General features: G+C 24.7%; 2 protein-coding genes across 8 annotated transcripts; one reads left to right on the top strand and one right to left on the bottom strand.

The window, feature by feature from the left end:
• Nucleotides 1-26543: 26543 nt before the first annotated feature.
• Nucleotides 26544-43264, bottom strand: LOC145839052 (platelet-activating factor acetylhydrolase IB subunit beta-like). The gene is made up of 12 exons (XM_082946663.1): nucleotides 43208-43264; nucleotides 42753-42828; nucleotides 41419-41493; nucleotides 40382-40585; nucleotides 33875-33971; nucleotides 33414-33485; nucleotides 31886-31988; nucleotides 30189-30288; nucleotides 29291-29419; nucleotides 28730-28861; nucleotides 27747-27885; nucleotides 26544-27354 (listed from the first exon to the last, which is right to left on the bottom strand). Exons 1-12 carry the CDS (start codon nucleotides 43237-43239, stop codon nucleotides 27281-27283), a joined length of 1233 nt encoding a protein of 410 aa, XP_082802789.1. The 5' UTR covers nucleotides 43240-43264; the 3' UTR covers nucleotides 26544-27280.
• A 41206-nt stretch (nucleotides 43265-84470) lies between these two features.
• Nucleotides 84471-134391, top strand: LOC145838681 (tight junction protein ZO-3-like). 7 transcript variants are annotated; one of them, XM_082946303.1, is made up of 37 exons: nucleotides 84471-84537; nucleotides 86898-87066; nucleotides 87361-87463; nucleotides 87750-87910; nucleotides 88512-88715; nucleotides 89212-89289; nucleotides 91987-92025; nucleotides 92605-92665; nucleotides 96631-96751; nucleotides 97192-97298; nucleotides 98706-98919; nucleotides 99273-99318; nucleotides 99925-100062; nucleotides 101673-101823; nucleotides 103614-103722; nucleotides 110565-110701; nucleotides 111282-111364; nucleotides 113601-113770; nucleotides 114038-114133; nucleotides 114908-114990; nucleotides 116171-116272; nucleotides 116338-116455; nucleotides 117882-117982; nucleotides 119634-119801; nucleotides 120100-120316; nucleotides 121051-121112; nucleotides 121373-121554; nucleotides 121921-122082; nucleotides 123753-123839; nucleotides 124433-124483; nucleotides 124858-124968; nucleotides 125443-125553; nucleotides 125941-126033; nucleotides 126426-126566; nucleotides 130272-130510; nucleotides 132695-132790; nucleotides 133833-134391. In XM_082946303.1, the coding sequence occupies exons 2-37, from the start codon at nucleotides 86912-86914 to the stop codon at nucleotides 133886-133888; spliced, it is 4353 nt and encodes a 1450-aa protein (XP_082802429.1). In that variant the 5' UTR covers nucleotides 84471-84537; nucleotides 86898-86911; the 3' UTR covers nucleotides 133889-134391. The 7 variants fall into 7 exon arrangements, with proteins under 7 accessions (XP_082802429.1, XP_082802431.1, XP_082802432.1 ...); XM_082946305.1 differs by having other exon boundaries at nucleotides 132695-132778; nucleotides 133833-134390; XM_082946304.1 differs by having other exon boundaries at nucleotides 84472-84537; nucleotides 86895-87066.
• The last annotated feature ends 9788 nt before the right edge of the window (nucleotides 134392-144179 follow it).

Raw genomic sequence — 144179 nt, 5'->3', positions numbered from 1 at the left:
AAGGTTTTTTCTGCTTACAGTAACAAACATTTATATTTTTTATTAAAGTTGTTCGTCTCTTACAATTCAAGATGTTAATTAAATAATTTGTTTTGCTTCACAAAAAGCCAAAATATTTTATATATTTTAAAACTTAAATAAACAATATATTGTAGTTTCAATGTTATCTAATTTTCTTACTGCTTATATTAACAAAAATCTTTTTTTTAAGTCCAAGTTATCCGCCTTTTATTGTATAAGATGTAAATTTTGTTTGTTCTTTCGTTTACTAATTAAAGTGATTTTTTTTTTGTTTTACAGCAAAACAAAGTATTTAATACTTTTGGATAAATAAATAAACATTATATTATTTATTTATTATTATTATTATTATTAAGTTTATTGTCCAACAAAGGACCTAGGCATTAAAACCTAAGCCACTTAAACTGAAAGACACTAACATAAAAAGAAAAAACAAATTACAGTGATTAAATAAACATAAACATAAAACTTATACAAAGTACAAACTGAATAAATTAAAACTTTCACAATTCAACGATTCCAAAGTCACCAATCTCCAATTATACGTTCCAAAGCAACAAATACCTGTAACAAGCATTTCTGTCAAATCTTCAGAACCTGTCTTCATCTCGCAGAACATTTATCTGAGCTACTATTTGCCACTCGTTATGACGGCAAATTCAGTCAAAAATCACTTCAAAAATGTGGCAGCAACAGTTCACAAATCTAGCTTAGGAATCAACTGAGTATCCAATAATTTCAAAATCTAAAGCCCAAAGCACATTAACAACAGCCCTTCCAAAAAATCAAAGTTGAAAAGTACCTAAAATCTATAAGGGGAAGGTGTAGCTTACAGATTAAACTACATACCACACACCAAATCAATGGCTAAAGAGATGAACAAAACTAATCACTTATAAATTTTACTGGTAAATATTTTATTTAAATCAAATCTTTTTAAGTTTAATCGAAAATGTTTAAGATTTTTGCACGATACTAGTTCATTTGGAAGTTTGTTCCACATTTTTACCGAACGATAGAAAAAAGATTCGTGCCAACCAACATAGTTGAAATGATATTTGCATGTATATTTTCTATTATTACCTCTAAGTGAGTAATTATTTTCATAAGGTTTAAAGAAAGTTTGAGAATCAATAGTAGTTTCATTGTTAATCAGTTTAAAAAAAGTAATTAGATCAAATTCAAGTCTTCTGTATTCTAAAGTTTTTATATTAAGCTTTGTTAGTCTGTCTATGTAAGACGTATATGAAATGTTGCACCGATTAAAGATTAATCTCGTAAATTTTCTTTGAATAGATTCTAGTTGGTTGATGTCTTTTATAGAATATGGAGACCATAAAGGTGTGTTGTATTCCATCTTAGGACGGATGTAAACTAGGTACAGTTTTTTAAGAATTACCAAATCTGTAGATATAAAGCTTTTAAAAACTTGAAAAGATAAAATTGATGCAGTACGGTAAATATAGTTAATATGATGGTTCCATTTTAAATTATCTGAAATAAAAACTCCAAGGTCTTTGAATACCTCAGTTTTAGGTAAGATTGCATTGTTTATTTTAAAATCAAACGTTGGAATAGGTGTACTTTTGTGAATATTCAAAACGTGACATTTGCTGGGATTTAGGTTTAATCTCCTTTCTTTTAATCAGTGGTAGATTTTATCTAAAGATTTTTGTAAAACTAAGTTAGATTGGCTAAATATTTTAGTGTCGTCTGCAAAAAGCTTAATGTTGCTATTAGAATCAACCTCTAAGGCTATATCATTTATATAGATTATAAATAACAGTGGACCTATAACCCCTCCTTGCGGAACTCCACTAAAAATTGGTAAGGATTCTGAGAACGTGTTACCGATAACTACTCTTTGTGTTCTTTTCTGAAGAAATTCTTTGAACCATTCAACTAGACTTCTATTAATTTTGTATTGAGATAAAGTTTTAATTAACTTAAAATGAGAGACAGAGTCAAACGCTTTCTGAATGTCTGTATAAATTACATTGATAGATTTATTGGTAAAAAAAGATACTAACCATGAATGAAGGCAATCCAATAATTGAATACATGAAGTTCGTTTAGGAAGAAAACCAAATTGTTTCGGAGAAATAAGATTATTTAAGAAAAGATGATTAAGTATTTTTAATGAAATTATATGTTCAAAAGATCTGCATAAGCTACTAGTTAGTGAAATTGGTCTACAGTTTAATGGATTATTTTTGTTTCCTTTTTTGAATATTGGTATAATATAAGATATTTTCCATTGCCTTTGTATGAAAGATGTAGCTAAAGAGCAATTAAAAATTAACGAGATTGGAAAAATGAGAGAGCTAATAGTTCGTTTTAAAAAATACGAAGGTATATTTTCTGCTGTTCTGAGTATTTTATCTTTTAAATGATTTACAGATTCAATTATTTCATTATTACTAATAAAAAAGTCCTGCATTTCAGGACAACTCTTATCAATAAGTATAAAATGTTCATCTTCATAATCTTTACTAAATACTTTTTGGAATTATTTGTTAAAATAAGAGGCTTTATCAAAGTCAGAAATTAATGGTAAGTTATTTTCATCAAGTAAAAGAGGAAAAGAAGGTGATAGATTTAGCTTTGATTTTACAAAAGAATAAAATTTTTTTGAAATAGTATTTTGACAGAAGCTTTTTTCATGTTGTATGTCGAATTTTTTTACAGCTTTTTCGTATGCTTTTGAAACTAGCTTGTATTTTTCAGTAATCTGCTGATCTAACTTGCATTTTTTGTATAGTTTTTGCTTTTCTTTTAGTAGCTTTTTTAAATTAGAAGGATATATCTTACGTTTTCTATTTTTCTTCTTCAAGGGTACAAATTTTTTGATTGTAAGATTAATAATGTTAACAAAATTATCATAAAACTCCTGTAAATTCTCTGATTTATTATAAATAAATTTCCAATCTATACTTGACAAATATTCGTTGATACACTTAAAATCCGCTCTGGAAAAATCTTGGTAAAGTGTCACAGTAGCTGATTTCATGCTCTTTTTAACACTAATGCCAAAAGATATAAGGGCATGGTCATTAGTATTAGTTAAAGGTGAATCTACTGAATGAAATTTGATTCTATCCAACCCCATGCAATTACAAAGCACTAAATCAAGAATACCACCGTCTTTATGTGTAGGTGAATCAATAATTTGAGTTAAATAGTCTCTGAACAAAACTTAATAAAAATTTATTACATTCATTGAAAGTTGAGCTCGGAATACTCCAATCAATATTAGGAAAATAAAAGTCACCAATAATATAAAAAGAAAAATTTTTTGGTGTGAAATGTTAAATAAGGTCAATCATGTTTGATACAATTTTTATAGATTTAGAAAGATTTGGAGGAATATAAATACATCGAATTCTTAACTTTAATCCGTTGAGAATTAAGTCAAAGCATATAAATTCAAAACCGTCAAAAGCAATAATTTCACTTTTAACTTCAATAATTTTTAAATAATTTTTAACAAAGACAGCAACGCCTCCCCCCTGCTCAATCTATCATTGCGAATAACGTTATAACCAGATGGACAAAAAATAGAATTGATAATGTTTGGATTTAACCAAGTTTCAGTAATGAAAAATAAGTCTATGTTGTTTGTGCACATATGAAACTCAACAAAACTTATTTTGTTTAAGATAGATCTAATATTTGTATAGGAAATTTTTATTATAAAATTTTTACTAGACTTTGACCTATTGAGAAAATTTGTGTTTAAGGCTTCAGTACACTTATTTTTTAAAGAACTAACAGTACTATTATTAAGAAAAAAGTCACTACAATTACCATCAAAATTAACAGATCGACTAAATATATTAAAGTTTTTAACAAAGTTGTTACAACTAACACTAACCCCAGAGTTCCAGGGTGGTGTAACGAAAGGGCTGCTGTATTTTCTCAACTATTTTGTTGTTTCTTATTACATATTGTACTCTCAGATTTTTATCATCAGCCAGTTTTTGTTTTATTTTTAACTTTTCTCGCAATTTTTTAAAAGCCAATAGCTCTGAAACCGTTCTATCAGGATTAATATATATTGCGTTTTCTTTTCCTTTCCTAATAACTTTTAAATTTCTTAACTTTAAAAGTCTCTGCTTAGCTTCCAAATTGTTGAGCTTAATTATAATTGGTCTGCATCTATTCTTGATAATTTTTCCAATTCTGTACAATGAGTTGAATTCAGATTTAATAATTTTATGTACTCCCAAAATTTCTTGAATAGTATTTAAATCTTTTTTTGAATTTTCAAGTGAGCTACTAGGATTTTCTGATTCTGGAATATTGAATACAATTACATTGAGTGCCTTTTTTTCTTTTAATTTTTCATCACTTTGAGCTTCTATTTTTTTGGTAACCAAGCTCAATTTTGTACTTATATCTGTGAAAAACTCAGCTGGTTTGTTCAATCGAACTGTATCAGCGTAGGTCAGAAACTTTGTTTGGAACTTATCAAATTTTGTAGAAAATTCTTGTTTAAACTGTAGGAATGATGTCTGCAAGTCACTAATTTTTTGTTCGATTACAGTATATTTTTTGTCAAGGCTAAGACTTTTTTCACATGTGCAATCATCATTTTTAAACTCAACCAATCTTTGTTCTAGACTCAAGCTTTTCACAGTGTATTCATTTTCTAATTTGCTAATATCATTTTGGAGTGAACTAAATACCATATCCTTTTGAGCTCCAAATGCTATAAGTCTCTCTTTCAATTGCTTTGTAATCTTGGAATTTTCAATCAGCATTTTAATTCCATTTTCATTTGACATTTTAAGTTTTTTACTTTTTGAAAAACTTTAAACATAAACAGCAGTTCCAAAGTTCAAAAGATCACAAAAAAAAGGTATTTAGTAAAGCGATCTTATTCAAATAGAAAATTGGATATTATCTAATAAAAAATCTAACGAAAAACTTTAACAAAATAATGAATTTATTAATAACCAATTACTTTCTCATTACCTAATCTTATTATATATATTTGTGTGCTTCATTTTACTTCTTTGTCAATTTAAATCTGAAGAACCTTAAATAGGTTAAACGGCGTTAGCTTGAATTGACAATTGTTTAATAAATTATACTTAATAACAAAATAATCCATATTTTTATAAGACACCATGGTATATTCGTAACATAAAAGTTATAATTAAAGTGATAAAAAGCAAATAAAAAAAGCTGATCACAGAGAGTATTTAAATACTATCAACGAAAGTAAATAAATTTATGTTAATTTGTTTTAGATTTGGAATGCAATATTATTTGTTTTTCGTGTATCACAGATTAGTATAACTTTAAAAAGAGTCAGATTTTCTTATTTTAAGCAGAAAAAACTCAAAAAAAATCAGTACATTGAAAAAAAAAATTGAAAAAACAAAAATTGACATAATTGAAACGAAATAACGAAACAAAACTAAAAAAAAATCAGCATAATGTTTTCGACAGATTCTAAACTAAAATCTATTGGCTATAAAATTTCAATTTTCTATATATGAAATTAACTTGTTTTTAGTACCGAACTTTGTTAATACTTCATTAAATAAAAAAGCAGCTGTGCTGTAAAATTGAACAAAGTTTGAATCTAGTTAAAAAATATTATTTGTTTCTCAACATAAAATTTGTTTGTGAAGTGAAATAGAAAACCTTGCAATTACAAACAAAAAACACTTTTTCATGATGTCTTAACGAAATTATTACGTCATAATTGCGTCATCAGTGAGCTCAGATGTCCAAGTTTTCCTATAAATTAATATTCTTGTTAAAACAAAAAATAATTATAAAAAATTAACTATTTGATTGTAACTTAAAAACTTTATTAAATTTTAGTTATTAGTTTTTTGTGATCTGTTTTGTAGATGTTATATTTTAATAACTTATGAAGAAGAACTTTTTATTGGCACTATTTACATAGTTGGTTATGTGACTTCTTATAATTTAATTATTTAAGTTTTATGTTAAAAACATCAAAAGTTATAACTTGATTTTACTTAATTTACTTAAGTTTTAATTTTGTAGTCAAATAATAAGTAACTTGTGTTTAAGTCTAAATTAAATGTTTAGATTATAAAAGTTATGAAAACGTGACAACTTTAAATAATCTAGTTATTAGAAAGAAAATGGGTCTGTACATCAAGCTAAATAAGAATGTGGATATTTTGACAGCTATCAAAAAGAAATACAAGAAAGTTTTTTTTTTATATTTGCTTTAAGTTTCATATAAATAATTTAGATAGGTAGTGGAACTTTTTCAACACTTTTTTTGTAAAACAAAGTAAAATGTTTTACCACCTTTTACTGTGAGCAACACCGAACTTTATCGAGACAGGTCAGTTTTTATATAAGACACTTTTGGACGAGGGGTCACTTTTAATAGTGTTAATTATAATTACCAACCAATGGTAAGGATTACAAGCAACAGTAATAGTTAAAATAAGTTTAATCCCGTGCTAAGTTTTTACTAAACGGTAATTTTGCCTTGCAAAAGTTTTCCTTTGTGCATTTCTCACACCTGTACAAACTTTTAGACACCAAGAAAAATGACCATTCTTTTGAAATCACATAGTTTGCAATGAGGCCATGGGGGTGATTCACTTTTTATACACCTTGGTCTTACCTGTAAAGTTGTAAATTTAATCGAGCCAAAAGTTTGCTTTTACACAATCAATATTCAATAAAGTTTAATAATTTATTATAATTTAAATATAATTTGAAAGGAGGCAATTGCCATTCAGGAACATCATTTACAGAGCCACAGTTAACTCTTGCGTAGAGACTAGGTTCTATGTCGGCTTGTGCTCGACTCAGTTCAGATTCAGGTATGCTAATCATAAAAAATCTTTTAAATGCGACATATATGAAAATTACACTGAGCTTTTAAAGTATTTTTGTGGCTTAAAGCGTAGCGGCATTGACTTTGAAATATCCTGAGAAGTTATAAAAAGAGCACAGCCTATAGCTGACGGCTATAGTCCGATATGTATTCTGTGTCTTAAAGAAGAATGAAGAAAGAAAGAAGCAACAGAAGTATGCACTGAAAGGTTTAACATGCCTAAACAAAAGAAGCGAGTTTTTATCGTCTTGTAGACGCTTTTGAATCGCTTTTGAAGGTTAATAAATTTTAGTTTACCTTATATTAATTTAAATTTTTATTTTATTTTTCATTTAATTTTTTATCTTGTTTAATTTTCTGTTCAAATTTATAGTCACTCACTGAAGTTTTATCAATTTTTACCAGTTTATTGTCGATTTGGAAGTTAATTTTAGCACAAGCCGTTTTGCATAATTTTTAACAGTTTTAAAATTACTTTACAATGTTTTTATGATTAAATTTTAAACTTTTATATGAATTTTTTGTACTTTATTTTGAACTTGTTTTGTAGTTGAGGAATGCGTAGGCACGAAACTTAAGTTCTGCAAATTTTTACATCTTGTAATAAACTTTTTTTATTGAAAAGCCCTTAAGGTAGGCTCTTTGTTGAAAATTTAGTTTAAGAAGTTAATTAACTTATTTCTATATATAAATATATATGATTGCTATTAATAATAATAATCATATATATTTAATAATAATAATATGATTAAGATGATTATTTAAACTTAATCACTTCATACAAAGTCCACTTGAAGGACTTTTAGATAATTTATTAGGAAAAAACAATTTTAAAAATTCCAGAACATTTGTTTCATAAAGACAAAAAAGATCTTCATCTGGTTCAATTTAGAATGAGTAGCACTTTGGTAAAAAGAGATGCAAAAGTTATACAAAAAAAAAAATAAAAAATATGACGTTAGAATTAAGTACATTACAAATGTTCGGTGCAAAAATTAATCTTCAGTCTAAACAAACTATGATTCTTATTATTACTAAATAGAGTCTAATTGTAGTCAAATAAAACAGTGCTTATTCACTACCCGGAGTTTATTATCCGGACGCCCACTTATCCGGACAGTTTAAGTCAGGAAGAAAAATCAAAAAAAAATCTATTTAAAAAACAAACATACTTGTGTAAAACAAATATGTAAGCTCTCATGCTGTAAAAGAGTTTAAGTGATTTTATAAATTCTCTAAACTAGTTCATTAATATGACGTAAAAATACTAACAAAGCTTACATTTAAACTGTGTTCAAAACTAGTTTAGTAATCAAAAACTTTTGTATGTAAAGTAAGTCAATTTTATAAATCTGTTTTAACAATGTTTTTTGAAATATGACATAAAGTTTTTTATTCAAATTTTTAAGTTTTTGTGGTAATTGATTAAACTCAAAGTTTTTTTTTAAGTAAATATATGTTTTTTTTTATGTTTGTTTCTTAATCCAAAACATATTATAATTTTTTTTTAGTTCAAATACTTTTTGTTTAAGATAAGGTGCATGAAAATTTTTATTTTTTTTTCCAGAAGTTATATAATTTCGACGCACTCAACATACCGCGTTTTAAAAATGAATAAGACATCAAAAAAACAAAAACGAATTGCACTAACCATTTAAAATAAACTACAAGTTTGTAAAATGGTAAAAAACAATGTGCCAAAGTCTTTTTTGATTGTGCAGTTTAGCATAGGCAGGTCAACTTTGTTCGACATTTTTAAAGTGAAGAAAATTCTAAATAGTTTAAAGCAAAAAAAGAGAAGCTAAGCTTTTATTATGCACTGCATAATATTATTTTATGAAAAAAGTAATCTGTTTATATTTATCCGGAAAAATGCTTAAACGGACATGTTTACAGAAATATATTGCCCAACATGTCCGGATAAGTGAATAAGCTTTGTATTAGACTTTAACTAGTATATATTAATGTTAGTATAAATAAATTTGTCCATCTTGCATAATAGAGTTTGTTAAATGTAATAGTAACCTTGTACGTGAAACACAGAGTAAATTAATAAACACAAAGTTTATAGCCGTCTCATTATTATTTAAACATAGTTTACAAATTTGATTTAGATAAAAATTTTAAAAATTCATATTCATAAACACCATCTTGGCAGATACTAAAAAAAATAATTGACCTCATTTTATTATATATCGCCCATATACTTGTTAATACCCATTTACTTTTCTTCGCATTTTTTAAAACTTATTCGCTATAAACACGTTTTTGTAAATAATTAATGGAGCTTACAACTCTAATTCAATTTAAACAAAAAATATCTTAACCGAATCGTCTTACTTTGTAGATATCACATTTTTAGTTTAGATTAAATAAAAGCATCAAAAATTACTTTTTTTCTGACTTAAATATAGAACTAATTTTTTCTTGTTTATTATTATATAAAACAACCAAGTTATTAATACTTTTTGAATACAGTTGAAGTGTGTTGATTCGTTGACACACAGAAACATATGTTGGTAGAATAAAGGAAGATTACTGTATAATTTCTTTTTATTTACTTTTAAATACATAAAGTTTATTTTTAAACTTTCAGGGCGGTTATTTAAAAATTAAGAACAATCTAAGCTATATTCAGTTAATAGTTCTTTTTTAGGAGTTGATGGTTTATAAAATTAATTAACAGAGAAAATTGGTTAGGATATCAGTTATTTTCTATACTTAAATCAATACTTAAATGATGTTATAGTCTTGTTATTAGTTTATTGAAGTTTATAAGCGTTAATTTTTTCAAACAGTTAATAAAAGAGATGGAGAAAGGTATTTTAGAAAAGGTTTGTAGATTTGCATAAAAAACTAATTTGGTTGAGGATCTTAAAACATTAAGTTTTTATTCAAACAGGTAGGTTTTTTATTTGTTAAAATGTTTTCAAACAAATGCTTATTGACAAAATGTATGTACATTATTGCCAACACTTTCATTCACTTAATAAAAGAAAAATGAAAAAAATGTTGGATAATATTGAAAAGATTATACTCAAAAATATACTTTTAGATCTTACTTGTGATAAAAATCAACCTAAATTTATAACTGCTATAAGAAACTATTCAAAAGTAAAATAAAAAGTGTAAACCTTAAATTGAAAACATCCACTATATAAAAGAAAAAAATCTACATGCACAAAGCAATATTGTCATTTTTTCAACTTAATGACAACCACTGGAGACTGTTTGTAAGTAAAAATAGTTTTATACAAATTTTAACAAACAGTTTCTTATGTAAAGAACGTATTATTTTCATTATTTAAACACTAAAAAAATCTAAGTTTTGGATCTTAATAACAAGAGAGTCTGATCAACTTAAAAATACAAAAAAAGTCTTCGTGAAACTGAAGTAAAGCTTTTTGTATCTTAAGTATTTTAATCTTAAAGTTTAATTTTTTAACAGTTATATATTTTTAGCGCTATTTAAAAAAAAGCTTATGGAAGCATTGAGTGATTAAGTAAAGATTTACGTTATGACCTTTCAATTGTGTTAAAAATCAATGAAGAGTTTTACGGAAACAAGTCAGTATTTTATAGTATAAGCTATATTGTTATATAGCAAGTGTAATATATTTTTATGTGGTGGATATGATACAACAAAATATAAACCGAATCTAAATTTATACCAGCTTAGAGCAGACAGTCTTAATCAGTTTAGAAGAGTTAAAACTAAATTCATACTTATAAGAAAAACTGACGATCGATTATATTGCTGTTAGTATTATACATCAGCTTTACTTTATTTTTTATGATGTTGACAAATAAGTACGTTTAATTCTAAAATATAAACCTCTTACAAAAACTTTGGAAGACTTACGTTTTTATTATGATAAAGATGTGACAAGTTTACTGTATGTTCCCCTTTATAAATTTTATATTTATCATGGGAAGATATAAAAATGAGATTGTTGATAATGAAATCCAAAAATGTTACATTTTAAATGATACAATTCTGAGAAATTAATGGAAGCTGCTAAATTGAATGACTGTGGAAGTAGTGCGGCGTGTTTAGTTTATAAGAAAAAAGTTGTAATTTTCCGTGGGTATAATGACAATGAAAATTTAAGCTCTGTTGATGATCATGTAGCTGATGAATTGTCAAACATGCCTAGTATGATTGTAGAAAGAAGGACACACAACTTGGTAGCTATCAGTTAGAAGTTGTTTGCGATTAGAGTATAGGAAATTAAAGTCATGTGTGAAGTTTAGGATCCTATTCCAAAAAAAAATTGCTGGGAAAGTTGAACTTAAACTTGGTGAATATCAGACTATTTCAATGGAAACTATCATCATTGAATATAGTTCAGCAAGAGCAGTTTTATTGGATGTAGAAATTTGGCCTTAAGAATGGTATATGGAGTATCTAGTTGTCTGAAACTTCTTAGCTTAAACTGTAGAACTTAAATAACATATACAATTATTTTAGTTTCGACTTGTAACAATAATTAAGTTTTTAGGGATGTTAACTATGAAGTAATTTAAATATGTAGAATTACTAAATGTTCTTTTACAGTTTTAATTGATAATTTTAACCGTATTTTTTAATATCTTTTTCTTTATTTACATGCATAAACTGTGGTTTACTACTTTGCGTTTTGTAAAAACTTTTAGTAAGTATTTTTTCACTTAAGTATACAAATTTTGATGGTAATTTTAACCCTGCTGCCCGAACGTTACCCACAATAAGCCTTGGGTTCTTTAATTTAATGAGCTGATACCGGGTTTTCATGCTTTGTTGTATAAGCGGATTCTATTTTTGATAAAATCTTTAGAGCAACAACATTGTAATTTTTGTTTTTTATCTGAAATTAAGGGCATAGTCTGGGTCTATTTTGAATTTAACAAATTAATCTTTTCCTGTAACTTTTAGTATCTTTAACACGTCGTATCTTTTCAGCGTATTACATTCTACTTTCTTTAAAGAAGTTGGAACTTAAAATTCAAGTATTCACACGTTTGTTATTAGTGTTGTTTATCTACTTTCAAAAATAAATTTAAAGCTGATATATGTTACTATACAAGATTTATAGTGCATTATTAAACACAAAATTCAGTTAATTTTCGTTTAGTCTTATTTTCATTTATTTGATTGTTCATTACTAAAGATTTAAATGTTAAAAAAAAATATGTGTAATAGCTCGTAAGAAACTTTATAAGCAAGTGGATACAATTAAACTAGCTCAAAGCGTTTAATTTTCTCTTTTTTTAGTCAATGGTGTTATTGCGTTCCTTTAAATAAGCAGTGTATGAATACTCAAGTTTTTAAGTGTACATTAATTAACAAATTAATTATAGTAATCATGATATCCCGTAAAGTTACTTAAATATTTTATTATAGTTACTATATCAATTCAAGGAAAACCTACGCACCAACTGAATTTTTGTTGTCTTTTACAAATAATTATGTTAAAACAAAAAAGGTTTGTTAAACTGATGACTTGATATGCTTGTTCTATACTACCGAAAAAAACTGGTCAAATAAACTTTGGAATGTTATCAGAAGTTAAAGCTTTAGGGAGCAAATGAAATAAATTAAATTTTGCTTAGAGATCTTATCGAAATATTCTTAGATTAGAACAGTTATTGTAATTTTTTCTTTAAAAACTTTATAATGCAAACTAAGTTTTGGTCGAAGACCTTGTTAGTGCTTACATTTTGTCTGGAAAAATAAGCAGTAATAATTTAAGTAAAAATTTTAACAATTTACTCAAGAGTTTTTTAGATCTTGTATCACACTGACGAGGCCTTTAACAGCTTTAATATGTACAAGTATTTTATACGTACACGATGAAAGTGCGTACCTCAAAGAAGGAACAAACTTTAAACGCGAAGAATAATTATTTTCTAATCAATTTTTCTTATATTAACGCATTTTTCTAAACTCTTGGTACCATTTAAAATGAAAGGATCCATTCACAAACAATGAAAAGATTAAACTGATGAATACTAGTGATATATACTTTGTATTCAAGGTTGCATAAGGTTTTTGGGATCCCAATTTACGTGTATTAAAGTACAATTTATCTTTAGTATTGAAACTGTCTTAGCTTGTATAACAACTCTCAAAACTGTAAATGATTTTTTTTAGTTATAGTACATTAAATTTAAGTACTCTTGTGTCAAATTTAAATCTCATTTAATAAAAATATTCTTTTTTACAAATTTTTTGAACAAAACTCTAGCTTGTTTTTCAAAAGTTTAAGGAATTCTAGCCTAATTTGTCAAATTACGGGTTTGTAGATTTCACATCAAGGGTTGCCACTCTTTTGAGTCAAAAACCCTGAGTAACGTTTAACTTCCTTAAGTATTTTTCAGAATTTACTATATATTGAAAAATTACAATGAAAATTCTAAGAATATTAAAGATCTAGTAGCAAGGCTAAAAAATTTCTAAATAAACACAAAATTAACTTTTTTAAACATAATATTGAAACTCGATTAACTAAATCTCATTCTCGATCTAGAAAAAAAAAATTTCCTTGATATTGTTTTGAAAATTTCCTGAAATTAAAACTGCCCTGAGTTAAAAAAAAGAACCAAAATTCCTAAAGTGTCTCTGAGATTTTCTAGAACTTGAAAATTCCTTGCGCATAGATCTACAGTAACCTTTTTACAAAAAATTACTTAAAACGTGTGGCCTTTGTATAATATTTTTGGAATTGCTGTAAACTACAATCGTACACCCCTTTAAATTCCTATAATCGTCATTCAGTTTATTGATATTCAACTGTTCGCTGAAGAAATTTTTTCAATTTGGGTTAATACATTAAAACCACATTTAATTTTTGTTTTTCATTTTTAATGTACAATTTTGGTTTATTTTTGTCTTTTTGTTGTATGTCTTTCTGTATAAGTGGCCTAGGTTTTGACGCCTGGGTCCATCGCATGACAATAAACTTACAATAATAATAAAGCAGATTATTTTCAACTATTACACAAATTACTTTACATACAATATTATAATAACTCAAGGGTATTTTCATTGTGTTACAAAAAATAAATGTTTCCAGGTTTTTTGCCAACCCTGATTTTATTTTATTTATTTTCCAACTTACTACCACGTTAAATGTCATACAACTGTGTATACCATGGGGACATTTCTTAAATTTGTGAGGAACTTTATATACCCGAAATGCTTATTTTGAAGGGATATATTTTCATAGTAATTGTGACCAGCTAGTACGTTTAGTTTCTTTCTTATTTACATAAATTTATAATATATAAATATATATAACTTAAATAAATAAAAAAACACTCACGCCAAATACAAACGACAAAAAAATACGAGATATAAAACGAAGCAATTAAAAGTTACTTACAGCAAGAAGCGATAATTACTCATATTTCCTTTTATTTATATTTCTTTTAAATTAACTACTTTATAGATCACATTACTTTTAAAAACGCTTTATAAACTTGTAACACAAAATTTACTTAATTACTAAATAAGCTTTGTGATTGCTAATAACGAGATTGCATATTACTTTAAAAGCTGTGAAAATTACCATTTTATGAACAACAAAAAATTTATAACATTTAGCCGAATTCAAAATTAAATGTATGTGGAAAATAAAAACTTTCAAGTTTTAAAATAATGAATAGAAAATTGACCAAACTTGTCGTCGAATTGTTTTAGTTGACCACCTTAAATCTAGGTTATTATTATTTTTGTAAACCTTAAGTTATTGTTTAACACGATTCAGTTTTTTACAACCAATTTGAAGGAAAATATTTCGTGTATTACACAGTAATGTAGTTCAGTATCAATTTAATTTAAATTTTACTTTGCAATTACCACTACCTAAGTCATAATTTTTAAATTTTTATTTGACTTTTAGTTGGGTATTTATTATTGGTTTATAAAGACTATTACAACATTTTTCTAGTTTAAAACAATTAGCTCACACCATATATTTGTAGATAAAACGAAAAAACATTGTAATAGTTTTTAAAAACAATATATAAATGTACTAATGCTAAATATATAAATAAAAAAATTTTATGCTAAAGTGTAATACCAATTTTGAAATTATTATCTACTTGAATCATTAATACCAGAACATTTAGATATGATTTACTAAACTATTACAAATTTTCTTTTTAAGTTGAACTCAGCACATTTTTTATGTAAAATATAAAAACTTTTAATAGTTCGGTAAATCTTATCAAAAATATGCATGTAATAACTGATTTATAAGTTGTTTGTATAAAATAGAAAATACCAAGGAATTTAAAAAAATTTATATACTAGTCTGTGAAAATGTAGAAATTAATGTATTATAAGTTACAACTGCTTAAAAGGAATAATATATAATAGGAGGTATTCGTAAGTTGCAGTAAAAAATAATAATTAATAATAAAACTAAAATTAAGTTAGTAGTCAAAAATACATTGCTCAAACAAAAATGACTTTTAGTATACTTTAGTAAAAAAATTAGTTATCTTAAAAATAGATAAGAATTTCAAACAAGAAACATATCAAAATCACAAATATTTTTTTTTACTCAAGTATATTAAATGCCGTTTTTCTTCAAGCAAACTAAATTATTTTTTATTTATCGAAGTATTTTAAGCCTGATGATTGTTAATTATTTTCTTAACTGAGTTTCACAAATAGTAAAAACAACTAAATATAAATTTATTACTGAAAGATAGTTATATGTCAAAAAATATTAAAACGCTACTAATGAAAAATGCTCTTATTAAATCATTAAATAATATAATTAACAAAATACTTAAATTACTGTAAAATAATAAGAAAGTCAGTAATTTATAGCAACTAGTTACAATAAATTATTCGTAATACTCTATATACTTTTTTGTTTAAAACATTATAATATTTAACATTTATTATATATTCGCTACATAGTTATGGTAACTGCAAAGTTAAAATGTAACTAATAAAATATTACAGTACTGCATTATGTACATAATTAATAGGTTAAAAAGTAAAATATGTATATTAACCGTATAAAAAGATTTTTTCAATATTTAAATTAGCATAAGATTTACAGCAGAAGATTCAACCTAGATTGAGATGATCAAATTTTTTATAAAATATCAAACAAGCTTGAGTTTTCCTGACTAGTAATTGAGTAACAACCTTATTATTAATATTTAAACTGGGTAATTAAAAAACTCTATAAAAATATTTGGAGCCTAAAAAACTAGTTGGAAACAAATACCAACGTAAATATTTTTTAAATAAAACTATAATAACTATATTATTTGACAAAATAAAAATCAACAGAGCTAAATTACTGTTTGACTCGAATTTTAAAGTTAACACCTTAATTATTAGTTCAAATAAAGCTTCTTGCTGTAAAAATAAAATAAAAAAGAAAATATTATGTTATTATCTACTTTACTGTCTCCTCTTCTCTACACTCAATTGTTCCTCATTTGTATTTAAAAACAACGGCCACTCTGTCAGACATCTAGGCACAGCTACTCTCTTCTCCGTGGAAGTTCTTCTCTGGTATAAGTGGAACGCTGATGAAATTGTCGATTGTGTTGTCTGGACGAGGGGCCACCATCTGATTGAGCATTCTAAAGCTGCATCTGTAGTAAGCATTCATCATTTATTTGGTCTGAGATGTAAACAAAAACACTAAGATATTATAAAGCTTTAATTTCATAAATTATTATTACAATATACTGATAAAAACTTATAGGGAAAATCAGAAACATTTAAGAACAAATAAAATATATTGAAAGTTTAAATAAAAGTTAAATAGTTTCACCTAATTTGCTTCTTATCAGATTAAGGAGTCATTTAAAACCACTAATCAACTTCTATGGTAATTTTATTTTAATTAACTCAGCATCGTAAATTACTCAATACAAATAGAATGTGACTTAATACTCATAACCGTTTTCATATAAAACCAAAAAAAAAGATGACTTTTTATAGAAATGAGGAAAAAATACATTATTATTTTTACACTTCTATTACTTATTTCTTTAATTATTAGATATGTATAAACTAAGAATTTAAGAGTCTCAACTCATTTAAAAGTTCAAGGACCTTTTATCTTTTATGACATCATAACTAGGTTAAGGGCATAGGGGGGGGTAAACACCCTTTTTTGGTTTTTGATCTTATTTTATATAGTTTTTACTAAGCTACAAAATGCTTTTTACAGATTTAAAAAATTCAAAATAATTTTTGAGATATAGCTGGTCAAAGTCGGAGCCAACAATAGGTTCCTTATGGGAGGCGCAAACTAAAACGACAAAATTAGACTATTTTACTAAAAGTCACTTCCTTTTCTTGACATAAGTGTTAAGCTGGAAGAGAACAAATTTACTACCTCAATTTACAAGAAACCATCAAACACAGATGTACTATTAAATTTTCACTCTTGTACCCCGAAGTCATGGAAGAAAAATTTGGTTAGACAGTTGTTCATCAGAAACAAAAGATTAGTGTCAGAAGAACTACAGAACATAGAAACAAACAGAATAAAGAATCTTCTTTTGAGAAACGGCTATCCGATTAACTTCATAAACAATGAAATAGAAAAACTTCAAAAATTAGAAGATAAGCAACAAATTCCTAAACAACAGTATCTAACAGTTCCTTATATAAAAAAGGTTTCAGAAAAATTCAGCAAAAATATAACAAAAAATTTGGAAACAATTGGAATCAACATCAAAGTAACTTTCAGAACATCTAAAGTTGGAAACTATTTTTCACTGAAAGAAAAGATCAACAAACTCTACAGAAGTTGCATCGTTTATAAGTTTCAATGTCCAGGTGACCTGGATACCCAATATATTGGAGAAACGGAGCGACAACTGTTCGTCAGAATTAAAGAACATACAAAACCTACAAATAGCGCAGTTTTTTCACATATAGAACAATGTAGAATCTGTCAGAATCATAATGATATTTTTAATTGTTTTGAGGTAATTAAATTTTGTAAAAATAGAAATATTTTACTTGCAGTAGAGGCTATTATGATTAAAAAACTTAAACCTAAACTTAATCAACATCTAGGTCCTGATAAAGGATCTAGAATTACAATTAACATTTTTAAATAGTCCATTTTTGTTCTAATTATCTATTTTAGTTTTTATGATTAATTTGATTAGTTTTATATTGATTGCTTCTTTAGTTTACTCGTATTGCGTTTGATTAATTAGTTTTTTGTGAGTATTTATTTTGTTTTGACAAGGAAATTAGTTAAATTTTGAAAGCATTGCTCAATAAACCGTTTAAATGAAAAAAGTTTTGTTATTAGCAATTAATTGGTACATAAAGTCATGTAAACACCTTTCGCTATACTCTGTCAATATACTTTTGTTAAGTAGGTTTTTAAGCTTTAAAAACTATAAAAAAAGAACCACAATATTTAAAAAAAACTTGAGTTGGCCAAGGTTTTCAAACAAACTGAAAAAAATTAAACAAGCCTTAAGTTTTTTAAAACCTTAAAACTATCCTGTGTGTTGTGGCAACCCTGTGTCATGCCTAAACCACAGATTAATAAGTCATTCTAATATGGAGTCAAATATGCACATAGACACTTTTGCACAAGAACAAAATAGATAAAAATCATTAACCAAGGGTAAGAGTTAGGGGGAACAATATGGTAAAAAAACAAACAAAATAATAAGAAAAATAAAAAGAAAAAAGATGTTGACAAAGGGTAAGGGTAAACAGTGTTAGTAAAAATAAATATAAAAATATAAAAATATAAAATTGATAAAATATAAATTATTTAAAAAAAATAAAAAAATATCAAAAAATTTAAGCTATGCAAAAGTGACTCTTCATGAATTTTTGACACCTACCCTTCTAATATACAGGTATTTTATCAAAATTTTCAAATCATACTCTATGTTTTTATAATTAATAGTAAGAATCTTTGACTTACTTCCTTAAAAATAATTGCCAAACATTGGCTGAGCATAAATTATATTATTGATAAAATTAAAAATTAAATCTTAAGTCAAAACAATATCAAATTATTCTTTGATAACAAAGATATTTGAATATTTAATGACTTAAATAATGAAGTTAATGAAAAAAGTTTTTTTAATCAACAACACAACACAAGTATTTTGTATAAATTGACAATGGATTACAACTTGTTTACTTTGGATTATGATATCAAGTATTTTCCACTAGCTTAGTGGTCTCAATACTGTAGAACATTGTAAAGTTGTAAGATCAAAACTACTTGAAAACATACACCAGGGTTGCCAATGGTTGAATCAAAAAAGCTAGTCTAGGCGGCTAAAAACTAGCCATTTTACATTATATTGGCTAAAGTCAGCTTAAGTTTGGAAAATTTATATATTTTTATCAAAAGGATTCAAAAACTGATTAAACCGCCTGTAAAATAACTGAAAACAGTTAAAAAATCATTTAGAACCAAAATGATATATGAGCAAGAGAAAAAATAATAAATTCAATAGAAAAAAAAAATTAGTCATTAATACTAGCTGAAATTTTTCATAAACTACAATATATCAAAAGTTTTTTTTTAGTTTTTTGAAAACTGCAAACAAACTTAAGTCAGCGTGAATGCGTAGCTGATTACCTTAATATATAAAAATACAAAACTGCATTTTATGATAGGACCAGATTTAGTTTATATTTAAATTTTGACAGAAAATTCTTTTGCATGTAGGACATGTTTATTAATTTTTTAGGGCCCATAAGTTTGAAAAACTAAACTATTAAAACTATTAAAAGCAAAGTTTAAATGAAATAACTATTTAAGAAGTATTACTGAGTACTCAAATCAACTAAAAGCACATTTTTTACGACAGGTATTTCTTTTTCTGATCATAAATTTTAAGTTTTACATTTTAAATGCTTTATTAAAATTTTTCAAATTTTTCAGATAAGGTGTGTTCAATTTACTGATAAATTGGTCTATAACTTTAAAATAGATTTTAATAGTGTTATTATTACATTGAATTTTGAGAAAACTATCAAAAAATCTTATCCTTTACATGTTTGAACTGGAAAGCTTAAACTAAATTTACTACGCTACAAAAATTAATTAAAAACTCAAAATTCTTCAAAAAATTATAAAAAGTATAGACTTTAAGTAAAGGCAAATTTGAAATTTTTGAAAAAATTTAGGAGCCCTCTTTACGGCCTTAAGTTATGAAACGCTGTTAAGTTGTTGCTCTGTTTTAAGGTTTTCAGGGTAATAAAAAGTACAGCTTCATAAAATTAAAATATCAGTATGTTATGATAAACATTTTTATGGTAAAGAAAAATCATTCTCATTGAAAATAGTGATAACAAAAGATTATTTATATAAAACAAATATATTTGGTACTGTTCTTACAGCTATCAAACACTTGAACAACTTAAGTAAATAAAATTCTTCAACGTTTATTTAATTATAAAACAAAATAAATGAAGTACAAACTTTAGTCATAACAAACTTCTTATTTTACTGCTTTCCAAAGAAGTGAAAATAATATTATTTCCAATATTGTTCATTTATATGTATAACTTATTGTTGCCATCTATATATGGTACAACAAAAGAAAAACCAATTCTAAATTTATGCCAGTTTAGAGCAGACAATCATAATCAGTTTAGAAGAGGTAAAGTTTTAAAAATTACTCAAGGTAAAAAATTGAGGATTGATAATGATCTCATTATAAAGAAACATCTTCACTTTTTTTATTATAAAGAAATAGGTTCACTCTAAAATATTCACCTCTTACAAAAACTTTGGAAGACTTAAATTTTTATTATGATAAAGATGTGACAGGTAACTGTATGTGCTCCAATATAGATCTTATATTTTTTATAAGAGGATATATTAATTAGATTGTTGATGGTAGTTATGATAATGACATCAAAAAATATTTTTTACCACATACCAAAGTTTCTGTGCACAGGTGCTTAATAGGAGAGGATAAAGAAAAATCTAAATGGAGTTTTAATAAACTAAAATAATATTAATGTGTTTGGTGTTTGATTTTAGCAACTAAACTCAGTTATAATAAAATCTATAACTTATTAACTAAATTTATTGATTTGGTATAAATATGTAACTAAATTATATTAGTGCCACATTTAATTAGTACTTATAAACACAATTTTACTTATCAAAGTGATATACTAATTAGAGAAACAAAGCCAACTCACCATAGGCCAATTCATGTTGATCCAAGTCTCTGATATCACCAAATAGACAACAATCAGCTCTGTTTACTATGAAGTTTAATTCTGGAATGATCCTTGTTGCTAGGAAAATTCAAAAGCAGAAAAACAATTAGTATTTTGTTACCCTTTAATTTTTTTAAACACAGAGTTAAAGTTAAGGTACCAGGTCTGCAAAAACAGTATTAAGAAGAAATATTTTTACAATTTGATCTTTAGTTATACTAACTTTTGTGTTTTTTTAGATATTTAAATTACTTAAATTTTTATTCAACTAATATATGAAATAAACCAAGTACAAACTTTTGTCAAGAGAATTTTTCGTATAGTTTTTTATAAGTTATAGTTAAAAACAAACAATATTTATATCTAACGTTAAATTAAAGCTATTTATCAACTTTTCATGTGTTATTGTTAAATAAGCAATAGTTATGTTAATTAGAGATTAATTAAACTAAATCAACACTGCTGTAAGTTCGTTTATTATAACAAACAAAATTCTAATACATACTTTATTTATATTGTTGTAAGTTTATTATAAAGAAACAAAAAGATGCTTAAAAACGATTTAGTTCAAAGACCTCGGAGCACAAAAAGATCTCTCAGTCATCGAGCATACACACACTTAAATCTAATAGTTATTGTACTAAGTATTTAAGTTTGTAAATTTTAAACTTCTCACTTAACATATTCATTTTTAAATTTTTTTCTTTATAATAAGTTATTATGTTTTGAAATATAACTTTTGGATCAAAAATTATAACTAATAATTAGCATTAGTAGCATAAAACTATAATTTATAGTTTTGTACATAACATAGTATAGTAAATACAATAAGTACTTTGTTTAGCTAAAATATATTATATTAACTTTACATACTTAAACAGTTTTATTTCTTTTTTTTTTTGAACAAAGAATTAAAAAGTTTAGTCTAAGGATTTGTATTAAGGACTGTATGGAAAAACTTTTCGGTTATCGATTGGTAATCCACTGATACAGTTTAATGTCCTGTCTATGACAAAAACTCTTTAAAAATGTACATTAGTATTGATCAAAGTTTTAGCAACTACTAATTTATATAATTATGTTTTAATGTAGATTAGAACAATTTCGAACTATTGTTATTAACAAACGATGACAATACAAAACAATGCGTCTAATCTTGTTAATAAAAAAAGTAGTATATTATATTTGTTGACTAAAAAATATATAATTTCAAATTTAACATACTTAAAGCTTAGCTATTTTCTTAAGTTAACTTTAATATTAACAAAACTTATATTATTAATTTCATTTTAAACAACGTAAGTTTTTCTTTTAAAATCCTTAAACACTTTAATAATCTATTTAAAATTTTCTTGGTTGCATCTTTTGGAAACAAACAAATTACAATCAGTTACATAAAACCAGTCAGGTTTTTTAAACGATAATAAAATGTAAAAAACCAAGTTTGAAAAACTTTACCATTCAAACAAAATGATTTACAAATTAATAGAAGTATTTTTGTTTTATTAATTTTTTTTTTAGTTTAAATGTTTCTTTGCAAATTTCAATATAGTGATAAATTTTTATAATCAAATGTCAAAGCAAAGACCTAAATTATAAAGAATTGACATGTTAGTAAAACACTGTATTAATTCCACAGTATTTGTACCGTAAAACCTTTATACTAAATAAAATTACTTATCGCATTGTCAACTTACTGAATTTAAGAAACTTTCAAATCTAAGTACGTAAGCTTTTGCATACACTCCAAGATATTGTTGTTTGAAAGGAAAAGCAAAATCTAAACTTTAAAGAAAAACTACTAAAACTACTATCTGTCTTTTTTCCACATATTTAATCTTAAGCAGTGAAGATGATAAACGCTTTTTAAATGATATCCAGGAACTTAAAAACAAAACTAATAAAAACACTGTTTTTATTTCAAAAAAGTCAATTTAAAACATAGTTTTGTTTAAGGGGCCACATTTATACACACGCGGGCCGCATTCCATTTAAATAAAAAACATGTTTTCTGGCCGCAGATTTACACTTGAAAGGCCGCAGATAGCCCGCGGGGCGCAGTTTGCCGACCATTTGTATTGAACCATTAGTCAAGTTTCATTTGCATTGAATTAAACTTGACTAATGAACTTAAATCAGTAAAGAAGCAACAATTTTTTTACAACTAAAACAAAACTTGATTTTTTTTTCAATCACTTTTCTAGATCTCTAATAATTAAATTGATATTTCTAATCAAATTTTTTGTTTAAAAACCAAAAAAATAGTTTATAAATTGAGTTTGAAATTAAACTTCAATTTTCAATAAAACAAAAATATCAATCTATAATTAAAAGTTTTAACTAGTACTTAGTTGACTAGTTAAATACATTTGTTTACATGCTTTATTTCCATACCTTAAAGTCAAACTTATTGTTATTTAAAATTTAAACGTTGTAGCACACATAAATAATAATGCGCTTTATAAACAAATATACTTTTATTGTTAGGATTATTGAAAAAATGATTAAAGATATATGGATGGTTAACAATAAGATAAAAATGGAAGACTTACAGAAGACTTTCAGAATGAGCTTTACAAGAAACATTTTAGATTTTAACTGACCTAAAAGAATTATATATATTAAAACGTCTTGGTTAGAGTTTGACAAGTTTTAAAGTATTTTAAAAAATTAAATGTTGATAAAAATGTTTTAAAAAACGCAAGTTTGTTAAAAAATTAAAGCTTTTGTTAACTTTCTTTAAGTTTAATAAAATAAATTCTAGTCTTTTAATTTTTTTGCTATACTTTATTGTAAGTATTTTTCAAAAAGAGCTTAACAAGCTGCAAGTTCGTATAAATTTTATGTTTTTTAATTGACCTAGAATAAAAAGTATTCTATTATTTCATGAACAAAAAAACGTACTATTCTGTTATATAGTTGTTAGAACAGTTTGTATGGTTAATATTTTGTAAAAAAGAGACTTTTAAAGTTATACAATAGCTATTAAGGTTTATCTATCACTGATAGATTTTAAAGAGTTATTAACTTTGCATACTAAAAACTTTAAGCTTTTTTAATTAAATCAGTGTTGTTAAACTATTAATATTAAGTACTTAAAATTTTTCAATAAAAGTACTCAAGAAATATTTATCAGAATACTAAAGATTTTTTAAAAAAGAAGTTTTAAAAGAGTAACATGTTTAAATAAAGAATGTTTAACATTTGAGCAGTTAAAAATAAACTATAACAAAACAAAAGTATGTAGTTCAAAACTTGAAAAAAATTAAAAACTACATGTCACGATTCTAAGTAAAATTAAACAAGTACATTTTGCGGAGAATCCCAAAGATTGCAAGACCTTCAAAAGGCTACACTCGGCAGCAAGCATGCGGGATGCCAACTTTGTAAAACTGCTTCACTGCGGCGTATAAAACGATCACAAGGTTGACAAGTCGGTGCTTGGATTACACTCAGGGTGAATGCAAATCAGTGTTTGTGAGAGGAAATTGATCGTGTGTGTTACAAGTGGAAAAGTGAGGCACAATGTTTTATGAATATACGTTTTTTCAGGCATTTTTGTGTGTAATAAATCACTTTGTAAAGTTTAGTTCATTAAGTTTTACTACCGTGGTTGTAGATGTTGGTTATTCTATTATTTAATTTTTGTTAGCGTTAATTTATTATTTTACACGTGATAGCTTTGTGTAGTGCTATTGTGAATAGCAAAAATATAATACTCTCATCCAAGCTTAAACTAGCTTGATTTTAATAGTTATGATTTAAAACATTTGTTAGTTTTCAGTAACTCTGTTAAAAGCTCATATAACTTTTTTTATTTTTTAAAACTAATTCTCATTAATTTTGGTTTTTGTTTTTCAAAAACATAGTTATTTTCAGCTAAACATGTTTGAATGAAGACGGAACACAAACCACTAATAATAAATTATTTCTTGAAAGATAATTTGTAAACACATTGTAAAAAGATACATTGATTAAGAGACATTCACTTATAGCAGCAGTCTAATTAAGTGCCATACATTCAAGTTGTGAAATTAAAGTGTAGTTTACTGTATAGATATGGTTGTAGAAACCTCCTTTTGTAAAACTCAAGCTGAATTTTTTCTTTTATATATCAAATAAAACTTAAATAAAAATCTTGTTTGTCAAATTTTAAACTGTTAAATATAACAAAAATGTTTTTACTGCATGCATGTTTATCAAGAACGTTGGTAAAAACAGATGCAAAAATATTTGATACTAATGTTAAATATTAATTAGGTTACTATTACTCAAAGCTATAGAGGTGTCAATTTATATTTTTCAGCTGTTATTTTTAAATTTTAAAAAGGTCTTACATGTGGTAATTTACTTTATGGTTACTAAAATATCAATCTGCTATAAATAGTTTTAGCAGTAACTTTTGTGTCAATCAGTGATTTTTTATTTAAAAATTTAAGTATGTAGAAGCTTATCTAGTTTTCGCTAGACTTCGAAATAAAGACAAAAACTTTTATAAATATGTTTGTTTTTTTACGTCCTATAATTTGATTGGCTTATAGATTTTTAAAAATAAGAAAAGTGTATTTTTAATCCAACTAGATTTTGCTCTGATTTTTATTTACTAAATAGCTTATGGATGTTAAATGTGGCTTCTAAGTTAATTTAAAGGTTTTTCGTTGTATTCGTAATTCTAAAAAAAACTTCATCTAAATATTTATCAAGACTAAGCATATGAAATGAGGCCGAAAATTTACTTAAAAAAAATGTTCTTATGTTTATACAGACATTAATGTTATTTTAATAATAAAAGATGAACATTTATTAATTATATACAAAATAAAGTTTCAGTTTAACTGATAGATTTTAGTCACCAAAATTTGTCTACAATCATCACTCTTATTAAAATTTTATGGTGGGATTATTATCTATTTGTATATAGTATTCTTTAAATAGAAATAAACTCTATCTGCAATTAGTTGTGAATCAAGTATTCAGATATTAGAAATAGACTAGCTAATTTTGAAACTGTTGATTAAAAAATATATACAAACTTGAGTGTATATTTAATACACAAACTGTAAAACTTTAAAGTAAACTCTTATAAATGAAAATAAAAACAAAACTTGCATTGTAAGTAGAAGGAATATTACGATAAATTAAAAAAAAAATCTATTTTTGAGCAAAATGGTCATATTCTAAAGTTATCTTACAATTTCAAAACAAAATACTACAAAATACCAAAGTAATTGATAATTCTTCCAAGAACCTATAATAATTTAATTTATTGAAACTGTTTATTACTTAACCAGTAAGTTAATTATATTAATTTTTTAATAATTTATTTACACCGAAAAGCACAAATATTCGTGCACAAAAATAAGCACCCAAAATTTTCTTGTTAAAAAAATTCTTTATCAAAATTGGTTTTATTTGTCATTTAAAAAATATTTTAAGTAATCATTTCAGAAATTTCAAACTTTCAAAAGTTTTTATTACATGTTAACATTTATGTTCAAATTTAAGTTTTTTTTTCAGAAACTTAAATTGTTATACAAAAGATAGAGTTTAATTTAAAAAAATTTAAGAAATATTTAAAAACAAAATAGAAAATTTGAGATTCTCAAGATTCACAATTTTTTTCAGTTAGTGTTTTATAGGAGCACAAAATGACATGAAATTTACTAAAACAAAAATAAATATATTTTAAACATTTAAGCATTCCGACTTACAAACAAAAACATCCTCAGTAAAAACTTATTTAAACTTCGGAAAATATCATGAAATAAATTTGTTTTTAAGGAAAATAGAGATAGAAGAAATTTAATGCTTTAAACAAGATATATATATATATAGTTCCTAATTAAATGCAAGGTAAAATAAGTAAAACTAGTTTAAAGAAGAAATAGAGATTTTTATAAACAGGCAAAAAAAAAAGTCAAGCTCATAAAGTTCCACATGCTTTAAGTTGTGCAGAAAATAAAAAGTTTTCAAAAAATTTATACTTTAAAGAAAATTAAAACTTATAATATTTTTATTACAAAAGTTTATAAATTTATGTGAAAGTCATTTAATTTATTCGAATACTTGAAAAGAAAAGTAAAATAATTTTAAGAAAGATTTTAAAACTACGTCTCATTTTAACTGTTTTAAAAAGAAGAAAACTAATTTTGTAAAATGTAAATTATCCCAATAAAGTTTTAAAATCAACGAAGCCAACAAATTTGACACAATGATAAATTTTTTATTTATCTGCACTCCCAAACTTTCAGCAATTTGTCAACTGATCCGGTTGCTACGAACGGCTGCGTTCTGTGGACGTCTGTGAAAAATATTAAGTAAAATTAATTTAAAAAATTGCAAATATAAAAATCAACAACATGAATACAGCAACTAGTAGTTAAGTTGAAAGTCAAAGTTATGTAGGTCGAATTAGTGCTGTAATTACAAAATAAAAATTAAAATAAAACAAATAAAAACGGCTGTACTTTGTAAACACGTGCAGAAAAAACAATTTAAATCAAATTTTCACAGATAATATTTTTCTAAATATTTAGTAATTTACAGGGTTTCCAAACTATTTTATTTTTGAAAAAAAATTTCCAGGTTTTCAAAAGTGAACCTTTTTATGTCTATTTTAATTGAAAATTAGTTTAAATTCCAGGTTCTTTGGAAACCCTTAATTTAGTATCAATATATAATTAAATTTCTTACCGAGGCAAGAAACGAAATGCTCGTGGGCGTCTAATGTTTTCTGACATCTTTTGTTCCTGATATCCCAAACTCTCAGAGTTTTGTCGTCTGATGTTGATAAAATAAATTTACCTTTCGGACTGAATTGCACGAAGCGAACCTGTTGTGTTTAATTGCTTGTTTTATTATAGTTTAGTTATTTAAAACTTCAAAGTGATGCCATGACCATGAAAGAAGAAAATACAGGTTAACGTAAATGAGAAGATGAAAAATTTTCAAAATTTACTTTAAACTCACATTTATAACGTTTTAGTTATGAAAAACACTAGACTAGGGTTTCCCAAACTTTTTTTCGTAACGCCACCTTTAAAGGAATTAAAAAAGCTATGATACCCCTCTAATAATCCTCAAAAATATACTGTGTGCAAGACAATATCTAGTATAAGTTTCTTAATACATCTAAAACCTTTTAATATTGTGAACTCCAGAATACATGTTATAAGCTTTAAAATATGGTCTAAGGGCCCCGTTTATTACTCACAGCCCCTCTTTGGCCCTCTAAAATTTTTAAACGATCCCTAAAGAGGCCAAGTGACCTACTTTGGAAAGCCCCGCACTAACTTTAGAATATCTAATTGATAATTCCAAGCAAGGGGTTTCACAAACGTATTTTCGGCCCCTATAGAACAAATCTAGATATAGCCCTTTTATTAAACTTTGCTCTTTTACTAGCTAATTAGCCCCATTTACTTTTCCGTTACTTTAAGATATCGCACGCTTTGAGAAACTATAGTCTACAATGTTTATCTTTAATATATTACCAAATAAAAAACTTTAATGATACGAACTTAGTTTTTAACTCTCAACAACTTTTATATTATTTGAGCAGGACCTTGAAACTAATACGGCAGTTGTTAAACTTTTTTTAAACATTTCTCTCAATCATAAGCCAACTTAACGGGTTTAACTCACAATTAAAGTTACCAGAATTAAATTATACAAACCCAATTGTCGTGACCAGTCAATTTAAACAAGCACTGTCCAGTTGAAACGTCCCAAACCCTCAAAGTTTTGTCGCGTGATCCGGAAACTAAAAATTTACCATCTTTCTCTTCATCCTCCTTCTTTACCTTGTACTGTTTTAATTTATATATAAACATATATAATAAATATGTTGTTCTGTATGTATATATATATATATATATATATATATATATATATATATGTAATATTACTTTGAGTAATTATGATACGCCATGTAATTATGTTTACAATAAAGTTAACCTGCATGAGAATAAAACATATATGATGTTATATAATATTCTAAGAATTATGATGTAGTATGAACTAAAATTGCAGTAAACTTGTATGATAATAAAACGTTTGTAAAGAATTAAGTAGTTTAATTGGTTAATACAACAAATAAATTCAATTTGTATTTGTGAAAGTTTTATGTAAACTTTAAATTAAATTATTTTACAATTGATAGTAAAATAGAAGTAAACAAAGCTCTTCATCAAGAAGTATGACGTGACAACAATAAAAAGCATTATGACGTGACAAACCTCGATACCGGCAGCAGCGCATATGTTTTCGTAAGCAGTTTTAGGAGCCCAAGCGACACACTCAATCACGTGATCATGGTCTCTTAACTCCATGTCGCATTGATTTGTCTGCACGTTCCAAACTCGTACCTGTTGAAATGACATTAGTGATATATGTAGTGTTAGAAATTTGTCAATAATAAATTATGTGTATTATTATAGTTGTTATTATGAACTATATAATGTCGCACTGATTCGTCTGTACGTTCCAAACTCGTATCTGTTGAAATGACATTAGTGATATATGTAGTGTTGTAAATTTGTCAATAATAAATTATGTGTATTATTATAGTTGTTATTATGAACTATATAATGTCGCACTGATTCGTCTGTACGTTCCAAACTCGTACCTGTTGAAATGACATTAGTGATATATGTAGTGTTAGAAATTTGTCAATAATAAATTATGTGTATTATTATAGTTGTTATTATGAACTATATAATGTCGCACTGATTCGTCTGTACGTTCCAAACTCGTATCTGTTGAAATGACATTAGTGATATATGTAGTGTTGTAAATTTGTCAATAATAAATTATGTGTATTATTATAGTTGTTATTATGAACTATATAATGTCGCACTGATTCGTTTGTACGTTCCAAACTCTGATCTGTTGAAATGACATTAGTAACATATGTAGTGATTTAAATTTGTCATTAGTGAACAATGTGTTAATTAAAATGTTTGCCTGTACATTCCGTATACGGAATTGTCAATAATTGTCTCAAGCATAACAAATGATAAATTATACGGATTTCAAGTGAATTTTATATTTGGTAGATATTGATAACAAAATTTCCAGCTAATAATTTTTTTTTGTATAGTATTATACTAAATTTATTTAAATATAATTACTAACCGTTTGATCGTTAGAGCACGAAGCTAAATGGTTTCCATCATTAGTTGGTCGAACCATCCTGACCCACTCACTATGACCTTCGAATGTCTTGATGCAGTATCTAAAAAGAATACATATTGAAAATATATTATAAACTTAAATATAATCTATTAGTGAACAAAATATGGGGCATGGGCAGCAAAGGGAAGCCTATTTTATATAATTATTGTGGTTATAATTTTAAACTTGATATTGTGGAGTTAATGATTAAAATCAAAAAAAAAGTCTCAGGCATTTTTAATGGTAGTTTTTGAGAAATCTTGTTGGAAGGGGCCATAGTTTTTTTATTTCTTTAAAGAGGGCATTTTGAAAAAAAAGTTCAGGAAACCTGGTCTAAAGTATTTAACTGAGATATGTAAGTAAAGTACAGTAAGCTCTCACATCTTTACGCACTCGTGACGTTACGTACTGTCGTTTAGTTACGTATTTTAAAACTCTAAAAAATTTAAAAAATAAAAATCTTAATTTTTTTTAATATTGCACAAATTAGGTTTATTGTAAATTTTTTATTTAAAGTATGTTTTTAAATGCTAATTCACCTCTCTATATATTTAGACTTTGTAAACTTATGTTCCTTGACTAATTGATAAACATTTAGTTATACCTCAGTATATCAGAAATTTTGCTAACAATAAGAGATAAACTAAAATTCTGAAATGTTTTTGTAAAAGGCTATAAAAACAAATTTTAATGTAGACACCACACCATTTTTCTATTGTAATGATTAATTATAAATTGAATTTGCTAAGTAGAATAGAATATAAATGTTAAATTTCAAGTAAGTCATATATGAATAAAGATAAAGATAAAATCTACTTATTATTAAAATTAGTAAAAACTTTTTACAAGTATTATTATTCTATATAAATTCAAATACTTTTTTTTTTAAATATGTATAATGTTATCTTTTGTTTTCATATTTATAAATAAAGTAAACAAATTGTTAAAAGTGGGAAAGACCCAAGTATGCTTTTAACTGAAAGCAATATCAAAAAACAGCGATTATAGTAAGTATATTTAGTACCTCTCGTATCTTTACGATCTCTTGTATCTTTACGCACTTTTTCTGTGGACACAATGTGCGTAAATAAGCGAGAGGTTACTGTATTGCTAATATGTTAAGTTAGTCTGCATAATAATGTTATGTAGCATACTTGTGATATTTACTATGCACTTCAAACGCCTTAACAGAGTACTTGAAATAGCATGTAAAATTTTTACTGTTAAAAATTTGTACCATTTGATTATGCGCCTTGCGATTTAAAGCTTATCACTAAAGTTAAATATTTTGTACAAAATGACTTTTATATTTTTAAGAAGCAAAATATTAGAATTTAGCAATCATCAAATAATCTTTATCATTGAATAAAATACGAAGCAATCTCTTTTTTAAACTAAATTTACTTATTCTAATTTTTTTCCTATAACAGCATTCTTGAATTAATATACAAGCTTAAATATGTTAACTAACAAATAAATATATATTCATTTATTTGAAAACGTTCATTAACAATGCAATTAGTATTTTTTGCTTTAGTTTTAAAAGTATGTATACTACTATTTATTAATTGTAGTAAATCAATTTTAATGAAATGTTTTTGTAAGTAGGCAAAAAAAAATATTTTATAGAATATCAAAAATGTTTATAATCAACTAACCCAGTAGTGAGTTCCCACAATCTGATAGTTTTATCTCTAGAAGCACTAACTACGTGATCTCCATCTGACATAAAAGCTACCGAAGATACATTGTGGTCATGGCCTGAATAAAATAAATAAATAATAAATTAATAAATCAGACATAAAAGCTATCGAAGATACATTGTGGTCATGGCCTAGATAAAATAAATTTAGTTAAACACAAATAAGTTAAAAATCATATATTAAGACCTGAATTATATTGTGAAAATAATATGATTTATTTTTAATAATATGAAAAATTCTGATGTTTCTCTAACCAGATACTAAAATTAAAGTTTTGTTAGGGGGGTACACCTTGATTTTTGCAAATTGATCTTATTTTGTAGAGTTTAATCTGAGCTAACAGACATTTTATACGCTAAAAAAAATCAAAGTAATTTTTGAGATATAAGCAATCAAAGTCGATGACCTCAACTTGTAAAAATATGGAAAGCGCAAACCAAAAACGTGAAAAAAGACTATTTCACTAAAAAATTATCTCCTCTTTTATTTTTCACAGTAAGTCGATTTCTATTTTAAATTATTTAATGGAGGATTTTCTTTTATTAAAAAAAAAAATCATCTATTTTCCTTGTTTTTTTATTTAAAATTTTTATTTTTCAATATAAAAAAAAACTATCATTAAAAGTCTTTTGAATTATAAAATGAATGCTTCCAGAAAATTTGAGGTTTTTAGCTCAAATAATGAGAAGGAGATAGATTTTTAGTGAATTTTTAAACTTCCAAGAAAATTGACCCTGAAAAATTCATGGTCCATACGTTTGTATTAAAAACCTTTTACAAAAACGTCTAAATCTAAAAAACTAATGAAAATTTTTATATTTTATAAAAACTGACTTGTAGTTTATACTTTGAGCTTTCATATAAGAGCCAATGTTTGTTTTTATATTAAAAAAAAAAAGTCGGACCCTCCCCTATGCCCTTAACTTTTAATGTTTATCTGTTAGAAATTAACAAGACAGTTTTTGTTAACTTTTAGTGTTTTTTCAAACAGAAACTTTCAAACAGTAAAATGTTGCGGATTTGCTAAAATTTATTTAAGAAATATTATGAGTTAATGAAATTATTATAAGTTACTGAGGATTGAAAATATTTTCATTTTTCTGTTTTACCTAATCATGGCTTTGAGGTTTTTTAAAAATAAAAAAGATAAATTATAAATATAAATAAAACGCTACTACAATTTTGTCAAGGATGTAATTTACTATAAAATTTGCAAAATTAACATTTTGAATTTGCTGAATGACTTATTAACTTTATAGTTCTAAAATCAGTAATACAATAAACTTAGTTAATAACATTTTGTAAATAAATATTTAAAGTTCAAGCTAATTGTTTGTTATTAAAGATCCTAGCAAAACAATTTAGCTGGAAAAAAAATCATAGTTCTTTTTCTATTTCAATTTAACTGACATGTGTCACTACAAAAAAAAAACATGTTTGTGAAAACATGTCTTTATTACTTTTTAAAAATAATAAAAACTACCTTTCAACGTCTTGATGCATTCGTAGTCGACGAAATCCCAAATTTTTATCGTCAGATCGGCTGAGCAAGATGCTGTAATTTATTTGTTTGTTATTATTAATTTATTTAATTAAAACATTAATTCTTTACTAAAAAACTAATTAAACTAATAATGAAAACTTAAAAAAAAATTATTCTATAAAAATTTAACAAACAAGCCAAGCAAGATTTTTTTAACTTTTGTATTTCAAATTAAAATAATTTCATTGGTTGTCACTAATTTAAATAAAAGTCTAAAAAGTTTTAAACACGCTTATATTTAATAAATAAATAGTTAATAGAATTATTAAAACTAATTATTTGAAATATCGTTAAGAAAGTATATTTAGAAATATCAAGATTTATTTGTTTTAAAAATGAACTAAATCAAGCTACTTAAAATGTACAAATAGATTTGGTTGAATAGATTTGGTTGAACAAACCTAATAATTTTCCTTTGGTGTCAAAAGACAAATCTTGCACAATTTGAGTGTGGCCCTTGAAAGTTCGTTCAAATTCACCGGTTTCAAAATCCCATATCTGTAAAACAAATATTAAAAATAAGATTATTTTGTTTATAACTATATAAATCAGATAATATAATTTACACTAACTATTTTGTTATCATTAGTTTAAAACAGTCTTTCAAATTAACCAGTTTCAAAATCCCATATCTAAATAAATTATAAAAATAATCTATAATACAGATATTATCATTTAATTTAAAACAATATAAATCAGAAAATATAATTTAGATTAACTACTTTATAACATTAGTTTAAACCAGTCTTTCATTTCACCAGTTTCAAAATCCCAAATCTAAATAAATTATGACAACTAGATATATTTTAAAAATTTATTAGACTAATATTTATAACTAAATAACCCTTGAATATTCTTATCGTCTCAAATCCCATATCTATAAAACTATATAACACAAAATTTCAACTACGGTAAAATAAATAATCTTATTTGAAATTATATAAATTAGTTAATCTAATTTAAATAAACTATTTTGTTATCATAAGTATAAACCAGTGGTTCTCAAGATGGAAATCCAATTTATTATATTAGATATATAAAATTCATAACAATAAATTTACAACTACACTATTTTATTGAAATGTACGCAGTATAAACTAATTAGTAATGAAATTACTCTCATAAAAGTATAATAAATATTCCAATGATAAATTCTGTAATATTTTGTAAGTTACACACAAACTGTTAAAGTTTTAAATATTTATTGAAAACAAACTTGCAACTTAAATTAAATTTAGTACATTTCACAAATATACATTCTCTTTTCAGTATTTTTTCGATTTTATCTATAAAACACTGAAAATTTTTTTTTATTGGTTAAACATTTTAATTTTTATAGGTTTTAACATCAGAATTATACCATGTCAGTTATATTAAATATTTCAATACTTTATGCTCAACAAAAATTAATTTATTTTCTTAATTAAGTATGACAAAGGTTTCAATTTTTTTTGAATATACATAAAAGTTTAAAATCTCATAAGTCTAGCGATAAGTAACTTATTTAAATAATTTTGAGAAAATTGAACTTCCTTGACTTCTAGTAAGAAAGTTGTAATATTTTGTATAATCAATAATTAAATTTAAAATGACCGACATAAATCATGCTTGATTGAAGTCTAAATCAATATAAAATTTAGCACATGTAATTCATATTTACTGTAACAATGTTTTATTTAGAAAAAGTTTTTTTAAATTAAATAAAAATAAATTTTAAATGTTTTATAATACCTGAATATCAAGAGATATGTGTTTTTGTTTTACCACTTAAATTTTTTTTAACTCTTAAAACATTGAACTTTAAAACAAAATTAACTCACGTAAAAAAATGACTGTTAGATTATTTAATTTGCTAATTCAACAAAAAATTGTTTTAAATAATAATTTTAAAAAGATAATTAGGTTTAAATCATATTGAAACATTATTACTTAAATATACTATCAAGTTACATTTCTGTTGTATTTTTAAACTTATAATTTATTTATAATGTCTATCAGCAAGTTTTTTAATTAGTTTTTCAAATTCAAACATTAGCTGACTATTTCATAATTATATTATTGATTAATAACAATAATCGATTCAAAATATAAAATTTGTTTGTGATCACTTTTAATTTACTTATATTATACCAATAGTTTTTAAGAACTTGTAATACTTTTGAAGACTACCTAGACTTTTTTTCTAAAATAAGCAATTTTAACTTTTGTGTAAATGTACACAACAGTAGAAAACTAACTTGAATTTGAAAACCTTCATGAAACTTACTTTAAATATAAATTCTGAGAATTCAATTTAACACATAATTAATATGATAGTAAAAATAAAATACAGAATATTCTACTTTGTAACATTAGCTTTTTTTACTTACTTTTTAAAACATGTTTAAGTTATTTAATCAAAAATTCTTAGAAATAAGCACCATTTTAAAAGATACACTTTAATATTTTGTAAAATATACATTTTATGTACTTCAACATTTTTTAAATAACTTATATTAATTTCTACAATGGTTGCATGAAAATTTTAAACAATATTTTACAAACAAAAATATAATTACAACATCAAACTGAAGAGTTTTTAGTGATTTTGAAGAAAGCCTACTTGATGTATAAAGGAGAAAATAAAACTCAATTATTCATGAATGTCTGCGAAAACTCAGTTGAAATTATCAATGTTTTCCGTCTTGAATCTTTGTAATTTGCTTGATTTTTATAATTTTACATTAAATTTGTACTTGACTAATTTTTGAGTACAAAAGTTATAAAATCAATTATATTAAAATTATAAATTTTTAAATACTCTACGTTATTTTTCGAAGTTTAAGTTAATTTATTATGACGTAATTTTAAGCATTTCTTTCACTTTTGTTTAAATTATTATTAAAATTGCCTCATTTTATAAAGTAAAATAAACTTATTATTTATATGGAAATGATGAATCAAAGATTCAAAAACTTGGTAAAATTAAATGAAACAATTATATTAAATCTCATTATGCTTGTTCTTAAATAAAATTTAAAAAGAAAAACATTTTATTAACATTTAACTATTTATATACATAAATATATAAATCAAGTTAAAAGGAGAAACGTAATATAAACATGTATTAAATTTTGTTTATCTGATTTAAAAATAATCTAAAGTTGTAAAACAAGTGTAAATATAAAAATTATCTCAACAATTATAACATATTGCTGGCACGTTTAAATAAATTTATTTTAAACGTCATGCAATTAAGCACATGTCTGCTATCTATATTTCAAACTTTTACAAGTGTTAATAGTATTATATATTTGTATACAAGTTGTAAATTTGTTTTAAAATTAAAATTTAACATTTTTTTGTTTTACTCAAAAAAAAAATATTATTAGTAATTTTAAAAATAAAAACATTGATTTACAGAAATAATACCAATAAAGTATAAAAAACATAAAAAAAATATTTAAGCTTAAATAACTTAGTTCTTGACAGAAACTTGAGTTCATATAATAAAAATACTTAAGTACTTTGTAGTATTTAATAAAAAAAAACTATTTCAATTAGATAAATACAATTACCACTGTAGATTTTTTTTGAACAAATAGCTTACATTTATTTGTGCACAGCAAATAACAAACTTAAAATTTCAAACTAAACCACGTGTAGAAAAATAGAAAAGTATTCAAACGTTTCCAATAAAATACCTCAAATACTTAAATGATTTTATTAAAATTATTCCTTTAGAATATTTCTGTTTAATTAATAGCTCAAGTTATCTATTTTAAAGTAAGATTGGAAATAAATAACTAAATGTGTAATTTTTTTAAACAAAGATAGAATAAAAAAACAAATTAAACAGGCTACTAACTTTTTAAATAACACTGAGATAAAACGAATTAAATAAAATATTTTAGGATGTACAATCTTTTTCTATTTATTTAATCATATTTCACTAAATTAGAATAAATAAAACTACTTAAAAATCGTAAAGATTAAAGTTATTTTTATTACACAGGGAAAATATGGCTAGTGAAAGTATTGTGGTTTTTTAATGTAAATTTTTGCGGTCAATTTTCTTCAAACTTAAAATAGTAGCTAAATTGTGTTTGCATTGGTATTCCAAAAACTTTATTTAGAAACTTAAATCTTGCAAGTATTATGAATTCTTATCAGAAATTTACCTTATGATTTTTCACAAACTATACTTATATTTAAAAAATTTGGAATATTTCACCTTTTTTGCCAGCTTTAAATTATAAAAATTATTCTAATAACTTTTTTGGTTTACAATCATTAATATTTTTTAAACCATAAAACTAAGTTTAACAATTAACTTATTTAATTTCAAAAGTAAAAAAAGTTTGGAAATGATGAATCAAAGATTCAAAAACTTGGTAAAATTAAATGAAACAATTATATTAAATCTCATTATGCTTGTTCTTAAATAAAATTTAAAAAGAAAAACATTTTATTAACATTTAACTATTTATATACATAAATATATAAATCAAGTTAAAAGGAGAAACGTAATATAAACATGTATTAAATTTTGTTTATCTGATTTAAAAATAATCTAAAGTTGTAAAACAAGTGTAAATATAAAAATTATCTCAACAATTATAACATATTGCTGGCACGTTTAAATAAATTTATTTTAAACGTCATGCAATTAAGCACATGTCTGCTATCTATATTTCAAACTTTTACAAGTGTTAATAGTATTATATATTTGTATACAAGTTGTAAATTTGTTTTAAAATTAAAATTTAACATTTTTTTGTTTTACTCAAAAAAAAATATTATTAGTAATTTTAAAAATAAAAACATTGATTTACAGAAATAATACCAATAAAGTATAAAAAACATAAAAAAAATATTTAAGCTTAAATAACTTAGTTCTTGACAGAAACTTGAGTTCATATAATAAAAATACTTAAGTACTTTGTAGTATTTAATAAAAAAAAACTATTTCAATTAGATAAATACAATTACCACTGTAGATTTTTTTTGAACAAATAGCTTACATTTATTTGTGCACAGCAAATAACAAACTTAAAATTTCAAACTAAACCACGTGTAGAAAAATAGAAAAGTATTCAAACGTTTCCAATAAAATACCTCAAATACTTAAATGATTTTATTAAAATTATTCCTTTAGAATATTTCTGTTTAATTAATAGCTCAAGTTATCTATTTTAAAGTAAGATTGGAAATAAATAACTAAATGTGTAATTTTTTTAAACAAAGATAGAATAAAAAAACAAATTAAACAGGCTACTAACTTTTTAAATAACACTGAGATAAAACGAATTAAATAAAATATTTTAGGATGTACAATCTTTTTCTATTTATTTAATCATATTTCACTAAATTAGAATAAATAAAACTACTTAAAAATCGTAAAGATTAAAGTTATTTTTATTACACAGGGAAAATATGGCTAGTGAAAGTATTGTGGTTTTTTAATGTAAATTTTTGCGGTCAATTTTCTTCAAACTTAAAATAGTAGCTAAATTGTGTTTGCATTGGTATTCCAAAAACTTTATTTAGAAACTTAAATCTTGCAAGTATTATGAATTCTTATCAGAAATTTACCTTATGATTTTTCACAAACTATACTTATATTTAAAAAATTTGGAATATTTCACCTTTTTTGCCAGCTTTAAATTATAAAAATTATTCTAATAACTTTTTTGGTTTACAATCATTAATATTTTTTAAACCATAAAACTAAGTTTAACAATTAACTTATTTAATTTCAAAAGTAAAAAAAGTTTGAATATCTCCAATGAACCCATTCAGAATCTTAAGACCACAGGTGGGGTAATTCCATTTTTGCTACAACTTGATCTTTTTTGTTTTAATTCTGCTACTAGTTGCTTTTTACAAAGTTTAAAAGTTCTTAATAGGTTTGAAGATATAGCCGGTTAAAGTACAATAGGTTTCTTATGGGAGCTGCAAAGTAAAAAGAGGCTGAGTTCAAGCTATACAAAACAAAATCATGTTGTGAAAAAGTGACTTACCCTCCTATGCCCTTGTATATACCTATAAGCTAATTATGGAGAAATTTAGAACATAACAACATTTAAATTTATTGAAAGCTGTACTAAAAGTATCATAAGTGAAACTAGTTCTGATAAAACTAAAAACTTTGAAACATTAAATAAAATATGACAAAATACTTTTTATTAATACCCTATGACACTCTTATTAAAAAAAACTTAAAACTTTGTTCTCATAAGACACACTGCAGGTTTTTGAATGTAAAATTTACAATTTCCATTAGAAATTAAAACATTGAACTATATAAGGTTTATAAAAATCTTGGAGTTAAAAGTTTTGCGAAAATCACAGCTAAAGCCCTTATTAATTTTTTTTTATTTAAGCAAATAACCAACCATGGGAAAACAAAAACTAAACATTTTATGATTTCCTAAATGAGTAGCTTTCATAGCCCAGGTAGCTTTAAAAATGTCAGTAAACTGTTAATAACAGCTCTTTAAACCAAAAATACAAACCTTACAAAATAAATTGAAAAAATTAAACTATATAGATATAATTACAAACACATTGACACCTTAAGTAGCTAATTAAAAAATAAACAACCATTGGCATCTTAAATTTACACAAATAAAGAAAAAAAATTTGATAATACACCATTTTTCCTATATTTAAACTGTTTTTTCCTTTTTTATGTTTATTTTACACCAAATATCTCTTTTATATCTTTTTTAATACTATGACATTTTACTTTAGGTTCAAAGAGCTTGTTTCAGTAACTTTTACCAATTCCTTATAAAAGGCTGCTGACCCTAGCTTTAGCAGCATAAAACAAATCTTGAAAGCAGTACCTTAATAATAATATGTCCGTTTTACTTAAAGCTCAAAGCCATATGCTTCAAAAAATCAAATATCTTCTCAAAGCATACCTTGATAGTAGCATCTTCAGAAGCAGACACGATTATGTTGAATGTTGGGTGAAACAGGACCCTGGTTATTGGCAACCTGTGTCCTGACATCTCGGTCCTGGGCGGTAACCTCGGTATCCACTCGGATGGATCCTTCTTCCTACTGCTGAACGTGTCTTTGGATTCGCGCTGAAGTTCCTTGTTCTTCACTTCTAATTCCTGGATCTGTAATGATTTTATCTTAATTACTGCATTGCAATCAACATTATATTTATTTTTCATAACTACTTGTATTGATATTATTTGAAGATATTAACTTATAACTACTAGTAAAGACGTTTGCTTCTAATTCCTGAACCTGTTAAGGTGTTATGAGGTTAGAATTACCACATACAGGGTTGCCACTGGTTTTTGGCAAATTTTTTCCAGATTTTTGAAAGTACACCCTTTTGGGTCTATTTTTAGTTTTTAATCAAGTTTAAGATAAAAAATGTGTTAAAAGGTATAACAATATTAAAAAGATACTGTAAACCAACTTTGACTGTGTTTTTTTTTTCGATGGTGAGAAAATTTTTTTATTTATAGATTTTTCGTTTCAAATCGCAACTTTACTACTTAACATGTAAAAATTATTTAAAACTTTAGGTTTTATAGTGATTTTTTTTAATTCAAAGTTTTTTCTGTTTTTTGTGTTAACATCTCAAATTCTAGGTTTTTTTAGAAAAAATGTAAAATTTAAGGTTCTTCCAGGTTTTGTGGCAATCCTAAATGACCCAGTCTAATACAAAATAAAAGCTGTAAAACAATAGGAGTGTATCATATTCAGTGACAAATATGGTTTAGAAAATATTCAACTGATAAAGTTTTGAGTTGGTTTAATATAAAAAGCTGCAGCTACTTTTTGTTAGCTTTTAGTTGATCCATACTATAGTATTTTTGTTCAAACTATATCTTATACTAAAAAAACTTATTTACTAATCATAAATCTTATTAATTTTAATGTAAATTAACTTAAGAAGTTTTAAACATACAATATAAAATAGTTATAAAAAGCAAACTTTTCTGGAAAGTCTCATGACAGTTGTCCATTTTCTTTCTAATAATCCATTGAACTTCTTGTCATTCTCGTCAGGCTGTAAATGTTATTAAATTATTTCATTCAATAAATAAATTTATGAAAAAAAACTGCAAATTTATTTTGAATTGTCATACTTCAAACTTAAGAGCTCCTGTAAATTAAAAAATGAAAACATCACTAAATAACTAATTCATAATACATTTTACTTTTCTCAAAAACACAAAACAGATAAGACTTTGTACTTTTTTACGTTTGTATAAAAAAATAGTCAATGACATAAAAAAATGTAACAAATCAGTATTTTTTTTTAATACTAATGTATTAAAATAATGTTACTATAGGAACTGTAATAAACTCATTTAATAATATTTTTAAAACTTTTAACACTTACATCAAGTTAAAAAAAACTACTAAACTGTTTAGGGAAAAACTACAATTCATAAACATTTAATGTTTAGAATTTAATGTTAACAATATTTTTTAGCATATAGTAGTCAAAGTAAAACCAAGCTACACAATAAATTGCTATAAAATGATAAAACTTCTTATAATAAAGGTTAAAGTTTTTACATTATTATTTGATAAGCAAAGATTCTTTGTTTTGTTTTTTTTTTGAACTAAAAAAAATATGTCAATAGTATCTTGAAAAAAATATTTAAAATACTTACTTGTACTAGAATTTATGAAATAAATGATTTTAAAATAAATAAAACAACCTAAATCTAAAACTATATGCTTAATTCATTACCTATCTACACTTATACTATTTTCATCTTGATTGAATAAACTCATCAATGTAAAACAAAACCACTTACCATTTATATGTCATTACATTTATATGTCACATTAAAAAAATAAAATTTATTATTAGTAAATAAATTATATATAATGATCAGGGTGGCTACTGGTTTTTGAGAAACTTCTTCCAGGACTTTAAAAGTACACGTTTTTGGGTCTACTTTAAGTTTAAAGTTAAAAACTCTGCTAAGTAGTATAACAACATTGAAAGATAAGTAAAGCTACTTTAAATGTATTTTTTAATAAAAAAAAACTTTGATGATGATATAAAATTTTTATCCATATGATAGATTTTTTTGTGTTAAATCAAAAGTTTACTACTTAACATGTAAAAATTGTTTAAAATTTTAGGTTTTTTTAGTGATTTTTGTTAAAGATTCCTGGTTTTTTTTTTCAATATTTCTCAAATCAAGGTTTTTTCATCTTTTTTGGCCTGAATTATCAAGTTTTTCCAGGTTTTGTAGCCACAATGATTAACCAAATTACTTAAATTAAAAATCAAAACAAATTACTAACAAGTGTAGCTTCTTCTTTGAACATTTCATGGGTATTTGGGTAGGCATTTTTCAAATATTCACTAATAGCCATGTTACTGTAGAAATTATTTAATATATGAGTTTGTGACTTGTACATTTTTTGATCACATTAATTTATCTAAATTCATTTTTAACAATAACAAAAATGACTTAAAACATGTTAAGTTTTACAGAACATTGCTGTTTAATACAAATGATTTATTGAATTCAACTAGGTGCAAAAGTATATACTCGATTTAAAACTTTTTTTGTCTTCATTATTGTTACTTTTATTAGTTTTAATCAATTTACAAGCTAAAAATTTATGTGGTAATTTTTTTTTTAACTCAGAAGTCAAAGCAATGAAACTCATGTGATTTGTTCTCAAAACAATTTCTAATAGAAAATAAATACTCTTTGTTAAAAAATCAAACTAAATCAACAAATAAAACTTACAGTTCATTTTTCTGCATAGCAGTGAGAACCATTTTGAACTTTTTAAATTATTACCCTGCAAAATATAAGTTTACACTTTTAAACAATTTATTTAGGTATTTTTACAAGTTTTAGTAAACTTAAAGTGATAAGCTGATAAGCAAATGAAAAAAAGATATCAAAATCTGTAAATTTTAAAGGTCATTTTTGTTTAAATTTTGAAGCTAACTTATGAAACTACATAATAACAAATTTTAGTTACTTGACTCAATATAAATACATAACTCAAATTAGTTTAAAATAACCAGTATTAGTTTATAATCTATCAACATTATGCAGCATATAAATTTTTTTAAATAAAAAAGTCTTTTATCTACTATTTTTAAGCTATATGATCTTATTTGAAAATTAAAACTCATGTGTATTATATAACAATCAAAATTGAATTTGGCAGGTACCATAAAAATTTAAAATATTTATTTGTTAATAACTAACTTAGTGAGCATAAGAATAAACTAATTACATGTACTTAATATATAACTATATAGATTTTATTTAGTTAAATTTCTTGGAGTAATTAAATAAGAAATAAATTTGGTGAACAACAATAAATAATACATCAAACTTAGATATTAACAGCTTAAAACCATTAATGTAATTAAGTCATTTAAGTACTGAAAGTTTTAAAATACTAGAAGAAAATTACTACTCTTCATTTAATTAAATATTAAACAATAAAACAATTAGTTTTTATATACAAAATTATTTTTAAGCAAATTAAGTTGTAATTTTTTTGCGCCTTCTACAAGCTTTGATTTTTTACTATAGAAATCAAGGCCATAGACAGGGTTGCCACTGGTTTTTGAGAAATTTTCTCAAGGTTTTCAAAATTTCTTCCAGGTTTTTAAAATTACACGTTTTTGGGTCTATTAGTTATTATTGGTTTATAATTAAGTTTAAAGTAAAAAATGTTTAAAATAGTATAACAACATTGAAATGATACTGTAAACTATTTTGAATGTGTTTTTTAATAATAAAAAAATTGATGATGACAAAATATTTTCTGGTACAAACTACTTATATAAAAAAGTTGAAGAGTATAAATACAAGCTATATTTACAAGACATAATGTTTTAAATTAATTTATAAAACTTTTATATGGTGGCTTTACAATTTTTATTAAATTCATTCAAGAGTCATTTAACAGGGTTGCCAAGGCTTTTTTGAAAATATTTTCTAGGTTTTTAAAATTTTGTTCAGGTTTTTTAAAGAACAAGTCTTTTAGTCCAATTTTTATATTAATTTAAATTTATGGTAAAAAATTATTTTAACTAATATAACAACATTGAAAAGATACTGTAAAGCTACTTTAAATATGTTTTTGAACAAAAAAAATGTTTGAATAATAGTTCTTTTTTGTATATGATTGATTACTTATATCTTTTTTAACTTAATTACTTTAGTTGTAAAAAGTCTTTAAAATTCCAGGTATTTTTGTTCAAAATTTTTCAAATTCCAGGTTTTTTAACCAAAATAGTCAAACTCAATGATTTGATAGAATTCCATATTTTTTGGCAATCATGTTTTAATCTATTCAAAAAATGTTTGCTAAAATTTTATGGTATGCCATAGGAAGGCAAATTTTTTTTTTTTACTTTTTCTTATTTTTTCATAACAAACTAAGCTACCAGTTTTTTTTCATCAACTTTTGAATTTCAAAATATATTTTGTGAGATATAAGATATCAAAGTAAGAAAATTCATTAGGTTTCTAATGACAAATACAAACTAAAAAAGTAAAATTTTTGTATTTTATCAAAAATCTATCTCCTCTTACAATTCTAAGCAATCTTTTTTTTAATTTCTTTTAATTTTTAGTCTATTATAAATTATGAATAACATGGAACAGGTTTTTTATTTTCTCACTAAAATTGATTCTATCAATAATAAATCTTGTAATAAAAATAAGTTATTTAAACTTTGATTTTTTGTAATCCGCTTTCTACAAGTTGTACATAATTTTGAAATGAATATTTGCAGAAGTTTGATGTAAATTTATTTTTAAATAAAAGAAGATATATATTTGATTAAAACTTGGAAGGGAATTGGACTAGAAAAATAAGTTTGTATTGGAAACCTTTTATAATACTCATTATAACTAAAAAATTTATTAAAATTTCTAAACATTATAAAAAGCTTCTAATGTATAGGGGTGCTTATTTAAATAATAAATATAACTATTAGGGTGCTTCCTTTAAGTATTCAGCTGAAATTTTGTTACCAAAAATACGTTTTTCAGCTGGAAGCTTTGCAAATACCACAAAAACACCATGTTAAAAATGATAGATGTTTTGAAAAAACTTTAACTTTAGCAGAATTTGTTTTTCTGAAAACCACCCAAATGTCCTAATAAATATTAATTTCAGATTAAAAACTAAAACTATATGTAATTTCTAAAAATAGTGAAGAACTAGCCGCAAGACTTAAGTATTTTAAATAAGCATTTCAGAATCATAAAAACCATGTTCTTGAATATTTTTTTATGAATAACAAATATTGAAAGTGGATTATTGTATTGTAGATCTAGAAAAAAATCTGTCCTGAGATATAGCTGGTTTAAGGGCATAAGGGGGGTCCACCTTGATTTTTACAAGTTGGTCTTATTTTGTAGAGTTTTATCTGAGCTATCAGACATTTTTAACCGTTTGAAAAAATTCGAAAAAAATTTTGAGATATGAGCGATCAAAGTTGGTGACCTCAATAGGTTCCTTATGGAAGGCGCAAACTAAAAACGCAAAAAAAAGACCATTTCACTAAAAATGTATCTCCTCCTTCATTTTTCAACCAATCTTCTTCAAATTTGATTAAAGAAAGAAAGTGTATTATTAAATTTAAAAAAGATTGAATGCAGGGATTTTTTTAATTTTGAAAAATAAAATTTTGTTTTTTTGTTTTTTTTTATTTAAAATTTTTATTTTTCAATATTTTTAAAACTCTAACATTCAAAGTCTTTTAAACTATAAAAGAAACGTTTCCTGAAAATTTGAAGTCTCTAGCTCAAAAAACGAAGGAAAAGATAGATTTTTAGTGATTTTTTAAATTTCTGAGAAAATTGACCTTAAAAAATTTGCGTCCATACGTTTGTATCAGAAAATTTATATAAAAATTACAATATTTCAAAAGTTATATAAGATTTTTTAATTCTATAAAAACAGGCTTGTAGATTGTACTTCAAGCTTTCATATAAGATCATACATTATTTTTAGTGAAAAATAAATGTTCCCATGCCATTAAGTTAAAAGAGTACAATTGGTTCCTAATGAGAATAGAAGATTAAAATGGAAAATAAACAAAAATAACCTATAGTCTATCTACGCCTACGCTTGTTGAGATAAACACCTTAAATTTCAGGAAACTTTCCTTGCAATTTATAGACAAATTTTTTTTTGGTAAATAAATTTTTGATTACAAACTTTATACCTTAGAAAAGGTTAGTTACTCATATGTAATTTTAATCTCAAAACATTTAAAGAAAGAAAACTGTGAACAGGTGTTATTTTTTCAAAAGTCAAAATAGTTTTAAACCTTAGCGATTGTTGATGAAGCATGAATTTAAAAAAAATTATAATAACAAGAAAGTGGTTAAATATATAGAATAAAAATCTTGCCTGATGTATTAAATAAGTGTCAGCCATGGGTTATTAACTTGCAACATTTAACTCAGAGAATTTTCAAAACCATCATTAGAACCTTTCACCATCAGGCCACACTATCTAATTTATAAAAATCCATAAGTTTTTGGTGAAAACTTCAACATTCCTGAGTATTAAAATAACCTAAAAATATCAAACTAATAAGAGAGAAAAAGTTTGTGAATGCATTTAACAAAGTACAATAAACTGGTGTGGGAAAAGATCTTTTATTCTTTTATCTACAGATTTTTTTGATGTAAATGCTGTTTTAGACTATTACAACTTTTTAGTTATTAAAGTTAAAACTAAAAGGTCTAGGATTTAAGATTAACAACTGATAGGGTAGGACTCCAATTGATGAATTTATAAAGTCTTGTTGATTGTAGCAAAATTCAAATTCAGTGGTTGATACATATACAAATTAAGAATTTTATTTCTTCTTATATATATAATTAAGCAATAAAATTAATCAAGGAAAAATTAACCACTTATTTTAAACCTTTTACTACCAATATCAACCATTAAAAGTATAACACATCATGGCATTGCACTCATATTAGGTCTCTATTTTTACAACCATTAACACAGCTCTTTCAACCACAGAAAATGCAACAAACAACTTAGCAATAACTAAGAAGAGAGAATTGGTAATGTAACTGTAGGTAGTTTTAAGTGACTCTAACAAAAATCTTTGTTAGCACAATATCCTTTTAAATAATGTAGATAAATTGTATAAAAGAATTGTACATAAAGAAATACTTTTTTGTGTTCATTTAAGGATGATAATTTAGTTACTTAATTAGCATCTAGGAAAAAAACACAGAATTTAAAAATCCATAAAACATGTTTTTTCACTTTGGTATAAGTGAAATATTGATTTATTTCTTTTAATATATTTAATATTTGAGGTGTGTTTTTTGAAACTTTTGACAATAACAAGAGCTTTATTGTGTTGGTATTTCATTTAAACGTTTTGCCTAAAAATTATTTATACCAGGGCCAAATATTTTCGAAATATTGTAACAAAGTTATCTAAAACTGTATAAAATGTTGGTCCCTTGCAACTCGTTAGTTTGTTTACTTTTTTACTTGTAATCATTGCACTATTGTGAAACAATTTTTAAGTAATAAACTTTTTAACAATTTAACTTTTGTCATAATTGTATAAAGGCTCCTTAATTGTGAAGCTCTTTAAAAATTTATTGTTAAAACTCCAATATATAGTTTAATTATATACTATTTTCATTTAATTTAACCAGATTATAAAACACTAATCATGATTCCAACAAAGCAAGAACAGACAAAACAAAAAAAACTTGTTGATATTTTGTACGATTGCTGTTTGCTTCTTGTTTGTATAAGTAAATATTGATTCAAGCAACATTATATTTTAACAGGATAACTGTAGTTTTGAGAAATTTTATATAAACTACGATTTTAAAAACACATGTTTATTTAAAATAACTTGTTATAAGTTGTTCAAATTATAACAAAGTTTGATTTAAATGACCGACTAAAGCTAAAACTATACTATTCAATGTTGCATAAAGTAAGAGTTTATTATAAAAAACAGTCAAAAACGTTATAATATATGTAACATTAACATACGAACAACTATAAATACTTTAACTAAAACTCAATATGAAAATTAAGATTATACTATTTACGTTATGCATATTTTTTTTTCCTTCAAAATCAAAAGGTTTATCTTTTTGTAGTATAAGCTTAGGAAAAAACATCAACTTTTACCAGAAATAAATCAATGCAATCTTAAAATTTTATGCTAGCAAGTAAAACAATATTTTTGTTTCACTCTTATAACTTAAATTAAAGTAAGAGTTTTTTTTAACAAAGGATAATTTCTTATAATTTAAAATAAGAGCGAAACATTGTATTGTTTGTAACAATCTGGGAGAATAAAGTTTTATTTATCTCTTTTAAGGTACTTTAATTGAAAACTTTCCAGTTTTCACTATTTAACTAAAAGTAAATTACAGTGCAACATTTTTGTACTTAATTTAAATGTTAATTATACCTTGTAGCTATTAAATTAGTTCCTCTCTTTAGAATCTAATCAACTTTATGGCTTTTTTGCTTTTTGGTAGAGGATGTTTTTTTTTTTTAACCTCTCTCGAATTATGACATAGTAAAAATGTTTTAGCCAATTACATTATTTTATAATGCATAGAAACAAAAGTAAAAACGTTAATAACACATCCTTCTATTCGAACAGAATGAAGCCGAACCAATTTTAAAAGGTCAGCACAGACCTAATATCATTACACTATTGAATAATATCAGTGAAAGAACTTGTTTATTTAAAAAAAATTAGATCACAAATGTACATTACAAGTTTGTAAATCTAAAGTGGTAGTATAAATTTGCAGTCAAGTTTTGTAAAAACAAAATATTTTTAAGATATTCATTAGTTCTATACTATTACATCAACAGTTCGTATGTTAAATAAATATTTGAGTATATTTAATTTAAAAATGTCCAATAAACTTTGTTTTATTATTGTGCTGACATTTATAAAAAAAAAAACATGCTTATTAAAATAAATAACAAAGACTATATAAAGAATATTGAAAAGTATTTATAGTTTTGCTAAAGACAAATTTTAAAAAATTAGAAAATTAAGAACAACTAAAATTTTAAAAAATAAAGTTGAATTTTTTTAAATAAAATTTTCAAAACTTGTATTGTTAGCATTCAAAAAAAAATGTTCCCTTATTATAATACAAAACTAACAACTTAAGTTACCGTCTTAATTTTATTGTGATAACTTTAACATTTATTTGCCAAAATATTTTTGTTATTTACGGTGGTTTTTTTTTAATCCCTCCACTTCAGAACTTTGTGAAAAAGCGAAATAAATTGCACGATTTTTTTTCTTGACATGTATCTTTCACAGATCTTCAGCCATTATTGTTTATTTTTTGCTTTGAACTTTAAGCATTTTTAAAAAATTTATCTACCTGATAAAAGGTGCCAAGCTAAGAAACAAATATCTATTTACTATTACATGTTGATGCCATGTGCATTGGAAGTTTAAAAAAGTGTTATACATTATATCAAATAGTATGTGTTTATTAAAAAGTTGCATATAACGAATCAATAGACACTGAAACTAATAATCAAGTTGGTAAAGCTTTAGATGCATTTGCTTGGCAGTCTTCTAGAGTTTTGGATTAATCTCATTCTAAATACTCGCATAAAGTCGGCCGTCTGTCAAACACTTTGCTACTTGTTTCTTTGTTGTTGGACAAAAGAAAAAATCATAATGGCCTTCATAGCACTCTCAAAACTAAAAGGCTACATAAGTGTTAACACCATACACCAGGCTTCGTAAAAAGCACTGTGTTTAATGTTAATAAGACCCTCAGGGGTAAGATATAAATTACTTAAAATAATAATTAAGATTCTACTACCGAGCGTATTTTGTTAATAAAGAGTGTTTTTGACAAAATATTCCTGATATAGTTATACGTTGATGATAGGCTCGAATCATAAGACATTTTTAACATAACCACAGCTTTGCTTGATTTGAGCTGATAAATTAATAATTATACTTTTTTTAAAATTATATATAAATTATGTATCAGCCATAAACTTTGTATGATTTTCGTCTGTCTAAATTAAATTTTTGTGACTTTTTTATGGTTGAATGGCAGATACAAATTCTTATCAGTAGATTTACAAATACTTATAACTTTTTTGGGGTTATTTTAAAGATAACTAACTTTTTTTTCTTTAGCTTTAGCTGTTAAGTTAAAAATATTTATCATACTTAAACAGTTTTTCTTTAAACACTAAATGATGAAACTTGCTCGAGTAAGTCGATGCAATAAATATACTATTTAAATAAAAACAACTATAATCAACTGTGTGGACATACTTTACCGATATTAATTTTGTCAGGACAATATACAGTTTATTACGATAATTTTAATTTAATTTGCCATAAATTGAAGTCTAAAGTGAAATCTAACAATTAAAAGTTTTTCTGATATAAGACTATACATAAATTTAAAAAATCTTGTTAGTTTTTTTGGTGATTTTTAAAATTTAGACCGTTTTTTTACTACTATTTTTTTAGCTTAACTATATTTAAACATTTTTTAAATCATTGTAACTATTCTTTACCGTTTTAGTAAAGCGTTTTAATTTTCTTTTAAATTTATTATAATAGCATAATTTACGAAAATAGTTAATACAGGAATAAATTAAACACTAAAACAAGACATTTTTTTTTTATTTTCAATGGACTTTTATGCATGTTAAGCAATTAACAATGCAGTGGAAAACAAAAACAAACTTTCCTTTAATGTTGAAAATAAATAACATTTCAAAAACTATTTAAACTTTAATACAGCTTAAAAATACATCGTATTTATATAAATAACAGCTTTACTTTCTACAGCGAAATTTACCGCTTTTTAATAGCCTCTTCTTCAAAAACAAAACCTAATAATATTTATTTTTAGAATATATTTTAAAATAAAAAAGATTTATGCAGTATTGTTAATAGATTTATCCAATTTTAGAAATTTAGACAATTTTTTCTGCAATAAAATGTACTAATTAACGCAAAAGCTGTAGCTTTTTTCTATGATAGTACTTAGTTTTAGATTTAATTAGACAAACTCTTTAATTGTTTATGAACTTTTATATAATCAAAACATATTACATAACTGCAACTAAATGTTTTTGGTTATCACAGTGTTTAGAAATTTAAAAAGACCAACAATAGTTTAAACAAAAAAAAATATATAAGGAGCTTATTGTAGAAGTTGTAAAAAATAATTACAAACAAATTGATGTTATTAAAAATTAATAAAGAAAAACAAATCAGCTTCATTAAATATGATTACCAGAACAAAAAAGTTTTTTTTTTCAGTTTTAAGTTGTTCAGATAAGTTTTGCAGATATTCAAAATCATTCGTGTTTACGTAAAAAATTTGCAATTCTTATTCAGTTTAGACGAAAAACATCTTAAACAATTCGTTTTGCTTTGAAGATATGACATTTTTTATTTAGATTAAATAAAAACAAATACTGTAAGTACAAAACATTTAAAGATTATATATAAGTTTTAAAACAACAAATAGACAAAATTTACTTTTAAAATAATATTTCTATTCGCAAATTTAAGCGCCATTGATTTCTTAAAGACTATAATAGAAAAATAATAATCTCTTTAAAATGTTTATAGTAACTTTATGCGGTTTGAACTTTTTGGCAACATATAATTTTTTTTTTAATTGCTCTCTCAAGTTATTACGTAATAAAGATATTACAGCATTTTTATTCAATTTGTAATTTATAAATACAAATGCGAATATGCAAAAGATTAAGACATATTGTATCCAGCAAATACAAATTCTTTAAAATTTTAAAAGGTCAGAACAGGCCTATATAATTGATTAATTTCTATTAAATGCAGCAGTAAAACAACTTGCTTGTTTAACATATCCAAGTTATATTGTTAGCTGGTACTTAATTTTTTAGAGAAGTAAAGAAAAAAAGGAGATTTTTTAATTACAAAAGTTTTAAGAGCGAGTATTACGAGGGTGAGTTTTACTAGCTTGAAGAAGCTTTACTTTTTAGATCTAGACTTTACGAAAAACCTGAACTGAATATGTTTTGCACGCTCTAGAAGTTTCCTTTACTAAAGTCGCTTACTTAAATTCAAGAACTTCCTAGGCTGAAGAATACGATTGAATTCGGAAGCATTCACTTTCCGTCTGCTCAATATATCTAACAACTTAGTCTCGATTGTTAAACAATTTTGTTGACAATCTTATATTTCTATTCGTGGTTCTTTGCTTGAATCTGAACAAGCTATTGAGAAACGAAACTAATCAAATACATATAAGTCCTTTTAAGCAACCTATAAGCATTAGTTTGCATGTTAGTGAATGTTCTTTTCTTAAAGTCTTTTTGTTTACTTTGTAAATAAGCTTCCTTAGTTGTTAATTGTTTACTAAATAAAGGTGATAGAAAAAGACATATAATAGCTAAGCGATAAAAAGCTATATTCTTTTAACTTATTTAGTAGGTAGAACTTTGTATGGTCAAATAATATCAAGTTTATTTTTACTGATACTCAGTAATACTAATCCCTGATACCAACTAAGGGTACTAGTAGCAAGAAACTAAAGCCATTTAGAGCGATAGATTCAACTTTTTCTAAAAAAGCTACCAGTCAACGCGTGCACAATCAGCTAAAGATGCTAGTACATAGTAGAGCAAGTAAATCCGATCTAACTGTATCGTCTGACTAACACAATGGCTTATGTTATCAAAGACGAGTTTAATAGTAGAAGAATGTAAGATGATTACAGCAATACATTAAAAGTTTAAAAATCTCAAATAAGTTTTGTAAAACAGGAACTTTTTTAGATAGCTCTATCGTCTAGCTTAAATTGCCAAAAATAAGCAAATATGTAGGTTGTAAAGAAGTATTTATACATTGCAATCAATTTGAAAATATCCAACAAACTTGATCTATAACCATAAAGTAGTTGAGAAAGACTTCTATACTTAAATAAAAACGAAAAAATAATATAACTAACATTAGTAAACTAGTAAATGTGCAAATTATGATTCTTTAAAATTTAATTCATTTCAAAAACTTGTTTGACAGCATTGAAAAAAAGCTTTATTTTCGTACAAAAAAATTACTTCTTTAATTGTATTTTATTATTTTAATAACTTAATCAAAGTAAACTTTTTTCATCAACGATGGGTTTTAAGCTGTTGTACAAAAATTGACAGTAATAAGCTCCACACTGTACATTTGAAAACAAAGTTATTAATAAGTTCAATTCATGAATTTACTTTTTGTTGACTATACTGCTTTTATATTTCTCTCTATAATTTATTTTTAAACAGTACTGTCTCAACTAAATTTTAACTCTAAAACTTTTGTCTCACTTTCTTCCTAAAGTGTTGTCATATGCCAAGACGCGTATTTTTTACCAGTTGTTTCAAAAATGAAGAAAGTTGTTTTAAAGATAAAAAAATATTGTTAATAGAATACCATAACTCTAAATTTTCGTTTGAAGCATCGATAGACGCTAAGATTAATTGCTCAATTTGTAAAACTTCAGGCACAATCGCTTGAATGTCTACAATAGTTTAATGGATGATAATCGTAAAATATCTATCTGTAGTTCTTCGCTTTGCGGTGACAGGACGAGATTTATTTTGTAAAAGAAGGATTAAACACCAACAACTCTAAACTGTTCTCTAAACTAAATGACTACCTTAACGTTAAAGTTGGAAATTTACTCAGATGTACTGTAAAAGTCTCTCCTATGTAGACTACCCTTAGAAAATTTAGAATGGTTAGTTAATGCTTTTTAATTGAATGACGCAGTTAGAAGTAATTGCATGTACACATAACATTCGTCACCAAAAACTACGCTGAAAAAAAAGTTTACAAGCGCGACCTAAATAGATTAAATAAAATGCACAGCATAAGTTTCAGTTTGGAAAACAAAACTAATTTCTTTTCAAAGTTTTATTTAATGTATTTTCATCCTTCTGTCAGCAAAGAATTGGTTGTTAAATAAAGTAATTAAAAAAAATTTTTGGTAAAAATACAAGCGTACCAAATAAAGTTTAATAAAAAGCGTATGTAAGTCAATACTCTATGAACAAGAAAACATGTAGCCATAAAAGAGAGCAAATAACACCAGCTCTATTTTTAATCCTTTTAATCCGCAGGGGTGGTGCAGAATTATGTGAACTAGTAAAAATATTATACTATTATGTAATTGGCTTAAGTTATATGCCAGACTTAGTAAAAAGCATTGTGTTCAGTATTAAAAGGTTCAAAGTAATAGAATATTCAATATTATTAAATTTCTACTACTCGGGGTCTTTTAATACTAAACACAGTATTTTTATCAATTTTCCCAGATATCTTAAACCAGTTTCCTGCTATGGTTATGTTTTGATAATGAAACATAAGGTCTTTTTTAACGACATGTTTGCTTAGCTTCGGCTGGTAGATTAATAAATATAATTAAATTGTATTTGAATTTTATGTAAACCGTTAATATAATTTGGTTTTTAACTTGTTTAAATTAATTTAAGTGACTAGTATATTATATTAAGCCTGATAAATATTCTTATAATTAGCTTTGATAAATGTAATAGGTTCTATAGGGGTTATTTTAAAGCTAAGTAATTTTTGTTTTTTAGTTTTAGCTGTTAAATTTAAAGATGTATCATACTCATATTTTTTTTTAAATTGCTGAATGTAGAAATTAGTTCAATTAGTTCGATGTAATATGTATATAATACACAATGGGTCCAAATCGCGTTTGACTGGGAATAGAGGGAGTGAATTTTCTTTGAAAATTAAAATTTGTAAATGTTTAGAAATATTTTATTCTAATTTAATTAAAAATTAAATCTCTTAATATTTTAAACTAAACTGAATAAGTTCTAACAGAATAAAAGTTAACGGATTTTAAGTAAGAGCTTTTATAAATTTATTTTGCTATTTGCAATTTTTAGTTATAAATATCTTTTTGTTAAACGTAAAACATAAGGCAAATTAAACTTAGATCATAATAAGTTTTGCTTTTTAACAGCTTCAGAGTCTAGCTGAAATCGCCAAAAAAAAAGGAAAATATTAAGCTTGTAAAGAAGTATTTAAACGATGAATTAATTTAAAAATGATGTCCAGAAAAGTTGATATCTATACAAGATTGAGTTGATAGATATAAAAGACTTATATATAAAGTTTTTGGTTTATATAAAGTTCTTTATTGATTTCATTGTTTATATATTTCTTTATAACCTAAACATTTGCTTTTTTTTGGCGATTTCAGTTAGACTCTGAGACTAACTTAACAAAGTTTTTGTGTTTACAAAGTTTATTTGTAGGTTTAAATGTACTGTTTGAGTTTTTAAATTTGTGATGTATTGGTGTAATTCTCTTATATTCATTATTAAGTTTGTCTATGTCAACATGTTGTACTTAGTTAGAAATTAATTTCTTGATTCCTTAAAAAAATTGAAAAACCAAATGAAATATTAAAATAAACATCTCAAAAATTTATTTTGTAAGCATTAAAAAAAAAACTATCTCACATTAAAAAAAAAAACTGCTTTAACTGTGTTTTAAATAACAGCTAATTAAACAATTAATAAAAGTAAACTTCTGTATATAATTCATGGGGTTTAAGCTGTTATACAATATTTGACAGAAATCAACTATGAACATTTGAAAACAAGGTAATAAATAAGTTGACTTCATTAAATTTACCGTTTGCATTTATATTTCTATCTAACATTTGATTTTAAAAATTACTGCCTCAACTTTCTTTCGTATTCTTAAACTTTGGTGGCAATATCTTCAAAAAATATGATCCAATGCCAAGACACATATTTTCTACCAACAATCAAGAATGAAAAAAGTTGTTTTCAAAATAAGAAAGTATCATAAATAGAACACCTTCACACAAAATTTCGTTAGTACAATAAATTTCGTTAGCGTCTATCGTTTCATCGATAAGATTTACTGCCGATTGGTAAAGATTTAGGCACATTAATCGAATGTTTACAAGATAACACAAAACTTCTTTCTACATCTGCAGTACAAAAGCAGGACAAGATTTTGTTTTTTAACAGAAGAATTCAACATCAAAAAATCTTTTTATTGTTCTCTAAATTAAATGGATATCCTAATGTTAGAAATGAAAAATTACTAAGACGTTCTGTAAAAGTCTCTCCAATGTAGACTACCCTTAAAAAGTATAGGCTGGTTTAATGTTCTTTAATTGAGTGAATCATTCATAAGTCTATGTATTACTCATAAGTATTTTTTACTAATTTTATAAATAAATTCTATAGGGTGTTTTTGAATAAAAAGTTGGTTATATCTTTTTATAATGTTCTATAATATAATCAATAATATCTATCTATTTGTTATATCTAGAATATTAGAAAAATCGGGTAGATAGATGATGTTTTGCTACTGCTTATCAATCTACGAAATCTGTGTATACAACTCAATAACCGAAAGGTTCCTTTGTACACCAGGTCCTTAGACCAAAATTTTTGAGCGCTTTTTTTATCGTTCAATAAACAATAAATACTAAGTCTGAGAAAATTTTCTAATAAAATAACTTTGATACAATGTCAATAATAAATAGAATTTTTTTTTCTTAAAAAAGAAGTTTTATATATTAATATTTTTCATTTACCAATTCATTAAAGTATCTTTTATAAAGTCTAAAAAAATTAATAGAATTCTTTTATGTTAAAGTAGTATTTTTACTTTTTTATTTAAGCGTTGATTTTCTATTTTTAAACATATTAGAATTTGAACTAATAAACTCGCCTCGGGCCAAGTGATATAAATTTATTTATAAATAAAAATTTTTTGTTTAGTATGAAGCACTTAATGCGCTAGAAACTTAGCTTTCTACTTACATTTGTCAAAGAGTTTTTTTTGTTATTTTCAGTTGTTGGTCACTATTTAATTATTTGATAAAATAACTATATCAACAGTATAGACATATTTTTTCGATATTAATCTTTTTAAAGCAATTCACAGTTTATTACAATCAAAGTAATAAGATAGATTTGCCATAAATTAAAGTACAAATTTAACAAGTACAAAATTTTTTGATTAAAATAAGTTAAAAAATGATAAACAGTTTGTTTTAGTAGGTTACAACTTAAAAATTATGAACTTTAAACTTGTTTTTTTGCTTGACTATGTTTAAACTATGTAAAATTCGCTGAAATTATTCTTTTATTTATTATTTGTTTTTAAATTTGTTTTTTTTTCATAGTTTTTATAGTAGCACAAATTACGAAAATAGATAATGCAGAGATGTACAAAATACCAATAAAAGAAACTTTTTTTTAGTGGATCGATCCTTTGTCTATGTTGAGCAATTTACAATGTAGTACAAAATCGTTATATAAAAAAACATTTAAAAAAATATTTAAAATTTTATAAATTTTAAAAAAATATATAGTAATATTGAAATAGATTAAAGCCTTTTATTCCTACAGTGAAAATTTACCGCCTTTTTAATGAAAATTTATCTGCCTTTTTGAAAACAAAACATAAAATATGTTAATTTTATTTATAGAATATGCTTTGAAACTAAAAAAGACTTTTACAGTAATTTCTAATGAATTTTTATCCAATTTTAGAAATATAAAACAAATTATCTGCAGTGATATGATTATTTTGATCGTAACAAACTGTATATTACTTTGAAGAGATTAATATCGATAAAATATTTCTATATTGTTGATACAGTTATTTTTAATCAAGTTGTCACAAGTTTTTGAGTTATCACTTAATTAAACAGTGGGCCCACAACTGGAAAAAGCAAAAAAAAAATCTTTTTGACATTTTGTCAGTAGACGCAAAATTGTAGCTTTCTTCTATAATAATACTTAATTTTAGCTGTAATTCGACAAACTCTTTAGTAGATTGTGATTTTTTATATATTAAAAACTTGTAATATAACTGCCACTAAATGTTTAGGGTGTAATGACAGTGCAAAATTCCTTGCATTGTCATTGTGTTAGAGAGTCAGATACGCTTCAATGCACGAGCCAATGAGAGTCATCTGATGTAATGTTGAAACTAAATACTGATGCAACGGGGCGTCAAGACGTGACAGACAGTTTATGTGTAAGCAGTCAGTGAGTTTTGGTGTGCAGCTGAAACTACCTTGTTTTGATTTGTGATTGTGTATTGTAAGTATTGTTTTGTGTTAGAAGTGAATATTTTAACTGGTATTTAATTGTATTAATATTTAAGCCAGGTTTATAGTTAATAGTTTATTCTTTTACAGTTTCTTCTTTACTAAAAGTTTTATTTAACTTTTAGTTTATTGTTTAAAGTCTTTTAAAGAGATTTAAATAGATTGTAGTTTTTAAAAAGTTTGTCATAGTAATTTATAGTTTTGTATATGCTATTATTTCTTGTTGTGCTTTATATAAAAGATTCATCACTCAAAACTGTCTGTCTGATTTATATAAAGTAGCCTAGAGTAGCTTTAAGTGTTTTATATATATTGTCCACTGATAATTACAAATTAGCACTTATAAATTAGTTATAGTACTATGTCCAACTTACAGAATATTAATGATAAGTTGCCTGTAGCGGGTCCTGAAAATAAGCCTGTTAGAAGGTCACCCCGCTTGCAGGAAAAGTATGAACAGAAAGGTCAGGTTGACTATCTGCCCACAGTAAGTCACCCTGACCCAACTGAGGCTTTAGATGTTGGGCCACCAACATCGGTAGCCCACAAGGGTTATCTTGTTTTACAAAATAAAAATAAAAACAGTAATGGTCTAAATATAGAAATTAAAAGATTTTTTTCAAGGTGTATGAAAACTCCTTCACTCGAATAATTATAAACAAAATGATATTATTAAAGACTAATAAAGAAAATTAAAACAGTTTCTTCAATAAAATTTCAAAAACCAAAAAATGTTTTTTTTGTTCGTAAACTGAAATTTTGCAGGTATTCAAAATCAGAAATTAGTGTTTTCGTAAAAATTTAACGAAGCTTGCAATTTTTATTCAGTTAAAACAAAAAAAATCTTAAACGATTCGTCTTGTTTTGTAGATGTGACATTTATTGTTTAGATTAGAAAAAACAAATAATTAAAGTACAAAAGACTTAGAAATTATGTATCGGTTTTAAAACAGCAAATAAATAAACAAATATTGCTTTTAAAACAATATTTTTGTTTGCAAGTTTAAGCGCCACTGACTTATTGGCGAATATGAAAAAATAGTATCTCTTAAATTTTATAAAAGTTTTATGGCTTACTCAATTTTTGGCAGCTTGTTCTTTTTCTTTTAATTGTTCTCTCAAATGATGACGTAATAAAAATATCACAGCAAATTTATTTATTTTGTAATTTATAAAATAAAAAGCTAAACAACCTACAAATTAACAGAATCTTTACAATTAGTAAAGGCAAATTTGCAAACTTTAAAGGGTCAACACAGGCCTATGTAACCAATCGTTACTTTGGATTTCAGCTGCAGAATAACTTGCTTGTTTAACACATCCAAATTATATTGTAAGCTTCTGCTTGATTTTTCAGAGAAGTAAAAAAAAAGAGGATTTTTTTACAAAAGTTTGTAGAGTTACGAGGACATTGAAATACTTTAACGTATTTTGAGTTTTACTTTGTAAACAAAACTTCACTTTTTAGATCTAGACTTTGCGAAAAATCTAAACTGAAAGTGTTTTAAAAGCACGTGATAGTAATTTTTTTGTAATTCCCACCGTATGTCTGAAGAATATTAATTAGGAAACATTTGTTTTATAAATGATATAACTCAATATATCTAACAACCTAGCTTCTATTTTTGAAAAATTTCTGTTAAACAACCAAGGAAGTTTTAAGTCGTTGTTAACGTTTTGTGGATGCTTTTCCTGATTTCGAACACATATTTCAAAACAAGCTGTCGATAAACTTAAGTAGCTCAAATACACCCGTCCGTTTAAACTGAAATCTATTAGCTGTGTTTAGTGTTTTTTTCTTATAAATATTTTGTTTACGTTGTAAAATAAGCATGTTGTTAATTGTTTAGTAATTACAGGCTAGCTTACCAAAAAAACGTTCTTAATACTTAGACTATAGTGATATCTTTATTAAATAAGTATAAGTGACTTTACCTAGTTTTATTGGTAGTACTAATCACTGATAACGATTGTGAGTACTAGTAGCAGGAAACTCAGCTTTTTGTCTTAATTACCAAACATGCAACGCGGGTGCTCGTAACATAATCAAGAAAGTAATTCTAGCTAAGTATGACATGTTTTCATAAACAAACTTAATAACAAATACACAAGAGAAGTATAACATAACATCACAAGTTTAAAAAATTCTAAGAGTACTTTAAAACCTGCTAATAAGTTTTGTAAACACAAGAATTTTGTAAAGATAGTCTCAAGGTCTAGCTGAAATCGCCAAAAGTAAGCATATATGTAGGTTGTAAAGAAGTGTTTGAACGATTAAATCAATTTGAAAATATCAACTAACTTGATCTATAACTACAAAAAAAACAAAAAATTAATATAGATAACATTAGATTGTTTTTTATTGCGTAAATTATCAAACTTTAGAATCAAAATAAAAATTACTATAGAACATCTCTAAAACTTATTTTAACCAGTAGTAGTTACAGCCATCATCAACAGAGTTGAGATGTTTCACGCCATCAATATTAACTGATGAACTTCACCGCACGACCAACAACAACAGCATCCAAGACAATCCTACGACCGGTTTCGTCCTTTTTAGGACTCATGTGGTAGGCTAGTCGCGAGAAACCGCTGTTGTGATTTTAAACTTAAGTACAAAGTACTGAAGCGACCGTTTGTGGGTAAAAAAGAATATTTTGTTAACATCAATAAAAAAACTTTATTGTCGTACAACAACAACAAAAAAAGAATTATTGCTTTAATTGCGTTTAAATTTATGGCTAGATTTTTTATTATTTAAAAACTAGTTAAATGTATACTATTGTTCATAAGTCATCGGTGTTATCAAACGTACAAGGTTTGACAAAAACCAATTTAACCTTGTATGTTTGAAAATAAATTTAGTGATCAATAAGTTCACTTCACAAATTCTACTTTTTGCTGATGATTCTGCACTTATATATATATATCTACTATTTATTTTTGGACACTACTGTATCAATTTTCTCTGTATTCTTTAGCTTTGGTCTCACTATGAGCCCAATATATGGTTCAATACCAATCCGCATATTTTTACCAACAGTCAAGAATGAATAAAATTCTTTTTAACATAAGAAAATATCGTCAATAGAATACATTTACTCAAAATTTTCATTTGAAGCTCCAACAGACGCTAAGATTAACTGCTTAATTGGTAAAACTTTAGGCACATCCGCTTAAATGTCTACATTAGTACAAAAAAATGTAATCGTAAAATATCTATCTGCAGTTCTTTGCTTTGCGGTGACAGGACGAGATTTTTTTTTGTAAAGGAAGGATTCAACATCAAAAGTTCCTTATTATTATTCTCTAAATTAAATGACCACCTTGACGTTAAAAAAGGAAAATTACTAAGACGTACTGTTAAAGCCTCACCGATGTAGAATAGCCTTAGACAGTATTGGTTAGTTAAGTAATTTTTTTTAGGTTAGTGACACATTTTAAAATCTTTTGTATCTGCATAAAATTGTCACCAAAAACTACGTTTAAAATCGTTTCCAAGCACGACCTAAAAAAATTAAATAAAAGAATTGCAAAACACGAAGTTTCGGCCGCAAGGTTACAACAATTATAAAGTGAGTATTGTAATTTGTATTCAAAACATTTTTTTTTTGTTTTAATATACTTGCGTTTTATGTTATACATTTGTTTATCGTAATAAGTATTTATATTTATGTATACGTATCGTGAGTATGATTGTGATTTATGTTTTTTCAAATTTATCACTCTTGACATTTATTTGTTAATAAGCTTTGTACACAAGAAAAATTCAAGATATATCTCAGTCAATAAAAAATTAAAGATGCCTGGGTTTAAATGTCTACTAAAAAATTATACACAATCACTTCTCGAGAATCTGCGCACAATGTGTCTACAGCAAAAGTGCGTAACTAAACGAGACGTAGCAAATATAGATACTACGGCTGTTTTCTTCTAACGCATTTAATTTTAACCAATTTGTGGACCTTCGCACTTTGCTTACGAACATAGTTTTAACTCAAGTTTAACTGTGGTAAGTTTTTTAATTAAAATTGTTTATCTGTATAGAAAGTTTTTTACTTTGTTCTTTGCCCACCTAAGATTAAATTTGTCTTACATGTTGTAAAACAAGTTTAAAATTAGGTGTTGGAGGAACAAATTAGCTTAAAGTAAGATATTATTGAGTTTAACGAAACTTTATGCCATGAGAATATTGTGAGAAGTTGAACGTTGTATTTTGTTTGAATTTTAGGTACAAAAGGCAGCTAATAACTTAAAATATATAGAGAAAAGCCATAGAGTTTAAGAGGCTCCTAATGGAAAGCACAAACTAAGTACGAAAAAATGTTAGTTTAAAACAATTTCTCCTTTAAATATTTATTTAAGTGTATTATAAACAACAGTTTTTTTTTATACTTTAACTCTGAGTAAAGCTTTAGTTTATTAAGCAGTTTTTGCAGAAATTTACAATTTAAAACTTTTTTAAGTATTATGACGTAATAATAATGAAGGTGTTTGTGCAGTTAGTTAAGTTTGAAAAATACGCTGCTTTTAGTCTTGTTATTGATCTAAATATTGTTTATTTTGAAAAGTTTAAGTAACTGCTGTTAATAATTTTTGAAACAAAGGTTGTATTAGAAAAATGTTTTAGGTTGCTCGTGTGCGTGGCTTAATTTTACTTTGATTTAATATTTAGTTTGTTTTGATTTTACTAAAAAAGTATTACTGATAATGAATGCATATATCTTGTCTTTTCTTGCTTAATATTATATTCTTGTCTTATTTATCAATTTTGATTTTTTCCATGTTGCAAAGTCTGCAGCTGAAATTAGCATTAAACTTTGATTTTGTCCTGTTTAGTATTTTTCGTTTAATTTTACAGTCTGTATTGTTATGTTTTAAATTCCAAATATAATTTTCTAGTTCTGTTGTATGTCTTCTTTTAATATTCTTTAATTATTAATTCAATTTATTATTTCAATCGGAATTTTTGTATGTCAGTATACAAATTAAGTAGTTCAAATCGTACCTCATGTTTTATTTAGAAAAATAAACACACAAATCTTTGATATCTTGATATTAATTTTAATGGTTGAAATATAAAAATTACATTAAAATTAATACTTAATGGAACTACAAAAAAAGCTCTCGAAAAAATTTGGTTCAACGACTTAGTGAAGGAAAAAAACCTTTCGGTTATCGATTCGTACTCTACTTAGGTATAGTTCAACGTCTTTAATGAAGATATGTGGCTTCTATACCTTTGCTTAAAACAGCTTCCCGTAGATCCCACGTACTGTTTGGTTGCTTTATTAAGATGTTACTGTTGCACTACAAACTGTATTAGAAATTAGGCATTTGTTTTTTGAAGGGCAGGGTTCTTTGCTGCACAACAAATTAAAAAATAGGTTGTACAATTTAACAGTAGGTTTCTTTTAATGTAAGAATAAAGAATTTCTAAACATCATTCACATCTTAAAACTTAAAAATGGGTTTAATCTTGAAGTTTATGTTATAAAACTAAAAACAGAGTTTATATCAACGAATTTATCTCTTTTAATCGATCTTCAAATCTATTATATTTAACGAATCAATAAGAATAAAAGATTTGTGAAAGTGATTGTGATTATTTGGAAGCTCTAAACGTTGAACACGTTCAAAATCCACCCATTATAAAAATCCACCCCGTCAAATTTGAGAACCCTTTCTGATCGAGGGTAAGGATTAAGGGTAACAGTGATACGGTAAAATAGAAACAAATAAAAAAAATACAAAAAGTATATATAAAAAAAATATTGGGTGGATTTTGAACGCGAATGAATTTAGAAAGTGAGTGGATTTTGATGGTTTATTCTAAATGCATAGAGGATAAAGTACTAAAACATCGTAAAGAATTAGTTATCAGCGGAATCAAAAGTTTGTTGAAAAAATGGGTTTAAACTACAAAATAAAAACAGCGAAGAAAAGCAACTAAAAATTATCGTTTGGACAAAATCTTTCCAAGTTTAGGAATGCATTCAAAAAGAGAAAAATAGATAAAAAATAGTAACGACTAAAAATACCTTCCACATTACTTACCAGTTGCAATATCATTTTACCTAAAACCAGTATTAAAAACATATCTCACAATTATTGCAAGGAGGCGTAAAAACACATAAAAAAATTAAAAAAGACAAGTAAACTGTAAAACTTTGTAAAAGTAGTGGTGAAAATTAAGTTGAAAAAAAATATTTTATTTTCAAAAAGTTGTACTTTATATCTGTAAAAGTACCAGTGAAGTTAACGATTAGCTGCCCTAACGAAAAAATACACACATCAAGTAAAGTTTCAGAAGATTCATTCTTAATCATTATTAGAGAAGTTCAAAGGTTTATGGTTTATCCAATTTTGGTAATAAACAACTACAATTCATCAAAACTTTATTAAACATAAAAAAAATAGAAGTAATTTTCGACCGGGCTCGTCAAAGTTCGTGGTTTAAATTTCTGTAACAACATCTTGAACTATAATAAGAATATAAAAGTCTAAGCCTTTAACACAATATAAATAAAAAATATCGCAAATTTAATGTTTAACAAAATGAATTAATTTAATTAGTGTAATAAAAATTTAACACAAATCTAATAACTAACTAAAAAAATCATTAAATTAGTCAATTTAAAATCAAAAAAGCAAAAAACGTGGTCGAATAGACAAACTTCTTCTGTTTGTACAGTTCTAGCTTAGAATGTGAAGTGTCTCTAGAGTTTTTATATAAAGATCATTGACAGCTCTTGATATAAATTTACAGTTATCCACATTATAATTTACAAAGCAATTCAGATTATCAATAAAATGTTGACAAATCGCTGAATTACTACTTATTTTCTTTAGTTTTAACATGAATTAAACAACTGACGAGTCCAGCTGTAAATTACTTTTATTTGTATTTATTTAAAAAAAAAAATTATTTTATAGAAGTTCAAAAAAGGTTAATGATTATACTCATTGGAAAGTAAACGGATTGATGAACTGCAGACACCAATAAAAAAAATAAATAATGGTAACTAACAAGGATAGTCTTGTATAACAAATTTTAATGGTTTTTAAATTTTTTTTAGTTATCAATAACAAAATATGTTTATAGGTGAAATCAAAGTTCTACAACTTAAGTTTTTTTAGTATTTTTTAGTGTTTTATCTAAAAAGTCTTAAACAAAAGCCGTCAATAGGTTGTATTTTCATCTTAAGCAACAATATTATATGAACTAAATCTATTTTTTTGTTATAAAAACTTAGATACAAAAACTACTAAGTAACAGGACTCAAAACCAGCCAGATTATAATTTAAATTATATTAAAATGAAATATTGTAAACCGTAGTAATAAAGTTTGATTTATTTTATATATATTGCAACATCACCTTTGCATAAACAAAACATGGTTACTACGGTTAAAACTCGTACTTAATGTGATTTATTTACTTTTTCTCATATTAGCTTTATCATATTATGACGCATTATTTACTTTCTCTCATATTAGCTCTATCATATTATGACGCATTATTTACTCAGCAGCAAACATCGTCTTCTTGTTTTCTAATAAATTAAAGGCAAATTTTCAAATTATTAAAGTATTAAAGACAATAACCCACAGAAGGGTAAATTTTAACAGAACAGCAAGACTGTTCTAAAATGAAATTCATACTTGTTTGCTTCGGCTAGTTTGCTGAAAGATCTGATTCGCATATTTGCTGAGTCAGCAAAATTTTCTTTTGATAATACTTTAAATTTATATTAATAAAACTTTATTTTTAAGTAATTTTAAGTAGGTTGGGTTAAGTGAGGAGTACAAATAAAAAAAAAACATTTTAAATTTTTATACTCAGCAAATATGCAAACCGACTTACCTTTAATCATACTTTCCATTATTTTAACTTAAAACCTGCTAAACAATTTAATCTGTCTATTATTCGAATTATTCGACTCTAGTGCTTCTTCAATTTATGAAAAAACGTCAACCAGCTTATTTTTATACTGTTTTTACTTTTTTTTTCTAAATATTTTAAAACTTATTCGGATGTGGTGTTTTACTTTGTGTGTAACACGTATCTAAATTTTTTCTAAATGTTTTTGTTAATAGGTAAAATAAGAACTTTTACTTTTTATAACTTAAAGGTTTTAGGTTTGTAACATAAGAGTTAAATAAATTGTGTTAATCATTAATTTATATTAATTTTACGACCTTTGTTTTGTGTTTTTAACGCTAGTGTTATTTATTAGAAGGGTTCTAATTTTGAAAAAAGGTTTAAAAAATCAAATACTGAAACAATTTATATTTTTGTATATATATATATATATATAATTTAGTTTAAAGAGTTTGAAATTCAATTGATACAATAAATAATTCAACTTTTACCTCTTACTTTCATGTTTTATGTTTCGATCTAAATATAAAAACATTTTATTTTTAAGTAAATATTTAAACGAAAAGTTTAATGTAAAATTAACTATTTAAGTACATTTTGATTTATCTTTAAAAAGTTAAGTTAAACAAATAAAAGCAATGTAAAGTAAAAAATAAACAGTGATTATCATTGTAATTTTTTATAAAAAACTAAAAAAACTAAATTAAAAAACTCTAAAACATTTAAAAAAGCTCTGTATTTTCAAAATTCCTGTTATCAAAAGCAACATCTAAATAAATTTAAAGTTATTACAGTTAATCATTAAGAATAGTATTAAAAATAAGTTGTAATTTATACTACTTGTATAGTTGAAATAGTTCGAAAGTTTTTAGTGTTGTTTTACTTTTTGTAAAGTGTATAATTTCTGTTGTAACTTACGTCTACCGCAATAAGTTCAAATTTTTTTACAGACTGTATCTAAATATCAAAAGTTTTGCTATTTATTAATTTAAACAGGTATTCAGTAAATTAAAGATTTTATACAGTTTAAGTATGTCCATACAGCGCATTTATTGCTTTCAGTTGAACTTAAATGACCTCTTTTTTTCAATTATAATTTTTATGACATTAGAAGTTTTGTTTTGTTTGGGTTAATTAATTTATTCCTTTTAGATAAGCACTACCAACAATACCCATTAATAAAATTTGCCTCGAATACTAAAAATACCTGAATTTTGTCACAAACAAACTCTATTTTTTTTCAAGAAGTTTAGTACTACTTTTTAATAAGCTGGTCATTAAATTCATCATTCTGAGCTGTTTCGACAATTTCTCATAGGTTCATTTTTGACGTAACAAGATTATTACTATCAAGAAAACAATATAAGGTTCTTTTAAAAGTCCTTGGTAATAATTTTAAACTACAAATGAAGATGGAAAAGGTCATTTAAGTTAGCTTACTATTGCGTCCTGTTTAAACGTTGAGGTGTATACCCTAACATTTGCAGAGTGAGCAAAATGAAAAAGCTTTTTTTATGTTTATAATTATTTTTAGTTAATAAAAATATAATTTTTGTGAGATTTTCATTATGTTTGGGTAAGGTGGGTTAGAGAAAAGGGTACAAATTATTTATTTTTTTTAGCTTACAAAATATTTGCTAGCTTATCAAATATTAGGGTAAACATCTCCACATTACAATCGGACCCCTTACTAACAAGTAAAAATTTTACTAAAATGTTTAAATATCCGGAGTTTTACAAATACACACAAGATATAGACCGGTGTTTCACAAGCAATTGGTGGTCACGGACCAAGTTTTGAAAATAAAAGTTTCCACGGGCGACAATTGCGTTTTTAATTTTTACGCTTTGTAACTGCACCCAGAAAACATAGAGTGAGAGTTTAAAATCTCCATTTAAAGACGTTTTTTGCTCTTCATTTAAAATCCAAGAATATATAGTTTAAGTTTTAAAATTTTTGGCCAGATTCGCATGCTCGCAGACCACATTTTAGTTTAGAGTTCGAGGGCTGCAGTTTGACGACCACTAATATTGACAGTCCTACTGGTATATATTAAAAATTAAATTAAACAGTGAAACTAATTTTTTGTATTTCAACAGCTAATAACGTTATAAAGATTTTGTTAGTAGCTAAATTAGTAGCATTTTTAAATAAAAGGAAAATCTAGAGCGAAAATAACATTGAGTTTAAAAATTCCCTAAAATATATTTTTTTTAATTACTAAAACATATCAGTAACTTTTTATTACAAGTCAAGTTTTTGCTTTTTCAAAACTAAGTTAGAGTAAATTAAACTGCTGACTCTCAAAAAATGACGTGAATTTTATGGTCCATTGATCTTCTTTTTTACCAGTTCTATCATCTTATGACGTAATGTTGACTCAGCAACAAACAAAGCTTTCTCATATTTCAATATATTCAAAGCTGTTATTGTAATCATACTATGCTTTGTAGATTCTGACAAAACGTTGGAAACTAATTTTAAAAGATCAGCAAGATGGTCTAAACTAAAACTCGAAATATATGAAAACTTTTTAATAAGTAAAATTGGATTTTGATCGACTCAAATATGTTTTGATGCGGCTTATAACTAATGAATACAAAAAAAGTATTATGTATATTAATCAACATGGCTATTTGTTAATTTAAGGTTAACTGAGTTATTCCAGCTACTTTATTCAACATTAAGATTAAATTCTAAAATATAGCAATTGTTAGGTAAACATGTTTACCTTTTAAAATTCCAAGACTTTGGTCTTGTCACTTTTGAAACCGAATTAACGTTAGTAAAATGGTTTTGAATTTAAACAATTGACGGAAATGATTTTTATCGCATAATCATATATTACGTCACTATTTACAAGTACTCTAATTATTGCGTATACGTTTTACATAAAAAGTTAAAAAAAAGTGTACACAGTTTTTGGGTGCTACTAAATAAAAGTTAAAAGGGTATCTTAAAAATAGTTAATGTTGTGAGTATAGTTAAAATAAAACCACTGACAAAAATGGAAACTTTTAGAATTATGCTCAATAATTTTCCAAGTTTCAAAAGTTAAGTTATACAATAAAAACGAATTGTTTTAACTTTTGTTTTTAAATTTAAATTTCGAAGCAATATGTCTTTAAAAAAGAAAAAAAATCAGCCAATTAAACAACTCATTCTATATTTTTTACAGGATTTAAAGAGACAAAAATACTTGAAAAAAAGAACTGATTGACAGTTTTTTAATACAATAACAAAAGTTTAAACATTAAAAAACTTACTGTAAATTTATTTTTTATCATTTAAAGAAAACTTGATGAATTTAAATCGGTATAACTTATCTAATTTTCAATTATTTTTACATATATTTTTTATATTACTTGATTTTGTTTTTGAGGCTGCAAAAGACATTCTAGAGTTTTTAGTTACTATAACAGTTTAATCATCTAAAATACTCTATATTGTATTAAGTTGTAATTTTTTAATTGTAAACACAATAAAAACTTAACATTTTAAACGAAGAAATCTGATAAGCAATCAAATCCCAGGTAGTTGCAAAAGCCTTTATTTTATGCTATTTTACTATTGAAGCAACAAAATTCGTCGAATAATTTTTGTGACTGAATCATGTACAAATATTATCAGTTATTACAATCAGTTGAACTTACTTTAATTTTCACCTTTTTCATTCAGAGGTTTTTTAATTGTATTAGAAATTTATACTTTGCTAGACTTTAGCAATATTTTTGTTAAAAATTAAAACTTCCGATTCTAAAATTTTTGGTTTTTTGCAGAAATTAAATTTAAGTTTTTCAATCAGAAAAAGTTGCATACAGAAAACAAACAATTTATCATATTATATTGAAAGGTTTTGAGATTTTTTTAGGTTGTCTACCAACTGGAATGTACGAGCAATTGGCTAAGGTTGTTAATTGTTTGGTAACAGCAAGCATATTGATTTTTTTTAAACCAATGAATTGTAATACCAGTAATTCAAACGAAAAAAAAATATGTATTGTTTATTTAACGATAAAAAAAGCGCTCAAAAATTTTGGTCTAAGCACCTGATACAAAGAAACCTTTCGGTCATCGAGTCGTACACACTCGTTATAAATAAAGTTTCTTATAAAAGTTTCTTACGAGCTATTACACATAGTTTTTTTATCATTTTAGTCATTTTAATAAAATAATTAGTTACACAAAAAGAAAAATGAAAGAAAATAAAACTAAACAAAAACTAACTGAATTTTGTGTTTAATAATGTACTATGAATCTTGTTTATTAACATATAAACTAAAAAATATATATAACTTTGAACCAGGGTTTCCCAAAGTGGGCGATATCGCCCCCCTAGGGGCGATTTTAGTAAGTCGGGGCGAATTTTAGTAAAGGGGCGAAAGGGGGGGGGGGGCGATAACATGTAAGGGGGCGATTAAATAATTTTAGGCAACCATAAAGTTTTTACTTTCTTTCTTGTTATTTTACTAGTTTTCGCTTGCCATTTAATACTGACTCTGAGGTAAAACTTTATGAAAAAAGTCCATTTTGTTTACATAAAGTGTAGATTTCATTCCGAACATGTAGATAAGAATGTAGACTTTTTCAGAAAACGTCGAGATGATAAAACAAAACAGTGTATAATCACAAACATGTTCAAGAAATCTACACAAAGTATTGAAGATGGACAATTAGCTTCTTATTATCTATATCTCATAGTCGCTAAACAAGAACTGCCTCACAGCATTGTCTTTAAAACAGTTCTGTTAAAAGTCATACATTATAAAACACCAGTAATGTTTTACGTTCTATTCCTTTAAGCAGCAACACTATGGAAAGACTTATAGGTTAAATTTCAACATGTGTTGAACAAAAGTTAGTTCGAATGATGTGCAATAATCTTTTTCGATGCAGGTTTACGGGTCCACTTTGCCAGAAAATAAATGTCTTTTTCTTGTTTGCGTGCGTTTAATGGTTGATATAACAACATACGAAGAACTAGCATTCTCCAAAATAGTGGAAACGCATAGCACAGGAAGGTTTGTTTAACAAACTAAAAATCATTTAAAGTAAATAAAATACCTTCAAAACATCTTATAGGAATTGCAACAGTTGGTGCTCCGTCTGTGATAGGAAAGTATCGTGAATTAATCACATATTACAAAGAGTTAAACCCTAATATATTTAATTAACATTGCGATATGCATCGCCAACATTTAGTTGCAAAATATTTGAGCATCCCTTTAAATGACTCATTAAACTTTGAGATAAAAGCTGTCAACAAAATAAAAATGCATGCTTAACAAAGTCGTCTGTTTAAAAAGCTGTACAATGACAATGATGAGGTTTTTGATAAGTTGATAATGTATACAGAAATGAAATAGTTATGAAAGGAAACTGTTTAGAATGTTTTTGGCTGTTTTTAATTCAGTTATTGATTTTTTTACTGAAAAAGATAAGGTATTGGCAGACAATCTTGTTATAATATATACAATCTTGGTATAAGAAAAATAGACATTGCTTACATGTCAGACTTACATGGTAAGATCAACAATATGAACATAACTTTATAAGGTAAAAACTTGAATCTTGTAAAAGTCACAAGTAAGATAACCCGTTCCAGAAACCAACTTGAACTGTGGAAAAAATTTTCAAAAATAAATAGTTTTCACAGTTTGCGAGGTTGGAAAACTTCAAATAACTGAAGTGAAATAAAAAAACATTTTCATCTTATCTGGAACAGCTTAAAAGTGATATTGATTAACGGTTTATTGACGGTTTTCAATAAAACGTCCCCGAGTGGATTATTGATACCTTCGAAGCAGATGTTTTCGAAGTAAATATTGACTTACAGGAAACATTTTCAGACTTACAAACTGACCTTGAACTTAAAGTGATTTTTTCTAAAGAACAATATGAGCTTTTCTCTCTATAAACTTTAGTTATTATATTTCAACTGAGAGCTTTTCTCTCTAGCTATGTTGTTGAGAAAGCTTTCAGTTGAAATATAATCTAGATATTTGTAAAGGAGGTGACTTGAGGCTATATTTGACTGATTTGGAACCAGATATAGAAAAACTCGCAAGCACTTATGAAGCTCATCCTTAACATTAGAATAGACTTCAGTTGCAGACATTATGTTCTGTAAGGTCTTTAATTTTAGTTGATTTTTAAAAGATTTATTATATAAGCTGGTTTGTATTGTATTTAAGTAGTCTTTTTATGATAACAATTTTATTAAGTTATTTATTCTACAACAGGTTTGCTTAATGCCTAAAGTAAATAATTAAGGTAGATTTCTTCTTGTGTTCGCACTTTTTACCCAAAATAAAGTGCAAATTTATAATTTCTTAAATGTAACTTAAATTAAGTATGTAAATAACTAAGTATTAGTAAAACAAAAGTTTTATTATACTTAATAGCTTATATAGACCAATATTTTTTAAAGAATGTTTATTTTATGTTTTAGTTGATTTTACGTTTATTCATAACATTATTGCATTAGAACATATTGAAACTAGTCATTTTTTAAAAGTTTTAGTTTTTTAAAGGTTAGTCTAGGTCAAATAATTTTTCATGGTATTCTACTACAAAACATATAGTTTAAAAGGTCAAAAAATTGATTTTTAACTTTACAACTAACTTGCTTATAATCTTTTAGCATTGAAATTAGTAATTTTTCTACATTAACATAAGCTATTGATAAAATCACTTTTCATTTGAGATAAAAAACCAGTCGGTCAAATTCCTAAAACTAGATCAGCAATGATGTTTTAATATTTATTTCATTATGTGTAAAATAAGCTGTTAATTCTTTTGTAGTTTTTTAATCTATAGTAAAGTAATTTTAGAGTATGCCTATTTATAAAATAATCTAAGTATATTGTGCGGCTTAAATAAGTTACTTAGCATCCCCTTCTAAATTTTGGAAATTCGTTATATGAGAGATTATTATAATTTGAGGTTTCAGTTAAGATTTTAGATGGGTAACGTACGGTCCAGATCCAGTCAAAGTTCGGCGCGCTAAGTAACTTGAAAACTTCTTGTGCAAAACAAATAAAATTAAGCTTTTACTTAATACTCTAAAACACGCTTTCAATTTGGTTTTCAGTTCACAATAGTATATCTTATATCGCAATACTAGTAAATCAATTTATTACAATTTTGCTCAAGTTTTTTAAGTTTCTTATATGTTAGTTTTTTAAATTATGCAGCCCGCAAGTACATTTTTTAACAAGTCTAAACTAGGAGTTTTAAAGTTCACTGATGAAGGACTGTTGTCCGAAATTAATTTGAACAAAATGTTGCAATAAACTGGTAGATTTTTAAACCATCGTTTATTTATTTTTGTAACTACTGATGCAGAGAAAAAATCACCAGTAAAAACAATTGACTTGTGTCCTGGACCAATTAGCGAATTATTTATAAATCTTGAAGTCTAAACTAGAAAGGATTTTTTTAATAAAAATAACTTGCTGACTACATAAGTTGTCCACAACTAAGCTAAAGGTTTCACTAGTTTCAAAACAATTCATATTTAAACAGAAATGATTACAGATTACAAAAGGCTTTTTAATATTAAAGTATTTATAACACTTTAATGGGCTTATAAGAAAATAACTGTAAACTATTTTTTCAAGCCTTGTAAATTTCTTTGAACAAAACCTAAAAGTTCGTGCATAAGAAGTTCCAGACTAAATTATATTTCGAATACAACTTTTTTGGCTCAAAAGTGCGTACTTAAGAAGAAAAAATAGTTTATAAAATCATGGTTGGGCGATTCTTTTTTAAATTTCTTAAAAGGGGGCGATTTAGTAAATGATTTTGGAAACCCTGCTTTAAACTAACTTTTAAAAGTAGTTAAACAACACTAATAACAAACGTGTGAATACTTGAATTATGGGTTACAACCATTTAAAAAAAACTAAAATCTAATACGCTGAAATATTTTACAAAAATTTTGTTAATAAGTATTTTGTGCTAAAAAGGTAAATTATATTTAATAGTTTAGCTTTAAAAAGTAAAAACAATTTAACATTTGAATAGTTTTATAAACTGTTTAAAACTTTATTTTTAAGAATTTTAAGGAGTGATTTTTACAATAACTGAAGTTAACTTTTATAAATTAAAATATGAAAATAAGTACTGTAAAATGTATGCTTTTAATAAGAAAAAAAATCAATAACAATTATAACAATAATGATATTAACAACAACAATTTTTCGTCTATTTTAGAATATAATTTTTTTTTTGAATACTTGTCCAAGTCTAAAACTGTAATAATAGAAAGGAAGCAACATTTGAAAAAATAAAAAATAAGATATGGTTTATCATTTAAGTAGCAAAGTTGTCATAGTAAAAAAAGTTTTTTTTTTAAATACCTTACCTTATCTGGAGTTCTAGACTTATTTCTACTGCCTCAACAACTGAAAATTTTGAACAAGACATTCAACTGTAACCATGGTGTATAACCTCGATGACCGAGAAGGTTTTTTGTTTACCAGGTCCTAGGACCAAAGTTATTTTTGTTGGTCAATAAACAACATATCCTAACATAAGAAGAAAATTCTACTCGACAAAAAAGTACTTTCAAAAAAAAATTGTACTTATTCTAAAACTAAAGAAAGCAATTACTACATAAATCATTAAACTGACTTTAAGTTTAGTGTTGTAAAGTCTTTAAATGTTTAATACAGTTCTAAAGGTTTAAATTTCGTTTAGTTTTCAAATTTTTAAGGGGACATAACAAAACTTAACTAATATTATTTAAGAAATATCAATGAAAAATATACAAAGGTCAAAAAGAAGTTTAATCAAAATTAGTAAAAATAAAGCTTGTTTAAACTACTATTCTAACTAACTATTCAGAATAGGGTTTCTTAAACCTTTTTTAAAATGGCCCCCTTCAACAATATTACTCAAACAACCATTAAAAACTTCTAAGACCGTTTTAATTTTTGCTATTCATCGTCAACTCCGGAGTATCTAGTATAAGATTCAAAACTACTAATAAAACCACCTAGGACTTTTTTTTACTCTTCATTGTCAACTCCAGAATATCTAGTGAAAAACTACCAGTAAAAACACCTATGATTTTTTTCTCTTCATCAAAAACTCTAGAGTATCTAGTGCAGGGTTTCCCAAAGTGGGCGATATCGCCCCCCTGGGGGCGATTTTAGTATTTCGGGGGGCGATAATTAGTAAGGGGGCGAAAGGGTGGGCGATAACTAGTAAGGGGGCGAAAAGGGGGCGATTTTAAAATTTTGGGTTGTCATAAAATTTTAATTTTTTATTTTGCTCTTTTACTAATTTTAGCTTGCTATTAAATATTTGACCCTGTGGTAAAACTTAAACAAAAAAGTTTATTGTGTTTATGTAAAATATAGAGAAAAAAATCAAGTACTTATGACTCATACTTTCAAGTTAATTACATATTTTCAATTATATATTTTCTTATTTAACACTTACATAGATCATAGACGATCGGAATTCTTTTCACTATTTTTTAACCTTACATATAAGTTATTTAGGATCATAAATGGTTTGTAAAAATCTATGTTTTCTATATTAACTATCACCTCATAAAATTTCCAATTGTTTTTTGAAAAGTCATTAAGTTAGACTAAAAAATAAAACTATACAGGGTTGCCAATTTACTTAGAAAAACCTGGAATTTGACAATTTAGGCAAACATTTTTTTTAATCTAGAATTTTTAACAATTTCACCATATCAAGTAGTAAAATTTCGGTTTGACACAAAAAAGCTATCATATAGATAAAAATATGGATCCCTTCGTGGCAGATCTTTTTGAAGTAAACGACTCACAGGAAACCTTCTCCGACTTACAAACTGACCTTGAACTTAAAGTAATTTTTTTCCAAAAAACGAAATGAAAGCTTTTGAACTCAACAAAAACTAAGGCAAAAGTATCCAATCATTTGAGAGGAATTTAAATTGTTGTGTGTAGTTTTTTCTTCTAGCTATGTTGTTGAGAAAGCTTTCAGTTTAGTTATCAACATCTTGAGCAAAATATCTAATCTAGATATTTGTCAAGGAGGTGACTTGGAGTTTGTTTGACTGATTTAGAATCAGATTAGAAAAACTTGCAAGAATTCATGAACCTCATCCTTCGCATTATATTTGAATTCAGTAGCAGACATTATTTTATGAAAGTTTTTTTATTTATTTGATCTTTTAAAATACTTCTTGTTTAACCTGGTTTGTATTGTATTTAAGTAGTCTTTTCATATAAAAAAATATTTTAAGTTATTTATTCTATAACAGGTTTGCATAATGCCTAATAAATATTAATTACGGTAGACTTCCTCTTAAGTTCGCACTTTTTACCCAAAAAAAGTGCAAACTTATACTTTCTTAAACCTAACTTAAATAAAGTCTATTACTAACTAAGTATTAATAAAACAAAAAATACACAATATTTAATAGCTTATATAGATCTTTTTTTTATGACTGTTTGTTTTATGTTTTAGTTGATTTCATGTTTATTCATAACGTTATTGCATATAACATAATTAAATTTATCATTTTGTAAAAAAAATGGTAATAATTTTTGAGTTTAAACTTTTTTTTTGTTCAAAGTGCGAATTGAAGAGAAAGTCTACTGTATTTATTAAATGTTTTATGTTTTAAATATGTTAATAGCTTTGTTTTGACCTGGTTAATTTTGTAGTTTATATTTGTCGATTTACATTACACTAAAAGTTTTTATAGCATAGTGGTTAAAGTATTTGTTTGAAAGAAATTTATTTGACATATTTTTGTTATTACTTGTTTAATCTGTATAAATAAAAAAGCCTTGATAACTATTAAAGTTTTTATTTCAAAAATTATTTTCGGTTTTAAAAGAGTACAGATTTGATGTCTCTATTTGAAATGCTTCAACTTTTTCATTTAAAAGATTATAAAACTCAAACTTTTTTTTTAACTTGATTTATTACTGTTAGAAAATCTATATATTAAATAATTTTGAACTATTTATACAACTGCTTTTTGTTTTATCTTATTTTTTAATATATTAGCAATTAGAATATGTTGTTTATTTTAATAGTTGAACACTAGCTTTTAGTTTTTCACTATTTTTTTCTAGTAAATTATTATAGGCTAATAACTAGAGAAAAAATAAAATTAAACAGTATTAAATAAGCAATTAAAAAGACTGCTACAGTTACAAAAGAAAGTTTTAACACAATTAAAAGATTTTTTTTTAATCGATTACTTTCTGTTCACAGAATTAACTGTAAAACATTTGATTTTTTTTAAATTTAAACGAAGAAAAAAAATGTTAAAATTAAGGTTTAGTTTCCTAAAAGTTATTTTAAGTCAAAAACTATTTAATGGTATTCTACTAAAAAATATATAGTTTAAAAAGTTTAGAATTAAATTTTTAGTTTTACAACTAACTTGCTTAAAATATATCTCAGCATTGAAATTAATAATTTTACTGCATTACCAGAAAGTATTGATAAACCCACTTTTCATGTGAGATAATCAACCAGTCGGTCAAACTTCCTAAAACTTGATCAGCAATAATGTTTTAATATCTATTTCATTATGTTTAAAAAAATCCGTTCATTCTTTTATAGTTTTTTAATCTCTGGTATTTAATTTTAGAATATGCCTATTTATATAATATTTTAAGTATTTTGTGCGGCTTAAATAAGTTACTTAGTATTCACTCTAAATGTCCGAAATTCGTTAAATGAGAGATAGTTATAATGTCAGGTTTAAGTTAAGATTTCAGATTGGTAACTTACGGTCCAGATTCAATCAAATTTCGACCCGCCAAGTAACTTGAAACTACTTGTGCAAAATAAACAAAATTTAGTTTTTTGATGTTTATGATTTTGAAATACACTTTCAATTTGGTTTTTAGTTACTTTAGTATTTCCTAGATCACAATAATAGTAAATCATTTTATTACAATTATGCTCGAGTTGTTGTTTAATTTTCTTATATGTTATTTTTGTAAATTATGCAGCCCGCAATTACATTTTTTAAACGAGTTGAAACAAGAAATGATTTTTTAGTAAATATGAATTGCTGACTACAAAAGTTGTCCACCACTACCCTAAAAGTTTCATTAGTTTCAAAGCAATTCATATTTAAACAGGATTGATTACTGATTACACAAGGCTTTTTAATATTTAAGTATTTTTATACACTTCACTGGGCTTATAAGAAAACAACAGTAACTTATTTTCTCAAGCCCTGTAAACTATTTTGAACACAGCCGATAAGTGCGTGTATAAGAAATACCAGACTAAATTACATTTCGAACACAATTTTTTGGCTCAAAAGTTTGTACTTAAGAGAAAAACTACTTTTTAAAATTGTGGGGGGGCGATTATTTTTCAAATTTCTGAAAAGGGGGCGATTTAGTAAATTAGTTTGGGAAACCCTGATCTAGTGTAAGTTTCAAATTATGCTCCATGGTTCCCCTGTAGCTCCTTTACTGCTCATGCCCCCCCCCCCCCTTTGACCTGTTTGCTGCTCATGGCCCCCTGAACATTTGTCAAGGCCCTAAAGGGGTCTAATTGGCCGGCCAACTTTGGGAAACCCTGATTTAGAGTATATTCCCAACTATAATATTCGTATTTATATTGTATATTCATTTTACTAACACAACCTCCTAAGTCAGTTATGCTGACCGATATATTTTATTAAGCTTAAACCAAAAAACAGTTATTTAATTGTAGATTACGGTTTTCTAAACTGATTTTCATAGTTATCCCATTTTGTAAAAAACAGTTAATCGTCCCTAACTACTTACCCCAAAATATCTAGTGGAATTTATTTGTTGTTCAAAATTTTACAACTGCCCGCACAAATTATTCCACTGCCAACCTACTAAAATTACACTTTTAAGAAACCCTGTTCTAGATTTTTTAAAACAAATTTTACATTTGAATGAACTCTAAAGTTAGTTAAACTAAAAAGTAGTGTTTTTTAATACTTGTTGAGATTATTTTGAATTCTGACACATATAAAAGCCATTTAAAAGTTAATTAGCCAAAAATACCAAAAATTTTACTTAACTTGATGTTATTTAAAAACAATTATTTTGCTTTTTTTATTACTTTTGTGAGTGAAAGAAAAAGTCTTCTATACTTCCCTCAGTTTTTTTAGAGATTGTTTACTTTTTAAGCTACTAAATCTTTATGAACATTAGCTTTTAATCAAATGAATAGATGTACTTGATTAAAAGCTTATATGCTTAGACACTTGAATCAAGTGACTTGATTGCTTTTTATTAGCTCAGAAATAATTTAGTATGTACTATGTAATGTTTGTAAAATCATTTATCTATATTACCACAGAAAATAATTAATTGTTTTGGTTAATAAAAAACTCATAGTTTGGTATTTCAGTGCTGTGTTTAATCTTAATAAAAGTATACTTTTTGAATAAATAAGTCTTAATGTTAATATATGTATAAAATACTTACTCATTGTTCTATTTATTACCACGTTAGATATTTATAAAACATAGTACGTTGTGTAAACAATAATATACTAAATAAATGAGTGGAAAAATTACAATTTATACAATAAAATTAAAAGATACTTAAATAAAGCTTAAAATTCAGATATGACTCTAAATACAGTATAAGTTTATATACTAAATTTAAGATAGTATAATTTTTGTAACTTATAAGAAAAAGTCCCTTTACAAGCTAAAATATTTTTAGAGTTAAAAATAAGTTTTATAAAAAAGTCTTCTTATAACAAAAATCACAAAACGAGCAAGGCAGTTAATAAAAATAATCAGGTTAAACTTGCAAAGTGAGATTAAAATTTTGTTTAAAGACCTATTTGTTTTATTTAAGATTTATTGCGCTCTATACTTCAATTATATTCAAATCAATAAATTATGTTGTGTAAAAATTAAATACCAGTTTACTAATTCCTAATATTTCTAATTAAGTTAAATAGTAAAATTTGTTTGATAACTTTTGACTAAATTTAACAACTTTAAACAGTTTTAAAAAACAAATTAACAAGTCTAATTATCATAGTCTGAACGACACAAATAAGACGCTCAAAATATTTGGTCCTAGGACCTAGTGCACGAAGAATCTTTCGGTTATCGAGCGAGTCGCACACCACGGATACCTTTTAAAGTCTTGTCTAGAAAGAATTGTTCTAAATAAGTTTTTATTATAAAAACACGAATACCAATTTGTTACACTAGACTAAGTTTTTGAAAATAACTAAAGAAAAAAAATCATTTATAAACATTAAATAAAATGTAGTTACTTATTGTAAAACTACAAATTTTACTGTTGTTATCAAATATAGTTGACAGTTGTAAAAATCTGAGAATAAGTTTAGTTTAGCTATTAACAGATTGAAATAAATTTAAAAAATTAAAAAATTTGAAAACAAGTAAATAAAAACAAATTGTACAGTAATCTTCCTTTATTGACCAATATATGTTTCTGTGTGTTAACAAATCAACACACTTCAACTGGTTTCTGTAAAAAAATTATCACTCTAATGAAAGAATTGAAGCATAGAATAAAGTAGGTGTATACATGTTTTCATTAAAATAAAATTTTTTTTAGAGATAATAATTAATATTAGGTAAAATACTTTATATTAAATCCAACTCTTATAAAACTGTATAACATATGTAATTATTAAGTCTAAAATAAATAAAGTAAACTAAAATACACAACAAAAAAAACAAATCAAAATATAAACAAACCACTCACGTTAATGGAAAAAAAAACTGATTCAAATTTTACTGTGGTCAATGAATGAACAAAATACATTAATTACATCCAATAATCACGTCACAATATAAATGAGGTTATTTTAACTAATTAATTTGTAAACTTATTTACTTATTTTAGATTTAATAACTACAAATACTATATAGTTTAATAACAGTCGGATTTAATATTAAGTATTTTACCTATTATTAACAATTATCTGTAGAATTTTTTTATTTTAATGAAAACATGTATACACCTACTTTATTCTATACTTCTATTCTTTCATTACAGTAATTATTTTTTTACAGAACCCAGTTGAAGTGTTGTGATTCGTTAACACACAGAAAAGTATGTTGGTACTGTTAAGGAAAATTACTGTATAATTTGTTTTTATTTATATTGCAGTGAAGTTATTTCACTAGGATCTTTTGGTAGCAAACGATTAAACCTATTTTTTTATCAGTTATAAACAAGTAAATAAATTTCATTTCTTAAACTTAGTTTAAAATGTTCGATAGTCGTTTTCATAAAACAAAAAAAGAAAAGAAAAAATCAATTTTAAGAAAGACTTGGTGTGGTACATATTATGTGCATATTATGGTACATATTATGGTACATATTATGGTACATATTATGGTACATATTATGGTACATATTATGGTACATATTATGGTGTGGTACTACATAACATACATTACATATAAAACTAAGCTCGAATCATATGTAATTTTTTTTTCTTTTATATTTAATATATAAATTTAGCATATTATAAGTTTCAAAACGTGTTAAACTTTTTAAATAAACTTATATTAAATTAACTTTATGTTAACTAAAAGAAAATATTTATCTTTTATTTTATATTCAAAAGTTTAAAAAAGTTAATTTCTAAGCCCTGCTACTTGTTTTTAAAAGTCCAAAACCGTAATAAATTTTACGCTTCAGTAATTGCGCTTGGAAGGCCTGTTTTATTGTTGAGATAAATTTTCGAAATTCACGCCCTTAAGTGAGGCGTTCTTTGTTTATTATTTAAATTATTTTTATTAAAAAATTTTAATACACTGCTTTTGTAAAAATTATTATTCATAATTTTTAAATAAGCGTAACTTTTTCATTGATAGTTTGTTGCATCATAGAAATGCGAAAAAATTAAAACAAAAGTAATTTATTGACAATGCTATATATTATGTTGCATTTATTTAACATAAGAAATGTACTAATAACATTTTTATTGTATTACTTAGTTAGGTAGCTACTTAGAAAACAAAAATAAGAGAAATCAATATACAATGGTTTAACAAGCATAGTATATTAAAATTTACACAATAAAGCTAAACTTAAAAAACTTGATTATAAATCTTCCAATGTATACTGTTGAAATAGAGATATTTAACCTTTGTGGTTTATCTTTAACAGTTGTTTCAACAAGACCTACAGTTGTTAACCCAGGTTTTTTGTTGTGGTTTGATATTATAGGGTCACAATAAAATTATTCAAGTTAAAGCTACTAGACTTAATTTATTTATTTTAAATTTTATAGTCTTTTATTTTTATTTTAAATTTCAGCGTATATGTTTATTTATTTTAAAGTTTATAAAACATATACTGTTGAGATTTAAATCCCTGATCTGATATTAATAAGAATTATGTAGCTTGGTAACACCAAAAGATTAAACAAAGTCACATGTTTATTTATATTGATCCAATTTACTACAATAAAAGTTCTATAAAAAGAAATGATGCACAAGTCAGTTAACATTAAAAATTTTGAATGAGTTTTACCAAAATGCTTATTTAAAAACTTATTGCAGCATGTCAAAAATAGTTTAAGAAACAAAAAAATTTATAAAAGTGACCAGTTTTTTTCCAAGTGTGCACAGTAATTTTTGATAACCACTGCAATGAACAGTAGAAAGTTTTATCAAAAAAGTTTGAATAAACACTATAGCAAACAAAAGTAACATTTAAAAAGAGCTTAAAAGCAATATATTCTTTCATATATTTAGGGTTTAAATCACAACTTAGTGTTTTAGAACAGTTTTTTATTCTTTAAAAATTAAATAGAAGACCACCAGTTTTAATGTTGTTGTAATTGGCTAACTAAAATACAAAAACACTATGTGAAGAAAAAACTCAATACTACTAATTCCAAATTTTTACAATTGTAAAGTTTTGTTGTATTATTAAAACATTTAGAAGATTTTTTTTGTATATGTGTTTTGAAATGGGTTTTCATATTGCAATGTTCAACTTAGAGAAAGTTGATAACAGTAACATTTACAGTAACACAAATAATAGTTACTGTAGCTTCTAATTACTTCCAATAAAGATAAGTAATTTTAATATTTTCTAAAAATTACACAATTGCATAGTGTCTTTGTATATAAGAAAATATTAAATCTTCTGCTGACATGTATATCAACATACCTCTTTTAGTCTGCTAGCACTTATCAACTATTAAATACCAAGTACCAAGTATAAAGGGTTTTATTTTAATTTTCAATAGATTAACCTTTCTTTGACATTTAAATAATGACATACAAAACCAATTCATTCTACAACCATACTAATTATTTTTTGACTAAAAATATATATAAAATTTTAATTTTTAAACGTGAATAACCTAACAGCAAATGTTAAAGATATAAATAAAAAATAATTTTTGTCTTTTAATAGTATGTCATTATTTTTTCCTCTTTTTAAAATTTAAAGTCGTAAAAGTAATGTTTTGAAATTACATATGTTACATTTCAAATATTGACCAAAGTTTTGCTTTTTACATGGGTGATTTTTTTAATTTAAAAATAAAGAACAAGTTAATATTAAACTACTTTAAATTTAATTATAAACTGTACAAAATTAAATTACAAAAAATATTTGGATCTAAATTCACATATAAGATTTCTTTTAAAATGTTAATTTAATTATCAGGCTTGAAATTTTGTATATTAGCAGGATATTCATTTTATGATTAATGTGAAAGGAAATTTGTAAATATATTTGCCAGTTTTATTTTAATTTCATATATTCACTTTTTAACAAAAATTATAATGTATACTATCATTAAAAAAGTAATTTTGGAATATTAAAAAAAATTATGTAAAAAACATTTATATACATTTTTGTTGATTTGTAATACTTCAAACTAATTAATTAATGATTTTTAGAAATTTGATAATATTGGAAAGATAAAATAAACTGTTTGTTTTAATTATAAATAATAAACAATACTTTCAGATTTCATTTACTTTATATTAACAAAACATATTTATTTTAAAAGGAACAAATACAAAACAGTTAAGGTAAGTAATTTGTTAACTTTCATAAACTAATATTACAAAACTTATTGAGTTAAAAAATTAATGCCTAATATAAGTTGCTTCTTTGAAAAAAATTGAGTTAAAGTTATTTTTTCAGACATAAAAATGAAAATATTTAAATCCTAAGTCAAGCAAATTTTTTGATTCAAGTAATTTAAATGTTATTAAATCTTTAAAAAAGGTGTACAACTCATTGTCAACTAAATTATTATTAAGCTACTTTTATCATTGATTTCTGAACTATCTGTACTTTTTAAAACTAAATCCTTACATAGAGACCTACTTTATTATTCAAACATGTATATAGGTTACTAAAAAGGAAGTAATGAACTTGTATTGTTTCCTAATTTACTATTTAGTGTGCAATGGATTGCAGAATATAAATTGATTGCTCAGCAATTTTGCCTGCTATTCATAAAATGCAACTATTTTTGTTTAATACATTAGTAGGACAAATTATCCAAAATTTCATTTTTTTGACTTTTATAAATTTAAATTGGTCAAAGCAAAAAATTACTTAATAACTTTTAATAATATCTACTAGTTAAAAGAAAATAATTGTTTTTTATTAGTTGTAATTTTAGCTTAATACTAATTTGTGTTAATTTGTTAAAATTTCTTTTGTGCAGTTTAACAAAGCTAATGAACTTTTGTTGTTTTGTGTTCAACAATGAAATATCTGCATATAGATAGTAGTTATGTCTATCTGCTAATTTTTAAATGCTGTTTGATTTATATCTTTTTTAAAATATTAAATTAGTACTTTGTTTGTGAGAGCTATTACAAAATTAAGGTAGAAGTGTACTAATTTTATAGTTATTTTAAGTATTTATACTACTTCTAATTTAAAATTAAGCAAGAACATTATTTTTACAATGGTTGCATTTAAAAAATAGTTGATAAGGATTTGAAAAACTTAATAAATATTAGTAACTTTTTTAATTATATAAGTTGTTTGAAATTTGTTATGTACTTTGTAGTTAATTTTATTATTGAAAATTATCAAGTTTTTTATTGAAGTACATTCATTAAATAATAAAACGGATCATCCTATAATTACTAAAGATGATTTTGAAATTTTTTTTATTACTAACTTTAAACAAGGTTGCCACACACACTTATGCTAGTTAGTTTAACATTTTTGAGAAACTCAGGCTAGTTTAAACATAAAAAAAAACAGGATTTTTAAAATGTTTTTGAAAAAATCAGGCTAGCTTTGATTTTTTTAGAAAAATTAAAGTATGTTTTTTGAACATAAATTATTTTAATTGTTTTTTTATTCAGTCCTTTTGTCAATATTTAGGCTTGATTGACTTAATTTTTTTATTTTGACTCATAGAAATTATTTTTCTTAGTTTGTCATAAACTCAACAAACTAAGGCATCTTTTTGTTACTGTCTACTCAGGCTGGCTTTTTCCTTCAAACCCACCCTGAAAGACCCTATTTGTTGTAATTAGGTATTGGACCTAATAAAATCAAAAAAGTATTTGGAAACTGTTAAAATAAAATAGTAGATTGATTGTTGTTGTAAAATATTCAAGTTTTGTCACACACTCATTTTATTCAGGGTTATTCAGCTAGTTTTAAGAATTTGAAAAGCTCAAGTTAACTTCTCTTGTTTAATTTTTTTTTTTGCAAAACTTAAGGTAGTTTAGATATTTTCCTGAATCTCTGGCTAGTTTTTTAACCTAAACTTTTTTTTTCTTAAAAAATGTGCTTCCAATAAATTTTTTGTTAGCACTCTGGTAGTTCTATGTATTTATGCTACATTTACAGTATCTAAAAAAACGTTTTTGACTCATTTATTGATATTTTCAATATTTTTATAAATTCAGGCTGAGTGTTTTTCCTCTAAGAATTACAACCCTTAATATTACAAAGAATTAAGCATCATTAAAAAGTATTTAACAGCAAAAATAAATAATAAGTGACATGATATTAACACACAAAAATTTTATAATTTACATAAATAATAACAAATTATAAATCTAATAGTAGAAATAGGTAATGGATAACATAATATGGCAAAAACATACTTATACAACTTATAATAATAAAAATGATAATAGTTAAATAATGTTTAACATATATAATAAATGTATGGATGACATCATAAATAACAAATAAAGCTTTTAACAGCAAAAATAAATAAAATGGATGACATGGTATGGCAAGAGCTCACTTATGTAAATATAATACAAATAAAAATATTTAAATAACAAATAAAACTTTTTAAGAGCAAAAATAAATAAAATGGATGACATGATATGGCAAAAGCGTAATTATTTAGATATATACAAATAAAAATATATGAATAATAATAAACAAAACTTTTTAACAGCAAAAATAAATAAAATGGATGACATGATATGGCAAGAGCACACTTACGTGCTGGACAAACAACCGGGTGTTGGTTTCGGTGTGGCCATTGGTGGACAGTTTGTTGCTGGTGAGAACCAGGTCATTATTTCCGATGTGGTACCAGTTGGTCCTGCTGTCAACAAGTTCCAGTTTGTAATTTGTTTTATTGTTTATATTAAGCTGTGCAATAAAATAATTTAACTACAGTTTTTTCTTTGGTTTTCATTATAGAGTTACAATGAAAATTTTTTTGGGAAATTGTTATCTGTTTAATTGTGTAGAATTAATGTTAGTAGTTTAAAAATTTGTGTGGTTTTACAATAACAACTGGGTATAATAAAAATACATTTAAGATATTTTTTACACATAAATGAAGAGTATAACATTGTATTTAGTATGAAAACATGTGTATTTTACTGTTGGTAATAAATAAAATAAAACAGAAAAAATGACATCCTAGTAAGGATAAATGGGCGACCAACATATAACATGAACCAGGGCCAAGCTGTTGATAAATTGAGAAAATGTGGAAACAGAGTTGAACTTGTTAGTTTGATGTATAAATTTTAAGATATGTTTTATATGTAATAATATTCATTGAGTATAATTGTTTGTGTTTAAATTAATTATTATCATATTATTACAACTTAATTTAATATAATAATAATATTATATAATAATATAATAGTAAATTGTGTCTCATCTACACTAAACGCATAGTGAGTTTATTGTTTCAAAAAAAGATATATTGTTTTATAAGCCACTTATTAAGTTATAGTATATTTAATCCCAAAGATGGAAATATCTTAAATCAAAATATTTTTACAAACAGTCAGTGAAAAGGAAGGTGTTGGTTCGCGTTGAGAGGGACACACCTCCTCCGGGACCTCTGAGGAGATCGAGATCAAGAGACTTGGATCACTCTCCTGCTAGGAGCAGGTATAGAAGTAGGAGCAGGGGAAGACAAAGCGGAAGGTACAGAAGTCACAGCAGGTCAGAGGAGTTAAAGAATAGCAATATTAAGTTTTTATTTGCAAAACTGTTGCAGTAAATGTAGATATATAATATTATTTACAGTTTTATATAAAGATGAAAGTTTTTACCAGTTTACTTTGTTTTCATTAGTATTCAATATATTTTGTTAATTTTTTTTCCATCTTAAGTTGTATTTATAGTACAACTGTTAAATTTAAGTTGTATTCTTCATACTTGCATATATATACTCATATTAACCTTGAAATTTTGTACAAAAAATCATGTAGAGGATGGAATAGCACAGCTTTAGGTGTAAGAGAAGCAGAAAGATATAGGTACTACCAGAGGTTGGAATATTTTAATAAATATATTTGATTTAAAGTACAGGTTCATATTAATTATTTTTACCTCTGCAAGTTGCGTTGTATGGACCTTATGACATATCAAAGTATTCCTGTAAAAAAATAATTTAACCTTGCTAATAGTTTAAGCTTTTAAAACCTAAATACATTAAGTAATTAGAATATTTTTTGTAATATAGCATTAAGTCAGTTATAATTGATATTACATTATTTAAAACGTTAAAGTTTTCATCCAAACAACTAATCCCCACCAACAGAGATTTAGACTCGCGAAGAAGGTCACACAGCAGGGACTTGGACTCCCGCTCCAGGAGAAGATCCAGGTCCAGGGATCTTTCAAGAAGTCCCAGGAGAAGGAGCAGAAGCAGGGATCTGTCGAGAAGCCCTTCAAGGAGGAGATCAAGATCCAGGGACATCAGCAGAAGTCCCAGTCCGAGAAGAAGGTCACCAAGTGTCAGGAGGTTTGGAGAAAATATTATAAATAAATATAGTTGATAAATATACTATTTTAATGTTAAAAATACATTGTTGGAAAACAGATTATTTTGTTATGAAATAATACTCAATTATAACTTTAGTTGTTAACTAATTTTATACTTTTGTACCTTTGATCAATTAGTTACACCCCTATAAAATTTCGTTCCGTAAACCTAATATATAAAAAATTTAAACGTCTCAGTTGTTTTTATATTTTATGTAAAACAAAATAACAATTTTTAGCTTTGTATGTATTGAATTAGAAATCCAGTAAAATAAAGATTGTGTAAAAGATTTTGAATTTTATTCACAAATTAACAATTTTATTTTTGTATGTATTGAATTAGATACTCAGTAAGGTACAATTGTGTAAAAGCATTTGAACTTTATTCGCAAATTAAAAATTGTATTTTGTATGTATTGATCAAGTAGAAACCCAGTAAGATACAATTGTGTCAAAAAATCCTCATTTGCAAACAGCCGCAGATCCAGAGGAAGATCATACTCGAGATCACCTGGAAGATACTCGAGACATTCGAAAAGAAGAAGCCCTTCATAGTTAGTTTATTACTAAAATATACTGGTAAAGTATCAAAAATACAAAATTGATTTTGTCTGAAAAGCAATTGAAAATGTTTATAACCCATTAAAAGTAAGTATAGTTTATACTGTAGTTTTTAACATATGGGTCAGTATTAATTTTTATTGAAAAAAATGGACGCCCTATGATAATGATTAAGATATTACTCACTTTAATCTTAACCACTAACTTAGTTCATGGTATTAGTATTGAGCAAATTAAAAGATGAAAAGTAACTAGGTATAGCTTGATTCAATGCTTGTGATACGAACTAATTACATTCAACTTATACTTACAAATTAATATAAAACAAAACAACACTGTGTTTTTCTACATTTATTAATAATTACTATTATTCTTTACTAGTAACTGTTTTTTATTTATGTTTGCGTTGAATTACAATGGCAATAAAAGTTTAACTTTTAATAAATTGAAAAATAAAGCTCAAACTATGGTAATTTATACTATCTTGTGATAATTTAACAATCTTGAAGTCAACACCATCAAATGAAATCAGTAAAGTAAAGTTATGCTACAAATAAGGCTTGTAAAGTTTGTTTACCAAATAGTTTATTTACTACACACTCAAATATTTCAATTTCTCCTCAATTGCTGTTAATTAATTAGTCATCAAGTACTTAACTGTTTCCCTATTAGTTACTGAAAGTCAAGTTAGAATTTAGGTGCACTTTTAAAATTGTTTGAAATTGTTGACAAATGAAATTAGAACTGTTATGAGTAATATTTTCATTAATATTTGACAAATTAAAACAAAAAATTTGCAGTAAAAAAAAAAAAGTACAATTTCTTGGAAATTCTAACTTTAACCTTTATTATTTAATTACTTATGTTTTAAATGTCCTGCTGAACTTAACTAAAAAAACATTGAAAAAACAAAATATGAAGTTTTTTGTGTTAATTGTGTTTTAAAGTATTTCAATTAAGTTATTTTGTTGTACTTAATTTAAAATATTCAAAAGAAATAAAACATGGTGTTGAAAATTCCTAGTAACTTTATTGTTAATCTATTTATTTCGTTTTTCTTTTGCTAATCTTAATTCTAAACACTTAAAAGAAGTAAAACATGATATTATAAGTAGTGTTACGTCATAATAAATTTGGCGGTATTGTGAGTATAAGTATTCAGTTGTAGTAATTTGTAAATAATTAATGAACTGCTTATAAAAGGTCGCAAAATTTGCCCTTTTAAAGTCAACTTTTGTATTAAACTCAAGAATTTGAACTTGTATTTTTGCTTCTGGAGTTTTGTATAAGTTTTAATTCAAACAAAATTATGTAGTGGGGTTTGAAAAAATACTCGGTTTAGGTTTTAAATGAACAAAAAGTTTAAATTATGTTAGTAAATTTTGTTTTAAATTTGCAAAAAATTCATGAAAATAATTTTATCTTAAAGTTTAACACTGCTGAAAAATTTTAACTAAATCTTAAAATTGCATTGGATTTATTATTCGGTTTATTACAAAAAAAAATTTTAATCAATAATAAGAAAGTATTTTAAAAGTATAATTAGTTGAAAAAATACTTTTCATTTGAGTCTATACAGCCTCTGCCATTAGTGAAATAAAAAACTAATAAAGTGAAGTAAAAATATTCTAAAAATTAAATAAGTTTAAAAACTTGAAAAAATTTCAAATTTTTAATAAAAGTTTGTAACGGAAATAAAAGATAAGTTTAGAACAAATTTCTATCTTAACATTTGAAAATACTATGGGCAAACATGTTTTTGAACTTATATTTTATTTGAACAAGTTTAAATGAAAACGCCTCTAAAAGTAAACAGTGTTTTTTGTTTTGGCACATTTTTGAAAAATTGTTGTTTACAAAAGTATTGTTGCAGCAGTTACAGAAATAAAACTGTCATTTAGTAACAATTGTATAAAAATTAGGTTTAATTTTTTAGTGTCCTGTTGATCATCAACTCGAAAAATTGTAAGAAATAGTTTTTAATTCTTCAAAGATGATTAGAGTGTAATTAAAACATCCATTTAGCACTTGAAAAATGTTTGTAAAACAGAAAAAGAATAACTTGTACCTTATATTTAATATTAAACTTTACATACAACATATATTTTAGAGTCTTTACTTATTATTATACAAAATATAAAATTGTCTACAATAAGTTAAGTACTTTTAAGGTTTTAGTAGTAATAAACTAAATGAAGTGTGAAAAAAAACTTAATCTACACAATTTAAAATTTCAGTAAATGTTTTAGTTTAAATTTTTTTAAAGTAATTGCTGTAATTAAATAAAAGGAGAAATTTAAGTGGCCTATAATTAGATTTTTTAGTGCAACAATTCACTGTATTTTGTAAATTAAAACAAAACACAAGTTTATTTCACCACACTCTGTTTGTGCAAACGACCAAGATCAAATAAGTTTGCTTTGATTTTGATATGTAATAAAACAAATATATCTATAATAAATATTGACAAATTCTCATAAACTGTTTGATTTGGGAAAAAAATATTATTAAAATAATTCACATTCTTTGAGTTTATTTTGTTTATATTAAGAAAAAATAGTTTTTTGTTATCAATAGTAAAACTTAAAGTACTTTAATTAATTTTTAGTTATATCAAACTAATATTTTTCAATGAAAGATAATTTGTTAAATGTTTTAATCAAAATAAAATTAAAATAATATTTTTTCAGTGAAAGCAGACATTCAAGACGCTCCTCACCAAGAAGAAGGTAAAAAAAAAAATAAATAAATAAATAAAATAAACTCAAAAAAAAAAAAAAATTAATTAAATAGATTTGTTGTTATGCATTATAAAGTATGTTTTTAGTTTAAAAATACTACAAAAAAAAATTGAAATCTAAACTACTCAATTAATACTTATAAGGAAATACTACTTCAATAAAAAACTGACAGAAGAATTGTAAATACTTTTTGTCTCAAATAAGTTTAACTAATGTTTTTTGTGTATAGAAAAAAATTAAATAGAGTTGTTGTTATGCATTTTAAAGTATATTTTTAATAAAAAAATACTACAAAAAATATTAAAATCTAAACTATCTAATTAATACTGATAAGAAAATACTACTTCAATAAAAAACTTACAGAAAAATTGTATATACTTTTTGTCTCAAATATACTTTTTGTCTTTTTTATAGACTCTTATATTTGTATTAAGTCGCCTAGTTAACAACATATTTGCTTTAGCTATTCTTTATTATTTTTTATCAAAAAAATCTTCTTGTATTCTGAATTTAGTAAGACGGTTAAAAATATGTTTATTTACCAAATAATTAATTTTTAATTTATAGTGAATGGAGCGAATCAGCCAGTGAAAGAAGTGAAAGTCCTCCCAGATCTCCTCCGAGAATGGTGAGTATTATGACGTCATAATAAGACTAATAGTTATATTAAGTTGTTTGTATAGTTATCGAGGAATACTTTGTTTTGTTAACCTTATTATATTGTTCAGTTTATAAGTCATACACAAGTTTTTGTGTACAAAAAGATATTTAATTAATGTCTTTTAAATAACCTATAAATATAAACAATTTCTATTTAAATTTCTAAAATATACACAATGCGTATTTACAAAGAATAAGCAACCTCATCAATAAAATATCTAATCAAAATATTTTATTAATGTTTTTAAAAATTCTCAATTAAAGTTGTGCACAAACAATTTGTGAAAGTTTATGTTAAAGTCACCAGTACTTCTTACTAACACTCGAGGAATTTACACGTCATGAAATAATGTTTACTACGTAATAAACAAATCACAAGTAGTTTCAATTCTAAATAGGTCAACAGGAGATAACAGTGAATTTCAAGAAGTTTTGTAAAATAGTTTGAACTTTACTTGAGATACAAAAATTAAAAAACTCACTAAAAATTTTATAAGTAATTTTCTTTATAAAAAAGAGTACATAACATTACTGCTTTGAAGATTAGCTTAAAAAACAATATTAATAGACAATTGGCAATAGACAATAAAAAGTTAATTAATAAAGTTTTAACTTCAATTTTAGATTTTTAGCATTTTAATATTCGCAAGTTTGAATAACTTTTACGATAAATCACTTTAAGTTAAAATAAAAAAGAATACTGTATATTTATAGACCTTTTACGTTTTATTTCAAAGGTTACTTCTTGTTTTGAATATTTATCTGCGTCAAAAGATTATAAATAATCCCTTGAAGTAAAATTTTTTTAGAAGCTTTGAAAGTTAAATAAATAGAACCAGTTTTAAAATGAGTCATTTACCTGTAAAACAAAACAAATGGATTTTATAGATATACGCAATTTGTTTCCAAAGTTACAGTTATCTTTATATCAAATAATACTTATAAGTGCGTCATACACCTATTATATGGCTAAACAATGTCGAAAGTTTAGTCTCGGAAATAGATGAAACTAAAAACAAAATCAATAACAAAACAGCTAAAATTATAACTTATACAACTTTAGCTTGAAATAAAAATAGGGATAATTTTTTGTATAAGTTTTATAAGTTAAAATTTATTTTAAAGTATAAACAATGTATAAAAGTTTCAAATTTTTGTTTTTAAAAGTTTGAAAAACTGAGAAGTTTTAAAAATAGCCAAAAATAAAAGAAAGTTTAACCGAAGTTGATGTCTTTGTATTTAAAGTAAACAAAAACAAATAGAAATAAACTGCAAACCGATAAGAAAAACATGAAAGATTTTTGTGCTTGCCATCAATTTTCACTCCCATAATAAAAACTGCGAAGTTTGTTTATAAAAAAATATTCAGTTTAAAATGTGCGTATGAGCTTTTAGTTGAATATTATTAAATATAGTTTTAAAAACTGTTTTTATTAAATTTAAAAAAAAAAATAATTTTTTTTGCAAATAAAGTTTTTTATTATAGTTTTGAACAGTATACTTTACAAAACTTAAAGAAACAAAATTAATCGTTTACAGTTAATAAAATTATTTTAAACTTCATGAGTAAAATATCTTATTTATTTATAGCTTCAAAACCCTAAAGCAAGTTTGTGACAAACTTTGTTTTGTACATCAAAAAAATCTCATACAAATTTTGTGGTTATAAAAAAGCAGCCAAAATTGTGACTAACATCTTGAAATATTTCACAGAAAATCGAAATACGTTTATGTTAAACAAATATAAAAATATATTTACTTCCTCGAAGATACTTCCGTAGTTTTAAAAAAATTGTCTTAAATTTGAACTTGGTTCAATATATTCGTCAAATGTTTATAAAATTTCACAAAAAATATTTTATGCTCAAGTTTCAGTAAGGCTATAAAAAATAGTCTTTCCTAGAAGTATTAAATTATTTTTTTGAACTGAATTAAATATAAATAACTTTTTTGTTAGTATATTGCTAAAAATTTGGTTTAATTTTATATTACAAAGTAGAAATTTAAGTGTAAACAACAAAAAAAGCAGTTATATAATAAAAAAATACTAAAAAGTGTGTTTTAGGATTTATTAAAAAACTTGATCTGAAAGTTTTTCAATTTCGATTTTATTCATGTAAATTTATACATAATTATATCAAATTTCTGAATACTACAGAAAACGCTGTAAAAAGTTCATATAAAATATATTTTATCTTCATATACTGAAAGCGCGGACTTGAAACTTTAAAGTTTGGCGTTTTTGGAATTCCTTCTCGGGTAGTGAAAACAGCTTTTTATAAAATGGGAGAAACGAGAAGTTGTTTTTGCAAGTGACCTTATTTGTCCATTGGAATTATTTTGATTAATCATTCTATATAGTTGTGTATTTATTTAAATATTAAGTTATGTCATTATGCTATTTATGCGCTCTGAAAATGTTTTTATTTCATAAAAATATAATTTAAAATCTTATAAATTTAAACTAAAAAAAAAAAATTAAAATAAGTTTAGTACTTAATAAAGCTATATTGAATAAGTATAATTAGAATTAAAAATACTATTTATAAAATTATTGAAAATAGCTAAAACAATATAAAAATACTACACAGAAAAACATTAAAAGATAAATGTTGTTGTAAACAAAAATTCATACAAGTTTTAAACTAACCACTACTTGGTAATACTTACAAGACAAACAAAACCCGTGTTTAATATAAAGCCTGTTTTAATACATGTATTTTACAAAACTCTGATATGACACACCCTTAAGAGCATATTAAGTTTACTGTTTTATTGTCTTTTGTGGAAATATTGTCTCAATAAAAAATTCTACAAAATAAGTTGTACTATTGCTACAAGTAGAAAATTTAAAGCTTTAAGATTGGTTTAACACTAAATTTAACAATTTTTTTATTCGTATTTCTAATTTTTAAAAGTTTTTCAAACATACTAAGTCTGTTATATTTCAAGCATAAATTAAAAAAAAAAATTTAATACTAGTCTTTTTTTGCCTGCCAATTTTTTTTAGAACTTCTCCTAATAAATTGCCATTATTTTCTTTAAATGAATTGTATGAAATTATTTAATGTTAATCAAATTTATCTTCAGTTGAAACAAATTAATTTTCATAAATTTTTTTCTAAATAAATTTAATGACCACAGAATACAATATAAAAGTTGTATTTTTTCTTACTAAACACTAGAAAAATATTAGAAAAAGCAATAGTGCAAACTTATATATCATGATGAACAAAAGTTATTATATTTGCAACGTAAATTTGAAGTTAATTTAGCGGAAAATTATAACGTAAATAATGTATCTCGTTTTGTACTTAGTTGTTTTTAATATTTTGCTTCAACCTTCTGTAACGTTTTATGTCAGAAGTTTGGTTTGTTCTGTATGTTTTAAATTAAAACGGTTTGCTGTTTATATTTCAACTGTATAAAACATAAAGCTTGTTTTAATTTAAAAATAATTTGAAGATGTTATTTAAAGACTGTTATAATGTAAATTTTTTAAATATTGTTATACTAAACAATTCTTTTTTACATACTTTTTTTACCAAACAGTTTAGTAACTAGTAGAAGTTTATGAAGTCATAGATTTCTTAAAAAAATACTCTTTTACTTAACACATTTTAAAAACATACCATTAAAAAACTTACAAGATGATTTTTTATTTGAAAACAATAGATCATTTTACCTTGACATTTCTTCTCAAAAACCTGTTTTAATTTTAACACATCTAAAGAAGAATAGATTAAATTGTATTAAATTATATTTATATAGTTTACTATAGTTTAATGTAATTTGTGACTAATATAATATATATAATTTATAACTAAATAAATATTTCACACAGAGACTATCATCCCCATTAACACCTGACAATCCCAATTAACTAATAGATAGTAATACAAAAATAAGTATTAATTGAATTGTTTATCACAGAGACCCTCATCACCACTGACACCTGACAACCCCAACGAAGTAGCAGGTGCCCTGACCAAAACATTCCCAGTAAAAAGTCCCGAACCTGAAACTGTTGTGCTCACTAAAACCAAAGCTAACAGTTAGTTTTTAAAATAAATAATTTGTTTTATAAAATATATTGGCTATAAAAACGTAAAAATATTTTATTCATGTTTTGTTCTAATACTTGCTAATAAAATAGAGCATGCTGTATTAATCTCAGTGTGTAATATTGTTTTTATTAAAATTAATCTTATTTAGATTTTTAGTTTATTAAAAAGCTTATAAAATTAACACAGTCTTTAAAAATTTGTAGGCGAAGAAAACTTGTGATTGAGAAAAAAATATTTATTTGAATTTTAATGTCTTTTTCTCAGATGGACTATTTAGTTTTTTATAAATTGTAATTTAATATCTAATTATTAACAGCATCATATGGGTTGAAATAAGGAACTCGTTTTATTTATTTGTCTTAGCTAGAATATATAGTTTTCTGAAAAAGTTTAAAAAAATAGTTTTTCACTAAATAATTATTAACAGCATCATATGGACTGAAATTGGGAACTCGTATTTTTGTTCAAGACATTCAACCAAACAGTTTAGCTGACAGAAATTCATCTATATCAGCCGGAGATACTGTACTAATGGTTTGTTTTATTTAATTTTAGTATAATAAAAAAGTAATTACTTATTTAATTGATTAACATGGTCAAATAAAACTAAATTAATACTTTGTAAATGTATAAATTTAGAAATATTTTTTTAGTCAAGCATCTAAGTAACTATAACTAACGTTATAATTTAATCAACGCTAAAGTTGTTGAAAATTTTTTTGTTTTCAAACTTTAAGTTTTAAAATGTTAACGGTAGTTTGTAATAATCTTATTTTTGTGTGGCGTAACAAAAAGACTTGGTTTTGTGGTTCAGATTTTAATATTAGGCTTATATTAATTCTTATTGTAAACAAAACATAGTTCCCACGATACGTCACATATATGAGTCATAAAAGAAATATAATAATGTCATTCAATATAAAAATTGTCTGACTTTTTGTAAAACAAAAATGTTTATGTGAAGTTTGTTTCCAAACTTGATCATCGATTAACTAAACGTTTATTAAAACTATAGTGAACGTAATTGTTTTATAACAGATTAAAAAAAATATTGTAAACTATCATTATAGTTAAAATTAGGAAACGTTTTTAGCATTGTATGTTCTATAGTTATTATTAACTGTTTAAATTTTTCTTTTTTTACTTAATTAATGTTTAAACACATTGAATTTTTTAATTTATAGCATATATATTTAAAATGAAAATTTATTTTGATATTAAGTTGGTAGCTATTAACAAATATTAACCTAAAAATGTACAACAAGTGGCTTAACATTTTTCTTTTAAAATAACTTCATACAACAAGAATTTTTTTATACAACCTCTTAAATAATTTCAAACTTAGTTGAGTTCATTAGTTAACTTTTTATTTGTTACAAATATAATTTATCTCAACACAAATTAATCAACTTGATTATTTTCACAAATTAAACGCGTCAGTAAGTGACGCATTTATAAAAGTTTTTAATTAATTTGTTGTATTGTTTAGCTGTACAAATTTTCAGTAAACGATTTTAAAATCTAGCAAGTAAAAATATAAAATAAATTATATTTATAAAAAACATAAATAACTTTTCAGCTACGTTAATTCTAATTCATAAAAAAAATGTATGTTTACAAATATATCTTTATATTTTAAAATAAATAGATAACTTTTAGAATAACGGCATACTGTTATTTAAAACTGATAAATGGAATGTTTCAGTTAAAAGGCTACTGTAAACAATTAATAAATACTTTATAAAATAATCAATTTGAAAAATATCAGGGTTTCTATAAAGATATGTTAAAATGAATAAAACATAAATATTAGAATTTTTCACATAACGGTTCGAATATGAAAAAATAAAACATAAGTTATGCATAAAAAATAGTATTAGTAGAACATATTATTTATAAAAAGGTAAAAAATCAATAATTGTAAAATTAAATTTTTTTTAGATAAACGGTCGAAATATGGACAACAAAACGGTCGAGGACGCCATAGCAACCATCGGAATGAACCGTAACAAGGTTACCATGGTGATTAAGCGGCAGGACGGGGGCACCGTAACCATACCCGTGCAACCTGAACCCAAACCTGTTGTGGAAGTTGTTGCCAAGCAACCACCTACAACCCAACCCGCCCCAGTTTCTAGGGGTTCTGTTAGTGAGGGTGGGTTTTGTTTTTGTTGGAAATAATATTTTTAATTTAATTATTGTATTTGTTTGAATCTATATTTTTGATCATCAAATTTATTAACTTAAATTTGTTAGATTTTTTTTAATACTTTTACTTGAATTTTATATAAAGTAGGATATTAATATTAAACATTGTAGTAGTGAAAATTTTAGCCTTTGGTTATTTAAAGTTACTTAAAGAATTATTTGAGTTTACTTAATTTTTGCATATTGATATTAATTTTAATTAAATAGCCTTAGATATTTTGATCTTTATTAGAATTTAACATATTTACATTTTTATTCACGATTTTGTAAATTTTAATAAGAAATTTATTATTTTTACAGTTGAAAGCCTTCCGTCTAAAAGAAGCTCAAAAAGTCACAAATCCAAGTAAGTTTTTTAAAAATAAAATAAACAGATTTTATCATTGTTTAATACTTGAATTCACAAAAGAACAATGAAATTTCAACAATAAACTGTTTTTCTTTTGTTCAATTCCAATGTCTGTATTACAATATGTATTATGTTTTGTCTAGATTATGTTATTTCTATTTTAGTTTATTATTTTAATGTTTATTGTAATCATGTGAAAAACCAAAAATTGCATTAAGTTCTTTTTGAGATTTAGAGAAAGTCTTATGTATGTCATAAAGGTACTAAATAAATTAAAATCACTTTAACATTGTAGCTCTTTTTATCCATTAATGTATCAAAATTTTATTTCAAATAAGGCTTCAAAAAAATGTTTTGAAATAAACATATTTTAACTATACTAAACAAACATAAAAAACTAAAAAACTTTAATGTATTTACTCAGATAGTTTTAGTCTAAAATGTATTAATTTCTAAATAACAAATTTTTGTTTTAAATTTATGTGTAAACAACACTAAACAAGCATATGTAAATAAAAGAGAACCACATCAAAATCCTCCCTAAACAAGGTAGTACAACCGTCTAATGAAATAAGTTATTTTAATCATCATATAAATATTCAGGACCGCATCAAAATCCTCCTTGAACAAAGTAGTACAACCATCCAGCAGTAAATCATCTTCCAACAGAAACTCACATTCGAGTAAACCTGAATATTCTGAACCCCCAGTTGAAGAAGAAGAAGACATTAAACCTCAATCGTTAGTTTGTTTTACATAAAGTAATAATAAGTTACCGAAAAAAGTTGTTGTATTTAAAACTTACAAGTGCAAATAGTTTCTTATTCAAATAATTTTAATAGTTAGGTATTAAAAAATATTGATTTAAAAAAATAAGCGGAGCACTTTAAAAAAATGACTAGCCTGTTGAACCCCAAAAGTTAAGAGTTATAGTAGTAATTATAAAATTTTGTATTATAAATGCAAATATAAAAAAAATAGTTATTTCCATTGACAAGTATGCAAAAAGATAAATATAAAAACTAGTGTGTGAATTTATTTTTGTAAGTTTAAAACGCTTAAAAAATTTAAAATAAATTTAATTGAGTTTTTATATGTATTTGAATATTTTTGTAATTTTATTTATATTAAGAAAAACTGTTTTAGTATGTCGAAAAGTATATCTGCCCAAAACACATTAAAAGTTTTACTACAAGTTTTTACCAAACAAACATGTAGAATTACTCACAAATCAGGTTTATTAAGTATCAAGTTTCACCGCTAATATGTGAATTATTTACTACTAAACACGTGTTTTTTCAAGTAGATTAGTGTAAAATAAATTTTTATTGGTTCATTAAAAGTTTTGTACAACATGAAATACTTTTTTAATTTCAAACTATGTTATATGTTTATAATATTAAGCAATGTTTTATAAAAATAAAATAATTTAAAAATAATTATTTCTAAAAAGTACCAATAATTAAAATTTAATCAAGTAAATTTTAAATAGCTGTTTAGAAGTTAATGTTTTTAAATTAAAATTCAGAAGCTTTTAACATTTTTTACTAAAGAAAGTTGTAATCTACGTGATTTTTATAATTCAGATAACGTAAATTACGTAAAATTCACAGTAAAAAACATTAATCAAGTTTCTATTTTTAAAAACCACCGACAGCGCATTAGTATGAGACAGAAAATTTCATTAACACTTTTTCAAATAAAATTACATTAACACTTTTTCGAATAATCCATTAAAAACACATCTGCTTTTACATTCTACTAAACTGAATTTGATTTTTAGTTTGAAAATCATTTACTTTAAACATTTGTTCTGTTTAAAAACTTAAAAAAGTTATAACTTTTTAAAGACAAAAGTATATTGTAATAATAATACATTTTAACACACAATAGGGGTTTTGATGATAGTTTTGTTATATGTTATAGCGGGTTTATTTCAGTAATTAGTTGTTTGACACCTTAAAACATGCACACTAAAGCAAAACTAAAGTTTTGTGTTTCCATAAATTAAGTTATTACAAAAAATTGTAATTTAATAATCGATGGACTAAGGTGAAACCCTTAGTCCATCGATCATTAAATTGTGCAGTTCGTTTATTTTACCAAATGGTAACCTCAAAAACAGCTGAAGTTATAATAAAATAACACATTGAACTTTAGCTAGTAATGTTTTATTTTGTATTGCCATTTTAATTAGTTTTTTAATTATTTTTCTTGTTCTTCAAAAAACAATTAGAAGAACCGCAGTCTGTGAATTGCAATTTACCAAATGCAGCAACAAATTAATTAAATTAATAATTAAAAAACACTAAAAAATAAATTATCTATTTCATTAAACTTTTCTGATACAGAACAGCGGTCCGTGAGATCCAGTTCAGCAAGGGCAAGAACGTTGGCATCCGATTGGCAGGTGGCAACGATGTTGGTATCTTCGTGGCATCCGTTCAGGAAAACTCCGCTGCTGCTAATAAGGGACTCAAAATGGGTGATCAGATATTGATGGTTTGTTTTTATTAAAAGCTAAAATGTATTAAATGTTTTGGATACATTTTCTAAAATAATATATATGTGTATTATTTCAGCAGAATCTATATTTTATGTTCTCTTTGTATGTCTATTCATTTTACTAAAAACTTGTATAAAAACATAATTGTTTTATAAATTAATATATTTATGCAGCATTTTTGAAATAAAATATTTTTAAGGAAATTAGTAAAATAGTTCTTATATTATTAAAATATTTAACGTATAAAGGATATCCTTTTGTATTTTTATTAAGATATTAATTTTTGTTAAGGATATCCTTTTACTTGAGTATCAAAGTATTAAGTCTATGAAAGATATCCTTTTATTTACAACATAATACTGTAGTACTCCCTAGAGTTACAACAAAGTTTAAAGAACTTTAAAAGTTAAGTTATTATGTTCATTATTAAAACATTAACTTTAATTAACAGATTTTTTATAATATTAAAATAAATTGTAACGATGTCCAATGGAAATATTAAAGATATGTTATCAAATTTAGATGAACAAAATGTTCTATATATAATTAAAATAAAAAACTTTTAAGTTAAATAAAAATTTTGAGAAACTGAACTTGAAGCTTGTAAAAAGTAGTAACTAAAATGAACAATACACCAATAAAAAGTCGCACAACAAAAAAACATTGTTTTATTTTACAACTTTATTCGTTGACCTCATAAAAATTTATGTCGTTGTTTAATATTAACCAGACCTTAAATTTTTTATTGAATATTCAGTTCACTTAGATAATTTGCGCGTTTCTAGGTTGTAATGATAATAGTATAATTTCATAATATGGAAAATATACAAACCAGTTACTAGTTTTTCAAGGTGAAATTTCTGTTTCACCCTTAAAACTTTCTTAATTACAAAAAGAAAAGTTCGCATTTAGAGATTTTGATTTAAATTATTAATTTTTGTTTTACTCAAAACAAGATTTGAAAGAAGCAGACTTTCACAAACAAATCAAACTTGTAAGTTAAAACATTTTTTTAGTTAGAAGAACTTTGTTCTTTTTTTATATAAAAGTTTACTGCTCACATTTATGTATTGAACAAAAATTTGTATTTATAACACAATTAAGCCTGTTTTTCTTTAGATTAATCTCTAGTTATATTAATTTTGTTTCAGTAGTTTTACTACTATCAACTACTTTAAAAAAACATTTTTTATAAAGTGATAAATTTAAACATTCCAATTTTTGTATAAACAATTTATTTAATACATGATATGTAACCTTGAATTCATATATTTTCAAATTTAGAATACTAATATCATAATATCTATTTTTCTCCCCTTAAAATGCTGGTATATATCAAAACTAACTGCTTTGAATATATGAAAATTAAATTTAAAGTATATTTGCAACTTACTATTAAATTAAACCATTTGGATACTGGTGTCATAAAGACAAAAATCGAAATAAAATCATCTTCTTGTATATATAAATAAATCTGATAAAATAATTGAATAAAATAAGTATATATAATGCAGTCAGCTTACAAATTAAAATTTGTATATATATTTTGCATTTGACAATGTTTAATATACAAACAAAAAAGCTTGTTGAGTTCTAAGCTTAACTTAATTAAACTGATCTTCAAACTAACATTTAAAAAACCAAATATAAAAAATATTACAATGTAATATGTTTACTCCTTTCTAGTTTATATGTAGACAGTTAATTTTTTATGCATATTTAGATATGCAAAAAAAAAAAAATTCAAATATTTCCACAGGTATATATTTTACAAATTTTTTCACAGGTCAACGGAGTGAACTTCAGGAACATCATCAGAGAAGAAGCAGTTTTGACATTGATGGGACTCCCAGCTGGAGAATTTGTACATCTGGTAGCCCAAGCTCAACCTAAAAGTAAGAATAAATAATATTTACATAATAACTAATTAAATAAAACTCCCAGCTGGAGAATTCGTACATCTAGTAGCCCAAGCTCAACCTAAAAGTAAGAATAAATAGTATTTATATAAAAATTAATTAAAATAATTTCCTGCTGGCTAATTCGTATATCTAGTTGCCCAAGCACAACCTAAAAGTAAAAATTAAATTAAGAAAAATGTTTAAATTTTACATTAGTATGTTTTTTCAATTATTGGATGAATTTGTACATCTAGTAGCCCAAGCTCAACCTAAATGTTAGAATTTTTAATTACATTATAAATAATGATTATTATTCTTCTTTAAATTGCGCAACTGAATTATAGATTGTTATTTATGTTTTAAAATAGTTATCAATACAAATATTTAGAGTTGACTATCAATATAAATATTTCAATTCAGCTATCAACATTAATAATATTTTGAATTAATAATCAATATAAAATATTAAATTAACTATTTAAAAAGTATTGAAATTAATATTAATTTACTTATTACTTAGAATTTTTTGTGTTAATTGAAGTTTAGTCTAAGGTAAGAAATAAGTTTCTTATATTATTTAACTTTTTTAGACTTGATCATAGGTCAAAACTAGTTTTTAGAACGTAAAGAAATGTAGTTATTTTAAAAGATTTTAGTAATAAAACATAATGAAATATTAAAAAAGAAAACAAGTAAACTGATAGCTATACAGTTTACTTAAATACTAAAATATAATGACAACTTTAAAAAATAGTAAATATTTCAACAAGTTTGCGTTATCATCTACTTTGTGACGTAAGAATAAAACTTTGGTAATTTTAGTGTTGCATCATGAGTATTTTAATCAAATTAGCTTTCAGAGTTTAACACATCAGTTCTTTTGATGAACTCTTCTACATTTGAAGGAGCTTTTCAGTTCCAAAATTTTAAAACAACTTGTTAAAATTAAAAAAATAGTTTCAGGTTACATTGCAAAAATATAATTAACTTATATAAATATGCATTTCATATATTCACCGTTTTAAAGCGGCAAAATCTCAAGAAATAATTTAAAATTTAAAAATATAAAAAGGTTTTTAGATCAACTGATTAACAAGATTTTGATCTTGAATAAAAAATACATAATTACGGTAAATAGACATATTTTAGTAAATTTTTAAACTTATTTTTGGTCTAAACCAAAAAAAATTGAAAAATTGAAAGTACACCTGCAGATCTATTTAGTTGACTATGATAATAATAAATTAAAATATTACAAAATAAATAAAAACAAATAAAATATGCAATAGAAAAAGTTTACTGTTTTAGTAAAATAATTCAGAGTATTATAATATTTAACGTATAAAGAATTCGTACATCTAGTTGCCCAAGCTTAACGAAAAATTAGAATATTAACTACATTGAACTAAATAATAATATGTTTGTTTAATAATGAGTGAATTTGTACATTTGTTTGTTGAAACTCAACCTAAAATTTAGAACAGTTATTATTAACTATTGATATACTTATTTAAGTTTTAATTAATAATACTATATAAAAATATCCATATGTTTTTTTAAGAAAGTTATTAATACAAATATTTACTTAGTATAAAATTAAAAAGTTTAGTTCCACTATTATAATGTGTAAAAATCTGCCTAAATGATAACCAAAATATAATTGCAAGTTTTCCCACTTTAAAATTTCTTAATTAGCTAAATTTGAGTTGCTTAATGACGTAAGAAGAAAATTTTTACAGTCTTTGTTGTGAATAGTAAAAAATATTAGAGATAAATTAGTATGATGTTCGTTGAATTGCCTATGTAAATGCCTATTGGTCCTTTATTTAGAGGAGCTTCTTAGTTCCTAAATATTTATGACAACTTATTAAATTTAACAAGGAAAATAATACAATTTAAAAATATGTTTCCTATAACTTAAAGTTTAGTTTATATTATTTTTCTTAACCTTCGTTTGTAATTTACAAATTAGATTACAAAAAGCTGTTAAAGTTACATATTAAAGTAACTATTTAAAAAAACAATTTAAAATGCAATTATTTGCACATCTCATAATAACACAAAATTGGTTAGATGACAATTAAAGTTCTTATAAATTTCAAATTCTTATAAAGTTTTCAAGTGGCCATACATTTAAATCTAATTTACAATGTACAAAAAGTTTTTACAATGTCTAATTAATATAATTTCTATGGTGAAATAAATAGAAAATAACAGCCATTAACTCAGAATTATCATACTTTAAAATGTCAGAATTTGAATTATCAATTTTTTGTGTTGTATAGTTTTTGTAATGATTACATATTTAATTTGATAATAAGTTCTTAAATATAATAATAATTGAGCAATTAAATATTTTATTTACTACCATGTTTCATTGGGAAAAATTCCGACCTAGTCAAATATAAGAAAATAGTAATTTATTAATAGTAACTTTATCAAAAAAATAGCCATAAAAAATGACAAGTTGTCATTAAAGATTTTAAGATTTTGATTTATTTAAAATACGTTTATAAATTAGAATTTATTTTATTTAAACAGTTTTTATACTACCCATTTTACCATAAAATATTTCATAAATTACATTTATATATGTATTTAACTTTTATTCTATTTGAATAAGATTTTAAACAACTGAAGATCTCGTCTTCAAACGAGTGAAACATTGTTTTGTTTAATAAAATTTAAAATTTATTATTGATCAATCTCCTTTTATTTTATTTTAGTTGAGAACTTTAATTGCCACCTTTAAAGTATAAAGTATGCAGTATGTATTTAACTTTATAGAATCTTCATATTTATCTACATGGGTGAAGATATTGTTTTAATTTTTCTCATTAAGTGTTATAAGTTTTGTAAAAAGTTTAATTTATATTTTTTTGAAATATATATGAGTCTGCTTGAATACAAAACAACAAAACTGTATGTCTTTTGAACAATAAAACTTTTTAACTAGCTTGCATTTGAGTGGCTTAATGACGTAACAAGAAAATTTTAACAGTCTTTGTGATGCACTGTGAAAATAATTTAGCTAAATTTGTAAAAAATTCAATTGTATTTCTACATCTAGGTTTATTAACTCACATTGTTTTAAAGGATCTCTTAAATTCCTAATTTTTAGAAAACTATGAAATACTCACATTTACAGGTAATATTACCAATACATATTTCGTATAACATGCAATATAGTATAATTATATCTGGCTTAAACTTTTCATTTAGTTAAAATTGAAGTTATATTTTTTGTTTGGTAACGTGTTAGCATATAACTCAATTTATGATAATTTGCATATTTTAAGATCACATAAAGTTGGTTTGATGACAATCCAAATTATTACAAACGTATTAAAAGGTCTTAGTTCAAAAAATAATTTAAATTTATTAGTATAAAAACTTTCCATATGGTCCAATTAATAAGATTTCGATGGTAAAGAAATGTTAAAAAATAGTAATTAAAACAGAAGATTTGAGAAGTTGTATACTGCTATATTTTTTCAAATTTTAAATATCTTTTTGTTAAAGATTAAGGAAGTTTTCAAAATTAAATGTTGTAATAAACTTGCATTATCAGCTACTTGCTGACGTAAGAAGAAAATTTCAGCAGTTGTGTTGCATGGTAAGTATATGTATCAACTTAGTTTGTTTAAAGCTTGCGAGGAACTGAATTTTTTTACACTTCAACTATTTTTCAAGGAGCTCTTTAGTTCCCCATTACTTGTGATAAATTATAAATTAAAAAAGTTTTTTTTAAATTTAGGTCTTTCTGGAGTTGTTTCTTTAGTTTACGAATTCACAAAATAAATTAAGTTACTTACTACCATAACATTCAAAAAAAATTTATAATATAAAATTAATACTGATGACGGTTTTTAAAGTGAACAAAATTTGTTAACTAATTTTTTTATTTAAAAATATTTATATTAAAAGTTAATAATGAAAAAGTTCAAGTAGTTGTTTAACGTTACAACATAAAAAAATATCAAGGACTTTTAAACTTTATCAATTTTTGCAGTAATCGTTTTTTAATAAAAAAAGTAACTTACACTTATGTTTGTAATAAGGTTTATAAAGTTAAGGTATTGATTAAAAGTTTTGATTTAAAAAATAAATAAAAATATTTAAGTGACTCAATGACGTAATAACAAAGTTTTAATAGTTTTTTGTTGCGTCGTAAACATTTTAAATGATTTTTTTGTTACTCAATCTATTGATATATATCTGACAGTTGATTACTGAAACCATATCTTTCAAATTAGCTCTTAAGCTCATAATATTTATTACATTTTGTCCAATTCTTAATAGTGAAATATACAGGTTATTTTAATGATGCATGTTTTGTATAATTTAGTTTTAATATTAATTCTGTCTGAATTTGATTGTTAATTTAACAAATAAATAACAAAAAAAGAGCTAGTCACTTGGCGTAACATTTAGAATATAATAATATTTTATAGTTCTATAAACGTATGCCTTATAACGGTTTTTGAAGTTAAAAGTATATATTTACTAGATGTTTTATTTGAGGATAAGTCCTAAAAATTAGTGTTTGTTTTAAAATAACAATTAATAAAAACTGTTTAAATTGAAACTTTCTTCATGCTTTTTTCAAAATTACATGTACATTTGAAATAAAGTTTATAAGTTTTAGGTGTTTTAAATCCTATTTTTTAACTAAAATATTTAAAGTAGATATAAATAAATCTCAATTTATGAGTACAATGCTTAAATTAATATTATTTAAACACATGCAAATGAAAGTCGTTGCTGAAGTAAAGTATTTGTTTCACATATTTCTTATTGAAAAATGAAACATCTGAGACATTTACTGACGTAACACAATAAATTCCATAGTTTGTATCGGTATAGATATATATTAATTCTGTAGATATTTGATAAACAGCGGTAGTAGGCAAGTTAGAAGTTTTATTTACTGTTTAGACGAGTCTAGGGCTCGCACACAAATACCTGCTACAAAAGTATTAAAAATAACAACATTTAGACAAAACCTATGACATGTATAATTTTGTTGTATTAATTTTTTATAGTGTTCAAAATCAAAATTGCTTATTAACAAGTATGTTTGTAGTTATAAAGCATTTAGTTCGTGAGCTTAAAAACTAATATTATACGTTTTATTTACTTGAACAATGTTTTGCTTTATTTTTTTTTAAATTAAAGGATAGGTGGTCCGACATTTTTTTACTAAAACAACATTGGATCTTATACTAAAGCTTTAAGTACAAACTGCAAGCCAGTTTTTATAGAATTTAGAAAAAATATTTAACTTTTGAGATGTTGTAATTTTTATAAAAAGTTTTCGATACAAACCGCAAATTTTTCGGGGTCAATTTTCTCGGAAATTTAAAATTACTAAAAATCTATCTTCTTCTTTTTTTGAGATAGAGACCTCAAACTTTAAGGAAACTTTCCTTTTATAGTTTAAAAGACTTTGAATGTTGGAAGTTTAACAGTATTAAAAAAAAAACTTTGATTAAAAAAACAAAAAAACTGTTTTTTTTTATAGGTTTTATTTTCTTCAAAATTAAAAAAATTCCTGCTTTCAATCTTTTTAAAACTTAATAATACACTTTCTGTGAAAATTTAAAAAAGATTGCTTAGAAAATGAAGAAAGAAATAGATTTTTAATAAAATGGTCTTTTTTTGCGTTTTTATTTTGTGCCTTGCATTAGTAACCTAGTGAGGTAACCGACTTTGATCGCTCATATCTAAAGAATTACTTTAAAATTTTCAAGCGGTTAAAAGTTTCTGATAGTTGAGATAAAACTCTACAAAATAAGATCAACTTGTAAAAATCAAGGTGGACCCCCCCCCCCCCCCCTATGCCATTAACAAAAGTGTTTTTGAACAGTAATGTCAACATATCGAAACTTCATTCCAGTTAAAATTTCTCCAAGCTTAAAATATTTATGCTACAAATGCATGGTTTGTTAACATAAAGTAAATATCTAATTTCCCATTTACCTACAAAACTTGGAAAATAAGAAGTTACAACTTTCTTTTTTAGCCATTTCCTTCGACTTATACTGTTTTAATAATCATATGTTTTAATTTAGTTAATGACTATAAACAATGAAATGTAATAATACAATGTATGATTATTGTACATAATCACAGATGAAATCAAACCAATTATAGTATAACGGTTGACTTGCTGTAAATAGAGTAAACGTGATCTTTACATGTGAATTATATTTATTTGTAAATTATAAATATTAAAGGTTAATAAGTTTGCTTACAAGCACCAATTAAATCTAATTATTATATTACCCTAAATATTTATAAATACAAGTTTTACATTTACAAGTGACTACTATTTTAAAATAGTGTAAAAGTCTTCTGTTTAAATGATATACCTAAATATTGAATTTTTTTTTTGCTACAGTCCATTGTCTTATATAAATTCCTTCAAAACTAGTTAAGGTGAAAGTAGAGTATTATCTACTAACTACTGACTATATTAACATTTTAGAAGGTTAGTTTTATTAAAATTTTTATTTTAAAAGGTTAATGTTAAACTATGTTTTCAACTCCAAGATATTTTAAATTTCTCCTTAATTAGTTAAGATGAAACTAAAGTATTGCTTGTTAATTAACTTTGAAATTTAAAAATTGTTTTGTTGATGTTGCAGCATAAAAATCTATGATTTTAAAACTTGATACCATTGACTTAAGTGCTATTAATGTAATATGAGATATGTTTTTTAGTAGAAATAAACAATCTACTGTGTATCAGGAAATATTAGTAAAGCATCAAATATATAAAAAAAATTGAACATTTTTTAAACAAAATATCAATTATATAAAATTTTCAACAGTGTACGAGAAGATATTGGAAAGAGGAACTGGAGATTCTTTCTACATCAGGACACATTTCAAATATGAAAACGAAGGAGATCATGAAATGTCGTTTAGACAAGGATCCACATTCAGGATATCAGATACACTTTACCAGGTAAAATAATAAAAATATAATTTTAATTAAATTAAACCCATGGTTAGTATCGAAATAAATAGTCAATAAAAATAACATTCAGGGTATGTAAAAAACTATGTTAGCTAATTAGTAATAAGTTTTAGTAAAACTAAATTTAGTCTAACGCTGATCATGTATTTGTACTAATACTAAGTGCTTATTTTAATTAAATATTTTTAAGTAGGGTTTTATTTAAACTATACTACTTAAAATAAAAGCAACTTAAACAACTAAGTAAATTTGATATGTGCTTCTAAAGTAAATACTCATTGTAGATTTTTAAATACCTTTCAATGATATTAATAATATTTTAATATATCACATGCCTACTGTAAAACTTTGCAGTTTGTGTAACTTTTTTGGCTTTTGTTTATTTTTTTACCATAAGTTAGTGAGTTTATTCTAAATAAAATAGTTTTTTAATGATTGTTTTACTTACCATAAACTTTCAATTTTATGTTATTGTACTGCAGAAATGTTTAACCTACGTTCTGATTTGTACTTACTTGCAAAAACCTTTGATTATTTAGAACTTTATTTGTTTTAATTAATTAAACAGGGTATGGTAGGTTATTGGCTTGGTGCAAGAATTGGAAGAAATAATATGGAAATAGAGAGAGGTGTAATTCCTAATAGGAGCAGGTAAATACAAAATAAACTAAAATAAAATAAGTTAAATAACATGAAAATATAAATAGGTGTACTTAATAATACAAGTATAAAAAATAAGTGTAAATTTCTTCATAACTTAAAATTAAAAAATATTTGTCTTAATTCTGACTTAGTTCTAAAATATGTTTAATACCAATTTTTAACTAAGTAAAAAATATTTTAAAAAATTTACTAGTCAACAAAACTAAAGTTACTGAATTAATCGGTAAAATGTCTAGTATTTACACTGAAAATAAGTAAATTCAATTTTTATTAGTCATAACATGAATGCCAATCAAATATTATTTTATCACTGCTTATCATCATAATCTGATAAAAATTGATTCACTCAAATACTTCATATTTTAATGCACGTGCAAAAATACTTGGAATAAGTTTAATACTTTTATGAACTTTTTCTGTAATAACTTAATGTGAAGAAACAACAATTAAATAACTTATCAAACAAACATAATTATTCAAGTATAAGGGAAAAAGTTTAAATGAGCATGAGTTTGGCATAATAGCTCTAATATATAAGAATAACAGTCATTAAAACTTAATTTAGATTAAGTTGATAGGTTATTATAACCTATAAAGTAGCTAATTTATTAAAAGTATATATAAAAAAATAACGATACAAAATATGTAATTTTAAAATAAACAATTTTTTATTATTTTAACAAAATAAGTTTTATAAAAGATTAAACAAAAGTAAATTGACCTACAAAGCAAGTATAAAAGCCACATATAAAGTTTTATGTGAAAATGTACAAAGTAAAATCAATAAATTCAAGGAAATTTCTGTAAGATTTTCCACTATTTCACTTGTGTAATAAATGTTTTATTCGAAATTTCCCTTCGTTTTCTGTGCAAATATACCACGCTGGATATATTGAATTTCCAATTTTTGTTTTACAGAATTTTGAGTAAATTTTCAGAACATATTTTTTATAAAAGTCTACTTGGATATTTTGTTAAATTTTATAAAAGTATAAACAAATACTAAATGATTTTTATTAGGTTTGAAAGTATTAAGTATTTTGAAAACCTAAAAGTTTACCTTGGAACGATCAATTTTAGAGGCAAATATATTTTTTTTTAGTTTTATGTCTAAATATTTTTATGGCTTACTATTATTTGAATTTATTAATGAATTTTAGTTAGTTTTTGTATTCAATTACATTAAAAATATTATGATCTGACAATTTCATAATCTATTTATTTTATTATTGGCTTCCATATATGTTGTTACTGTTGTATGTAGTTAGAATATAAAAATATGAGAAAGTTCCCAGCTTACAAAACGTTTGAAAATAATCAATATAGGAAATATCCAGACACTAATTTAATAACCTGTATAGAATTTAAGTTTTATAACACAACAATGTAATTGAAAAATCATTAAGATAATAAGAATATTGAGACTACTTCTACAACAATGCAGTTTTGTAATACTTTGAAATTCTAACTGGTTTTAAATTTCTAAACAAGTAAAACTGAAAAAAATATGAATGTTACGACATAGCAAACTAAACTGAATTTAATAGATTATCAATACAATGTTTTGTATTAAAAATATAATGGAAATATGCTGTAAATCTACTTAAAACGTTTTATTATACTTTTTAAGTTTTGCAAAGCTAAACTTGAAATAAATTTTAGCTCAATAGATTATAACTTTTTTTTTGTTTTTACAACCCCCAAAAGATTTTAATTGTTTATATAAATCAACATTATAAGATGTATCATCTATTATTCTAAATAAAACATGTTTCATTAACTTTTATTGATATTTATGAAGTTTTCACAGCTGAAAAGTTGTAGATATTACGAAAACTAGCAGAATAAAAACTTGAACAGTTAAAAAATGTAAATACAATTAAAATACTTTATCCTTAAGTAACAATTATCCTAAATTAATTAAAAAAATCAAAATCTTCTGCCAAAAAAAGTACTTTTTTTTAAATCTGAGAAAATAAGTTCTTCAATTAGCCTACAATTTTTTTTAATAAAATGATCTTTAGAGCTGAACAAGTTAAGATGATGTAGTATAAAAATTAAACAGACTGAAATCAATTTATTACAACCTTATCAAAAGTTTATAGATAAAACGCCTTCCGCCGACATTTGCACTTATTTTTGTCGTGTTTTCAAAATATACTCAAAATAAGTGCAAATATTGACAAATTCCAAATAATAATTTAAACAATACGATCTTCATCAGAGCTGAGCAACTGAAGATGGTTCAGGACAGGAAGATCGCTCAAATGAAGGAGAAGGGGAGGGGAGGAATCGGAAGGAGGATCCTGAAGAACCAGAAATCGCAGAAGGCGCCAGCCTCAAGTGCTACCAACGCAATGTTCCCTGCCTATGAAAGAGTCGTACTAAGAGAAGGTAATTTTTAAAGTGATAAAATTTGGTTAAAATAAGTAACATGTTAGTATAATAGTGTATAAAAATATTATTTAAATCTTAAATGCTTAAAAACTTAGTTGTTATTGTTATCTGGACTAAATAAATTATTAGGTAATAATTCAAATGTTTCCTTCAAATTAATTTTAATTTAAATTGATTTGCTTCAAGAAGTTTGTTTGTTTGGTGTACTTATAACAGCGTGTATAATTATTTATAAATATACTAAATTTATTAAATGATTTTTAGCTGGATTCAAGAGGCCAGTGGTAATATTCGGACCGCTTGCAGATATCGCCAGAGAAAGATTAGCTGGTGATCATTCGGATCTTTATGAAGTTGCAGGTATATAAAAAATTAATTATATATTTTATTCTATTTAAAGGTTGGCTAGAGAGTACTCTGATCTTTATGAAATGATTTTTTTTTTTTAAATCTTCTTAAAAGTTATTCAAAATAAACACTTAGCAAATTAAACAGCATCAAAAAAACAGCAAAGTATCAACTTTTACTCTAGGTTGAAAAATTGCAGTTGTAAAAAAAATCAATTAGTTTGAAATAATTAAATAGTATTTTAGAAAAGTTTACGAAATTTGAAAATAAGAATTGATAAATTCAACCACATTTTTATTTGAAATATACATGCAAAAATGTGAGAACCAACAGGCGATTAGTGCGTCGAAGGCAGCATATGTTCATTTACTAATCTCCTTCATTTCGCGCGTTTAAAAGCTTTTGTGACGTCACAAAACAACCGGATGGATTTTACGCGTCCCGTTGTTGATTGAAACAAATATATGTATAATTGAAAAAAAATAAATAAGAAATGTTTTCAATCTAACTGCTAATTGATTTCAGAATGTTTTATATTTTTAACTCGCTGTTTAACACTTGTTTTTTTTTTTTTGTTGAATTGTTTCGTTGGGTTCAATGCATATAGTTAACTGTTATATATATAAAATTTTAAATTATAAGCTTTCTAAAGTTGTTGATGATTTAAACTCAGTGTTATTATAATATTTATTTAAAGATTTATCTGTTTGTGATATGTTTTTTTATTAAAGTCATATACCTCTGGTATTTGTAGCTATTCATTGTAATAATAATTAATTTAAACAGCAAACGAAGGCCAAATAAGCGGACAGAAATCTAACAGAAAAGGAGTTATTAGACTGAACACAATCAAGGACATTATTGAAAAAGTTTGTTGATTAAAAATAATTCATTATTTAAGACTAACCCTGTAAACTATACAAAAAAAACTAATAAGTTAAGTTAAGTTTACTTCGAGTCAAAAAATTGAAGTTTCAGGTTTTGTTTATTATTTTAAAGTTACATTATTCAATTTAAAATTACAGTGTTGTGGTAAAATTACAACCAAAAAAAAAAAAAATAAATAAAAAGTTTTATTTTTCTGTATAACATCATATTCATATGGTAATTAAACAGAATATTTATGTATCAAAAAAATAACTTTTGAACTCATAAAACACTGCTTTTAAAATGTTCATAAAAAGTTCAAATTGACCACAAAACAAGTCTATTTTAGTTAAGTTTGTTGTTTTTAATTTTCTACTTAATAAAAACTAAAAGTGAGTCAACCAAGTTTAACATCAAAAATCATGTAACTGTTTTTTCCAAAGTACGCATCTGCTTTAGATAAGTATATAAAGAAAAAGAAAAAAATGATAATAGAATTAAATTAAATGTAATTATTTTTAATAAGAATCTAAAACAAATTTCTATGAACTCTTTTTACCTCAAAAAATGCTTTTTTCTTGTACAAATAAAAGAAAAAACCGCAGAGCACAAGTTTTTAAACTTAAGTTTACAGTTTTCTATCTTTGAACTGGAAGTTTGAAGTTAATAAAAAAAGCGAACTATGAAGTTTTTTTTTAATCTCAACTGATAACTAGTTTTAGAAATTCTAGTTCTTATCTTTAAATAAGTTTTTGTAAATACTAACATATTTCGTCAAAAATTTGTAACAATTATCAAATATGTTTTCAAAAACAAATCTGAAATCTTGAAAGAACAGTTGAATAAAAACTAATATTTTTTAGTAACTGTATTTTTAAAGTTTTTCTTTTCTGTACAACTTTTGTTATATTTTTATAAAAACAAATTAAAATTTCAATGGTAATTTTAAGTACAATAAATGCTTGAATACAATAATCGTATGTTTTAGTTTTAAACTTTATAATCAAGTTTTAAACTTTATATTTGATATAATTGATAATATTTTTTATAAAAAATTTTTAATACATATTTTTATCTAAGGACAAACAAGTATATGGGGTATAAATCCAGCTTATAAAAAGATATTGTAATATAAAATATTTCTACTTCTTTTTAATTAAATCATCATTATTTTCATCAAAGGACAAACACGCAATATTGGACATAACACCAGCGGCGGTAGAGAAACTGAATTACACCCAACTGTACCCGATAGTAGTTTTCCTGGAAGCACCAAGTAAACAGGTATGAATAATTTTGTTTTTATACGATAATAGTTGAAATAAGATACAATGAGCTACTCTACACAGGTTGTCAAGGAACTGAGAAACAGACTGGCTTGCACTGATGAAGAAAAGAAAAAGAAATCCGGAAAATTGTATGATAGGGCTGTTAAAATGCAGAGAGGATATAGCTTCGTATTTACTGGTAATTTATATTTATAAATACAAATTTACTTCTTTTTGCTAAGTAAATGTGACAGTATAGAGGCTTCCACAATTGTTAGGGTAGTTAAATAATGGTATAAAAAATTGTTATTGATAATAAATATGTTAAAAATAAGTAAATTTTAACAAGAAAAAATGTTTTTTTAACTTTTATAAGTGCAGTTTAAACAACACTATACATTCTTTTATAATTACTATAAATTTATTTTGTTTTTTATCTACTAAAAAGTACATATGTAAGAACCATGTCACTTTTTGAAATTTGATCAAGTTATACAAAGTACAAGACCAATTTTTGTTATACATTATGTTTTATAAAGTCATAGGATATTTTATAATTAGATTAATAAAAATTTTCCACGACTTCAAACTTGTTTTACTGAAAAAACTTGTTCAAAACAGCTAAAGTTCTCAGGAAAAACAATTTCTACACAAGATGTAGAGATCTGTTTTAAAAAATTTTTTTCATGTCACGACTGAATACGATGACAAAAACAAACTTGTAAACAAATCAAATTAATTTATATGAAATTTTTTTAAACAGTTTATTGTGTTAAAATTTGTCTCAGTATTTAGTTTAGTAATTTTATAAATACTTAAGTTTTTCCTAAAGCCGAAATATCGGTCAAAAATTTTCTTCCAAAGTGAATAATTGAATACGGCATTGAATAAGAATTTCTATTTATAGAAGTTTCTTTGTGTTTGCAAAATCATTAGACCATTAAAAATTACTACCTTAAAAATAAAAAGGCTTGGATATGAAGTCCATTACTTAGCTAATTGATATCTCCTACTTGATTAAAATGGTTTTTTAGAAAATTTTATTATTTAAAACAAAAAACTTATGTTTATACTTTGAAATGAACTTGTTTAAACTTATTTGGAATTGTTTCAAGTTTTAATAAATGATGCCAAAATTTATGTTTTGTTTTTAAAGTTGCGTTGTTATTATTATTGAAAAAAATTATAACTTGTTTTACTCTAAAAATACAACATTTATGAAAAATTTTCATAAAAAATCAAAGTTGGCCACAAATGTATTTTTTTTTGTTTTATTTTAACATCAAAACGAAATTGTGGTTTAGACTTGAAAACTTTTCATTTGTTACTCATAGAAAGTTTGATTTACCACAAAACGGTATATGTTAAGTAACTTTTCAATTTATTGATTTAAAAACTACACTTTAGTTTAACAAGAAATAAGTATGCATTATAACTAAAAATTAATTAAAAGACAAGCTTAACTTAAGATTTAAGAGATAAATATGTTTAACAAACAAACTGTTTTGTGGTCAAGGTAAACTTTTAACCAACAGTTATAAAACTTTGTACTGTGGATAAAACGTAACCTATAAAATACAAACCCACTATAAAATACAATATTATTTACTTATTAATTTGAACAGACACAATTGTGCTGACTGCTGCTTCTGATGATTGGTACAGAAAATTATATTCAACAATTAAAGATCAACAAAGTATGCCTGTATGGGTATCAGAAGATAAAGTTAGTAAATTAAATTATTTAAATGTAATAAAATTAACAAAAATAAGTAAATAACAAATAGTTTTACATTCTACAGACGTAACTTTAAGTTTACTTTTGCTTTTAAAAATGTTATACGTGTTTAATTACTACTAAGTAAAAGTAAAAAGCAATTTATAAACAAAAAAGACAAGTTGTTAACTTTTAAACATTTTTTATCTTAAATACTTAACTGCAAGAAATAAATTTTAAGTATAATTTTCTTTGAGTGTATAAAAAAACAGTTAATTTTCATGCATTAAATTCAAACAATCAAAACTATACAAAGAAAAAGTTTCCTTAAAAAGTTATTATTAACAAATTATGATTAATTTGAACCCAATATATCGTAATTAACTGCAATGCAAATGTTATTACAAGCAAATTTTTACATGCAATTTAGCGAAAAAGTGAATAGTATAGCATGTAGTAATGTTGGTCAAGTGTTTTAAAAACACTTGAAATTGTTACTATGCTCTATTCACTAAAAACTTCTCTATTTTGACATGTCGTTGATGAATATGGGTTAGGGAATATAAGTTTTCCTTTTCTTCAAATTCAAATACCAAAAAGTATTTTGTTATACCAAGGTTTTTTTTTTGATTTAAAAGTAAATCATTTAATTTGTGTAAGAAAATTTGTTTATGGTACGTTATTTAAACATTAAAAAACATCAAATTTTGTTAACACTAAATCGTATTGTTGTTAATTATCATATAATGTTTGTTATTATTGATATTAACTATTAATTTTTTAACCAGAACTCTTACAACTAACTTAATCCTATGAATTTTAGTTTTTTATTTATATAACATACTAACCTTACAAAATCATACTAACAAAAATAAATTGTACCGTATAGCCGTATAACCCATTAGGACTAATATACAATAGAGGAAATCAACAATATAAAGACTACGTAAGTTTTATAAAGAATTTTGTCATAATGAAGAAAAAAGAACAATGAAAAATGATCCAATCTGTACAATATCTATCACTAAAATAGTTTTTGTTTCTAAAATTTTATTTTTTTTGTTTATTTAATAATTTTGGATTTATTATAATTTTTTAAGTAAAATTTTTTTCTGAGTAATTAAAAAATAGCTAATGCTTAAACTTTTACAACAAAATATGTTTACATATTATGTTTAGCTGTTACATTTTAGAGTTCGTATAAATCCCACTCAATATTTGAGCTCGAATTATAATGTTATAGGCTTAATTTTTCATAATCTACTCTTTTCCACTCAACAGTTAGACTTCAGTGAGCTATAGAAAAAAACTAAAAAAAAATTAATTGCGCTTCAAATTTAATTTTTGATCTACACTGAGCTTTTGTAATAGTTCGTAAATTTTAACTTTTAGTAAAGAATTAGATAAACAATCAACAGTTAATTTTTCGGAGATAAAAAATGCAAGAAAATTAAAAGTTAATCATAACGATTTATTTAAGATTTTAATAGAGCTTCTAAAGTTGATAAAAGGTTTTACATCGCCCTTGTTTTTGCATAATTTACGTTCAAAAATACTGTTTTCACCTTAATTTGCTAACTTAGTTGATTACAATCTTTTATTTACAATTATTTCTCAATTATGTTATAATTTTTTTAAAACAAACACCCCGACGCAACAGTTGGGTTCATCGGAGGAGTTGGACGAATCAGGAGTGAACATACCAGGTGATGACGACAGATTCAGTTACGTCAGCGCTCCAGCTTCCGATTATTCGGTAACAACCGCCGGTTCCGACATGCTCAACCATTCCGCCAGGTCTGAAGATGACGTCACTAAAAATAATCAGGTATTTAATTTAAAGTTTTAAAAATTTGTGTTGAAAGATATTCTTACATGTTTAGTATGTTTAATTTCATTTATAACTAAACTTACTTTTGAATATTTTGCTTGTATTTTTAAATTAATCAACATAACTGTTAAATTCATTTGATCTATAAATCTTCAAAACAAAAGCAAAACATTTCAATAATAAAATGTAATGAAATATACGTGGTATAAAAGTAAGTACATTTGCAAAAAATGAAATTGAAAATTGTTTGTATTTTTAATTATTATAAAAAAATAATCATTTAAAACTTATTCAGCCCGAAGAAGAAGTGATCGAACCGGTTGAAGTAGCGGAACCGAAACAAGCCGCCAAAAACGTTACGTCATCAGAAAGCAGCGTGACGTCATCGGAAGGCGAGGGAGAGAAGTTTGATGACGACGATTTCGACGATGACGTCGCTGATGACGCGGTTGTGGAGCCACCTAGTGTTCAGCCTGTTGTACCACCACACTCTGCACGCGCCTCATCGCAAGGTGTGTGACGTCATAACAAGAATTTTGTTTTTTATTTAGTTTGGTGTTTGTTGTATACTTTTTAGGCATAAGTAACATATTTCGGAGGTAAATTTTAATATACTAATACTTTGTGATATAGTTAGAAGGTTATAGCTAATCAATAAATTAATACTAAATTATCTTATTAGAAATTTATACAATGGGTTAAATAAATATATGACGTTCAAATACTTAAACTATTTAAAAAATGTTTTTGTCAGGTAATAAAGTAAGAAAAAGGTTAAATGTTGTAGACATAAACTTGTATATCTTATAAATACAAATCATTTTTAATTTAACGTTACAAAGCTTGAAGTTTGAAATATAACGATTGTCTTAAGAGTGGTATTAAAATTTATAATGGGCATTTAAACGAGGCTTTAAATTGAAAATTACCAAATAAATACCACAAAATTGCAAATATTACCACTTAAAACACAATAATTTGATATGTGTGAAAGTTGTTACGTGTTCTATCGTGCAAATAGTTTAAACACTTATTTTTTATCATAATAAATATTTATTATTAAATTTAATTTGAATTCTTGCATCATCACAAAATTTCATTTATCTATAGTTTACAATAAATTTTTATTGTTGTTACTTATAAGATTAAAAATAGTTTCTTCCACTAATGTTTTTTATATTTACCCACAAAAACAAGTATTTTATTACAAAAACTTAAAAATAACCAATAAATAATCTAATTTCAGAATCTCCACTACCAGAAGCGCCACCTAGGGAGAAGAAATTAACAAGGACAGCGCCAGTAGTGGTGAGTACCTTCTATAGTTATGTTACACTGTTATTTATAGTATTGCAGCAACTTAAGTTTTTATTTTAAAATTAAACAAAAGATTTTAACTGTTATAACTTGTTATAGTTGATAAATTTTTTTGAATTATAGTTTGTCGGACGGTTTCATATAAATAAAGTATTATTCAGTAAAGCTCAGAAGGAGTCATTAATTAACTAATTTAAATACATATTAAGTTATGTATTTAAATCTAAAAACAAAAAATTCTCCTCGCATAGCAACCATCGGTGTCATCATCGTCATCAAGCGTATCCAGTAGCAACCAGCCTCAGCAGTCCCCACCAGTGGCGGAACCTCAACCACCAGTAATCATGCCCAAACCCGTTGGTAGGGGACGCCCCAAGTTGAGGGGACCCCAGGAAATTCCACCTGGAAGATTCGACCCAAGCTCTTTCTTGAAGTTTGTAAACACTTATATACATAATATATAAATTTTCACTTTCAGTTTAGTGTAAAAGTTATTTAGTTTTTAATTAATGTTTTTCTTTTTAACTTTTATTTTTAACTATTTTAAAGTTTTTGAATTGCATTACAATATTTTGATCGGATTGTTATTATTATTTTTTCATTTGAAATGATATTACACATCATTTAGTATGTTTGGTGTTGTTATTTTTTATTTTGAATTCTTTTATTTAAGTTCATTTTTAATACACATTTTTGTAAAAAAAAGTTTGCACTTTTTTAATGAAAAGCATGATTTTTATTTTACAAAAAAATACCACTCATATCATTGCATGTAAATATCACACTCATAATTTGAAAGGAGCCACATAAGGAATTTGAACAAGTCTCCGATGCCTAGCAACCACAACTCACCGCAGCGTAGCAACCAACCCTCACCCCATCCGGTCGCCCCATCACCCAAACCCGTGGTTGAACCACCAAGGCAACCGTCACCCAGACAACCGAGCCCTGTTAACAGCAGGTTTTATTTTGTCATCAATTTGTTTTCATTGTAAAAAACAGTATTATTTATATTCTAGAACTCTTAAAGAAAAAACTAGAAAAACTTAAGTTTCTTCAGTTCGTTAAATTAAGTATTTTTTAAATAAACTCGTTGAGAATTAAATTAAACTGTATACAGCTAATCAATTTTTTGTTAAGCTATAGTTGAAAAAAACTGTTGGCATTTAATTAGTAAAAAAAAAATTAAGATGTTTTAACCAATCAAAAAAATAAAATTATTTGTTAAACTTCGCAAGTTACTGTATAAATATTTTCTTTAGAAATTCATGCACAAATTATATAAGTATACAAAAAATTATTATTATGCATGTGTTTAAAATTTGGTGTCATTTTTGTAACATTTTCTTTTCTTTGGTGTATCATCAAACAATTCTCACTACTTGAGCATGAATAAACTAACAAAGTATAAATGGTTAATATAAACAAAAAAACCATTTATTCTCAATCTAGCATGGTCCAGTATGGTGCCAATATGGTGAATACCTTATATGGTAGAAATAACCATTTACCAAATAATTACCAGACCCCGAAACCATTTACAAGCAGGTTTATAAATTGGTGTGGTCTTTAATGTTGTTTGATTTGTTTGTTGTTATATTTTTGTTTTATTGATTGTTTCATTAATTGTCTTCAAGTTAATACAAGTCATACCATAAATTTTTAAGTTTTTTCATTGTTTTGCTCATTTGGTGTGGTCAACATTTAAATAATTTTTTACTTTGTTGTAATTTTTTGTTTGTTTTAAACTTTTATGTTTATGGTCATAATCAATACTTCGGTAATTTCATTTAGTTGTTCATTTGATGTGGTCAGAAAGTGGTGTTTAATTTTGATGATTGCAAAAATTATAAATGATTATAATATTTATATTCACATTATTAAACCAATACAGATTTGTATTGTTTTTTTTGTTTTATCATTCATGTTAATTTGTGTGTAACTTCACAGATCTTTAAAAAATGTTTAGTAAGTTTTTCTACATGATTGTTTCTTAGTATCACCTGTTTTAAATATTGATATTAAATTTGTAATACATAAGGAAGTTAAAAGTATCAAATTGCAATCTAAACTTAGTTTTTATTGGAAAATAATTTGTTGTATTCCACTTTCGTTATTGCTATCAAGTTCTGTTTTTTTTATTGTTGTAATTTAAAAATAATTTTTACTTCTTATCTTTATTTTATGTAAGTATACATTTAAACACGTTTGCACTGAAAATTTTGAAGCAGTAAATCTGTTTATTAAAATTTTCAAAATATGCACTAGAGGCTTTAAAAACATTTCACAAGTTTCACCTGGAAATATTAGAAATATTTTTATAGGAGCATTAGAAGCTATTAAATAAGAAACTCGATATTTTAAAAGCTTCCTATGAAAAGTATATACAAAACAAAATACCTAAATATTAAATTAGTACATTTTTGTTTTCATAAAACTTCGTAATTACCTCACATTGTTTGTTATGTGTATACTCACAAAATTCATTTTAATTATCTGTTTTTTTCACATTTTCATTGTTTTTACTTATTTTATTAATAAATGTGTTTATATCACATTGAAACTTGAACTTTTTATAACATTTGTATAAACTAACAAGATGCATGAATCATATTATTTTATTTGATATAGAAACAACCAGTACAATAAAATCAACCAACCTGAAATACAGCAACCTATTTACGCAAAAGTTAACAAGAAAAATAAATTCAACACAAGGTTTTACATTTGTAGAAGAAAAATTTAGAATTTATTTAGATTTAATTATTTAAATTTAAAATATATAAAAATCACTTTTGTACTATTTTTTCCAAAAAAGTCAAAGTATTTTATTTTAAGATGGATTAAAGTTAAATTTTTTAAATCGTTAAGATAAAAAAGCATGTTTAAATCACAAGTACATTTTTTGTAAAACATTTGTGACTCATATTTAAAAAATTCATCTTTTTTAAGTTTGTTTACTTAAGAAAGTAAATTTGTACTTGAAAGCTTTTCATATAATGCTTTAAAAGTGTTTGTTTGTTTACTTTGAATTATTAAGACTTTTTTGTTTTTACAACTAAAGTCTTTTGTTTTCTTAACTTAAAAGCTAAATGGTTTTTTCAAGAATAGAAATTATATGCATGTAAAATTCTTTACTAAAAACTTTAAAAACATATTTTTTACTAACCCTTTTCGAACTAAAACTTAAAAACTTGTTCTATTATAATTAAAAGCACAGGACAAAATAAAAATAAGAAATATGAATTTAAATAATGTTAAAACAGTTTAATAATATGTTTTTGATTTTATTTGAAATAAATAAAAAACAGAGCAAATACAATGACTCCAGCATCTTTGGCAAACGCAAACTCACATACCAGGTAAAAAATTAATATATTTAATTATTAATTTCGTGTATTATGATAAAAAACAAACAAAGTTTTAAGTTTATTTTTATAAAAACTGTAACATGTACTTAACTTTTGCAAACTCACACACCAGTTATAAAAATTACCATGTTATATTTATTTTGATTGTGTTTATCTAAGTGTGTAATTTGTAACAAGTTAATGATTTACTTGAATCATAAAATTAAACGAATGAACTTTGTAGACAAATGCTATTAAAGATTAAGATATATTTTCTTAAAATTAATTTCTTTTGTTTTTCAGTTTTGAAGTTTATCAAAACAGCAATTTAAAACCACTTTGCATATATTATTTATTTTATATAAAATTATTCTTTTATTTCACAGTTCGCCAGTAGGTAGGAATTATGAGGCAGAAATTGACGATTTTATTTCAAATGATCCCCACAAAAAGAAAATTGTTCCCCAAAATTCAGCTCCTGAACACAGCATCAATCGGTAATTAAGTATTTATTAAACAATTAAACATCAAATAGTGCATGTTTGCTAACAAATAAAATACTGCTTTGTTTGAAAAGCTGTTATGTGCAACCATATTAATAAGTATCTTAATGTTTCTAGCTACTAAGCTCATGAAAGCCATTCACTTGTTAAATTTTAATGTCAATGGTTATTCTTTTATCAATACTAGGTTTTTTTTTTTTGCTAACAAACATCGTACAAATTTTTCTTAATTGCATTGAAGCAAATCAGTTAACTATGTTTTTATATATTAAAAAAAGTTTTTTTCTATGTATTAGTAAGAAAGTTTTATTTAAAGATAACAAGTGGAATTCATAAACAAATTAAATTTTCAAAACTTCATACTTTTTTCATCTATACAAACAAGTCGGTATGTTATATGCAACTATAATAATATTTTGAATGAAGCTTCCAACTAACAAACAAATATTTTTAATATACTATTCACAGATACAACAACTCGAGACCCCAGAATTCATACAACAGATTCGCTGGGTCTTCTACCGCCCCTAAACCATATAATCCCCCAAGTAGCAACTACAATCCTCCAGTAAACAACTAGTTAGTTAATTTAAAATACATTTGTACAGTGTTTTATTGTTAATTGTTAAAACTAGTACATTGATTTGTAGATATTTGTCTTGTGTGTTGTAGATAATAAATTGATAGTATTTGATTTAGCTCCCTAAATTTTAGAATAAATGTATCGTTTTATAATTTTAGCATAAAAGTTATAATCTGTACTTAATGTTATTTTAAATAATAAAAAAAGCATGAAGTTTTTTTTCTGACGACTGAAATGTAGTCACTTTCCATTTTAGTCAGTTACGTTTTATCATTAAAAAATAAACTTTCATACTGTCTTTTCATTGGCTAACAAAAGTAAATACTCTCTTCTCATTGGCTAACAAGTGTTAATACGTGCTTATCATTGGCTTGTAATAACAGCAACCGACCTTCTAACAATGGACCTGTCAAGTCAAAGTTCATGCAGGAAAATTACAAGGAATATATCGGAAGCGTCAAGTCTAATATTAACAGGTTAATAGAAAAAAAGAAACTTTTTCTGTTTAAAATTATTGATTATTATATTACTTGATTGTATTTAATTTTACTTGATGTTTAATCAGAAGTTTAAATTTTGTTTTTAAGTTTGTACTTGAACATAAAAACAACTTTCTATAAAAGTTTAAAGAGTTTTTTTTTTCTTTAACGTTATTTTTACAAATTTATTTATTTGTATTTTTTTTCCTTTACGTTGAATATTTATATTAAAACTATTTAAAATTTTTATAAAGTAAAAAAATCTCACAATTAGTAGAACATTTCTGTTCTTCAAAAACTTTGTTTAAAAATAACTTGATAAAAAATGAGTGTGTGTGAAAATTTAATCAAATTAGTTCGATTTTCTTACTACTTGCATGACAAAACAGCGGACCTAAGCCCTACCAACCCAGACAATTTGGTAACCATAACAACGGAAGGCCCCCATACAATAAACAGTTGGGCCAACATAAACCCAATGTTCAATACGACAGTGGTGTCGATACTTATGATAATAATAAACCTAAAAAGTTTGTTTAATTATTTGTATTTACATCGTAATAATAAACCTAAAAAGTTTTTTTGATAATTGTTTTCTGTTACCAGGTAGTAATATAGATATAGTTAAGTTAATTGTACTTGTATTGTATAGATATTTTAAAAATAAACTATTGTTAATTTGTTTTGACTTAGCAGAGTTTCAAGTTTTTCAAAAAATATTTGAAAAAAACGAAAACTTTTGAAATAAATACTTTTTTTTTGTTTCAGAACTACTAAATAAATTAAAAGACTCTTAAAAACGAAAAACATTTAAAGAGGTTTTGAAATAAAAACCAATTACATTGTAGCAGAGAATGTTTAATTATAGCAAATTCATATACTAACAATTTCTGAATATTTCATTAAAATGCCCTAAAGGCATTAACGTTGAAATAAACAGCTTTTTAAAATGCTTTTCATGAAAATCTTGTGCTTTCTTGAATGTTATACATGTGTAACTGTATCAAAAATTTCATATAGGTTAAAAATAAAAGATTAAAAAAACATAAAGTTTTTATACAGAATTTAATTTTGGTTTTTATAAGGCCGTCAATCAAGTTAAAAGTTTATTTAATTTTAAATTTATACTGATAAAAACACTTAAACGTAATTAGTTTGTTTTTTAAAGTTCTTAATTAAATCTCTGTATAACATTATTTGGAATAGAATATTTCTTAGAAATATTACTTGAAAGTTATGTCAAATATAGATAGGTAAAATTTTTCAAAGTTAAAAATACTTAGTTTGGTTTTGGTACTGGTTTCAACTAAAAAATTAAACATAACTCACTCATTTTCGAAAAAAGTTTATTAACTAATTTCGTTTAGCGCATCCTCAGAATAATATTGTTAAAAACTATTGGTATTATAGTGTAATTCTAGTTATATACAATGAATTTGAAAAGTCTATCTAAAAATAGTTACGTCATAAAGTATAAATATCTGTTTTAATAGTTTAAGATAAAATTGAGTTGTACTGAGCTAAATTTAAAGTAATTTATAAAACAAAATTGCTAAAAAAAAAAATTAAAATAGTAGAAATTTTTACCTGAAACTAAATTAAATAAAAATCACATTACAAAATACGACAAAAACGACAACAATAATACTACTAAAATTTAGTGATTTACCGGACCCACAATTTCGGGTCCGGCTGGATCCGGATAGTTTTTTCAAATTAGAATCCGGCCGGAACCGGATCCGGATCTTTTTTTCATATCAAGATCCGTCCGGATCCGGAAATCAGACAAAAATAGCAATATCCGGCCGGATCCGGATAGTATTTCCTTAATTTTATTCTAGTTTTTGAACTTTGTTTTTTTAACTTGAAACTCTAAAATATAAATATACTTAATTATATATATATATATATATCATTAAAATTGGTCCAGCACTAAAAAAAAGTAAAATCTAGAGAAATCTACGGAAATCTACCGAAAATTTTATAAAGGGAAATTTAGGGTTTTTTGTTTAGAAAATTGCAAATATCTAGAATACTATCTAGAGAAATCTAGGGATATGGGAACCCTGTAAAGTGAGTATAAACAAGCCTGAGTCAGAATGAGGTTTTTCAAAACTAAAAAAGATACTTTAATCTAATAATAAGTAGAACAGCTAGCCATAAGGTTGACAATTTGGTAGTAAAGTTATTAATTTTACAACATAGGTAAAAAGTTGCATTTCTGAACTGTTTATTTCATAATTTAATTATAAACAAATGTAAACTAGTCACGTGTACAAAATGAACCAATCACGGTAGGTGTTTAATTTTAACTGACGAAAATGACTTTTTTTTAATTTACCCAGGGTTTGTTTTTGAAAAAATACTTTTTTGTATGCTTTTTTTTACTATCTAGATCCGAATCGGCCGGAACCAGATCCGGCTTTTTTTTAGATCGAGATCCGGCCGGATCCGGATATTTTTTTATATCAAGATCCGGCCGGATCAGGATATCAGACAAAAATGGCAATATCCGGCCGGATCTGGACCCGGATAGTGAGTCCGGTACATCACTACTAAAAACACGCTATTTATAAAGTTTTAAATTGTAAAAATTCTTTTTATTTTTCTCTTTGTTTGCAAATATACTTAAATAATTTAAATATGAATAACGACTGTTTTTATATCAACCTTCATTTTAAAATATTTAAAAAAAAATTTTCAAGTCCTGAAAATAGTATGGGGGAAAATTGTTGTGAATTAACAAGACTAGATTAGAAACTGTATCGGAATTAATTACATATTTATTTGTATAATCTCTAAAGTATAAACAAAATTTCGCTGATACTAACGTTGGTTGTTTAAGTAAATACGAGGTACATATCTTGGGGTTTTTTTATGTTTACTTTATTAGATGTAAAGCATATTTACTTTTGCTACCGAAGACAACTTTTGCTGATAAAATTACTCAAAAGCTTTTTGTTTCAAATATTTAGACCACATTTTTACGCAAAGATTAAATTTAAACTTGAGCGCGTTAAAAATTGGTTTCGTGGTGAAAGTTCTCACAAAAAAATAAACTTTAAAGTTGAGATAAGATAAATTTTATTTTATGCTGTCATTTGAACTGAAAATAAAGGGTTTGAAGTTTCAAACACTTTATTAAAACTATTTTTCAAAAATTTTATTTTGCGTTTAAAAAAAAATAAAATATGTAAGTTATTAATATTATCGCTTAATAACGTACTTATTTAAAGTAAAAAAAGAGTTTTAAATTTTTAAATCAGTATATAACCAACAAACCTATACAATTTAAGATTTTGAGTATGTCTAAAATCTAAATAAACCATTCTAGGATCATTAGTTTTCGTCAAAAACACTTAAAATGCCACTAAGTTCTAGCTCAAAGTATTATATAGTCTTAATACTTTAACTATAGTATTCAGGGTTGCCACTCGGTCAGGAAAAGTCAGGAAATCAGGAAAAGTCAGGAAAAATTTTTAAAAATGACAAAAGTCAGGAAAAGTCAGGTAAAAATGGGGGGTTTTGAAAAAAAGTCAGGAAAAGTCAGGAAATTTTATAAAATTTAAAAAAATCAGATTTTGTCAGTTTAAATTTACAAAATTCCTTGTTTTCCAAAGCCTTCAAATGGTAAAAATTAATTAAAAGTCCTTTAAAGTCAGAAAAAAGCTCCAAAATTTGCCTAGAAATTTACAAAAATATTTAATTTTATTTCCAATGCCTTCATCTGGTATAAATTAGTAAAATATCCTTTATAAAACTGCAAAAATTTTCTATTAACATATTGAACAGCTTTTTATAGATTCAAGTGTTAGATTATGTGTTTTAGAATAAGTTTAATTTAAGAGTTTGATTTAAAAAAGTCAGGCAAATTTTGGTAAACAGTCAGGAAAAAGTCAGGAAAAGTCAGGAAATTTCTCTCTGCTTGATCAGTGGCAACCATGAGTATTAAAAAAAAAAACTTTTCAAGTCTGTTATTTTTATCAAACCAAAAAATATAATTTGTTACAACTACAAGAACTAGTTTTGATTTTTTTTTTTCATTTAAGTAAAAATTTGTTTTTATAGACTACAACAATTAACGTAAATTTGCTTTATCAAAATGTTTTTAAAACTTCAAAAACTTATCAAAAATAAGTAAACATATTCTGCCCTTAAAAAACCCCACTATGTAACAATGAATAATATCATTTAAGTAAAACCATATAAAATTGAAACTTTTTCCATCTCTCTAGCGCCCCGCCACCACCCTCGCAACAACCCCCTCCACCGCAACCTGAAGAAGAAGACGAGGAGGACATTGTGGCGACAGCTAGCGGCGAGTTCGATCACAACGGGGGAGTTCTGTCGTCAGTGGAGACGGGCGTTTCTATAGTGATACCGAAGGGCGCCATCAGGAGGGGAGTGGTGCAACCCATCTACTTCAAGGTTTGCAGGGACAACACCGCCCTCCCCCCTCTCGACAGGGAGAAAGGTTTGTGACGTGATAATTGTATTGTATTTTCAATTTAATAAGGTAGATGCTTTAGGTCATGATTAATATAAAATTGAGTTTAAATATGTAATAAGAAGAGAATTTAAAATAAAAGATTAAGAAATATTCAAAAGTTATTGTTACTAACAGAAAGAATGGGTTGTTAGTATATACATTTATCATACTTAACAAATTATCTACAGTTTTCAATGATCCAGTCCACATGTCCTAAGTAAAATATCAGTAAATTTTGAACCACCATGTAGTTTAAAGTCTGCTGAAATGTTATGTTATTTTAAAAGCTGTAAAAATTATCTTAGCGTTTTAAAACCATAAACAAAAATATATATACAAATTTTACTAGTGTTGTAATTTTATTAGTGTTGAAACATTACTTTTACAATACTATTAAATTTAAAGTAGAAGTTTACCTTTTTAATTATATTTTATTAAAAAGCACAGCAAAAGTTATATAACTGTACTGTATTTTTCCCCAAAGACCTTTATACATGAAGAAAAACTATCAAATGCTTAAACTTTTTGCAAGTTTGGTATAGATTTATTTTTTTATTTACACTTAAACTTTCACCAGACTCTTTTATTGATTCAAATTTTTAACTTAACTTATTTAAAATCAATTTCAAATTATATAAAAATATTCAATACGAACTGACTTTAACCATCAAATGTCTTGGATATTAAGGTCAATTCACTTTAATATTTATTGATCTGTTATTTCAATCGATTTTATTTGATTGGATTTTTCGTACGTGAGTTATTTTTGAAACTAATCTTACAGCTTAATTGCGTTCTTATACCAAGTTTAAGTTTAATTCTAATCAAAATATTTTACAATGGTTAAGTAACTAACTTTAAACTATAAAATATACTTTATTTCACAACTTAGGTAAAAAATCATGAAAAAAGTAAAATTAATTCTTCAGAAGGTATAAATGATACATATTTGTCAATATTATTGCTAGACTATTTTAGTTCACACAATTTTAAAATGAGTTGAATTTAGACTAGGAAACTTTAATGAGCTTTAATGTAAAAAACTACTAAAGCTTTTTTTTTTAATTTTAACTTTTGACACAAATTTTGTACAACATTTTTTGTCTAGTTTAGTAAGCATTTAGTTAGTACTTTATAAAGTTTTTGACTTGTAAAAATGTTGTTTTACAAAAATAACAATAGTTGATCACAGTTAAACAAGAAGTAAAAATGAGCAAATAATTGAATCGATCTGTTTCTTTTATCTTTTAACAAATTAACAATTGCGTTCTGTGTTAAAAGCTTCTCTTAAATCAATTTCAAATTCTTAAAAGCTTTTTAATTGTTTCTATTTTAAAATAAAAGTTTTATTTGTCGCTTTTACGTCCAGCATCTTTTAAAATAATTTCATGTTAAAATAACAAAAAGTTTTTAGATAATTTAACTTCACAATTATTTTTTATAATATGAAATTAAATTACATTGCATAATTAAACAAGTTATAAAAAAAAGTAGATTAAACTTTTATGAACCTGTAAGAGATATAATAATGTAAAACTAAAGTTTTTTTTTTTTTTACTCTTTGTACGATTTGTTTTTTTTATGTGATTTCTTATGTATATTATTTTATTTATTGAACAAACAAAATAACAAGGTTAATCTAACTGATTTTTATTTACATATTTGATGAAAAGCTTTAGTAATTGTTATATTACAAAGAAGGATCACTTATCAAAAGGCAATTAATTAAGTCAAAGAATTTTAGTCGAGTTTAAGTTTTATGTTTATGTATTTAAGAGAACAAGATAAAAACCAACAAAACAAAGGTTTACAAACAAAATGAAAACAGAAACAACTTATTTTTTACCTTGCGGGTGCTCAGTAGCAGATTAAAAATAAAATAAAAACTTAATGAGTTGTACAAAAATAAAATCATTATGACATAATTGTATGGACGAGGCATGTTATTTGTTTAATTTGTTATGAGAAGCCTTTTAAGTCTAATATTTTCACATAAGAAACCCTTGTTATTCCCACAAGTTATGTCTACTTATATTTATTTATTTTTGCAGGAGATACCTTATAGTTTATATTTTTTCGCAGGAGAAACATTATAATTTACTTATTTTCACAGGAAAAACTTTATTATTTCCCCTAATTATGTGTATAATAATATTAATATTTCTACAGGAGAAACCTTGTTATCCCCCCTAGTAATGTGCGGACCCCACGGATTGCAGTTCGATGAACCGGTTGAGCTCAGATTACCTCATTGTGCGTCTAATAGTAAGATTGTAGCATGAATAATATTAATGTATTAATAAAATAATATCAATGATAAACTTTAAATTTTATAAAACAAAACAATGTTTCACTCGTTTTAAGTCGAGATCTTCATTTATTCAAAATCTGTAAAAATTTTATGTAATAACATGTAGGTAGACATTATGCTTAACTTGAAACAAAAGAAATAAAGTTATAACAAAACACTGAATAAAATCTAATTAAAACTTATAGCTTTATTATTGATCAATCTCCTTTTATTTTACTTAAGTTGAGAACTTTAATTGCCACCTTTAAAGTATAAAGTACGCAATAAAATAAAATAATATACTTTAGAAGTACTTAGAATTTTTTAATAACTCATCGTTTTATGAATGAGTGATAAAACTTACCTTAAACTTTCAAATAAAGAATTTTTTTTCATGAGTAAAGTTATAGTCTAACCCAAAAGTTTTTTTATTAAAAGAAAAACAATTTGTTAATGTGTATACAGGCAAGGGAATTTGAATTTAATTGTTGTGAACTTTTTTTTTGTTATTTAAAAATGTTAATTTGGAATTCCATGCTAGTTGGTATTGCTATTAAATAAGGATAAGTATTATATGTAAAATTTATAAAACATTTTAGTTGTTGTTTATAAGTTGTTAAAAGCTGCTCTGTGCTAAAATGCTTACAAAATATGAGCTTAGATATCTGCATAAATTTGCTTCAGTTTGAAAAAATAACGTGCAAATTTTGTATTTCAATTTAAATTATTTTTAAAACATAAAGCTCACAATTTAAATCTAACAAAGCATGATGCTATCAAAAATAAATTTCAAGGCTGAAATAATTTAACTAATCAGTATTAAATAAGTAGTTAAGTGTTTACTTAAAATTAGTTTTAAAACTTGGGTTATTTAAAATACGGATTCAAAAATGTACACAAACTACAATAACTTAACTCAACAATTAGAATCTTTTAACTCTTTATCTTTGTAGAGCTGATATTTGAAAAGATACTCTTTTTTTTCACTAATAATTAAACAATTTAATTTTTTTTCAGCCGAAGGCGGAGAGGCTGGTAGCAATTCGGTTTCAGTTCTGATCGACCATTTCTGATTGTGACATCACAGCATCTCCACACATTCACGATGACGTCATATACCATCTAGCGGATGAAATTTAGTGACCAACAAATGTTCGAGACCAACTATTAAGTAGGACGACCAATTTTATTTATCCTCTTTTTTTATTTGTTCGTCACCGAGTTTTTTTGTTTAAGGCACAAATTTTTTAATATATAATTTGAAACATTTCAAGATAAAGTTTAGGCTGCTTAATTAAAATAAAAATTAAAAGTTTAAGTTTTTCAAAAAAGGTACATTTTAAAGCATGGTGGTTTAATAAATGTTTTATTTTTTGTTTTATGCACAAGTAGAACTCTATTTCGCTACTAATACAATCTTTATTTTTTTACATAAAAAAACAAAATAAGCTTGAAAGGTGCCTAAGGATTGTATATTACTTTATACGAAAGAAAACAAATTACTTACACAAAAATATTATTAATTTTTTACTTTTTTAACGTATTTTGCATAGTATTTAATTGAGATTTCGCTTAAAGAAAATTGTGTCACTTTCTAATAAATGATAAAATAATAATTACGTATAATACATTATATTTCTTTTACTGATATGTTTTGAAATCGATTTTATTTGTATATACTTTAAGAAAATAAATTATGTTTTAATTAAAGTAGTGCTTTCTTTGTAACTGTATTTATAATTAACAAATAGAATAACATTTAACACTAAAATTCTAGTACTGAATTATATTTAAAACTATAGTTCAATCAGACAATGATATGACTTGGGATGAAAGTTTTTGAGTTATTTTTTTAAATTTATTAACATTTTAATATAAATCAAAAAAATAAGCGTTTTCGTTTTATGAGTCTTTCAATGTAGTTTTATTGAAAATTAGTTTAAAAATGTGCTGAAATAATTTTATAACCTAAAAAGAAAGTTTTATTTTTTTTAACAAAGAAATTTAAAAGCATCCGTAACTACTAAATCATTGTTCAAAATGATTTAGTAAGAACCTAGGACTTTTGTTCTTGAAGAAAAATTCGTGATCGTCTGGACCTTAGCTAAGATCTTAACGAATTCAAGCAAGTTGAAAAACAGTAAGTCACACTTTAGTTTTGTAGGAAATAATATTTCTATAGTAAATCGCACCAAATTTATAATATTTCTCTGAAAGAGACAATCTCTGAGTCAAGGGATGGATAAACTGTGAGCAAGTGCGACCCACGATGTACTTTTCAGCTAAAGATCAAATAAAAAGAATGTGCAGTAAACTTACAATCAGACTTTTAATTTAACAGTTAGTAGTCTTTATTATTGCATTTTTTATCACGTGTTTTGTTCAAGCATGAGTTATTATTTAATTCAACTATAATTTAATACAACTGAGGCGCAAGAAGACAGGTTTTACATACAGTTCGGCTCGGGAGTTTCAAGTAAATCTACCTAGTTGAGTAGTGGGCTGTTTTGCAAGCAAGGGGTTAAGATTTAATGAAAAATGTTTTTGTTGAGTTACATTCAAATAAAACAAACCGTAGCAGTATTTTTTTGAAAAGTTTTAATTTGATACAAACATAACAGAAGCAATACTCACAAAAAACAAAAAAATTTTTGTAAACTACTATTATAAAGACCTTCAATAGAAGTTGTTTTTGTGAAATCGAGTACTGTTCTAAACAAAACAGAAACCAATATGCAGTATTAAACAGTTTTATACATATTGTATTTGAACGATCTCTTCAATGCTAAAAATTATAAAAAATAAATAAAGTAATCAAGAGAGTCATAAAAGACAGAAGCAGATAGTAATAATCAAATCAATTTTATATATTATTTTGAAATTGATGTTTAATGGTGTTTCAATATTAAAGTATGCTTTTTTTAGTTGGATCAATAAAAGCATGTTGATTGAGTTATAGGCACTTAAATCCATGACGCACTTACACTTATTTTCATTTTCTGTACTCTCAAACTTTATTAACTTTATTCTATTGTCAATTAATGTTTCAATGTTCTACAAAAAAAGGTTAACTTGGAAATCAAAACCATAAATTATTTACTCAGCTTTATTTATTTTTTGTTTTTTCAATTAATATGCAAAAAACAAGGTCATATTAGGAGTGTAGTTTAGCATTAATAACTTTGAAAAACAATCTATTGGATTTTGGGATCTAGCTTTTAAAAAGGCCCAGATTACTAATTGATGCTGAAAAATTAAAAAAACTTGTAATGTGCTATTTTTTATGTAACTAAACTCAAACAAGTTTTACTACACCCAACACAAGAACATAGAGCAGGGGTCGGCAGGCAATTGGCTCTCGCGGGCAATATTTCAAGTTTCAAAGGTTTCCATGGGCCTCAGTTTTAATTTTTGATCGGTTTTAGTCACATTTAGCTACTTATAGGGGTTAGCCTGGCCTACTTAAAAGGTATTTTTTTAGAGTATAAAACTAATACTTAATATAATACTTATGTTATAATATTATTTCTATCATCGTTTATAAAATCATTTAAATAAAATAATAATTTTGTTCTTTTCCTTACCACCAAACTTTTTAACAATGAAATAAGCAATCTATCAGACGTTTTGTGTTTGAAAAAGTTTACACGATACACAACAAAAAAAGATAAACTACAAACACAGTGATGCAATAAAACAACTAATGTAATTTTATATCAATTTCCTCTTCTAGTTTGGTTTCATAAAGTGATGTTTTTTTTTCCTTCTTCTGGTCTTTTGCATTTTGTATATATCCATTTCACGTAGTCATTTACAAGCAACTCTCACTGACATCTGTAAAAAACTAAGCTCATAAAACAGATGTGGATCACTTTGTACTTTTTTTATATAATCGAATTATATTTATTTACATATTATTTTATTTTAAGTTGTTGAAAATAATCTTCATATATTCAATACATTGCACAGCGATATTTAAAGTTTCAGTAATTTTGTTAAGTTAACTAAAATATAAACAAAACTCATACTATTAACTTCATTTTAAACAGCGCAAGTTTTTCTTTTAAAACCTTTAAATACATTAACATTCTATTTAAAGTTTTCTTGGTTGCAACTTTTCAAAACAAAAAAGTTACAACCAGTTACATCAAACCAGTCAGTGTTTTAAAAAGATAAAAATGTAAAAGAGCCAAGATTGAAAAACTTTGCCATTTAAACAAAATAAATTACAAATGAAACAAAAAAAATTTAGTAAATAGTTTTTGGTTTAATTTAAATGTTTCTTTGCAGATTTCAAAATTTTGATAAATTTTTATAATCACATGTCAAAACAAACACCTAAATTATAAAGAATTGACATGTAAGTAAAACATTGTAATGTTTGCACAGTAATTGTACACATAAATATATTTATACTTAATAAAATTACTTATTGCATTCTCAACTTACTGAGTCTAAGAAACTTTCCAATCCAAGTACGTAAGCTTTTGTTTACAATCCAAGATGTTGTTGTTTGAAAGGATAAGAAAAATCTAAACTTTAAAGAAAAACTGCTAGAACTACTATTTGTCTTTTTTCATATATTTAAGCTTAAGGAATGAAAATAATAAATTGGTTTTAAATTATATCCAGGAACCTAAAAACAAAACTAATAAAAACACTATCGTTTTTTCGAAAAAGACAATTTAAAATATAGTTTTGTATAGCGGACCAAGTTTACATGCTCGAGGGCCACATTTACATACTCGCGGGCCGCAGCTTTTTCTTTCGCGGGCTGCATGCCATTACAATAAAAAACATGATCGCGGGCCGTAGATTGACACTTCGAGGGCCGCAGTTTGCCGACCCCTGACATAGAGTTTATTTTTAGAATGATAAGTTTTATTAATACCACACAAAAGGAAACTGTTTAATGTAAAATTAAATTTTTATCAACTTTGTGGCTGATAAAGTTTTAAAATTTTGAAAATATTTTAGTATTATAGATATTTATGCTTCAAAACTTGTGGATTGACTATAAAAACTAAGTATTTGTAAAATGTTGACTTTTTTTAAGTTTGCTACAATTTAGTTTATTTTATCAAAATATTTAATTTTCTTATCAACTACAACTGTTTAGAAAAATAAGTTGCTATCGTTTGTGTTTCCATTTCGAAAAACAACAATATTTGTTCATTTTACTGAGTAAAGTTTCCACTACTTCTTACATTGTCTGCTTATAACAGGAGTCTAATCTATAGTAGGCACCGCCAAATAAAAATATTTTCACCACAATACACAAAGTAAGTTATAAAATTGAAACGAAAACTATTTTATTTTTGATAGATTCTTACAAGTATGAAACCATTTTAGTTGTGTATATCCATGAAAGTTTTTTTTTTTGTTTGATTTTTGTTTATAAACACTTTTTTTTTGTTTTTAGCTAAGTTTTCGAAATAACTTAGGCCTATAAATACACTGATGATAAGTTACATCTGTTTTTGAAGCTACTGATACTTTTGCAGTAATCCAATGCTGCATAACATTTTTAATTTATTTTTATAAAATATTATCTTATATTAACGATTGTAGTCAAAAAAATTAATTACTAGGTTTAAAAATTTGATTCCTAGTTTCGTTGAGACGTTTAGGTTGGAAGAGAAATTACAGTAAAATCTCCTGTTTTTTATTATGATAATTTATACATACTAAAGTGTTCTGTAAATGGTCAAAAATTAAACGTTTTAGTTTGTTTTTCATAAGTTATTAAATGAATTTACGTTACCATAAAGTTTTATGACTTTTCAATTAATCGTTAAGGGTAACAATGTTCAAAAATAAACATAAGTTACAATATAGAATGGTATACAGTAAAATTGCTGTTATAAAAATGGATGTAAAATATACAACCAGAAAAAGTTGACAACACTTAAATAAAATTTTACAAAAAAAATCAATTACTGATTATTTTTCAATCTATCACAGTCAATTTTAAAGCTAAATAAAAAACTAAGTCGTAGATTCGAATAGTTTTTATTTTTAAGATGTTAATTTACCTTAGTAGTTATGTAATAAGTAAGCTAAGCAACTGTCTTGAATTAAGTTTAATATGAACACCGATTTAATTATCTAATTAGAAACAATTTGTTCTTCAAAGAGTAATCAATTTCCAGGTGGGAAAATAAATTTCTAATTGAGTCTACTCAGACACTACAACAGTAATGATTATCATTTTCTTTGGATAACAGAAGCTTTTTTAAAATATTAAAGTAGTTAGCAGTATTTTGTTAGTTGTTCAATGATTTTGTATTTTAATCTTCTTTAGAATAATATTCAAGTATTTACAAGTTTATTAGTTCTGATAACACAAGTGACAAGTAAATTAATAATTATCAATTTCACCTTGTAAGATAATTATTTGAAACATTTTTATGTAACATAAATAGGAAAGTACATTTTTTACTTAACTATACTAAAATTTTAAATAGCTTTAAGTTTTATTTTGGAAATTAATTCAATATGTTGCTTTATTTTGGACATGTGATCAGTAAAAGTCATCGTAAAAAACAAACAATCAATTTTTGAGTTTCAGTTAACTGAGCCAAACAACAATTTTCCTTAAATTTTACAAAAAAAAATTAAAACCTTATGTACAAATTTTTGCAACAAATTTATTTTACTTATATTTCCGATAGTGCTTAATTTTGAAAACTGTTAAACACAAAACTTATGCTGTATTATTATCTAGTACCTTAGTTTTAAAACATTTTTTAAACTTTCGCTTGTCAAAATTTTAGGAATGCTTTGACTTTAAAAGTTAATAACAGTAAACATTTTTTAAAAGAAATTAAACGAAAACAAAAGATGCAAAAGATAAGTTGAGTTAAAAAACGAACTTAACAATATTTAACTAGATACATAACTAATAGTTTCTAGGCATTTAAGAAATATTTTTAATTTTTTTAAGCAAGGTGTTTTCAGTTTGACCAGAATTTAGTTTTCACTTTTATATTGTAAACAATGTATTATATTGAAGTTATTGCAAACTTATTTATATTGAAGTTTTATTTTTATCAATGTTCGGTAAATTCTGAATTGTTCCCACCGAAAACTGGTTACAAATATAATAGGTTATTCGTACTTGCATTGTTATTTAAAAAAGCTTTTACACAGTAATTTGAGCAGTTTTTTTTTATTGGAAGTACAAACAACTATAAGGCATCAAGTTGCAAAAACTAATCAGTGTTTGTTTTAGTACGAAATTACCCTTAAGAAAATCTTTAAAAATATAACATTAAACAATTTAAATAAAAAGTACTTCATAAAATTGAGAATTTCACACTCTTGAACACAAAGTTCTTGTATTATAAAACTTGTATTATAAAAGTTTTTCGCAAAAATATTTTTATAATTAATTTAGTAACTTGTTGTTTGTAGTTGCTGATATGCAAAATATAAGTTAATCAAAATAAACATTTTTAACCTTTCTCTTTGTTTTGTTTTTTGCTTTTATACATCTGTTTAAATTTAAAATAACATTCCCAAGCTTTAAAGCTTTTTGGTAGTTTAATATTGTTGCAGGGTAACTCAATTTTGGATTTTAAACATGTACATTTTTTTTAAGTTTTTTTTTTACAGGGATTGCTTAAAATTATTCTTTGTGAGTGTAGCTTTTTTATTAATAGAGTTATATTTAATTTCGTGGCAAACCACGTTTTTTTATTTTTTTTCAGAGTTTATAGACCAGCGCATGTTTAATAAAAATAATCTACTTTTATTAATTACTAATCAAACAAATTATATTTAAACTTTATTTTTTTATTTCTTTTTTCAATATTAATACGTTAATTATAAAAAGTCCTGTAATTTATAGTTATATGATTTCGCTTATAAATCTCCTTGTATATAATACTTAAAAACAATATGAATAAAATATCAAATTAGAGATTTTTAATACTGTTTTTACTAGTTTTAGTTTATATTTGACAATGTTTACAAAAAATATTCTGAAGTGTTATCATTTTTGTTACAACTTTTTTATAAAACTAATAAAAAACTTAAAGTTTCCTATATAACAAATGTTTATATGTGAATAAGTAAAAGTTAATGATACTGTAGTTATTTACTTTGAAATTTATATTGTTTTTCAAATCCTAGTTCAAAATTGGATATTTTAGTTTTTACATGGTTATACTTTTTTGTCGTCGTTCCACAACCTATCCGCCATGTATAACATTTATGTTGTTTAGTTAAAAATTAATGTTAAATTGGTGACATTATTGTGCTTTTACAAATCATAATATCTTGTTGTTTTAGTAATTGCGCGTTTGTTATTTTCAAAATTATTTATTCATAAAATTTGGCGTCGGATGCAGATCTAAGGCAAATCTGCTTGGCTAATACTTTACAAATTTTTATTTAAAGTTTTAAATAAAAAAAAATTCGTTTCTGTTTTTTTTATATATTTGGGTAAGTTGGGGTAGGGATAAGGGTACAGACTAACTTTTTTTAAAGGTGGGTTAGGGATAGGAGATAGATGTATTTATAATATACTGCTGTACTGTCACTATTAACTCCTTAAACAAAAATAAATAGACGAGTAGGAATGATCACTAGTGACCTTGAGAATCACTATTTAAAATATAACTTTTAAGTTCATCCTGCAACTTTCTAAAATGACTTATATTTTTTAAACATAGTGTTAGAGTAATCCATAACTTACTTCCTTGGTAGGATAGCGATTCATGACCTATTTTGCCGTTAAATCTCGGTAAGAAAATATTTTAATTTAATATTATATTAAATTCATATTATTTTTTTTGAACTTACTTTTTGGTACTTTGTAAAAAACTTTACATGTTTAATCATGTTTTTTTTCTTTTATGTTTTGAATTTAAGTTTTTGAAATTTTCTACAGTACTCCTAAGCTTTACCGAGTGAGTAGAACAAAGACTTACTTATCAAAGTTTTTTGTTTTCTTTTACTTAGGTGAAAAAATAAAGCAAAAACATATGTTTTACTTAATCATTAGTTCTCTTCGTTTATAAAAAATGTTTTTTCAGTCTAAACAAATAGCTCATGAAAGTTTCAAGGCTTTTAAAAAAGCTATCAAATATCTTGTTAACATTATAATTTTAAATATGTAATAAACTTAAAATTAGTTTATAATATAATATTTATTTAAGAAACTATGTTTTACTGGTATTCAAATAAAATCAAGTAGCCTAACAAAGTTATGGGCAGTAAGCAAAAAATAACATGTTTTACTAAAAATATCAGTTTGAGTTATTCTAAATTAAATTACATATTTAAGATATAATGTTTTAATGGAACTCAGATCAAATGAAGCTAGTCGTAAAAGTAAAGTTAGTTAAATTTATTGAACGACACAAAAAAGCAATCAAAAAATTGGTATAAGGAAATATGGGGATTTAGAAAACAAATAGTTCGTTTAGTTAATTAAGTTATCAAACATTTTTAACTTTTGATAAGTTTTAAATCTTTACTAATAAAGAATTTTCTTATATATTAAAAGCTTTAAAGCATTAGTCACTAGATGTTTTGAAACAGTACTTTTTTTTTATAGTTTACTGTTTTTTTAACAAGGTAATAAACTTTACTGTCTTCTCATTTGAAAATCCCCCAAGCTATAACATTATTTCCAATAAGTCCAAACATTTTTTTACATTAAGATGAATTTCTCCATAAAAATGTGTAGGCAACAAAATAAGCTAAACAAACACATATACACTAAAGCTAAGCAAAAAATTGTTATTATTTTTCATATTTTTGTTTTTATTTTCATTATAAATCAGAGTTATAATTTTTATATTAGTCTGTCATTTAGTAATAATAATAAAAAAATTGAAATAAACTAATTTTGTTTAAGTACAGATTTTTTTTCTTAAAATATTTGTTTTTTAGTTTTCTTAGATTTTTAATACTAAAGTTTTTTATGCTTTATGTTATAAAAATTAAAGTTGTTATTTCATTCTTTTCTTTACAATTAACAATTTGCTTTTATCAAGAGTAAAAAGTGTATTTCTTAACTTTTCTACTCAATGAACTTTTTTTCATTGATTATTTGTTAGTTGTTATGTTATATCTAATTTCAAAATTAATATAAGTTTTGGTTTATAAAATATATTGTTGCTGTAAAAGTCTTAAGCATTAATTATAATTGGATAATAATATAAAACCATTTTTATATTCTTTTTATAATTATTAATTTGTTTATCTGAAACTCTTTGAAGTTTTTTAAATTGAGGAGATCTATATTAACTTACTTTAAAATCTTTTTTAAGTATTAAATCTATTTATAAAAGTTAATCTCAAAACTTTTTTTTTAATTAAATGTGGATAATCAACTAAGTTTTTAGTGGTCCTGCGTTGAAAATTAATAGTTGTCTGTAACTACCTTACAAAATTTAAATTTGAGCTTTTCTTAATTTTTTGGTTTTTATTTGAATTCATTCCACAGTTCTTTGTTTTTACTAGACATTTATTTTATATATATATGATTACAAATTTGAAAGTTTTCTCTTAGTAAAGTTGATAAAAAAGTTAAAAAGGTAAATACTACATCTTAGTACATTAATGCAGTTGTTGTCATTATTTTAAAGGGTTGTTTAACGCTTGTCAACCCTATGGTTAAGTTTAAAGTTTTTGCCACTTTTAAATTCCAATAATATTTGCTGTTTTATATAACTATTCTATTGACCTGTTTTGACACAATTTAGTTTGTGTAACGTAATTTATCTAATGTCAAACCAAATATACATTTATTTATAAATACTATAATAAACCAACTTAAAAAACATAGAAAGTGTTGCAAATTAAAAAGTGTTTGAGAAATACTTGTGGTTGTTTTTTGGTTTTTATTAATTGTTGAAAAAAATTATTTGTAGTTTTAAAACACGTCATACTAAACTGTTACTTTAAAATTAATTATAAAACTTTATATAATTTTATAGCATCAACTTTTTTACTCTAATTAAAACAGTAACTTCATTGGATTATTTTCTATTTTTATAAATGGTCATTATGTTATAATTTTCATACCATTAATTAAACAAGCTAAAGTTCAAGCTTCTTTGTACAGTAGTCTACATCTTTATTTTACTTTTTTAAGCCAAAAAATTTGTGTTAAAGTTAACATTTGTTTTAAAATCTAATTAGTAACAGGTAAAATTAATTAAACCTTTATTTTAAAACAATTAATAAAATAACTTTTAATCAAAATAATTCGTATATAACAAAGAAAAGTACAGGAATCATCACTATCATAATGTACAAAAAAATTTTCCATTGAATTAAAATACTCAATGTTTAAATCTCCTTGATCAAGATGTAAAATGAAAAGTTTGAATTTTAATAATTTATTGT

Source organism: Thalia democratica, chromosome 6, assembly GCF_965202585.1.
Source record: "Thalia democratica chromosome 6, ktThaDemo2.hap1.1, whole genome shotgun sequence".
NCBI classification, from domain to species: Eukaryota; Metazoa; Chordata; class Thaliacea; order Salpida; family Salpidae; genus Thalia; species Thalia democratica.
Note: the sequence above shows the minus strand (reverse complement) of the source record. Positions and strands in the feature narration are given on the sequence as shown.

Bases quoted from the DNA above. Each gene is read 5' to 3' on its own strand.
- LOC145839052 (XM_082946663.1), bottom strand. From the start codon at position 43,239: ATGGTTCTCACTGCTATGCAGAAAAATGAACT. The intron at 31,989-33,413 runs GTAGTTTTTATT...TATTTTATTCAG, and splicing joins ATGCATCAAGACGTTGAAAG to GCCATGACCACAATGTATCT. The intron at 30,289-31,885 runs GTTAGTTGATTA...TATTCTTTTTAG, and splicing joins TTGTGGGAACTCACTACTGG to ATACTGCATCAAGACATTCG.
- LOC145838681 (XM_082946303.1), top strand. From the start codon at position 86,912: ATGGATGACATGATATGGCAAGAGCACACTTACGTGCTGGACAAACAA. The intron at 97,299-98,705 runs GTTTGTTTTATT...AATTTTTTTTAG, and splicing joins CCGGAGATACTGTACTAATG to ATAAACGGTCGAAATATGGA. The intron at 132,791-133,832 runs GTAAGATTGTAG...ATTTTTTTTCAG, and splicing joins ACCTCATTGTGCGTCTAATA to CCGAAGGCGGAGAGGCTGGT.